The sequence below is a fragment of the Opisthocomus hoazin genome, chromosome 27, assembly GCF_030867145.1.
Source record: "Opisthocomus hoazin isolate bOpiHoa1 chromosome 27, bOpiHoa1.hap1, whole genome shotgun sequence".
In the NCBI taxonomy this organism is placed as follows: domain Eukaryota; kingdom Metazoa; phylum Chordata; class Aves; order Opisthocomiformes; family Opisthocomidae; genus Opisthocomus; species Opisthocomus hoazin.
The window spans coordinates 9,726,315-9,856,173 of record NC_134440.1 but is presented as its reverse complement, the minus strand read 5'-3'; the positions used below and the strand labels follow the sequence as shown (position 1 = coordinate 9,856,173).

At 67.8% G+C, this 129,859-nt stretch overlaps 12 protein-coding genes and 2 long non-coding RNA genes across 22 annotated transcripts in view; 7 read left to right on the top strand and 7 right to left on the bottom strand.

The window, feature by feature from the left end:
- Nucleotides 1–29,756, top strand: part of NFIC (nuclear factor I C) — a 38,156-nt gene extending 8,400 nt beyond the window's left edge. The window contains exons 2-11 of one of the 3 annotated variants that reach the window (XM_075443958.1): nt 6,286–6,817; nt 17,431–17,502; nt 18,004–18,078; nt 18,222–18,345; nt 18,789–18,913; nt 21,035–21,163; nt 21,289–21,473; nt 23,293–23,452; nt 25,009–25,094; nt 27,141–29,756. In XM_075443958.1, coding sequence (XP_075300073.1) covers nt 6,286–6,817; nt 17,431–17,502; nt 18,004–18,078; nt 18,222–18,345; nt 18,789–18,913; nt 21,035–21,163; nt 21,289–21,473; nt 23,293–23,452; nt 25,009–25,094; nt 27,141–27,158 — 1,506 coding nt within the window. In that variant the 3' untranslated portion in view covers nt 27,159–29,756. The remainder of the gene's footprint in view (nt 1–6,285; nt 6,818–17,430; nt 17,503–18,003; nt 18,079–18,221; nt 18,346–18,788; nt 18,914–21,034; nt 21,164–21,288; nt 21,474–23,292; nt 23,453–25,008; nt 25,095–27,140) is intronic. The other 2 variants (XM_075443959.1, XM_075443960.1) reach the window with 2 other exon arrangements.
- Nucleotides 29,757–33,694: 3,938 nt separating this feature from the next.
- Nucleotides 33,695–36,432, bottom strand: LOC142364512 (small integral membrane protein 24-like). The gene is made up of 6 exons (XM_075444117.1): nt 36,391–36,432; nt 35,903–35,965; nt 35,270–35,450; nt 34,661–34,778; nt 34,486–34,524; nt 33,695–33,866 (listed from the first exon to the last, which is right to left on the bottom strand). Exons 1-6 carry the CDS (start codon nt 36,430–36,432, stop codon nt 33,773–33,775), a joined length of 537 nt encoding a protein of 178 aa, XP_075300232.1. The 3' UTR covers nt 33,695–33,772.
- A 3,382-nt stretch (nt 36,433–39,814) lies between these two features.
- DOHH (deoxyhypusine hydroxylase) lies at nt 39,815–42,399 on the bottom strand. The gene is made up of 5 exons (XM_075444124.1): nt 42,276–42,399; nt 41,679–42,006; nt 41,374–41,450; nt 40,921–41,158; nt 39,815–40,282 (listed from the first exon to the last, which is right to left on the bottom strand). The coding sequence occupies exons 2-5, from the start codon at nt 41,971–41,973 to the stop codon at nt 39,966–39,968; spliced, it is 927 nt and encodes a 308-aa protein (XP_075300239.1). The 5' UTR covers nt 41,974–42,006; nt 42,276–42,399; the 3' UTR covers nt 39,815–39,965.
- A 1,691-nt stretch (nt 42,400–44,090) lies between these two features.
- LOC142364602 (uncharacterized) lies at nt 44,091–47,593 on the bottom strand. Its single transcript, XM_075444436.1, has 2 exons — nt 47,378–47,593; nt 44,091–45,422 (listed from the first exon to the last, which is right to left on the bottom strand). Exons 1-2 carry the CDS (start codon nt 47,471–47,473, stop codon nt 44,304–44,306), a joined length of 1,215 nt encoding a protein of 404 aa, XP_075300551.1. The 5' UTR covers nt 47,474–47,593; the 3' UTR covers nt 44,091–44,303.
- A 375-nt stretch (nt 47,594–47,968) lies between these two features.
- Nucleotides 47,969–60,255, top strand: FZR1 (fizzy and cell division cycle 20 related 1). Of its 3 annotated transcripts, none has more exons than XM_075443966.1 (14): nt 47,969–48,075; nt 52,067–52,212; nt 53,295–53,420; nt 53,626–53,689; nt 54,063–54,190; nt 54,647–54,729; nt 55,151–55,334; nt 55,534–55,599; nt 56,066–56,168; nt 56,824–57,008; nt 57,892–58,125; nt 58,207–58,311; nt 59,149–59,241; nt 60,064–60,255. In XM_075443966.1, the coding sequence occupies exons 2-14, from the start codon at nt 52,144–52,146 to the stop codon at nt 60,103–60,105; spliced, it is 1,482 nt and encodes a 493-aa protein (XP_075300081.1). In that variant the 5' UTR covers nt 47,969–48,075; nt 52,067–52,143; the 3' UTR covers nt 60,106–60,255. The 3 variants fall into 3 exon arrangements, with proteins under 3 accessions (XP_075300081.1, XP_075300082.1, XP_075300083.1); XM_075443967.1 differs by having other exon boundaries at nt 47,977–48,075; nt 52,070–52,212; XM_075443968.1 differs by lacking the exon at nt 47,969–48,075 and adding an exon at nt 48,591–49,217.
- Nucleotides 60,256–63,349: 3,094 nt separating this feature from the next.
- LOC142364600 (uncharacterized) lies at nt 63,350–66,833 on the bottom strand. Its single transcript, XM_075444435.1, has 2 exons — nt 66,651–66,833; nt 63,350–64,670 (listed from the first exon to the last, which is right to left on the bottom strand). The coding sequence occupies exons 1-2, from the start codon at nt 66,816–66,818 to the stop codon at nt 63,552–63,554; spliced, it is 1,287 nt and encodes a 428-aa protein (XP_075300550.1). The 5' UTR covers nt 66,819–66,833; the 3' UTR covers nt 63,350–63,551.
- Nucleotides 66,834–67,250: 417 nt separating this feature from the next.
- LOC104337246 (fizzy-related protein homolog) lies at nt 67,251–81,427 on the top strand. Of its 2 annotated transcripts, none has more exons than XM_075444378.1 (14): nt 67,251–67,360; nt 71,352–71,497; nt 72,580–72,705; nt 72,911–72,974; nt 73,348–73,475; nt 73,932–74,014; nt 74,436–74,619; nt 74,819–74,884; nt 75,351–75,453; nt 76,109–76,293; nt 77,177–77,410; nt 77,492–77,596; nt 78,434–78,526; nt 79,349–81,427. In XM_075444378.1, the coding sequence occupies exons 2-14, from the start codon at nt 71,429–71,431 to the stop codon at nt 79,388–79,390; spliced, it is 1,482 nt and encodes a 493-aa protein (XP_075300493.1). In that variant the 5' UTR covers nt 67,251–67,360; nt 71,352–71,428; the 3' UTR covers nt 79,391–81,427. The 2 variants fall into 2 exon arrangements, with proteins under 2 accessions (XP_075300493.1, XP_075300494.1); XM_075444379.1 differs by having other exon boundaries at nt 67,258–67,360; nt 71,355–71,497.
- Nucleotides 68,182–82,281, bottom strand: LOC142364590 (uncharacterized). Its single transcript, XR_012766301.1, has 2 exons — nt 82,173–82,281; nt 68,182–68,538 (listed from the first exon to the last, which is right to left on the bottom strand). It is a non-coding gene; the product is annotated as an uncharacterized LOC142364590 (long non-coding RNA).
- Nucleotides 82,282–82,357: 76 nt separating this feature from the next.
- Nucleotides 82,358–88,838, top strand: LOC142364589 (uncharacterized). Of its 3 annotated transcripts, none has more exons than XR_012766299.1 (3): nt 82,358–82,513; nt 86,606–86,689; nt 87,052–87,831. It is a non-coding gene; the product is annotated as an uncharacterized LOC142364589 (long non-coding RNA). The 3 variants fall into 3 exon arrangements; XR_012766300.1 differs by lacking the exon at nt 82,358–82,513 and adding an exon at nt 87,838–88,838 and having other exon boundaries at nt 85,153–86,689; nt 87,052–87,684; XR_012766298.1 differs by lacking the exon at nt 82,358–82,513 and adding an exon at nt 85,153–86,398.
- A 2,657-nt stretch (nt 88,839–91,495) lies between these two features.
- On the top strand, nt 91,496–98,528 carry CACTIN (cactin, spliceosome C complex subunit). The gene is given in 11 exon segments (XM_075444377.1): nt 91,496–91,623; nt 92,385–92,871; nt 93,366–93,461; nt 94,469–94,614; nt 94,699–94,861; nt 94,998–95,115; nt 95,361–95,553; nt 95,871–95,993; nt 97,116–97,384; nt 97,841–97,902; nt 97,904–98,528. Coding segments are annotated over 11 exon segments (2,208 nt in total). The 5' UTR covers nt 91,496–91,501; the 3' UTR covers nt 98,333–98,528.
- A 2,926-nt stretch (nt 98,529–101,454) lies between these two features.
- Nucleotides 101,455–106,880, top strand: TBXA2R (thromboxane A2 receptor). Its single transcript, XM_075444115.1, has 3 exons — nt 101,455–101,608; nt 105,307–106,216; nt 106,638–106,880. The coding sequence occupies exons 2-3, from the start codon at nt 105,410–105,412 to the stop codon at nt 106,878–106,880; spliced, it is 1,050 nt and encodes a 349-aa protein (XP_075300230.1). The 5' UTR covers nt 101,455–101,608; nt 105,307–105,409.
- Nucleotides 106,881–107,507: 627 nt separating this feature from the next.
- GIPC3 (GIPC PDZ domain containing family member 3) lies at nt 107,508–110,742 on the bottom strand. The gene is made up of 6 exons (XM_075444114.1): nt 110,359–110,742; nt 109,751–109,936; nt 109,037–109,217; nt 108,332–108,444; nt 107,999–108,080; nt 107,508–107,659 (listed from the first exon to the last, which is right to left on the bottom strand). Exons 1-6 carry the CDS (start codon nt 110,740–110,742, stop codon nt 107,508–107,510), a joined length of 1,098 nt encoding a protein of 365 aa, XP_075300229.1.
- A 296-nt stretch (nt 110,743–111,038) lies between these two features.
- Nucleotides 111,039–116,359, bottom strand: HMG20B (high mobility group 20B). 2 transcript variants are annotated; one of them, XM_075444068.1, is made up of 10 exons: nt 116,349–116,359; nt 116,048–116,114; nt 114,291–114,396; nt 113,812–114,015; nt 113,501–113,621; nt 113,346–113,398; nt 113,040–113,115; nt 112,568–112,783; nt 112,139–112,271; nt 111,039–111,953 (listed from the first exon to the last, which is right to left on the bottom strand). In XM_075444068.1, the coding sequence occupies exons 2-10, from the start codon at nt 116,050–116,052 to the stop codon at nt 111,941–111,943; spliced, it is 927 nt and encodes a 308-aa protein (XP_075300183.1). In that variant the 5' UTR covers nt 116,053–116,114; nt 116,349–116,359; the 3' UTR covers nt 111,039–111,940. The 2 variants fall into 2 exon arrangements, with proteins under 2 accessions (XP_075300183.1, XP_075300182.1); XM_075444067.1 differs by lacking the exon at nt 116,349–116,359 and adding an exon at nt 116,324–116,342.
- Nucleotides 116,360–117,503: 1,144 nt separating this feature from the next.
- Nucleotides 117,504–127,190, top strand: MFSD12 (major facilitator superfamily domain containing 12). Its single transcript, XM_075444066.1, has 10 exons — nt 117,504–117,799; nt 122,056–122,266; nt 123,550–123,673; nt 123,891–124,088; nt 124,321–124,413; nt 124,517–124,609; nt 125,277–125,447; nt 125,630–125,724; nt 126,098–126,228; nt 126,771–127,190. Exons 1-10 carry the CDS (start codon nt 117,520–117,522, stop codon nt 126,863–126,865), a joined length of 1,491 nt encoding a protein of 496 aa, XP_075300181.1. The 5' UTR covers nt 117,504–117,519; the 3' UTR covers nt 126,866–127,190.
- The last annotated feature ends 2,669 nt before the right edge of the window (nt 127,191–129,859 follow it).

Sequence of the window (129,859 nt, the reverse complement as noted above, 5' to 3'; positions counted from 1 at the left end):
GAGACCCCCCAGAGCTGGGGACCCCTCTCTGCACCCCCACACCTTTACTGGTGTGTAATGGGGGGGGGGAATTAATCCCCCTCGGAAAGGCCAGGACGGAGCAGGCAGGGCTAAAAATACGTTGAGAGGGAAATAAAACCTCCTGCGTCAGGGGCGAAAGCCGGGGTCAGAGCCCCGGGGGGCTGGGGGGGTCCCGGCGTCCTCGGTGCAGGGGCTACGTGCTGCCTGTCCTCCCCGGCGCGGACATGATGCTGCCGGCCCTACGGCGTCCCCTGCCTCAGTTTCCCTCCGCGCTCCTGGGGTGCGAGCTGCCGCCGTCACCACGTCGCGTCCCGGCAGCTCCCGGGCCGTGACCCCGGGGTCCGCGGTGGGCGACGCGCTGGGTCGCGGGCGTTGTGCCAGCCCCGCCGTCCCCGGAGCCGCGGTCGCCGCCGGGTGCCGGGAGCGGGGCTGGCGTGGGCCCGGGCGGAGGCGCTGGCAGCGCCGGGGCCGCTTGGCAGAGCTTTTTCTTTTTCCAGTTCCATGAAACATTTCCCTTCCTTGGAGCCCCGGGGGGGTTCGGCTGGGAAGCGACGTGGCCCCCGCGCTGCCGGCCACGGGCTGCTTCCCGGGGCGGGGGGCCGTCTCCTTGGCCGTGGCCCGGGTCCTCTCCGCGCTCCCCCGGTGCTGCTCGCAGGGCGCTTCCCGGACCCATCGCCGCCATCGCATCCTCCGGCTCCCACGGGCTGGCATGGCGGGTGCCGTGCCTCGGTTTCCCCGTCTGCGCAAGGCAGCGCCGTAGCCTGGGGGTGCGTGGGGTCACCCCGGGGGAGCGGCTGAGCCGTCGGCTCCGGCAGCCTGAGGGGGACGGGCGGAGACGGCTCCTGGGGAAACTGAGGCACGGGGGGAAACTGAGGCAGCTGGGGAAGCTGAGGCACCCGGGGGACCCAAACGCGTCTGCGGGAAGGCGGCGAGCGGCTCCGGGCGCTCTCACCGCCACAGCTGGCTCCCGGCCCCCTCCGGGCTCGTCTGCCTGCCGGTGCTGGCCGTGCGCTGCTGGGCGCCGTCCCCGGGGCATCCTCACCCCCGCCCGCGCCCCGGGCGCGCCGCTCGCCGGGTTGGGGGGTGCTTGGCAACGCTGGGGACCAGCAGCACCAGTTGGGGTGCGTGCGGGCGGACCCGAGGCGGGGTGATGGGCCCAGGGCTGGCGCACGAACCGCTGCCGCCGTGGGGTCTGCGTCGGCTGCCCCGCGCTGCGCTGCCGGGCGCTGCTCCCTTCCCGCTCCCGCAGCCGCCGGTGGGCACCGGGCACCGCCATGTTGGGCCCTGCCCAGCAGCTTGGCCAGGGGTCCGGGACCCCCGAGGGCCCGGGCGCGGGGTGAGCGCCGGGTGCTTTCCGAGGCCCCCGGTCTGCCCCTGCGCGGGGCTGAGCGCGGGGGCAGTGAGTGCGGCGTGGGACCCGCTTGCTGCCCGTGCACCCGTCCTGGCTGGCCCAGCCAACGTGGCGGCCGCGGCTGGAGCGCGCCATGGGGACGGCGCAGCCGCGAGCCGTGTGGGGACGGTGGCTGGAGGGTGCTGTTGGCTGGGGGGGAGAAGCCCAGGGTCTGGGGAGGGGGCTGCGGGGAGGCTGCGCCGTGGCCTGCCTGCACCTTGGGCTACCCCGGGCACCGCGGCTCTGCACCCGGCGCGGCTGCCGGAGGGGCTTTGCCAGAGCGGGGCTGGGGTGTCCCCACCTCGGCCGCCGGTGCCGCGGGCTGGGGGAGCGTGGCTGTGCCAGGCTGTTCTGCCCCGCAGCTCGTGCCGTTCCCGGCTGCGTTCCGGGGAGCTCCGGCGGCCACCCTGCGCCCGCCGTGCCTCAGTTTCCCCCCGCAGCACGGCCGGGGAAGCCTCGTGAGGGTTTGCCGAGCAGGCTGGGAAGCCTGGCTGCGCCAGGCCGGCGAGCAGCAAAAATTCTGAATAAGCTCTCGTGAATAAATACTTTATGATGAATGCAAATAGATTTCCTCCTCTGGAGCAATTATCGTCAAATGGGCTCGAGCACGGCGTGGGGCGGCAGGGCAGGGCTGGGAGCCTCGCCGGGCCGGAGAGCCGCCCGCCACCCCTCTAATGAGCGCTTCCCCGTCATTTGCATCTCTCTCCGCAGCAGGACTCATTACCGGGTAACTGGTTACCAGAGCCGCTGCGGCGGGCAGTTAGGAAGCGGCTGCCGGCGGCTTCGCGAGAGCGTTGCGGCCGTGCCGCGGGCGCCCGTGGGCTCTGGCGAGGGGAAGCCGCGGCTGGGGCCAGCAGCAGGGTCCCGCCGTGCCCCTGTCGGGTGCTGGGATTGCGGATTTTCGGGACTGCCAGAATGTCTCTAGCTGCGTCCTCCCGCGCCGCCGTGCCACGGCTTCCCATGGCGGCACGGTGCCCGGCGCCGAACGTGCCAGCCCCTGCCCGGGCTCGTGCGGCCGCAGGGAGCGAGGCCTGGCGGGAGCTGGCGGCGGTTTGGGGGTGTGCGGCGGCTGGCGGGGGGGCTGAGCAAACCCTGGGTGGTCCCTGCAGGGTCGGGGTGCGGCGAGGTCACCCCGCGTCACTCCCTGCCCGCCATGGGGACGGCGTCGGGGTGGCATCGGGATTGCGTCGCGCTGTGCTGGGACCAGGGCTGTGCTGGTGGGGAGCAAACCTGCTGCCGGGGTGACAGAGCCCTCCCGTCCCCCTCCTCTTCCTCTGCCCCCCACTCACCACCCACCCCTCCACCCCCATGAAAACCGCTCGGGAATTTCCCGAGGAAACATTTTTTCCTTGGAAAACCCAGGCTGTTTCGCCGAGCCCGACCCGTTTGGGCGAGGTGCTCGAGCGCGGGGTGCGCGGTGCCGGTGCCTGGCGCTGTGCCCCGGCGCGGCACAGAGCATCCCCCGCTGTCCCCGGGGTGGGGGGCACCGACACCCACCGCGGCCGAGCAGCCGGGGTGCAGACCCCCAGTGCTGGCCGCGCCGGTGGGGATGGGCAGGGGCACGGGGGTCTCTGCCCCCACAGCTCCCTGGCACTGCCGACACCCAGGCTGCCGGAGGAGTTCATCCTGGCACGGTGTGCCCGGCTCCACGTGGAGCATCGCTCCTTCCCCTCCGCGCTCCGCGGCGGGACTGACACCAGGACCCGTGCCTCAGTTTCCCCTCGCAGCGTCTGGTGCGGAAAGTCGGCGCCTCGGCGGTCGCTGGAAGGGGGTGCGAGCAGGCCCCTGTGCGGGGGCGGCTGCGCCCCGACGCAGGCGCGCTCCTCCCCGGGTCGCGGGGCTTTGCAAGCCCGGGCTGGATGGGGCCCAAGCGCAGGCTCCGCTGCCAGATTCCCGTCCGGAAATGCCCCGGGAGCAGCCCCGTCTGGGGTATTGCAGCACGTCTCCGCTTCCCAGCCCCGCGAAGGAGAAACAGCCGGAGCAGCACTTAACCAGCCCTGTGCCGGCGCGGCGTGCTGCTGGGAGCCGGGACGGGGGCAGCCGGCAGGCGCGTCCCAGCCCTCGCGTTCCGCCGCGGAGCTGGGCGCGAAGCCGGCCGGTGTCGGCCGCGGCGATGTGCCTGGCCGCGGGGCTCGCTGGCTGCTGGCGGTGTGGCGGGGGTGCAGGGTGCGGGGACGGTCCCCAAGTCCTCCAGCTCATCCCCTCACACCCCGCTGCAGCCGTCCCACCCGTCCCATGGCTGTCCTGGTGCCCCCCGACCACCCTCGCCTGGCCCTGGCTAAAGCGGCTTAACTCGGCGCGGGATAAGCCGGGCGGGAGGGAAAGTTGTCGGCGCGGCTGATCGGCTTTGGGCGCAGCTCCCGTCCCGCCGTAATCCTGGGGGTGGGGTGGCCGTGGTGGCTGCAGGGGCACCCAGGGCCACGGGGGCTCCCGCATCCTGCGGGTGTCTGGGGGGTCCCAGAGGTTGGTCCCTGTGGGGTCTGAACATCCTCAGCACCATGGCGGGGGGGTCAAAGCCGGCGCAGAGCCCCCCAGAAACCAGGGCTTGCGCTTGCCGCCCCGTGGCCGGGCACCGAGCAGCACCCAAGGGTGCTGCCTCCCCCGACGAGGATAACCTGGCTGTCGGCCGACATCCCCGCAGCGGTGCCCTGGGTGGGGGCCGGGGACGACAGCGCAGCGTCCCCCGGCCTTGCTGCCGGCCGCCCGGGGAGGGTGGCGGGGCCGGGCGATGGCGGCAGGGGCCGGGGGATGGCGGCGGTTTGTAGGGCTCGCCTGAGTAAGCGGCCACCAAGGAAGATCCGCCGCCCGCCGCCCCGGCCAGGGATTGGTTTTGGAACTCGCTGCTGCTTTTTTCAGCTCCTGTCTTACTTCGCTTTGACCTTGCTCCCTGATCTAAGACACATGCCCAGCCCTCGCCCAGCTGCGCCGAATTAGTGGCTGCTGCTGGGGGGGGGGGAACCGGCCCCTGCGGCCGCCGGGCTGCAGCCGCCCGCTGAGGGGGGGTCCCCGGGGCAGCGACGGGTGCCCCTGGCAGGAGGAGACCCCCGGGCAGGCGTGGGTCCCCGGGGTCGGGATGGGTCCCCGTGCGGGGCTGGGTCCCCAGGGGTGGGGTGGGTTCCCCAGCGAGGGTGGGTCCCTAGGGGTGGGGTGGGTCCCCCGTCCCTCGTGGGGTGTTGGGGGGACGCCCGTGGCATCGCGGTGCTGGTGAAGCCGGGTGCAGAGCGGTGGCTGTCGGCTCCCGGGGACGGCGGGGTCTGTGCCGGGGTGGTGGGGTCTGCGCTGGCAAAGAGCGAGGTCTGTGCTTGGCGGGGTTTGGGGGGGTCAGTGGGGCTGTGCTGGAGGTTGGTGCTGGCGGTTGTGGCACCCGTGCCGGGTTCAGGGGACAGCGGGGTCTGTGGGGTGCCGGGTCACAGCGGGGTCTGCACGGGGGACGCCGGCGCAGGGGGCACGAGGGGCCGCGCCGGGTGCCTGTGCTGGCTGCGAGCAGGGTCCGTGCCGGGGGAGCGGGTCTGGGGTCTCGAGGGGGCCGTGCAGGGGCTGGTTTGGGATCTGGGCTGGGCTCGGGGCCGAGCGGGGACCCTGCCGGGAGCCCACCCCGAGGACGCTGCTGCCTCCAAGCGGGGTCACTCCGGGACAGGGCTGCTCTGGCGACGCTGCGCTGGGGCGCGCGGGGCACCGCTGTCCCCGCAGCCGCTCGCCCCGTCCCGCTGCCGGGCTCCGTCCTCCCCGGCTCCCACCCACGGCCGCCTCCCCAGTCCCTTCCCCGGCCAGCGCCTGCCCTGGGCACCGTCCCCACTGGGAGGGCAACCACGGCACGACCCTGCGGCACGGTGACAGCCGCCGCCAGCCACCCCCCACCAGCCCCGCCAGCCTCCGGTGGGACTTGGGCACCGAGCTGGGCCTCTTCCTCCTCATCATCATCATCAGGAGGGACCCCGAGGGCCAAATCCTGCCCTGGGACACCGGCTTGCTGCCGCCCTGGCCACGCGCGGCGATGCTTGGCCCTCTCGCTGCCGTTTGCCGAGCGGTGCCAGTCGCTGCTGGGAGGGCTGCCGACCCCTCTCCGTGCTCCGGGGGGGTTCTGGGCCCCCCCGACCGGGAAGCACTGATTTTCCAATCTGGGGAAGAAAAAAAAGTGGGATTGCGGGAAGGAGGGGCCGGGGAGAGGGATGCGCTTTCCTTGTTTTCTTTCGGGGCTGGACGCGTCCAGCAGCGCTTGCCAAATGGAAAAAGGCGGTCAGAGCACGCCTCGTGCGCCGGGCCGGGCGCCAGCCGCCGGGCTGGCCGCAACTGGGCCAAACTGGGGGAATTTCCCGATGGTCCGAAGGGAGTGGAGAAGCCCGAGGCCCCCGCAGCCGGTGTGGGAGCGCCCGGGATGCTGGGGGGGGGGGGACGGACCCCTCCCTTGGGGGCCGCGGTCCGGAAGCGCCTGTCACCGGCATGGCGGCCGCGGCGGGCGCGATGCCCGGCGGGATTTCTGCGCCTCCTGGGAGCAGATCCCGGCGCGCCTGGGTGGGACGGGGAGAGGGTCCGGGTGCTGCTGAGGCGGCGTGGCTCACGCGGGTGCCGACCGCTCCATGGCACCGCCGGCTCCGGTACGGCCTCGGCACCGCTGCTGGGGCGTTGGCGTGGGAGCGCGGCCACCGGAGGGGTCTGTGGGGGGCTGCCGGGGTGGGGTACCTGCTGCTGGGGGGTCCCCATAGCCGGTGGGTGTGCATCCCGTCCCCGGTGGGTGTGCACCCAGTCCCCGGTGGGTGATGCAGCCCAGCCCGGCGGCGATGGCCCCAGCAGGTCCCCGCGGGCTCCCCCGCCGCCGTGGGGTGGGGTTGGGGGGGCTCAGCTGGAGGTGACCCCCTCTCCCTCTGCTCCCGCAGGATGAGTTCCACCCCTTCATCGAGGCGCTGCTTCCCCACGTCCGGGCCTTCGCCTACACCTGGTTCAACCTGCAGGCCCGCAAGCGCAAGTACTTCAAGAAGCACGAGAAGAGGATGACGAAGGACGAGGAGAGGGCGGTGAAGGACGAGCTGCTGAGCGAGAAGCCGGAGGTGAAGCAGAAATGGGCCTCGCGCCTCCTGGCCAAGCTGCGCAAGGACATCCGGCCCGAGTGCCGCGAGGACTTCGTGCTCTCCATCACGGGCAAGAAGCCCTCGTGCTGCGTCCTCTCCAACCCCGACCAGAAGGGGAAGATGCGCCGCATCGACTGCCTGCGGCAGGCGGACAAGGTCTGGCGCCTGGACCTGGTGATGGTCATCCTCTTCAAGGGGATCCCGCTGGAGAGCACCGACGGCGAGCGCCTGGTCAAGGCGGGCCAGTGCACCAACCCCATCCTCTGCGTCCAGCCCCACCACATCAGCGTCTCCGTCAAGGAGCTCGACCTCTACCTGGCCTACTTCGTCCGTGAGAGAGGTGGGTGCCCGTGCGCCCGCGGGGCAGAGCCGGGGCGCGTCCCCACCGGGGGTCATCCCAGCTCTGCCGTCCCCCTCCATGTCTGTCCCCGGCTCGGGGACGCGTTTCCCGTTGCCGACCTCGCAGAGAGGAGCCCGGTGCCCCCCTCCCTCCCAACCTGGGTGCGGGGGGCTGCCCCCCACCCTGCATCGCTGAGGATGCTCCCGGCGTCCCCAGAGCGGGGGTCCTGCGGGGGCTGACCCCCCATCCCACGCCTGCCTGGCACGGCTGCGCGTGCCGGCAGCGCGGTGGGGAGCGGGTGGGCGGCGTGGGCCGCGAAGGGACAGCCCGACCCCGGCACGTCCCCCAGCGCTGGAGCCGGGAGCGGTCCAGCGGTGCCGGTCTGCCATGGGCTGCGGTGCCGGCCCCTCGCCCGCCGGGTGACCGAGGGGGGGACAGGAGCGGCCGAGGTTGTCCGGGGTGGGGGCGGTGATGACGCCAACGGGGGCAAACGCCAGCAGCTCCTGCTGCCCCCCCGCCCTGCACCTGCCCGGGGGTCTCCACTGGGAGAACTGGGCTGGGTTCACTGCAGCAGGGGGGGAGGGTCAGACCCGCTCTCTGCCGGTCGAGGGGGGGAAACTGAGGCACGGTGGGCAGGGCAGACGCGGTCCCCAGGCTCGGAGGATCAGGTCCCAAGCCATCGCCCTCGCCGCTGACGCACGCCAGCTCCGCGCGTGCCGGGAGGGGGAGGCTCGCGGGAGCTCGGGTCGCATCTTCTGCGCGCGCAGGTTTGGCGTCCCGGGCTGGTGGCACAGGCACCCCCCTGGCAGCTGGGGACCCCCGTGGACCCCGGCATCCCCTGGCACCCCTGCGTGATCCCCGCGGGCGAGGGCGGGGGTGGGCGTCGCAGGGACGGCGCAGAGGCGGGGGGGCTGCGACGTGCAGCCCCGAGGGGCGGGTGGGGGGCTCGCGGTCCCCCCGTGCCAGGCCAGGCTGCCCGGGCGATGCCCCCAGCCGTGCCCCCAGCCCCGTGAGGCCACCCCCATCGACACCGCGGCGGGGGGAGCGGGGGGCTGGTGGCTCCGTGCCCGGCACTGCCTGGGGCCCGGGGACGGACGGTGACACCGCGGAGGGCACCGCAGTGCCAGGCACCCCGACCAAGGGGGTGCCAGCACCAGGAGTCACGGTGGGCATGGACAGACAGCTCTGCCCCTGGGGTGTGCTGGGTGGTACTGGGGAAACTGAGGCCCCCGCTTCCCAGGCAGCGAATAGCCGGGGCCGGATCCTGCCCCAGGGCCCGGGCGGGGGCACGGATGCTCGTGGGGGGTGCACGTGCGCAGTCGCACACGCGTGTGCAGCCAGGCCCCGCCTGCCTGGCCGCGTCTCCCGGCGTGCGCACACGCGTGGCGCTGGCACCGTACGCCCCTGCCCGCGCACGTGGCTCGCCTGCTCAGAGGCAGGATCGGGCCCAGCAGGGCCTGGCAGTGCACTGGGAACAGTGGGTGCTGTGCTGGGCACGGGGGGCCCTGGCACTGGGAGAAGGGGGGGGAGGGCATGGGTGCCCTGCGCAGGATGGGGCAGCGGCTGCTGGGGTAGGGGTGGTGTCGTGTGCTGGGCTGAGATGTGGCTGTGCTGGGCTGGACTGGGATGGGGCACTGGGCGTAACTGGGGTGCTGCAGGCCGTGCTGGGGGCACCCCACACTGGCTGGGGTGGAGGTGCTGCATACTGGGCTGGACTGGGGGCACCCTGCTGTGGCTTGGCTGGAGGTGCAGTGTCACGCTGAGCGAGGGGGTAGCCCGTACTGGTCTGGACTGGGAGCCCTGTGGTAGCCATGCTGACAGCGAGGACCGGGGCCCCCACGGCAGCCGTGACGGAGTCCCCGCACCGCTCAGCGTGCAGCGTTGGGGTGCTGGCGGGTGTCCCCGGGGAGGTGGGGGGAGGTGGCTGCCTCTCTGCCACCCCCCGCTCCCCCACCGGCGACCTTGACCCCGCCGTCTGGGTCCCCAGCAGCCCCAGTCACCTGACTGGGTCTAATTGGGAACACAGCCGGTACACGCTCCGATAAGGCCCAGCGCCGCTCGCGTTCCCCGTTAAGGTCGCTCTGGGCCCCAGTTAAGGGGGACTGGGACAGGCAGCGGCACCGGCTGTGCCGGGGCTGGGACCCCCGGGGTGCTGCGGGGTGCTGGGTGCTGCGGCGGAGCGGGTGCTTGGCACGGCCCCGGCCCCGGCCCGCAGCGGGCGCGTTCCGTGAGGCTGCGGCTGGCGCGGGGCAGGCGGCGGTGGGGAAACTGAGGCGAGGAGGGACGGCGGGGCTGCAGCGGCACCCGGGGGACCCTGCACGGCACGGCCGGGCCCGGCGACCGCGCTGCGTGGGGTGCGCTGGGCGTCCCCCTGGCCTCGCACGCTGCCTGCACCCTCCTGCCTGTGCCCTCCTGCAGCACCCTGCCTGCACCCTGCCTGCGTCCTGCCTGCATCCTGCCTGCGTCCTGCCTGCGTCCTGCCTGCCTGTGCCCTCCTGCAGCACCCTGCCTGCACCCTGCCTGCACCCTGCCTGCACCCTGCCAGCACCCTGCCTGCACCCTGCCTGCGTCCTGCCTGCGTCCTGCCTGCACCCTGCCTGCACCCTGCCTGCACCCTGCCTGCACCCTGCCTGTGTCCTCCTGCACCCTGCCTGCGTCCTGCCTGCATCCTCCTGCCAGCACCCTGCCTGTGCCCTCCTGCAGCACCCTGCCTGCCCCCTGCCTGTCCCCTGCCTGCCCCCCCCCGCCCACTCCCCCCTTGGCACCTCTCGCCCCGCAGCCGGGTCCCCGCAGCATCGCCAGCCCCGCAGGGTGCGGGGGGCAGCGGGAGGCTGCTGGGGGGGTGGTCTCGCCCACGCAGGGCCCCCTCGGCCGGGCCACTCGGGCTCCCCGCAGCCCCCGCTCGCAGGCCGGAGCACGTGGGCTCCCCGCTGCGCCGCCCGCGCCGGGCCCGTTTCGCTGGTGTCAGCACAATTTCCCAGCCGCTGCTCTGGCAACGCCGGGGAGGGGAGGCGGCGGAGGAGCCCCCGGCCCCGCTTCCCCCACCTGGGCTCAGGGGCAGCCTGGGGGGGCTGAGCCCCCAGAACCCCCCCGGAGCGATGCCCAGGGCCGGCTCTGCCCCTCGGCTCTTTCCTGCCCCCCACCCCCCCAGCCTGGAACCCCCCGGCTTTCACTGCCCCCGAGTGCACATGGGGAAACTGAGGCACGAGTGATGCCGGGCTGGGGAAGGGGCCCCATCGTGGTCGCGGGGGGGCCACCGTGGGGTGCAGAGCAGCACCGGACGCCGGGGTCCGCGCCCCAGCGCTCAGCAGCGCAGCACCGGCCCCCCACAACCCCTGCCCTGCACCCACCGCCCCCCGGTACCCCCGCACGCAGGACGGGCCGGGCGCGGGGCGGGCAAGGGCTGGGTGCGGGGTGCAAGCGGGGCTGGGCGCAGGGTGGGTGCGGGGCTGGGCTGTGCACACCGCAGTGGGGGAGGGGATGGCGCTGCAGCGGGGGGGGGGGCTGGAGGGGGGGAGCTCGGAGGTCGCTGGTGAAAGTCAAAAGCATTGCGGTAAAATGGTGATCAATCTCCCGCCCAGGGTGCCAGGGCCCGCGGAGCGTCACGGCGAGGTTCCTCCCGGCAGCTCCCCACGGCGCGGGCAGGTGGGGGGCCGGTGCCCCCCTCCCTGCACCCTCCCCTGCCTGCCCCCAGCCCCACATCCCTGCATCCCGATGCCCAGCACCCCCAGACCACCGGCCTGGCACGCCCAGCCCCACATCCCTGCATCCCCATGCCCAGCACCCCCGGACCACCGGCCTGGCACCCCCAGCCCCGCATCCCCAGCCTGGTCCCCCCCCCCCCGTCCCGGCAGGGCTGCAGGAGCCTGGGGGGTGGGGGGGGGCAGGATGGGGTCGGTGCAGCCACTCGCACCCCTCGGGGGGGCTCTGGGGCTGGCGGGGGCCCCGCAGCCGACGTGCTCAGCAGGGTGGGGGGCGAGGCAGTGCCCGCTGGGTGGGAGCAGATGGGTGCCCAGGGCAGGCCGGCGGCGGGCCCCGGGGTGGCATCCCGCTCCCGGCACCCCCGGCACGCCGCCGGCGGGCAGCCCGCGGGGGAGGCAGGGACCCCCACGCCGTGCCAGCATCTGCGTCTCCCGCCGCCTGGCAGCCCTGCATCCCCCCCCCAGCCTGGTCGCTGGCTGCGGCGCGAGGCAGATGGCACCAATCTGCCGGGGAGCCCGTGCCAGGGCTCCGGTCCCGAGCGCGCCCGCGGCCGTGCCAGGCCAGCCGTGCCAAGTGGCTGCGCGGGGCTTCCAGATGGAGGAGCAGGCGTTTCCCCGGGCAGCGCCGCGCCGCCAGCCCCCCAGGCAAAGATTTATCGGTGGGGTCGCGGGGAGATGGATGGGGTGCGCAAGGTTTGGGCTCTGCCCTTGGCAGAGCTGGGCACCGGCGGGCAGGCGGGCCGAGAGCCCCCCGGAGCAGACCCTCCTCCCACACCGGGGGTCTGCTCCCAGCCGAGCGGCCGGGGCGGAGGGCAGCCAGGCCGGCAGAGGCCGGTGGGGCCGCGAAGAGAGACCCCCGCAAAGGGCCCAAAGGTACGAGATATCGGAGAATCGACAGCGGGTGGGTTCCTGCCCCGCGGGCGGGGTGGGAAGGGGCTCACCGGGGTGCGGTGACCCCAGCCGTCCCCGTCCACCGCGGCGTCACCACCCCGAGGACCCGCCATCCCCATGCCCGACGCGGCCACGAGCCCGCCGGCGGCGGCGGCAGCCGGGGCGGTTTGGGCCCGCCGGCGCGCTCCGGCTCGGCGTGCCGGCGACCTTGGGGAGGTCAGGGCTTCCCCAGTCTCCCGCAGTGCGCCGCGCCGCGTGCCCGAGCCAGCCGGCTTCCCCGCAGTGCCCAGCGGGCAGGCGGCACCGCCGGCCCCGCGGCACCAGCGGAGCGAGTTGCGCCGTGCTCAGCCGCGCGGCCTCGGCCGGGGTGAGCGGTGCCCGCCGGGGAGCTGGCACGGCGTGCCGCGTGCCGGGGTGCCGGCGCGCGGGGGCAAGGGGCTGGAGCGGTTCCCCCGCGGCGCCCGATGAATAAAAGATGAGCGAGCTCCGTCTCGAGAGCACCTGCCGCCCCCCGCCTTCGCCACCCGCGTTCCCCCCGCGCTGGCGAGCACCGTGCCCTCCCCGGCGCCGCAGTTGCCATCCTGGCCGGGCGCCCGGCTCTGTGCCGCGCTGGCGAGGGACAGCTGGGGTGGCAGATGCCCGCAGCGCTCCCTCCCTCCCTTCGCCGGCCGCGGGCATGGGGGGGAACGGACGCCGCCAAGCCCCTCGGCGTGCCGCCGCGCCCCCGAGCCCCGCTGGCACCGGCAGCTGGGGCCTGGGGTCCCCCGCCACGCCGGCCCCCACGCTGGGGTCTCGGCCGCCCCGGGGAGGGCTCGGACCTGCGACCCCGGGGCAGGAGATTCCCACAATGCACTGGGGGTGATGCCTGCGCTGGGGGGGGTGGGTGAGGGGGGGTTGGAGGGGGGCCGGGGGGGGGCCATGGCACAGGGGCCTGCCGTGCCGTGGGGCCGTGCCCTGCTGTAGGACCATGCCGTGCCGTGGGGCCGTGCCGTGGGGCCGTGCCGTGGGGCTGTGCCGTGGGGCTGTGCCGTGGGGCCGTGCCGTGGGGCTGGGGTTGGGGGGCAGCGGGTGCCGGCAGCCCCCAGCAGCTGCCTGGGGCCGGCCCCTCGGCAGGGGGTCCAGCGGGGGAGGGAGGGGAGAGGCAGAGCTGGGGTGTCCCCCTGCCCCCCCCCCCTTCTCCTCCCCCCTGCCTTCCCCCCCCCCCCCCCCCCCCCCCGTCTTCCTCCTGCTTTCATCCCCTCCCTCCCCCCGTCAGCTCTTTCTCTCTTTCCTTATTTTCGTCTTTCTTTTGTTCTTTTTCTAGCTCCTTTTTCTTTCTTTTTCTTTTTCCTTTTTGCTTTTTTCTTTTCTTTTTCTTTCTCTTTCTCTTTTTTTTGCTTTCTTTTTTTCTTTTTTGCTTTTTTTTCTTTCTCTTTCTCTTTTTCACTTTTGTGGTTTCTTTTTTCTTTTCTTTTTCTCTTTTTGTTTTTCTTTTTTGCTTTCTTTTTGTTTCTCTTTTTCTTTTGCTTTCTTTTTCTTTTTCTTTTTCTTTTTCTGTTTCTTTTTCTTTTTTGCTTTTTGCTTTTTGCATTTTCTTTTTTGCTTTCTTTTTCTTTCCCTTTCCCTTTCTGTTTTTCTTTTATCTTTTCTTTCCCTTTCTCTTTCTCTTATTCTTTTTTCTTTTCTTTCTCTTTTTCTTTTTTTTTTCTTTTTTCTTTTCTTCTTTCCCTTTCCCTTTCTCTCCACTTCCATTTCTTCCTTCCTTTTTTCTTTCATTCTCCTTCCCTCCCTCCCTTCCCTTCTCTCCTTTCTCTCTCCCATCCCTCTCTCCTCTCTCCCCTCCCCTCGCAGCAGCTGCACCCCCGGATGCCGCAGGGCGCAGGGGCTGGGTGCCAGCACCCTGTGGGGCGGGGGCGGGGGTGGGAGGGTCCCGGAGAGGGGGAGGCTCAGCCGTCCCTTTGTCCACCCCACTCCCGCCCGTCCCTTTGTCCGCTGCCATCTGTCCCCGCTCGCCTCCACAGCCAGCAGCCCTGGACGAGGCCCAGGCCTGGCAGGGCCGAGCGAGGGGGCGGCCATGCTGCCCGCCTTGGGGGGGTTCCCCCCGGCCGCTGCCGTCTCCCCGCGCCGCGCGGGGTCGGCTGAGGACAAACGCGCTGGCTCGCAGGCGCCGGCCGACGCGCTCTCGCCTCCCCAGCCTCCCGCCTGGGCCAGCTGGCTGCAGCCGGCGAACGTGGCAGTGGGGCGCGTCCGTCCCCCGCCGCCCCGCGACGCCTCCGGCCGGGCCTCCCCTGGCCTCGCTCGCCTGGCGGGGGAGCAGCCGCCGGCCACGTCCGCGAGCTGAGGCTCTGCGAACTCATCGCAGCCCCTCGCAGCGCTGCAGCCCGCTGGGCACCGTGGGGGGGCCGCAGGGCGTTGGACGGGGCATGGCGGAGGGGTGCGGTGCCCCCGGCGCGCCGGCCGGCCCGGCTGAGCCGGGATTGACCCGGCACACGCGGCGTGTCTCGGGGTGTTACGTAAAGGAGGTTACACAAGCGGGGCTGTTCCGGGGTTTATGTAAGGGCCACCCCAGCCCTGCCGGCAGCGGGACGGGCGGGGGGTGGGCAGGGGGGTGGGCAGGGGGGTGGGCAGACGGACGGACAGCGGGGCAGGCAGAGCCACTCACACCAGTGGGGCCACTGTGGGGTGGGGTTGCTAGGGGTGTGGCAGAGGGGGGTCCCCAAATCACGCACACACACCCCCCCCACAGCCTCGCTCACCCCTAGCCCTTGCAGTGGGGCCACTGCCCCGCAGCTCTTGGGATCCCTCAGGTCTGCAGGTGTCCCCTCTCCTGACCAGGCTGTTCACTCTGGGCCCTACTGATGCGCACTGGGGGGGGGCCCAGCCGGAGGCACCGGGGCAGCTGGGCGTTGGGTAGGGGCTGCACTACCACCGAGCAAGAGGCAGGGGGGCAATTCCCTGGGGGGCTTAGCCCCGAGCCAGCCCCGGGGGAAACTGAGGCACGGGGCGGGAGCCTGCCGGCAGCGGCACCAAGCCCTCTCCCATCTCCTGCCCTGTCACTGGGGAGGAGGATGGGGACCCCCCCCTCGCCGGGGGCCTGCGCTGCGCACGCTGGCTCCAAGCATCTTCCAACCTCTGCGCCTGCGCCCCGCGTTGCTGCCGGTAACGCCGTGCCCTGTTACCGTCAGCGCTCGGGCACGGAGCCAGGGCTCTCCCGCAGCCGCGCCAGCCCTGGGGGGCACCCAGCCAGCAGGGACCCCCCCCGGGGCTGGCCCCACTGCCCGGGGGTCGTTCCCACGTGCCCGGGCTGCTGGCGGGGAGTGGCGGTGGGGCTGGCGGCACGGTGCCAGCCGGGGTGCCGGGGATCCGTAACTCAGTGGGTGGCATCGGTCCAGGCTGCCAGCGCGGCCGGGGGGAGCACGGGCAGCCCTCGCCCCCCCGGGCACAGCCTCTGCTGTTTCTAAAAGCGACTGGATCGAGGGGTTGGGGCACCGAGCGCTCCCCCCCGACACGCCGCGGGAGACCCCGGCGCTGAACGCCCTCCCAGCTGGGCTCCCCACAATGTGGCCGCCCCGCCGCCATCCCCCGTCCCGGCCTCGGGGGGTGCGAGGTGCCCCCCATCCGCCTTTCACCATCCCCGTGGGGCCAAACCCCTTGTTGGGTGCTGGCTTTGGTGCCCCCCAAAACTGTCCCCAGCAGGAGCGAGGCCGCGGCGCAGCCCGGCGATCCCTTCGCCATTTTAGTGCGCGCCGGGCAGCCGCCGGCAGCCGTCACATGGCGGTGAGAGCAGAGTTTGGCCCGGCCGCGCCGAGCCGGAGGAGGCAGCCAGAAATCTGCTGGCGAGCTCGCCCGGCCGCGCCGCGGGGCTCAGCGGCAGCTGGGGGGGCCCCGAGCCCCTGGCCCCCCGCCCTGCGCCCGTCAGCGGCGACACCGCAGTGCCAGGAGGGGACAGTCCCGCTGCCAGACCTCGGCGCTGGCGACCGTCCCCGGTGCTCCCCGGGGTGCCATGGCTGGGATGGGGGTGCTCAGGTTGGAGGGGGCCCCCCGGGGTGCCCCCGGGAGGGGGGTGGCATTGGCCATGCCGGGTCAGGGTGCTGCTGGGGGGGGCGAGGGGACGCGGGGGGCACGGGGGGTACCCGGGGCGAGTGAGCGGCCCTGCCGGGTGCCCCGGGGGAGCCGGGGCCAGGCTGGGACGGCTCGGGGGGGGCAAAGGGCTGTGCCAGGCGTCCTGGGGGGGCAAAGGTCCCTGTGGGCTCAGGGCGAGGAACCTCCACGCGCGGCGTCGCGGGGCGGGCAGGGTCCCGGCGGCGTGCTCGGGGCGAGGTCCCGTGGGTGATGCCGGCACCTTGGAGGTGGCAGCCGGGTGCCGTCCCGGGGGCGAGCGGGGAGCCGCGGGGCGACGGCGGGGGGTGATGGGGAGCCGGGCCAGCCTGGGGCTGCGACCGCGAGACACCGCCCCGCGCCTTGGCCGGGCTCCACCGCTAACCACTTCCAGAGCCGCCGCGAGATTCGTTGTGTTCGGAGGCAAGGAGGGGCCGCGTCCGGCTGCGCGGTGCCCGTGGGCGCGCGGGGGGTCCCTGTGCCGCGAGCCCCTGGCCCGCCGCTGCCCCCCGCGCTCCCGCCGCCTGCTCCCGCCCGCTCAGGCACACGGCAGCTTTCAAAATGGGGGGAGAAAAAGGGAAAAAAAGAAAAATGGCGAGAAGGGGGGGGGAAAAAACTCCCCCTGCGCCCGTTGCCAGAGGAATTTCTGCTCCCTAAAATGGCTGCCTGGAGGAAGCCGAATGTGCGGGCAGGCGCGCGGGCACGGGGCTGGCTGCTGACGGGACGCGGCGCTGGGGCGGGATGCCACGGGTGCCCCGCGGCCGCCGGCGCAAGAGGGCTGCCAGGCCGGCGCGGGGAGAGCGTGGGGAGGGACCCCAGCATCTGGGGAGGGAGACAAAATGGCTGCGATGGGCGTCGATGTCAAGCGGCCCCGGGGGTGGCACGGGCGGCACGCGGGGGTGTCGGGGTGGGGGGCGGCGCGGTCCCGCTGCCCGCCCGGCTCAGCGTGCCGGCCAAAAATAACCGGCCCAGGAGCTGCGCGTGTGCCAAGGACGGGGGGGAGCGTGGGGCGGGGGGGAGAAAAAGGGGGAGAAAAAGGGAAAGAAAGGGAAAAGTCCCCACGCGGCGGCAGGCGGGCTGGCGGCGCGGCCGCTCTGCTCTGACGGCGTTGTTTGGATTGTCACAGCCCGCTCCCGGCATCGGCCAAAGCTGCGCCGGAGAAACACCGAAGGCCAAGGGGTGGGAGGAGGAGGAGGATGGAGGGCGGACGAGGAAGGGGGGCGAGACATGGGGAAACTCTTGGAAGGGCTTGGGGAGGGTGAGGGCTGCGCGGCCGAGCCTGTGCCGGGCACGGAGGATGCTCCCGAGCGCGGCGCAGGCCCCGGTGGGGCATGGGGAGCCGGAGGGTGTGCCGGCCATGCCGCGCCGTGCCGCGCCGCGCCGTGCCGTGCCGTGTTGTGCCATGCCACGCCGTGCCGTGCCATGCCGTGGCCATGCCGTGCCGTGCCGTACCAGGGTGTGCCGGTGCCGCGGAGCTCGGTGTCGGAGCCGGGTTATGTTTAGCTAAGATGGAGGGGGCACAGCGGGGACTCTGGGGCTCAGTGCAGGGCGTGGGGGGGGCAGGACGAGGGGCCACGCGAGCGCAGTGCCCGGCTGCGGTGACGCTGCCCGGCGGGGCAGGGGTGGGTGGCGGCAGCAGCTGGGTGCTGGAGCGGGGCCGGGCGGCCGTCACCCTGCCTCGGGACGGGTCGAGGACTGTGGGCACGAGGGTGTCCCCGTTCCTGTCACCGGACGTGGGGAGGGATGCTCGGTGGCTCTTTCCCGGTGGCTGGGGACGCCCCAGCTCGCTCGTGTCCCACCTGTGGGGTGGGAGCTGCTGGCCAGCCGTGCCTCAGTTTCCCCCCGGAGCCGAGCGGCGTGGGCAGCTCCGGGGTTGGTTCCCCAGCGGGCTCCCGGCCGTGTCCCCGCGCGGGCGGCTCACGCCGGTGCTTTTCCCTCTTGCAGATGCGGAGCAGAGCAGCAGCCCCCGGACGGGCATCGGCTCCGACCAGGAGGACAGCAAACCCATCACGCTGGGTGAGCGGGGCGGGCACCGCGCGGGTCAGGCGGGCAGGGGTGCCCGAGCCCATCGCCGGGGTCCCTGCGGCGGGGGCAGCCCTCTCGACGGCGCGGTCGTGCCCTCCGTGCCGGCGGCTGCGCCGGTGCCCCGCAGCCCCTGCCTGGCACCTGCGATGAGCTGGGCACGGCCTCAGCCTCGTCCCTTGGCCAGCAGAGGCCCCCTGGGGCCGCGTCCCCTGGGGCCAGCAGCTGCCGTGGGGGTCCCGTGGTGCAGCCCCTGGCCCTGCCGCTGCTCTCAGCCGCAGGGAAACTGAGGCAGGCAGCAGCCCCGGGGTGTCCTCGGCAGGGGGGACTGGTTGGGGTGGTCCCTTGCTGGGGAGGGAGGTGGAGCAGAGCCGGCTGGGGGGGCAGGGGGAGCTGGGGGTGTTGGGGTGCCCGCGAGCATCACCCCAAGGCAGTGCGGGGCGGCAGGGGTGGTCCTGTCCCCCCCCGCAGCGCTCCCTCCTCTCTCCCGCGCAGATTCCACAGACTTCCAGGAAAGCTTTGTCACCTCGGGGGTGTTCAGCGTCACCGAGCTCATCCAGGTGTCCCGAAGTGAGTGCCACCATGATGGGTGTCCCCCCCGCCCTGGCTGCCGGGGCGCGGCGGCACCGACAGCACCCCCGTTCCCGGCTGGGGGTCCCCTCGCTGCCAAGCGGGGGGCGATGCCGGGCCCTGACCCCCGTCTCTCCCCGCAGCGCCGGTGGTGACGGGCACGGGGCCAAACTTCTCCCTGGGGGAGCTGCAGGGCCACCTGGCCTACGACCTGAACCCCTCCAGCACCGGCATGAGGAGGACGCTGCCCAGCACCTCCTCCAGCGGGTGGGTGCCCCCGCGCCGCGGCTGTGCCGGGGCGGTGCCGGGGCGATGCCGGGCGGTGATGGGGCGACGAAGGGGCGATGCTGGGGTGATGTCGGGGTGATGCCAGGGTGATGCCAGGCCATGCTGGGGTGATGCCAGGGTGATGCCAGGCCATGCTGGGGTGATGCCAGGGTGATGGCGGAGTGAAGCCGGTCCATGCCGGGGTGATGCAGAGGTGATGATGGGGTGATGCCAGGGTGATGCTGGGGTGATGCTGGGGTGAAGCCGGGGTGATGCTGGGGTGATGCCGGGGTGATGATGGGGTGATGCCAGGGTGATGCCAGGCTGTGCCAAGGCCATGCCAGGCCAGCCTGAGCACAGCCGCGGGCCGTTGGCCATCCGGCAGCAGGGGCCAGGCGGGGTCCCGCCTGGGGCCGGCGCTGATCCCGTCCCTGTCCCCCCAGGAGCAAGCGGCACAAGTCGGGGTCCATGGAGGACGACATCGACACCAGCCCAGGGGGCGAGTACTACACCTCCTCCAACTCCCCCACCAGCAGCAGCCGCAACTGGACAGAAGACATGGAAGGGGGTAGGTGCCTCGCTATAGGGGCCTCCCTATAGGTGCCCTCCTGCTGCTATAGGGCCCCCCCAGCCAGTTCAGCCGTCCCCTGCAGGCGCTGCTGCCAGCCTGCCCCGCGCAAGCCCGGGCACCCTGCACGTGGTGTCCCCGTAGGGCCCTCAGGGCAGAGCGCGAGCTGGCTGTAGGTGCTGTGATGTTGCTATAGGGCACCCCAGCACGTCATGGCCTCTCTGCGGGGGCTGTGGTGTTGCTATAGAGCTCCTCAGAGATGTACACGCTCTCTGTAGGTGCCATGGAGTTGCTATAGGGCCCCCCCCATACGTGGGCACAGGCTCTCTATAGGTGCCATGGTGTTGCTATAGGGACACCCCTGCATGGGCACAGCCTCTCTATAGGTGCCATGGTGTTGCTATAGGAACCCCTAGATTTAGGCACAGGCTCTCTATAGGTGCCATGGAGTTGCTATAGGAACCCCCCATACGTGGGCACAGGCTCTCTATAGGTGCCATGGTGTTGCTATAGGGACACCCCTGCATGGGCACAGGCTCTCTATAGATGCCATGGAGTTGCTATAGGACCCTCCTACGTGGGCACAAGCTCGCTGTTGATGCCATGGTGTTGCTATAGGGGCCCCTAGATTTAGGCACAGGCTCTCTATAGGTGCTGTGGTGTTGCTATAGGACCCCCATACATGGGCACAGGCTCTCTATAGGTGCCGTGCTGTTGCTATAGGGGCCCCTAGATTGAGGCACAGGCTCTCCAGAGGTGTCCAGGTGTTGCTATAGCCCCCCCCATTTCTCCACAGGCTCTCTGTAGGTGCTCTCTATAGGGCCAGCCCAACGCCCCAGCCCCACACGGCCTCTCCCAGCCCCACGGCGGCCGCCAGCGCTACGGCCAGCTTGCTTTCTTGCTCGGCGTTTTTTTTTCCCTTTCCTGTCTAGACAGCCCCAATTAGCTGTTCATTAAGAGAAGGGGGGGAGGGGGGGGCTGGGCTAATTAAAGCGATGCTGCGGGGCTGGCACAGCGGCTCCCACGCCCCGGGGTGCCTTCGCAGGGCTGCAGGGGCCCCTCATCTTCCTCCCCCCTTGGCTCTTACCCCGCCTCCCGCACCCCAGCAGCGGGGCAGGACCCCCAGCCCTGCCAGCGCCCAGCGGGTGCCCACCCGGGGGCTGGGGGCACCCAGCCCATCCGAGCCAGGCTTGGGGAGAGCGAGTCCTGCCCCGGGCCGGTGCCCATTGGTGCCCCATCCTGCCCCACGTCGGGCCCCACGGGGCCGGGGGGCTCCCGGGGGGGGTCTGCAATCCCGTACGGGATGTTCTGGGAAATCCTCCTAACCCGGCTCAGGAGGGGCTAAACCCATTACCGGGCCGGGGCCAAATGGCCACGGCTAAAGCCGCGCTGGCGGGGGGATTAACGTGCCCGCCGTCCTCTCCCGCTCGGCCCCGCGCCCCGGGATGGCCCGCAGGGACCCAGGCGTCCGGCGCCGCGTGGGGTTCCTGGGGGCCAGGGCCGTGGGGCTCTGCAGGGGTCACCCCCCGGCTGGCACCCCTCCACCTGCCCGTCAGGATGTGGCCCCCAGACCCAGGGTGCCAGGGGAGGGGGATGCCGGGGGGGGGCTGCAGGGTCGTGGGGGCACCCGTGGGGCACCCGCTTCTGCACCCGGACCGCACGCGTGTGGAGCCGTGCGCGCTTGCGTGCACAGCTGTGCACAGGGGCACACACGCGCACTCCGGGCGACGCCTGTGCATGAGCACACGCCTGCACACACGTGTACATGCACAGACTCACACGGGAGCACACAGTCGTGGCGGCACACGCATGCACACGCGTGCACGTGGGTCTGTGCACACCCATGCACGCCCGTACGTGGGTGCACACACGCGTGTGCCTGCGCACACCTGCGGTGCAGCCCTAGGGATGCCCACCCGCCTGCACACCCCTGCACACACACAGCCACGTGCACGCGCACACGCGCTCACCCACGCACCCTCCCCACGCCCACCCTGGCCCGAGGTTGCCCCTCGCCCCCGGCACCGGCACCCCAACCCCGGGCCGGGCTGGCAGCGGCCCCCGGATTCTGGGGTCCGGCAGTGGGTGCCGGGGTGTGACCCTGCGCCCCGCTTTCCCCAGGCATCTCCCCCACGGTGAAGAAGACGGAGATGGACAAGTCGCCCTTCAACAGCCCGTCGCCGCAGGACTCCTCGCCCCGGCTGAGCAGCTTCACGCAGCACCACCGTCCCGTCATCGCGGTGCACAGCGGTGAGTCTCCCGGCAGGGAAACTGAGGCACGGCGCGCGCGGGTGAGCGGGTGCAGGGGGGATGCTGGGGCGGCAGCTGGCTTGCAGTGACACCGGTGGGTCCCCCCCTTCCGCTCTCACCCGCAGGTATCGCTCGAAGCCCGCACCCGTCGTCAGCGCTGCATTTCCCCACCACCTCCATCCTCCCCCAGACGGCCTCCACCTACTTCCCGCACACGGCCATCCGGTACCCGCCTCATCTCAACCCGCAGGACCCGCTGAAAGATCTCGTCTCGCTGGCCTGCGACCCGTCCAACCAGCAGCCCGGACCGGTAAGGATCCGGCCCCATCCCTGCGTCCCATCGCCGACCTCACCGTGGGGCGCCGGGGGCTGCTGCAGGGGCGTCCCACCGCATCGTCTGCCGCCATCGCCATCACCGCCGCAGGTCGGGGGTCGGGGTGCTCGGTGGCTCCCCGGTGCCGGCACCCAGCCCAGTGCCGGCACCCAGCCCGGTGCCGCGTTGCTGCGGGCGGTGCCGTGCGTTGGTTCGGGAGCGCCGCTGCGCCCGGTCGGCGTTGGCGCGTCGTGTCTGCGGCGATGGAGGTGCCGTCCCCGGGCTCGGCGCGGCGTGCCGCCTCGTAGGGGACTGGGCGGTGGGCGCCGGGGCTGAGCCGCCGGCCGGGGCGGGGGGGAGCGGGGTGTCTGGCGGGGGCTGGGTGACCGTCGCCGAAGAGCCACCGTCCGCCGCGCGCCTGCGAGAGCGATGGGCTCTGCCTGCCCCGTCCGCCGGCCGGTGACCGGCCCGTCAGCCCCGCCGCTGCGCCGCGTGCCCTGACAGAGCCCTCGCCCCAGCACCCCGCACACCCAGCACCCCACGCACCCAGCACCCCGCACACCCAGCACCCCGCACACCCGGCACCCCACGCACCCAGCACCCCACACACCCAGCACCCCGCACACCCAGCACCCCGCACACCCAGCACCCCATGCACCCAGCACCCCGCACACCCAGCACCCCACACACCCAGCACCCCACGCACCCAGCACCCCACACACCCAGCACCCCGCACACCCAGCACCCCGCACACCCGGCACCCCACGCACCCAGCACCCAGTGCACACAGCACCCAGTGCACGCAACGCACTGCACACCCAGCACACTGTGCACCCAGCACCTCACGCACACAGCACTCAACGCACCCAGGACCCAACGCACCCAGCACCCTGTGCGCCCAGCACACCGTATACTCAGCACCCCGCACACCCAGCACCCTGCACACCCAGGACCCCACTCACCCAGCACCCCATGCACCCAACACGCTGCACACCCAGCACCCCGTGCACCCAGCACCCCACGCACTGAGCACCCCATGCACCTGGCACCTGACTCACCCAGGACCCCACTCACCCAGCACCCCGCACACCCAGGACCCAACGCACCCAGCACCCTGCACACCCAGGACATCACCCAGCACCCTGCACACCCGGCACGCTGCATACCCAGCACCCCGTGCACCCAGCACCCCGTGCACCCAGCACCCCATGCACCCACCCCCTTGGGCTCCCTTTGAGCCCGAAGCTGGGGGCCGGGGGTGGTGGCATTCCTGTGCCCCCCCTGCGCCCCACGCCCCAGCTCAGCCCCCCCAACGCAGACGGTCTCGGGGACCCCTCTGAGCGCTGCCCAGCGCCCGCCTGATGCCCCTTGCCGGTGAGGCCTGATGCCAGGGTGAGGGGCACGGCCAGCAGAGCCCGGATTCGGAGCAGCCCCCCGCCGGGCAGGGCGTGGGGAGCTGGCACGGGACCCTTGGAAGGCTGGAGCTGTACCAGCGCCGCGGGGTGCCGAGCACCCCAAAGGCCTCCTCCGCCGTGGAGAGGGGGGGCACAGCACCCCGGCTCCAGCACGCGCCGTCATGGGGCACGGCCGCCCCGCAGCCCACCCTGAACCCCCCCTTGCCCCGCCGTGATTTCCCCGTCGCCAGCGCCGACCGTTCAGGGCTGCTCTGAGACCCAACAAACTCGTGTCAGCGGCGAGGGACGCTCTGTGCCCGTGCCGGGTGGCACCAGGGGCTCGCTGGGCCGGCTGCGCCGGTGCTGCGCGTGCTTCCTAATGGCTTCTGCTGTCTCTTTTTCTGTCTGTGTTGTGTCCCCAGTTAAATGGAAGTGGTCAAGTGAAAGTGCCCAGCCACTACCTGCCCACGCAGATGCTGGCGCCGCCACCTCCCCCCGGCATGCCCCGCTTGGCCGTCTCTCCTGACACCAAACCCACCACGACCACCACGGAGGGAGGGACGACCTCACCGACGTCACCCAGTAAGCACCCCGCGGCGCCTACCCGTCTCCCCGGCCCGGGCGGCCCCCTCCTCTGGCAGCCCCCCCCCGGGGTCCCCCCGTCTCGGCGCTGCTGGGGGGGTGTTGGCGGAGGTGGCCTCCCCGCAGCCGGGGAGCGGGCGGCGGCTGGCACGCAGCGAGTTTGCTGGGTCTCAGGCAGGTCGGAGCGGGCAGGGTTTGGGCGGGCCGCTGGTCTGGCCCCCGAGTTGGGGGGCTCGTGCTGGTCCCGGGGACCGGCCCAAGCCCCGTGTCCCCCTGTGACGGCTGGGGGAGCGGAGCCGCAGCGGGGCTCCCCAAAGCCGCTGTCCTGCCCAAACCCCCCCGGCTCGGGCAGGGCTTGTGGGGGAGGCTGTTGCCTCTCCGTGCCTCAGTTTCCCCGCCGGCCAGCAGTGTGGTGACGTGGGGACCGGCCAGCGCGGGTGCGGCGCTGGCGGTGGGAGCAGCGTGCCCGGCTGCGCCGCACGGGGCTGCCGTCCTCTCTGCCTTGGGGGTCCCCGGTGCTGGGACCCCGCTCTGCTCCGGGGCTGTGAAGCGACGCGGGTGCAAGGACTGCGTGCGGGATCCCCCGAGCCCTTGGCGGGCAGCGTCGCGGGGCCTTCGTTAGCAGCGGTGGCTGACGAGCTCCTCCCCCACTGCTCCACTCGGGGGGCTTTCGTGCCTTGGCCAGGAGGACTTTGGGGCGCTGGGCCCCGGGGCCGCAGAGGGGAGGTGCTGGTGTCCCCCCCGGGCTGGCACTGGGCTGCGTGTGGCGGTGGTGGGACGCTGTGCCATCACCGCGTGCCGCGAGGGGCTTGTCCCTGTCCCCGTCCCCGTCCCCATCCCGCCGCGCCCGCGGGACACCCCGAGAGGCCGCTGCGTCCCCCCGCGCTGAGCCCTGCCCGCGGGCACCGTCCCGGGTCCGGGCGCTGCTGGGTGCCGGCCGGCGGGTGCCGAGGTGACGTGGCCTGGAGAAACGGCACCTGGAGGGTCCGTCTGGAGGGGAGAGCTCAGGTGGCGTGGCCTGGCTGGTGGCAGGGCCGTGGGGACGGGGGACACCGGCTGTCCCCAAAGGCCTGCTGGCTGCGACCCCCCGTGCCCCCCAGCAGCGCCCTGCCGCCGGCGGGGCCGAGCCGTGGGGCTGGGGGCTCCGTGGGGCCGGGGGTCCCGCTGCTGGACCCCAGCCGGGACTGGAGGTGGCAACGGGGGCCGTGGCCGAGCGGGGCCGGTGGCTCCCGTCGCAGTCACCCCGCGGCCGCTCTGCTCGGGCAGCCGCAGCGCCGGCGCGTCAGGGGAGCACCCGTCTGCGCCTGCACCCCGGACGTCTCGCCCCCCGCCCGCCGTCACCCCGACGCCGCTGCGGCAGCCATGGGCAGCACCGCCCGGGCTCGGCGTCCCTGGGCTCCGCTCGCCTGCCGCCGGGGCGCAGCCAGCGACGTCGCTGCGGGTGCCCGGGACGCCCATCCCGGCAGTGCCAGTGAGCGGGGGCACGGCTTGGCCCCGGGGGGGACGATGGCGGTGCCACCGGCAGCCCCGTTAACGAGCTCTCGTTTGTTCCCCAGCCTACTCTGCACCAGGCACGCCCCCTGCGAACCGTTCCTTCGTGGGATTAGGACCAAGGGACCCTGGGAGTATCTATCAGGCACAGGTGAGAGCGGGGACGCTGCTGGGGGGACCCTCCTGCCCTCGCCCCGGGCACCGCCGCCATGGCACCGCCGCGGGCATCGCCGGCGTGGGTGTCGCTGCCGTGGCGTCGCTGAGACCGGCATCCCCGCCGCGGCATCGCTGCCGCGGTGCTGCCGCTGTGGGCACTGCCGCCGTGGCCGTCGGCGCGATGGGCGTCAGCACTGTGGCATCAGTGCCATGGGCATCGCCACCATGGGCGTGGCCATTGCAAGCGTCGCCGTCGTCAGCGTCGCTGCCGTGGTGTTGCTGACACGGGCATCCCCGCCGCAGCATCGCTGCCGTGGCACTGCTGCAGTGGCATCGCTGCCTTGGCATCGCCACCGTGGGCATCGCCACCATGGCATCGCTGCCCTGGCACTGCCACTGCGGGCATTGCCTCCATGGCATCGCTGCCTTGGCATCGCCGCCGTGGGCACTGCTACCATGGCATTGGTGCCCTGGCATCGCCACTGTAGGCATTGCCACCATGGCCATCGCCACCATGGGCATTGCCACCATGGCATCGCTGCCCTGGCACTGGCACTGCAGGTGTTCCTGCTGTGGGCATCACTGCCTTGGCATTGCCACCATGGGCACTGCCACCATGGCATCGCTGCCTTGGCATCACCTCTGTGGACATCTCCACCTGGCGCCTCGTGCCAGGGCCGCGGGCACTGCTGGTGGCTCAGGGCCACCAAGGGTCCCCAGGGCAGAGGGAGGTCACTGCCGTGCCCGTGCCTGGCCCGTTGCCCTCCCCCTGCCAGGCTCTGGCTGTCCCCCCACAGCCGGGCTGCCTGGGTGCCCGCAGCGTCCCCGAACAAGGGGGTCCCGCTCCGGGTGGGCACGGGCACCCTGCTCTCGCCCGCCTGTGACGTAGCGTGCGCCTTTCCAGGGGCTTTGCGTTGGTCCGCGGCGGATTTTATCCGGTCGTTCGCGAGCCGGTGCCAGCGCCGTGGGCAGTGCCGCGGGGCCAGGGCAGGGGTGCCAGCGCCCTGCCTCACTTGTGACGCGAGTTGGCCGGCCTCAGCGGCTGGGGCAGGGGCAGCTCCGGGACCGGTGGGTGACGGCAGTGCGGGGGCCGCGGGACGGGCGCGTGGATGTCGCCGTGCCAGGGGCACCGCGGGGTGCTGCGCCCGCTGCGGGCGAGAACTCGGGGCGCTGAGCCGTGCCGTGGCGCTCCCAAGGGTGCTGTGCTGCGCCGTGCCAGGGTGGGACCAGCAGCTGGGACACCCAAGGGTGCCGTGCCGTCGCAGGGGGCCAGCGCTGGGGGCCTGGCTCTGACCGCAGCCCCCCGCCCCGCCTCCGTGTCCCCCGTTCTGCAGGTGGGCAGCGCGCAGTGGGGTGGGCACCCCGAGGCCTTTGGGTCCCTAACGGGGAGACCTGGGCAGCGCCGGGAGTGGGGTGCTGGGGTCCCTGCACCACCTGGTCCCCGGGGGGGGGTCGTGGCCACTCACAGCCCCAGCACCCCAGGGTCCCCGTCCCTCTGCGCCCGTGTCCGGTGACGCTGCGGGAGCAGGATGCTCTGCGGGGGGACAGTGAGGCGCGGGGGCCACGCCGTGGGGTCCCCCGTCCCCGGGAGGGGTGGCTGAGCCCCGCTGCGCTCGGGTCAGGGGTGGCGGGGCGGGGAAGGGTTAAGGGAAGCGGCGGCCCCAGCTGTCTCGTTGCCAACGGAAACCAGACATGAGGTAATCGGGGACGAACTTGAACTTGGGGCTGGGGGGGGGGAAGACAAAGGGAGGGTGGCAGGGGGCCACCCTGCAGGGTCCCCGGCCTTGCCACCCCCCTGCTCGTCCCCGAGCGGGACGCTTCGCTGGGGAGCGTCGCCTTCGCCACGGAGGTGTGGAGGGCTCGGCCAGCGAGGGGCACACGGGGGACGCCGCCGCGGAGCACTGACAAACTCAGCGCAGGAGTGGGGACGCCAGCGCCGAGCGGGGCGGCCAGGCGAGCCGGGCGGGGGGGACACGCCGAGGGGACAGAGGGGCTGCGGGCGCAGAGCACTAACGCCGGGCTCTCTCTTCTCTCCCGGCAGTCCTGGTACCTGGGATAACCGCCGCCGTGCCGCCCCTTCGCCTCCCTTCTCCTCTGCTTTAGGCACCCCCAGAGGAAAATCCCCGTTCCCGAGCACCAGGCCCAGCCTTGCGGTGACGACGGAGAGCGCGGACTCACGACGCTGACGACGACGACGACGACGACGACGACAAGCAAAACCCACACCTGAAGGAAAGCGCGAGGGAAAGGAAGAAAGAAAAGGGTCAAACTTTTTTAAAAATGAAAAAAAAAAAAACCACCAAACAACCCATCCCAAGAGGATTTTCCCCCCACCCCGGCGACCCGCCATAAAACAAAGAAACAGGAAAATAAGAAAAAAAAAAAACACTATTATTTGCCCTGTCGGCCAGCGCCGCGCTGAGACCTGACACAACTCGTGCTGGCGATGCCTCCCGGAGCGGCAGCGGGGCTGCGGCGCCAGGGCCCTGCCGGCGCTTGGATATGCAAACAGCTCCGGACTCTCCCGTTCTTGCCTCTACGTGAGTAGAAAAGATCAAACCCCCCCCCCCCACCCTGCCACCCCCCGGCCCCACGCAGACTCTGGGGGGGCCCCGGGGCCCAGGTGGGGCGCGGCGGGGTGGGGGGACAGGGGGGACACCTCCTCCTGCCGCCGGTCCCCAACGTCGGGGCGACGCGCTGCGCCGTGCCACGACTGCGCCTTGGGGATGGGCGACGCCGAGCTGTGGGTGACGCGGTGACGCGGTGGCCGGCTCAGCTTGGCACAAGCGGGTGTCACAGGAGCGGGGGCCTGGGCCATGGCACCCGCCTGGGCACGGCTGGAGACGGGCGCAGCGGCGGTGTCACCCTGATTCCCGCAGGGACACAGTGTGGGGACGCTGCCACCACCGCCCCGGTGGCACCCCGATTCCTGCGGGAACACGGCGCGGGGACGCTGCCACTGCCGCCCCGGTGGCACCCCGATTCCTGCGGGAACACGGCGCGGGGACGCTGCCACTGCCGCCCCGGTGGCACCCCGATTCCTGCGGGGACACGGTGTGGGGACGCTGCCACTGCCGCCCCGGTGGCACCCCGATTCCTGCGGGGACATGGCGCGGGGACGCTGACACCGCTGCCCCGGTGGCACCCCGATTCCTGCGGGGACACGGTGTGGGGACGCTGCCACCGCCGCCCCGGTGGCACCCCAATTCTCGTGGGGACACGGCGTGGGGACGCTGCCACCGCCGCCCCGGTGGCACCCCGATTCCCGCGTGGGCACCCGGGTTGCCGCCGTCGGGCCACGGTGCCGCTCGCCGTCCCACTGCGATGCCGTCCTCGCCCCACTGTGCCGCGGCCCCCGTGTCCCCCCGTGTGTCCCCCCGCGTGTCCCCGCGCCGGGGTCCCGCGGGGCCGGGGGGGGCGGCGCGGGGGGGCTCTGCGTGCCTGTGGCCGGGTGGGTGGCGAGAGGGGGGTGCGCTCGTGTTGCACATTTTGTAGGAAATGCACTTTTTAAGAGGGAATCGTCAAAAAGAAAAAAAAAAAGAAGAAAAGAAAAAAAGAAATCACAAAAAAGGAGGAGGAAGAGGAGGAGGAGGAGGAGAGGAAGAGGAGCCCCCGGCACTGGCTTGCCGGGGCGGCTGGTTTGGGGTTTTTTGGGGTTTTTTTTTTTGGATGCAAAAGGATGGAGAGAAGGCGCCCGCGGAGCGGCCCGGCCCCCCCGGCCCCGCACAAGTGCCTGAACCGCGGCGGGGAGGGGGCCCGGCCCCCCCCAGGACCCCCGGCGGGGGGAGCCCCCCGGGCAGCCCCGTCCCCCGCGATCGCGGCGCGGCCGGGGCCGCGGGACGTGGCAGTGCCTTAGGGGGGGGCCCAGCGGCGGCCGGGAGGAGGAGGAGGAGGAGGAGGGCGGGGGGACGAAGGCACCCGGCGGCCCCAGCGAGACGCCGGCAGCCACGGAGGAGACTGGTCCCACGCGTGGCCCCCCCCCCCGGGACCCCCGCCCCAGGGGACCCCCCACGGGTGACGACGGGGAGCAGCCGCTGCGGGACGTCCGGGAGCGGGGGACCACCGCCGCCCCCCCCCTCCCCGGCACCCAGAGCCCCCCGGGACCACCGGCACCGCCTCCCGCGTCCCACCGACCCCCCCGCCCCCCCCCCCCCCCGGGACGGGGCAGCGGGGCCCGATCCTGCCCGCCGGGGAAAGGGCTGACGCAGGGGAGCCCAGGGACAGAAAATAATCAAAAAGGCCAAGAAAAGGAGGAAAACTCACGGAAAACAAAAAAATTAAAAGGCCGAGAAAAGGAGCAAAACCCACGGAAAAAAAAAATATAAAGGCAAATCAAAGGAGAAAAACCCACGGAAAAAAAAAATAAATGGATGAGAAAAGGAGCAAAACCCATGGAAAAAAATATAAAGGACAAGAAAAGGAGAAAAAAAAAACACGGAAAAAAAAAACTAAAATGACATGAAAAGGAGCAAAACCCACGGAAAAAAAAAAAATATAAAGGACAAGAAAAGGAGAAAAACCCACAAAAAAAAAAAAAAAAGAATAAAAAAACCCAACAAAAAAGCGCTTGGCGGAGAGGGAAACCTGTTTTTTTTTTAAGACCTGAGAAAAGAAACACATAAAGAAAAAAAAAAGAAAAAGACAAAAAAAAACTAAAGACAAATAAAGTGCATGGTGCTTCGACAGGGTCTGGTGACCTGGCTCGCCCAGCCGCGCTGCTGACGCTGTGCATGGCCGACTGTAGTAACCGGCTCTCCCTTCCCCTCAGCAAGAGAGATAAAAAAAAAAAAGACGAGAAAAAAAACCAAAAAAAAACAAACAAAAAAATCTCTAGAAAAGGAAAAAAAAAAAGCCGTAAAAAGGAAAAAAACCGCAAGAAGAAAAAAAAAATATGCCATGTTTTCCTAATTTGCACGAAGTTTTCTACCACATGATGTGCCTTGGCCCCGGGCAGCGCGGGGGTCCCGCACCCGGGGGGCCGGGGGGGCCGCGGCGGCCGCCCCCCCCCGCCCCCTGCATGGCTTCTGCGCGGCCGGAAAAAAGTCCCTTTTCTCTCTCGTATTATTATTATTATTATTATTATTGTTATTATTGTTTTTTAACCGATTTTCTCCCTCGGAAACGTCTTCCAGTTGGTCACCGCTGCACCCTCTGCGCCAACGCACCGGAATATGCAATAGCCGCTCGGGGGGGCCGGGGGGGCCGGGGGGGGCGGCGACCCCCTGGCTGTGCCTCTCGGGGCGGGGGGGGGGTATTTTCCTTCCCTTTTGGGGGGGTTCTTTTGTTTTTCTGCTTGCAGCAACCAAAGGCAGTGAGGGGGGAGGCGGCAGGGACCCCCTCCCCCCGGGTCAGAGACTCCCCCTCCGGGTCAGAGACCCCCCCTCCCCGGGTCAGAGACCCCCCCCAGGTCAGAGACACCTCCCCGGGTCAGAGACCACCCCCCAGGTCAGAGCCCCCCGCCAGTGCTCGGGGGGACCCAGGCGTCCGGGCACAGCAGGGTGGACGAGGATGTGGTCGGGGTCCCCGCGGGAAGGACGGGGCTGGAGACCCCCATGGCTGACCCCCTGACGGGGGGGGCCACAGCATCCCCCCCCAGCCCTTGGGGGACCCCCCCCGTGTTTCACTGGCTCTCGGGGGGGCGCAGGGCCGGGGGGGGCTGAGCCCAGCTGCTGTCGTGACAGGAGTGGGACCGTGTGAATGTAGCTGTGCCCCCCGCCCAGGGCCGCTGTCGGGGGGGGGGGGTCGCAGCCCCCTCCCCACCGCCGTCCCCCTCGGCTTCATCTCCGGGGTCCCGACACCCCCCAAAAATCCAGACTTTGCCTTAAAACCCAAGGGTCCTGCCGGCCGAGAGCCCCCCCCCCGCGGCCCCTCCCGGCTGAGCACCGACGCGGTCGTGACACCGATTGGGGGGGGGGGGGGGGGGGCCCGCGCTGCGCGAGGAGGAAACGTCGTCGTCCAACGGGATTTTTTAATTTTTTAAAAATTTTTTTTGGTGTCCGAAAGTATTGGGGGGGGGGGTGTCTCGCCCCCCGGCGCGGTTTGGGGGGGTCCCACGGGGCGGCGGGGGGGGGCTCATCCCGGGGAGACTCCCCTTTATGCAAGGCGCAGGATTGATCTCTGCAAGGGCAATGCAAGGCGGGGGGGGCGGGGGGGCGGCTGCACGAAGAGAGCGGGGAAAAAAAAGGAGAGAAAATTGGGGGAAAAAAGAGAAAAAAAGAAAAAGGGTTTGAGAGGGCTTTGAGGCCGGAGGAGGAGCCGCTCCGGGCAAAACGGGAACGAAAAGCGGATTTCAAACAGCGTTTCTCGGCGGTGAGCGGCGGCGGGGGGGGCGCGGGGGGGCGAGGGGCGCTGGCGCCCCTCGGGCCTGGGCCCCCTCCCCCGGCAGCCCCGGCCCCGCGGGGGCACCGACCGGGCTGGGTGGGTGCACCCCCCCCTCCCTTTGCTGCCTCCTCCCCCCCCCCCCCCGGGGCCCGCAGCCCCCCCAGAACCCGCCCTCGGCAAGAAAAGCACCTTAAACCATTGTTAAAAACAAGGCAAAAAAGACTCAGCTCGACGCCCCCCCCGCCCGGAGGGGACAGCGGGGGGGGGGTCGGGGGCTTCCCCTGGGGGTCCGGGCCCCTCCACCGCCCACCCCCCCGCCCCGGGGTCTTTGCACTGCGCCCCCGACCCCCGCGCCCCCCGCTCTGCCCAAAGGGAATATGCAAACTGCCCCGGGGGGGGGGCACCGGGGCGGGGGGGCTCCGGGGCCGGGGGGCCGACCACTAATGTTTATTCTTTTTATTTTTGGTTCTTAATCGTTCTCCCTTCTTTTTTATGAACACCCCCCCCCCCCGCGGCTTCGGGCTCGGTGGCCGCAAAGCGGGGGGGGGGAAGGGGGGGGGGGGCATCCCTGGGGATGCTCCGGGGGGGCTCGGGGGGGCCTCTGGACAATCACCGCGCCCGGGGCTCCCGCGGGGTTCGCTGCCCTGCGGCCCCCCCCCGGGGTCTGGCTGCGGCCGGGGGGGTCCCAATCCCGCACGGATCCGGATCCCCCGCACGGCACGGGCTGCGGGGGGCTGCGGGGGGGCCCGCGCGCAGTTAAGGTACTTTAAACCGCAAAGGATATATATATATAAAAATATATATATATGAGCCCTGTCTCTGGGTGTACGTCTCGTTGCTCGGTGGCTCCGTTCTTTCTGCTCGGGTGGGGTTTTTTTGTACTGAGTTTGGAATTGTTGCTTTCTGTGTCCCCCCCCCCCCCGCAACGGCACCCCTGGGGGCCCCCCGCCCCCGCAGCAGCACCCCTGGGTGTGTGTGTGTCCCCCGATGGCACCCGTGACCCCCCCCCCCCACCCGCCGCGGGTGCCCCGCGCGATGTCTGCGGGAGCGGAGGTGGACGGGGGGGGCGGGGGGGTGGGGGGCGACACGGGACACCCCACCCCCCCCTCCGGGCAAAGAGCGGCCAAAGCCCCCCAGAGGGGCCGCGGGGGGGGCAGCCCCTCCGGTGTCCCCCCCTCACCCCAGCCCCCCCGCCGGGTGCTCCCGCTTCCCACAGCCGTGACGCACCGGGGCCGCGAGCCGGGGCGACCCCCGGCCGTGCCCCCCCCCCCCGCTCGCCCCCTGGTCCGCCCGCTATCGCGATTATCCCGCTGTACGCAGCCTCCTGCAGCCACTGCCCGGGCTACGGACCGGGGGGGCGGGGGGGGCTTTTTTTTTTTTTCGGTTCTTTTGTTTTGTTTTGGGTTTTTTTTTCTGTTGGGTTTTTTTTTTTGGTGGTTCCCCCCCTCCCCTATGCAAAAAAGAGAAAAAGAGACAAAAAAGAAGAAAAAAAAAAAAAAAAAAAACAAAAAACTGACACACACACACTAAAAAAAATTTAAAAAAGAAAAGAAAAAAAAGACAAAAAAAAAAATGTATAAAAAATTAACAAGCTATGCTTCAACTCCAGCCTGCCTCCGCCCGTCCTTCGCTGCCGGGGAAACTGAGGCACGGCCGGGGGGGACTGGGGGGCACTGGGGGCACTGGAGCAGAGCTGCTGCGGGCAGTGGGTGCCCCCGGCCCGGGGTGGGGGGGCAGCACCGGGGGACCCGTGGGGAGAGGCACACCGGGGGGCAGCCGCGGGCTCACGGGGGACGCACGCGTCGGCCGCCTCCGCTGCGTCGAGGCCTCGGCCGTGTGACATCGGCACCGCACGCACGTGACGTCGTGGCCTCGCCTGGGTGACATCGTCGCCCTCACACGTGTGACATCGCTGGCCCCCCGCAGTGTCCCCATCCCCAGAGCTGCGCGGGCCGGCCGGGGGGGACAGGACTGACCCTGCTCCCCCAGAACCCCCGCCATGGGGAGGACACCGGGGTCGGGGGGCAGCGGCAGGGCCGGACGCCGTCCCCCAGGTCGCTGAGGCCCCGCGGCCCATCGCACGCCGCGACCCCGCCATTGTCCCTGCCCTGGTGGCACCCAGGGGTGTCCCCGCACCCGGGGGCCGCGGGACAGCCCCGTCCCCAGCACGGTGACACCAGACGCATGACACTAGGGCAGGCTGGGACATTTACTGGGGTGTTGGGGTACAGGAGGGGACCCTCGCTGCGGGCAAAATCCATCACAGATCGCGCCCCGCGGATGGGCTGAGGGCGCGGTGCCCGCCCGGGGGTCCCAGGGCTGGCAGCGGGCGGGCAGGGGACAGCCACCACCTCACAGCGCCGTGGTCTTGCCCTGCTCCTCGCTGTCGCTCTCCCGGTCGCTGTCCCACTCGGCCGCCGGGTTGGCGTGGCCGGCGTGCTCCAGGCTGCCGGGGGGAGAGGTGTGAGCCGGGCACGGCCCCCCGCGCCGCGCACCCTGGCCCGCGCACCACGGCTGTCACCGCCGCCTTCGGCCGGGCCAAGGGTGCGCTGGGCCCCACGCGGCACCGCCGAGCCGTGGACGGCACCACCGAGTCATGGGTGGCACCGCTGAGCTGTGGATGGCGTGACGGACCACGCATGGCACTGCCACACCACATGTGGCACCTCCAAGCCATGCATGACATGATGGAGCACGTGCGGCACCGCCACACCAAACATGGCACCACCAAGCCATGCATGGCACAATGGACCACGTGCAGCACGCCACACCCCATGCGGCACCACCGAGCCATGGATGGCATGATGGACCACAGATGGCACCATCACACTGCACATGGCACCTCCAAGCCACGGATGGCACGATGGACCATGCATGGTGTTACCAAGCCGTGTGTGGCACGATGGACCATGCGCAGCACCGTCACACCACACATGGCACCTCCAAGCCATGGATGGCACGATGGACCACACGCGGCATCACCAAGCCATGCATGGCCCCGGCAGCCCGCGGGCCGTCCCCAGGGGAACCGAGGCGGGAGCGGTGGGCGCCGCGGGCCGTGGTACCTGTCAGCGCCCGGGGTCTCCTGGAGCCGGCCCTGCTTCCTGCGAGGGAGAGGAGCGCTGAGCGGTGCCCGGGGACGGCCCCGTCCCCACCCCGCAGCACCTTGCGCCCGGCCTCGGGCACAGCCGGACCCGCAAGCCGAGGCGGGTGCTGGTGCGACCCCTCCGCGCCGGTCACCTGCCCATCCTGATCTGCCAGAGCCGGTTGGCGAGCAGGAGCACGAAGACGATGAAGAGGAAGACGACGATGGCCGTGAGGCCGACGAGCCAGGGCTGCAGGACCTTGGGGCTGGTGCCTGCACCGCAGGGAAACGGGGACAGGGACAGGGACAGGGATGGGGACAGGGATGGGATGAGGATGGGGCAGGGATGGGATGAGGGCAGGATGGGGATGGGATGAAGATGGGGGCAGGGATGGAGACGGGGTGGGGATGGGGACAAGGATGGGGACAGAGATGGGAACAAGCGTGGGGATGGCTTCAGGGGAGCCCCACCCCGTGGCACAGGGTCCCCACTGTGCCGAGCCCAGCACCAGGGGACACCAGGGGACATCAGCAGGCCTTCACAGCCACCCCCTCCCCACCGTCCCTCGGGTGCTGTGGAAGCCACCCCAGGCACAGCCAACCCGTCCCCAGGAGAGCGTGGGGGCACCTGGCACGGGGGGGACGCTGGGGACAGCAGGCAAGTGCCCCCAGATCTTTCCTCTCTGCCCCCAGTTGGTTGCTACCGGGGCACTGGGGCAGACTGGTCCTACCGGGAAGGTGCGGGGGGCCACGGGGGCACCTACCGGCCTGTCCCCGGGCCGTGGTGGCGAGGACGAGCAGGACCAGGAGCGAGAGGGGCTGCGGGACCCTCGGCATGTCTGGGCGCAGGCTGGCGGGCGCTGGGCACCCCGCGCTGGGCTCCTGTGCCACGCGGCTGCCGGGCTGCGTGCGGGCGCGTCCTCTGCCCCCGGGGCCGACGGGCGGCTGCAGTTGGGCTCCGGAGGACAAGGGCCACCAAGCGCCAGGGCAACGCGGCTCCCGCAGCCCTGGGAGGTGGCACCTCTGCCCCAGCGCCCGGCGGGCATCGCCTGGGGCGGGGGGACCCTGCTGCTGTGACCCCCCCCGGGGGGGGTGGGGAGGGCTGGGAGGGACAGACGGACGGGTGGGTGGGTGCGTGGGTGCTTGGAGGGACAGACGGGAGGGTGGGCGGGAGGAGAGAGGGACGGACGGACGGACGGATGGACGGACGGACGGACGGGTGGGAGGAAGGACAGACGGCTGGGCAGCTGTGCGGAGCAGTGCCCACCCCGCCTGCTGCCCCATCCCAGCCTCCCCCCGCCCCAGGGCCGGGGCAGATTCTGGCCGCGGTCCCAGCGCCCCGGACACGGCAGCACAGGGAGGGGTGGGCAGTGTGCCAGGCCCCTCCCCCACCCCACCCGACGGCCGGTGCCAGCGGGACCCCACCACGTGCCCAGGGCGTGCCCGGGTGCCGCGAAGAGCTGAACGTTAACAGCGTTCTGCACGCCCCACAGCCCCCACCCGCCGGGGCACTGGGGAAACTGAGGCACGGGATGGTGGCGGCGCCACGGGGATCCACCCTGGGCTTCGGCAGGGCCACCCTGCCGGCGGTGACTCCCCGAGGGGCGACGGAGCCTGGGGACAGGGGGACGGGGCTGGGGGTGTCCCCCCCAGCCTGGGCGGAAGGCAGGGGGCGGGGGTCTGCCTGATGCGGCCGCCATCCCCAGTGCCCCCTCCCGAGAGCTCTGTCCCCCAGGACTGGCTTCGGGGGCAGCTGTGGGTGTGGGAGGGGGCACGGCCTGGCAGCGACGGGGCATGGGGGGGGGGAGGCGGGTGAAACCCCGCCTCAGCGCGCAGCTCTCCGTCCGTCCGTCCATCCGTCCATCCGTCCGTCCCCGCGCGTCACAGCCCCGCTGACGTCAGCCTCCCCGCAGGCGCCTGCGGCCATGTTTCCCCGTGCCCCCCGCGCCCACGTGCGTCTGTTCCCACGCCCGGGGTGCCGCAGCCCCCCCACGCCAGGGTTCGCACCCCCAACCTTTACCCACCCCCGTGTGTCCACACACGTGCCCTCGCGTGTCCCTCCCCGCACGCCCACGCCTGACACAGCTCGAGGGACGCTGCCACCCCCCCGCGCCCGCGCCTGGCCGAGGGGCGAGCGCCCGGGGCTGGGGGACGCTGCTTTATTGGGGGGCGGCGATGGCAGCGCCCAGGCAGGCGCGGGGGGCCGCGTGCCAGCACCGAGCCGGGGGCCGTGCTGGGACCCGAGGGCCGGGCAGGGCTGGGGGGTCCCGCGGTGGCACGGGGGTCCCCTGGCCCTAGAAGAACGTCTTCTTGGGGGAGTGGGCGAAGGAGATGGAGCTGCGCGGGGCGGGGGTCAGCAGCCCCAGCGGGACGGCCATGCCGGGCAGGGTGCCGGCGCCTTCGCCCTCCGGCCTCCCCGCTGCCAGCTCCCCGTCCTCCTCCGGCCACGCCACCTCCAGCGCCGTCCCCTCGGCCATCACCGCCTTCTCCTCCTCCGGCTTGGGCCCGAACGCCCAGTCTGCGGGGGCAGAGACGGAGCCGTCAGCAGCCCGGCCCCGGCCCTGGGGACCCCCTTGCCCCCCGCCCAGCCCCATCCGGAGCCCCGCGCCGGGCAGCGCTCACCGGCGAAGTCGTGCACCAGGTCCTTGATGAGGTGGCCGACGATGGCGTACGCCACCGCCAGCACCAGCGTGGCCGCCATCACCAGGTAGAGGACGTAGCGCGGCAGGCGGATGCTGTCCAGGGCGGGGGGCTTGTAGTCCACGTACAGCACCCCATCCTCCTCGGGAGGGGCCTGCAGCAAGCGCCGCGACCCCCACGCCACCCCCCCGGCGCTGGGGAGCAGGGGGTCCCCCGGCAGGGCCATCGCCCGCTGCCCCCGCACCCCAGCCCCCGGCCACCGAAGCCTCTGCCGCGCGGGGGGCCGCAGGGGAGCCGTGGCATCGGGGGCCACCAGCACCCTCGGGGAGGGGACGGCGGGGTCCCCGCGCCCGGTGGCAGCGCCGCTCGCCCTCCGCGCGACAGGGAGCCGCTCACCCGCTGCCGCCAAGGACAGAGCGCCCACAGAAGGAGCTTAGCGGCGGCTAATCCCGGCACAGCCCCGGTGGGCCCAGCCCGGGGGTGACCGGCACGCCCCGACATGGCTCCGGGACCCCAAAATCCGCCCCTCTGGCAGCACCACAGGGAACTCCTGGGTGGACAGGGAAGCGTCTGCAGCTGGGGAACCCCAAAGGCAGGGGGGAGCAGGGGCACCCCCAGGCCTCCCCCTCCCTCCCCTGAGCTCGGTTAAATCCCTCGGCGGCCCCGGATCCCCCGAGCAGATGGCGGGAGACACCGGCACCTGCCGAGCTGGGAGGCGATGGGCAGAGGGCTGGGTGCTCCCATGAGCCCCCTTTGCCCCACAGAGTCCGGCCGCAGAGCCGCAGCCCAGGGCGAGCAGAGCTGCGCGCTGGCGGCTGCGTGCGGCACGCCGCTGCCCAGTGTCGCGGCTCCGGCGAGGAGCAGGGTCCAGGCCTGGCAGCGATCCCTCCGTGCCAGGAGGGTGCAGGGCTCGGCCCGGAGCAGCAGCAGCCGTGAAAAAACCCCCAAGGCCTTCGCAGGTTGGCTTGGCCAGGGAGGGATGCAGGCGCCCGCAGGGTTCGGTGCCAAGTCCGGGCTCGGCGCCCGGGCCCTCCTCCACCCCGGCACCCGTCCCGGCTCTGCTGCACCCAGGTTGCCCGTGGCCAGATCCCGGCCACAAAAATGCCAGCTTCGTTCCAGTTTGTGCGTCTGGGGGAGTGGAGGCGAGCGCTGGCGCGGGGAGGTCTGGATCCAACCCTGCCCAGTCCGAGCGAGAGGTGGGAGAACAGCGGAGCAGCCGGGGCCATCCGTGGGGACAAACGCTGGGACGCGCCGGCAGCGCGCCGCAGCCCGAAGCCCGCGCGCCCAGGTCGCGGCGGCAGCGGCAGCTGCCTTCCAGCGGTAACGCGGCGGGGGGAAGCGGGGTGCAGAGACACGCCAAGGCTTGGGGGTGCCGGCTGGGTGCTGCCCATCGCCCGGAGGATGAGGGAAGGGGGGCGAGGAGCCCCGCAGCCGCCGCGGGCGTGAAACCACCCAGCGCCGAGGAGCAGCGGCTCGGCGGCCTCCTCGCCGTCGTCATCCCCATCCACAGCACGCGGCCGGACTTCCGGGCTGTGCAGACACCCAAACTGGTCACGCCTCCAATCAACCCCCCTTCCACGGCATCCTGAACTGGGCCAGACTGGGCCGTGGCGGGGGCTCCCGCCCCAGCTGCACCCCCAGGCCCCGGGGACGCCGCGCTGGGCACAGCCACGGCCTGAGAGACGAAGAGCGTTGAGCCGGGAGCGGCTCGGGGAGAAGCCCCGGCTGCAGGACACCAATCTCGATGGCGCGGTGGGACCCCACTGGCAGCACCACGGGGGTCAGGGGGCACCCCATGGGCGACACATGCCCTCCCCCCGAGGCCTGCTAGGGCTGTGGGGTGGGGGGGTCACCCCACACCATGGGGGACCCCACCCCGTGCTCTCTCCTCCCACCACGGCTGGACTCGATGATCTTAAAGATCTTTTCCAAGCTGACCAACTGCTCTGATTCCCTTCCAGCAGGCAGGGGCTCCCCACTGGGCCCCGACCCCACGGCGCTGGGGGCACCCCGCACCCGGGCGAGGGCTAAATCGGAGCCCCCCCCCCCCAGCACCCTGTTCCCTGCCAGCCCCAAGCCCACGCTGGGCTGCCGGGGGTTTGGGTGCTGGGTGCTGGCAGCAGACACTGGCCTCAGCCCTCCCCAGCCTGGTTAAGCGCGGGGGGACGTCCGGGCAGGCTCTGCCTCCCCCCGCCAGCCCTAACGGCAGCGCCGTTCCCCGCAGAAAGCGCAGCCAAACCTTCCCAACTTCGCCACGAAACAACCCCCATCCCAGGGCACGGGCTGCCACGAGCGGGGCCCCGGCCTGCCCCGACACGAGAGGCCAAACCCACAGCGGCTCCTCGCTGCGGAGGCCAGCGGGGACCCGGCTCGGCACCAGCACCCAGGGCAATTTCGAGGCACCGCGCCGCTGCAGCCGACGCGAGGAAGCAGCCCGCGGCCCCCAGCGATGCGCAGGCAGGGAACGTGGAGCCGCTCCACACCGAGCTGCCTTGGCGGCAGCAGCCCCAGGCCCTGCGGAGCCCCGACAGGCTCCGACGCGCCGAGCGGAGCCCACCCGCTCCGAGCCCCGAGCCAGGCTGCGGGCGAGCAGCGCCGATCCTGGCAGGGAAAAAGGGGCAGATCCCGGAAAGGGGGGAGCGGGAGGACAAGTAGGAGCTCAGCCTGGATTTGGAGGGAGAAGGCAGCTGTAATTGTGCCAGAGAGCAAATCCAGTTCCTCCTCCGCCTCCGCCGTGGCGAGGCACGGCTCCACGCCACGAAAGCGTGGCTGGAGGGGGTGGGAGGCGGCGCGCCCAGCCCGTGCCCCCCCCGGCAGGGCTCAGGCAGGGGCCTGCAGCTTGCAGAGCCCGTCGGCGTACTGGAACTGGGCGCCGCGCTCGTACTCATACATGTCCAGGGCCACCTCGCAGCTCTCCCGCACCACCCGCTCCTCGTCGCGGGCGAAGGCGCGCAGGGTCTCCAGGCAGGAGGGGTGGGCGATGGAGCCCAGGGCCTCGGCGCACTCGTGACGCACCATGGGGCTCTCGGTGCGGCTCCGCAGCGCGGCCGTCAGCTGCGGCACGCAGGCCTCATCCTGCATCTGGCCCAGCACGTAGCCGATCTCGTGGCGGAGGAGCGCACTGCCGGCGCGCAGCCCTGCGGGGAGGAGGCGAGAGTGAGCCCAACGCCGGGGGCAGCGAGGGGCAGGCTGGCCTGGGGGTCAGAGCCGCTCCAGACCCATGGCGGGGGCTTTCGGGGAAGGGGACAAGCCACCCGCGGGAAGGGCTGTCCCACCCTGCTCCCCGAGCCCGCGCGCTGCGGCAGCGGCACCCGCCTTCCCGGCAGAGCTGCCGGCACCCTCGCCTGCCCCGGGAGCTGGCGCTGCCACGGGCTCGGGGCGGACTGGCAGCACAGCCACCGCCTCCAGCCCCGCGGTGCTGCGGGACCGAACGGCTCGCAGGCCCCCGCACGCCTCGTCTCCCGGTGCCGGCACGCCCTCGGCTCAGCCGGGATGGCTGGAGAGCCGCGTCCGCTTCCTCGGGCCAGGGATCGCATCCAGATGGGTCCCGGGCCACGCTCTGCCCCTTCCCCACTCAGGACACCCACGCCCCTCTGCAGAGCTATCCCAAACCACGGGACAAGGTCGGCAGCCTCCGATTTTCCAGGACAGGGGAGCCAGGAGATACCAGCAGACGCCAGGCCAGGCTGGCTGGTTGCAAGCCAACGTTGCAGAGGGCTTGACAAGCGCAGACCCCCAGCGAGGAGACGGCGGGCAGCCCCACGCCGGCCCTTACCGTCCGCCAGCGCCAGCACGGCGTCGCGGCCCCCCAGGTTTCGCAGGGCAAACATGGCCCTGTAGCGGTCGAACAGCGTGCGGGACTCGTCCAGGAGGGTCTCGCGGAGCTTGGCAACGTCCGTCTCCTCGGCCGGCGGGGCGGGGTCGATGGAGTGGTAGGGGCTGGCGCCCGGCTCGTCCCTGTGCTCCTGCAGCCACTCCAGCCTCCTCACTGCCAGCTGGCACGTCTCTGCCACCTGCGGGGACGGGGACACAGCCCGGGCTGCGCGATGGCATCCTACAGCACTGGGCAGGCGCCCAAGGCTGCCCGACAGCAGCTGGGCACCCGCACGCAGCGAGACGCCCCTCACCGTGTCCCCGTCCGCGGCCGGGGCTGCCCAGGAGAGCCCCACCGCACCCCCAGGACCCGCAGCACCGCGCCCCAGGGGACCCGACCCCCCCAGGGCCTCACCTCCACCACGGGATCCTCGCAATGCCGCTTGAGGACGTCCAGCACCTCAAGGCTCCCGATCGCACCCAGCGCTTCACCTGAGGGAAGGACACGGCAGGGTGCGATCGAGCTGTCTACGCGAGGAGGACCCTGCCGCGCCCTCCGGCCAAGCCTCGCCCCGACTGCGACAGCCGCGCCACGCACCGTGGCAGGGTGCGAAGGCTCGGCCAGCCGCTGCGGCCCAGGGACAGGACGCGGTGGTCACACGCCCCAGGGGTTTCCCAGCCGCGACAGCCACACCGGGCCAGGCCCCACCACTGCCGTACCGGCCTCGTGCCTGACCATGGGCTCCTGGCCGGCATCCTGCAGCACGCGTGTCAGCAGCGGGACGGCGACCGCGGCCCGCATCTGGCCCAGGCAGTAGGCCAGCTCGTGCTTCAGCAGCGCGGAGCCGTCCTCAAAGGCCCGAGCGATCCAGGCCACGGCCGCGTCGCCGCCGAGGTTGCGCAGCGTGAAGAGGGCCCGGAAGCGGGCGGGCAGGGGCTGGGCCGCGTCCACCAACGTCCGCCCGACGGCGGCCACCTCCTCCTCTGTCACCATGGCGGCGTGGCCCGGTCCCATGCAGGCTCCGGCGGGGCTCGCTCGGTCAAGCTCCTGCGCAGGGGGAGGCGGGCGGGGGGGTCAGGGGGGTCGGGGGCCGCACCGCGGGGGAGAACGGGGCGCCCGGAGCCGTGGGCCGAGCACAGCCGCACCCCGCGGCCGGGCTTCAGCCCACGGGAAGCGTCCGGAGCCGGCGTGAGCGGAGCCCCGGGACCCACCCGGACCCCCGGGGCCCACCCGGCGCCCCCGCGCCAGCCGAAGCCGCCGGGCAGGGCCGGGCCGGGGGGCAGCGGGGAAGGCCCCGGCCCGGGGCCTGCACTCACCGCCCGCCGCCATGCTGCTCGCTCACGTGACCGCGCCGCCGGCTCCTCCCATGCGCTTCCGGGTGGGGGCTCCCCGAGCCCGCTCACGTGGCGGGTGCCGCCCTTCCCCCCTGCACCCGCCGAGTGGGAGCGGCCGGGGGCGGGGCCAGCGCGGCGCATGCGCGATGGCGGCGGAGCGCCTGCTGATGGCGCCCCCCTGCGGCCCCGGGGTGGCTCCGGGCAGCGCGGGGCGGCGGGGCCGGGGCCGCCGGGAGTCCCTGCCCGGCCCCGGGGCGAACCTGGCTGCTGGGCCCCCGGCTCAGCTGGCCGCAGGGACCCGGGGAGGACGGACCCCCGCGGCGGACCCCTCCAGGGGGAGGGGGGGTGTCACCGGACCGTGGGGCGCTCGGCCCGCTCACAGAATCCCAGCATGGCCGGGGTCGGCAGGGCCCTTTGGGGTCCCCCAGTGCCACCCCCTGCCCAAGCAGGGTCACCCAGAGCAGCTGCACAGCACCGCGTCCAGGCGGGGCTGGAATATCCCCAGAGAAGGAGACTCCACAGCCTCCCTGGGCAGCCTGGGCCAGGGCTCCGGCACCCTCAGAGGGAAGAAGTTCTTCCTCGGGTTCAGCTGGAGCTTCCTCTGCTCCAGTTTGTGCCCGTTGCCCCTTGTCCTGTCGCTGGGCACCACTGAACAGAGTCTGGCCCCGTCCTCCTGACCCCCACCCTGCAGATATTTAGAGGCATTTCTAAGGTCCCCTCTCAGCCTTCTCTTCTCCAGGCTGAACAAGCCCAGCTCCCTCAGCCTCTCCTCGCAGGAGAGATGCTCCAGTCCCCTCCTCATCCTCGCAGCCCTGCGCTGGACTCTCTCCAGTAGCTCCTCATCTTTCTTGAACTGGGGAGCCCAGCACTGGACACAGCACTGCAGATGGGGCCTCCCCAGGGCAGAGCAGAGGGGAAGGAGACCCTCCCTCGCCCTGCTGCCCACACTCCTCCTCATGCACCCCAGGATCCCCTTGGCCTTCTTGGCACCCAGGGCACGCTGCTGGCTCACGGTCACCCTGTCGTCCCCCAGCACTCCCAGTCCCTCTCCGCAGAGCTGCTCCCAGCAGCTCAGCCCCAAGCCTGTACTGGTGCCTGGGGTTGTTCCTCCCCAGGTGCAGGACCCTGCCCTTGCCCTGGTTGAATCTCATCAGGTTCCTCTCTGCCCAACTCTCCAGCCTGTCCAGGTCACGCTGGATGGCAGCACAGCCTGCCCGTGTGTCTACCACACCTCCCAGTTTGGTGTCATCAGCAAACGTGCTGAGGGTGCACTCTAACTCTTCATCCTGGTCACTGATGAAGAAGCTGAACAAGACTGGGCCCAGTACTGACCCCTGGGCACACCACTGGTTACCGGCCTCCAACCAGACTCAGCGCCGCTGATGCCAACCCTCTGGGCTCTGCCCTTCAGCCAGTTCTCAACCCACCTCACCGACCACTCATCCAGCCCACGCTGCCTGAGCTTCCCTAGGAGGATGTGATGGCAGACTGTGTCCAAAGCCTTGCTGAAGTCGGGGTAGACAACATCCATGGCTCTCCCCTCAGCTACCCAGCCGCAGGGTCCCCGCGGGTCCCGGCTGGGCCTCCCCCCTCCCTCCCCAGCCCGGTCACGTCACTGGTTCTGCACCCGCCAAGGGGCTTCGCCACCTCTCTTCCAGCCCCCCCCCCCCCCCAGTTCTGGCCCGGCGGAGGGGCCTCGGGCAGGGGCGCACTCCCCAGAAAGGGACCCCCGGCCCCCTCGGCCAGCGCTGACCCCCGCGTCGCTCACCCCACACCACCAGACCGCTCAGAGCCGGGCAGAGAGCACGGGCACAGAATACATTGCGCTGCCTCCAACCACCGCCGCCAAACCAGCGCGACGCGGCCGCCCCCTCCCCGCCCCGGGAGCCGCCATCGCAGGGGTCCAGTCCTTCGCCCAACGGCCCGGCGCCGCTGACCCAACGCTTGCCGGAGTCCGCGGGCCGTCCTCGAGCCAAGGGCGTGCAGCGCTGCGTCTCCACACCGGCCCCGTCAGCCCTCCCCGCAGCTCTCGAAGTACTGGCACATCAGCTCGCGCACCTGCTCGGCCCGGCCGTCCTCCATGGCGGCGGGCGCGGGCTGGCAGGGCTTGGGCAGCTCGGTGGGCTCGGCGCCCTCCAGCCACTCCTCGTTGAAGGGGTCGTCGTGGGCTTCGCAGACGTTGTGCAGGATGCAGCAGGCGAGGACGAGGGTGGGCAGCAGCTCCAGGCTGCAGTCGTCGCACTTGAGGAGGATCTGCCAGCGCGCCTTCAGGCGCAGGAACGCGTTCTCGATCACGCTGTGCGCCCGCTTCAGGCGGTAGTTGAACTGCAGCTGCCGCTGGCTGAGCTGCTGGTCCTCCTGGTAGGGCTTGAGGATCCAGTCTTGCAAGGGGTAGGTGGCATCGCCCAGCAGCACGTACTTCTGCGCCTTCCCCATGAAGTGCTTGGGAGGGTTGGGGCAGAGCCGGCCCTCCTTGGCCAGCACCCACAGGCTGGAGCTCTCCAGGACCGCGCTGTTCTCCATGCTGCCGGGGAAGGCGGTGCAGACGTCCCAGAACTGGCCCAGGCCGTCCACGGTGGCCTGCGTCAGGACGGAGTGCCAGCCCTGGCCGTTGCAGTAGTCGGCACTGAGGCGCAGGGGCGGGTGGATGGCGATGTGCAGGCTGTCCAGGGCGCCGATGCAGTGCGGGAAGCCCCAGCGCGTGCGGAAGATGCGCACCATGTTCTCCAGCTCCTTCTCGCTGGGCGCCCGGAGGTAGAGGGGCTTCAGCAGCAAGACGATGGCGTAGCTCACCTCCCGGACGCACGTCTGCACCGTGGAGGGCCCCACGCCCACGAGCGGGCTCAGAGTCTGGTACTCCACGTTGGTGGCCAAGTGCCACAGGGCCACGGCCACCCTCTTCTCCAGGGGCAGGGTGGGGTGGAAGTGGGCGCTGTGCGGAGCCAGCCCGGGCCGCAGCCGGTTGCAGACGTAGAAGAAGGTCTCCTTGGACATCCGGAACTTCTCCAGCCAGTCCCGGGGCCCGAACTCCTTCAGCACGACGCGCTCCCACCAGTCCGCGCTCCTGAGGCTGGGCCAGGCGCGGGGGTAGAAGTAGCAGCTGGTTCTCCTGCGGCGCGCGACCAGGAGCTGCAGCACGGCGGAGAGACAAGAGCAGCATGAGACAGCGCTCCCCCAGCCCCCGCCCCGCGCTTCGCGGGGACCCCCTGCCCCGAAGACCCTCTGGCTCCAGCGACCGCCTCAGGGCAGGGAGGACGTCCCGACGGGCACTACCGCCCGGTCAAACATTCCTGGTCCTGGGAAACCCCGCTGCAACCCCACCAGGCGACCGCTGTGTGTGCTTGTCAGGGACTCGGACACCGCTCCCCGCAGCACCCTCCCGGAGAAACGGGCTGCCCACGGCTGGGCACTGGGGTGCCCTTCGCTGGGTAAAGAACCGGCCGGATGGCCGAGCCCAGGGAGCGGTGGTGAACGGAGCTAAATCCGGCTGGCGGCCGTCACGAGCGGTGTTCCCCAGGGCTCAGTGTTGGGGCCAGTCGTGTTTAACATCTTTATCAATGAACTGGATGAGGGGATCGAGTGCTCCCTCGGTCAGTCTGCAGATGGCACCAAGGTGGGCAGCAGGGTCGATCTGCTCGAGGGTGGGAAGGCTCTGCAGAGGGATCTGCGCAGGCTGGATCGATGGGCCGAGGCCAACTGTGTGAGGTTCAACAAGGCCGAGTGCTGGGTCCTGCACCTGGGTCACCACAACCCCATGCAACGCTCCAGCCTTGGGGCAGAGAGGCCGGAGAGCTGCCCGGCGGAAAAGGCCCTGGGGGTGCTGGTCGAGAGCCGGCTGCCCATGAGCCAGCAGTGTGCCCGGGTGGCCAAGAAGGCCAGCGGCATCCTGGCTTGGATCAGGAATGGTGTGGCCAGCAGGACCAGGGCAGCGATCCTGCCCCTGTGCTGGGCACTGGTGAGGCCACACCTCGGGTCCTGTGCTCAGCTTTGGGCCCCTCACCACAAGCAGGACATGGAGGGGCTGGAGCGTGTCCAGAGCAGGGCAGCGAGGCTGGGGAGGGGGCTGGAGAACCAGTCTGATGGGGAGCAGCTGAGGGAGCTGGGGCTGCTCAGGCTGGAGAAGAGGAGGCTGAGGGGAGACCTTCTCGCTCTCTGCAGCTCCCTGCCAGGAGGGGGGAGTGAGGGGGGCTGGGGTCTTCTCCCAGGTAACCGGCGACAGGACGAGAGGCAATGGCCTCAAGGTGCAGCAGGGGAGGTTTAGATGGGATATCAGGAACAATTTCTTTCCTGCAAGAGTGGTCAGGCGTTGGCCCAGGCTGCCCAGGGCAGTGGGGGAGTCCCCATCCCTGGAGGGGTTCAAACACCGCGTGGACGTGGCACTTGGGGACATGGTTCAGCAGGCCTGGGGGTGCTGGGGTGACGGCTGGACTGGATGGTCTCAGAGGTCCTTTCCCACCGTAGCGATCGTGCGATGCTGCGAGTGTGGCCCAGAACAGAGCCCCGGGGCTGCAGCTGAGGAGCCTTTCGTAAAAAGTCCCCTTCCGGGGTGGCCACTTGGGATGATTTTTTAACGAGTGAGCTGCGGGGTGGGCGTGATCGGCAGGGGGAGCGGGCACGACGCCCCGGCCCCTCCAGTTCATTTGTCAGTAAATTCTAAATACCATCTTTAAGCTGAAAAGAGGCTTTTTGTGCCGCCCCCGGCCACTGCCCAGGGACACGGCCTCCCCACGCTCTCCCCTGACAGCCTGTCCTTGCTGCCGCGTGTCCCCAGGCCCTCTGTGTCCCCTCCCCCGTGTGTCCCCCCCCTTGTGTCCCCCCCTTTGATGTCACCCCCCAACCCTCTGTATCCCCTGTCCTTTGGATCTGCGTTCGTGTCCCATATCCTTCGTGTCCCCCGTGTCCTTTGTGCCCCCATCCTTCCCGCCCCTGCGGTTCGTGTCTGCCCCGCCCCCCCATGTGTCCCTGCGAGCTGTGCCCCCCCTCCACCCCCTCCCCATTTGGGTGCGCCCCCCCCCCCCCGTGTCCTTCGTGCCCCACGTCCCGCCTGCTTTGCGTCCTCCCCGCCCCCGCCCGCCCCCGGTCACCGTCATCAGCCGCTTCTGCCGCTGGCTGTAGTAGTGCTGGAGCCAGGCTCGCCGCTGCGGCCCGTCCCAGGCCCCACCGCCGCCGGTGCCAGCCATGGCCGCCGCCCGCCCGCCCGCCGCCGCGCCAGCGCGCACAGCAGCACCAGCAGCCGCTCCCGCATTTTCAAACCGGGAGCCGGGGCCGCCCCGGAAGCGATCGGCAGCGGCGGGGTCACGGCGGGGTCACGGCAGGGTCACGGCGGGGTCACGGCGGGGGCGCGGTGGGGTCACGACGGCGCCGGGGGCGGGGCCGGGGCGGGACGGGATGGGCCGGGCCCGCCGCTCCCGGCCGACGCCCGCGCGTTCGAGCCCCGGGGCGGGGGGGCGCGGGGGCTACGCGGGGACCGGCGCGTTGCAGCCGGGGCGCGCCGGGAGGGGCTGCGGGGAGCGCGGCCGCCATGTCCCGTGTCCCCCTCCCCTCCCCCGGAAGGCCCTCAGCGCCGTGACGTCAGCGCGCTGAGGGGCGGTGTCAGGCTCCGCCCCACCCACCCGGGGCGGGCCGCGGCCGTTGCCATGGCGCCGCGCGCCGCCGCTTCTGTGTTGATTCGAACGGGGGGCGGGGCCAGCGGGCAGGGGCGGCCGCCATATTGCGGAGCGGTGGGGCCGGCGGAGAGTGACAGGCGGAGGCGGAGCGGGGCCGGGCCGCGCCGGGCGGGCAGGTAGGGCGGGCGGCGGGGCCGCGCCGGTGCTGCGGGGCGGGCTGCGGTGGGCCGCGGCCCCTTCCCCCGGGGCTGCGGGGCCCCCGGTGCGGCGGGGCCTGCGCGGCCGGTGCCCAGGCCTCTGCCGGGCCGGGCGGGGCCCGGTCGCTACCGGCTGCCTTGGGGTCGCGGCGCTGCGCGGTGTCCGCGCTGGGGCCGGCGGGGCGGGGGCCGCGGGTGGGCCTGTGCCGCCGCTCCCCCGCCCCGGCCGGCCCTGCCGGCCGCCGCCCTGCGCCTGGGCCCCGGGACCGGCCGTAGCGGCTGCGAGCCCCGTCCGGCGGTGCCGCCCCCGCCCCCGGGGCTGCAGCAGTGCCTGGCCTGGTGACCGAACCGGGCAGGGGAGCGGCGGGGAGGGCTTCCGGGCGGCGCGGGGAGCTTCCCGGGGTCGCTGGTGTGCGGGCCCCGGGCTGGGGGTCGCCGTTCCCCCCCGTGGCTCTGGGGCCCGAGGGGCTCCAAGCCGCCGGGCCCGCCGTCGGGGGTGACGCACCGCGACGGCCCCCGGCACCGGCGATCGGCGGCTTTGCGGGGCTGCGGGGCTCAGGAGCCCGCCCCGGGCATCCCGCGCTGGCTCTGCCGGGGGGCCGTGGAGGGGTCTGCCAGGTCGCGGGAGCCTCTGCCCCCGGGGTCGCAGCCCTCCTTGCGTGGGTGATGCTTTTGTCCTTGACTCGCGGCGCTCTCGGCGGCCCCGCGCTCGCTCTCCTGCGAAGTGCTGACCCTTACCGAGTTAGCCTGCTGGTTTGTGCCGAAGGTTCTTCACGCGCTGCCGGCAACACCATCTCGCGTTAAAGACCGATATTTATTTTATTATTATTATTTTTAACACAGTAGCAGAATTTTCTGGGGCTGTTGGCTGAAGCTGCTGCGTTCTCTAAATTCCATGACTTGCTTTTGTGCGTTGACCAGAGGTACGGCTGCACCTTCAGTAGCTTCAGTGTTACGGTGAAGCAGGCTTTCGAGTTGCCGGGCCTTTCCGGTAAAGCTCCGTGGACGAGGCTGGTGGTGAATTTTTCATCTTGGCTTTTAGTGCGCTGACTTCAGATAAGGCTTCCGAGAAAGCAGACCTTTTATCTGAGCTGGCGCTCTGAGCTGTTTGGAGATGTAAGGTAATCAGACAACCGTATTCCGTGAATTTTTGTATTCTGTAAAGGGAAACGAGATGTTAGTAAAGTTGGTAGCTCTGTGAAAAACTGTCGTGCTCAGACAGAGCATATGAATTCCCACAAGAGCCAAGCAAAAAAAACAAAATCCCTGAAGGTTCTGTACAAGGTTACAAAATGCACACAGCAGCCTTCCTCCTGTGCCTCCTCTGCTCCTGGGTGAGTCCCCGTGGTTTGAGAGGCAGCCTCTGCCTGGTTGGATTTCTCGGCGAGTTTTGAAGTTGGGGCAGCAGATGTAGGCCGTGTCGGCTCTGTCAGTTCCGGCCGTGGCCAACCTGAGCAGAGCAGCAGCCGGGCAATCCCTGGCCCGTTTTGCTTCCAGAAATCGTTTGTGTGCTCCTTAACACTGGAAGGTGGTTGGGTGGGTAAGTGTTGAACGTGAGAGGTGCTGCTGAAAGTGAGAGACTCGGAGAATACCAAAGGCAGGAGAACTCTTAAAGGTAACAAAGGAATATATTTGCAAATTTAGACAGGGCCAAAGGGGCAGAGGATGACTTGGCAATTCAAATACAATTCATGTCATGGTGGTGCTTTATTCTGAAGCATCTGAAGCCTGAGAAGAGGCTGTTTGGGGCTGATTGGTATTACTGCCATGTTCTGCCTACGCAGTCTCTGCTGCTATTCGCTCTGTGTGCGCTGTATTTCTCATTAGAAGTTGTAGTCGAAATTTGTACAGACAGGAACTCAAATGAAAAGCTTTAAAAGCGAATGTGTTTCATATCCAGAATTAAAAATGTCACGGTGCGGTGTAACTGGATCTGGATCGCTCACGAATACTGCGCTGAGCCGTGCTGGGAGGACGCTTCCAACGCGTGGTGTTTCCCAGCTGAGCACGCTCCTCGCGTGGGGTCTGCAAGCTGATCTCCCTTATCCGTGGTGGTGAAACAACCGGGGGAATGAAAAAAAGAAGGGGGGGCATTGTACTGAAGTGCTCATTTTGAGAGCTCCTGTTAACCTCAAAGGCAGATTTGGAAGATCATGGGTAGGTGAGGGTAGTGGAGTAACCGACAAAATGAGGGAGAGCGTTTGACACGGGATGCACTTACTATTTTATTTTAACCTCCTTCGATAATAACCTTACAGGCTTGCCTGACTTTTCACTCGCAGTAAGGCCAGCTCTGAGTCTTCACTTCATTTGGTGGAAGCTGATTACTCTTCAGTTTGGTAGCGTTCTCCAGTGTTGCCTCCGAAAGAACATATTGGAGAAATGTATGAAATGAAAAAAGCAAAAGGCTTGGGGGAGGAGGTGGCGGAGGTGAGCAGGTATACTCGGAGACAGCTTGGCACTCGCTGTTTCAGGGGAGCTCCTGCGGAAGTGCTGCCATGCTTAATGGCGAGGACGAGCAGGCCTCTGCGTTTCGGCGTTTGTCAGAAGTCCAAGGCTCAGTACTAACAAACGGCTTGGATGAAAGGAGAGTGGCTCTGCTGGCTGGTGCGTCACGGTAGCCCAGAGCTGGTGTGCTTTCTGCAGAATACTGTAATACTTCATCTCATCCGGCTGGATGACAGCGTGTGCTGCTGTGCCCCTCTGCGCCTGGTGCCTTGCCTCCCGTGTTTGATGATAAACCCTGGGTGTTCTTGGTGAACCTCTTCCCAGGGAACCTCACCGGCGGCGGAGGACGCTGCCGGCGCTCCGGGGCAGGGCCATCGCGTGGCGGTGCAGCGTGTCCCTGGACAGCCTTCGCCCCGCACAGCCGCTCCCGTGCAGCTGCCTCCCGATGCTGCCGCGAGTTTGTGTCTCGGGGCAGCTCCCGGGTTTGTGTAGCTGGGACTCCGGCCAGGGGCCGTAAAGGTTTGTACAATAACAGCAGATGAAAATCCCTCTGTGCTCTGCACAGCGTCCAGAGGCCTGTGTGCTGTGGGGATCTTTGGCTGTGGCGGGTGTGTGTCAGAGCGCACCTTTCCCTCTGGAGATGTTTGTCGTGGGTGAAGGAGCACCTTGGCACGTCTCTTCTGGCGTCGGCGTCGTCGTGTCCGTGTGAGCTGAGGGCAAAGCCCGAGGCGGGGGGGTGTGAGCTGGAGATGGGCTGGGCCCTAACGCTGCTGGTCTGCGCCCTCCAGAGCCCAGAGAAGGGCTGGGACTACCTATCCTCGCAGGAGTGTTAGCTGATTTTTTTTTCTTTTAATCGATGCACGCTGTCATTCAGCCAGCCACATCTGGGCTCTGAAGCAGCCCTGTCCTAGAGCGTATGCTTGCAAGATGCTGGACATTGCTTGCAGCCTGTGTAGCCGTCAGTGAGCTAGCGTTGTGCTGGCCAGGAGGAATACCTGGGGCAGCGTGGGCATCGGGCGCTGGCTGCTGGCCCGGGGCCTGCCTGGTCCGTAGCTGCCCGCGTTCCTGCAGCGCGTGGCCTGGACGTCTGCAGTACCTCCAGCACGGCGAAGGGTGTCCCAGCCAGCCCCAGCGCAGCGGTGCGCGCTGCTGTCCGCGTGGCTCTGGCTGCGGTGGGGCGGGCTGGTGCTGTCTGGTTTGTCCATGCCGGAGTGCGGACAGCTTGCCAGGCTGTGCTGCTGCCGTGCGTGACAGCCGGCGGGTTTCCAGTGCCGCAGTCTCGGCTCCGGCTGAGGTCCCGCCAGACACGAGTCGCCGGTCGCCTGCTCACGTGACTCAGCAGCCAAGGGAAATAATACAGAAAACCACTTTGATCAGCAGCCCTGCGCTGGGCTGTGTCACGCAAGTTTGGCACCAGTGCTCTGGGTAGGAAAAGTGGTGACAGGCTGACACGATTCTGAAGGGCTGCTTCTGTACGAGGGGGTGCGACGTTTTGGTGTTTTCCTTCCCCTCTCTGTTGCAGCAGACTGATTACTGGCTGGACTTGGTGAACATAAATTCCTGAGCCTGCCGAAGTCCCCAGCCCCTCTGCTTTCCGCCATGGACCAGGATTACGAGAGACGTCTCCTGCGCCAAATCAACATACAGCATGAAAACACAATGCCTGGTGTAAGTACGACGGGCTGTGCTAAATGGGCTTAGTCTGACTATTCAGTGGCTGTCTGTCTTGCCTCTGACTGTTTTCACTTGAGCTTTTGAAAGATGTGTGACCTCTCTGACGCGAAGCGTAGTCTCTTGTTGGGCTGTGAGCAGGTGTGAGCCCCTGAGCTGTTCTAGGAATAACCCAACGACTTGACTTCAGCGAAGCGTTTGAATGTATAAACTCAGTTCACGTCGCAAAAAGGAGTTAAGATATTTTTATGTAGCTCAGTGATGCCTCTTTACTGAATAACCTCAGTAAGTACATGGGGAACATCAAACACTGGGGGCTAACAAACAAACAGACCAACTGTGGGGCTTGACAAGACAGAGCCAGTCCAATGGAGGCCCCCAGGATGGTCAGGGGGCTGGCGCAGGACGATGCCGAGACTGTGTTGCTCAGCCTGGAGAAGCTGAGGCTCAGGAGGGATCAGGTGGTAGCTTTCAACTGCGTGGTGGGTGGTATGGACAAAATAGGGTCTGACTCTCCTCAGAGGTACACAGTGGAAGGATTAGAGGCAACAGACACAAGCTGCAGCAGGGGGAATTCCAGTTAGGTACTGGGAGAAGGTGTTCGCACTGAGGGCGTCCAAACACTGCAGCAGGGAGCTTGTGGGGTCGGTGTCCTCGGAGACGCTGAAAACTCAATTGGGTGCCGCTGTGGCCTTCAGTGTAGCTGTGAAATTAGCCCTGTTCAGAGCTGGCGTCCCTTCTGACATAAATTATTGTATGAAAAAGAATGTGACTGCAGTTGCGGCATCTGCTGCTCACCCTGCAAGCAGTCTGCCCCGCTCCAGCCTGCCACGTGTTTCCCTCGACAACGTCAGCTGGAGAAGGAGCGGAGGGAAAGAGGATGTTTAATTGCTGCTTCTGACAGAAGTTCCCCTGACAGGGGGACTCTAACATGCTTACTGGTTCTGTGACGGGGACAAACTAATGCTTGGCTCTTCTACTTGGGCATATTGAGCTTTGACAAGGCCTCGCTGATGTTTTTCAGACCCCTGCTGTAATCCACACTTATTCTTGTGTGTGTCTCCTCTTCTTTAATTCAGGTAGCAGAGATGAGAAGAACCCTGACACCTTCCAATTCTCCGATGTCTTCTCCTAGTAAGCACGGTGACAGATTCATTCCCTCAAGAGCTGGGGCCAACTGGAGCATCAACTTCCACAGAATAAATGTAGGTTTAGCTCCTGCAGCTCAGTCTCGCAGCTAAGGAAATGGTGCATATTATTTTGCCTGCGTAATTGCTCTGCTTGTCTTCTGCTGCCCCAGAAGAGTTCCTCTGAACGCATTGCCCCTGTGGTCTAGGAGACTTCTTTGTTTGTTAGTTCACCGTATATCCTGAGGTTTCTGTGTGGTGATAGCGCCTGTCTCCCTTTCAGGAAAATGAAAAATCACCAAGTCAAAACAGAAAAGCAAAGGATGCGACATCGGACAATGGCAAAGGTGAGACCTCCTTTCTACCACTTGCACTGCGCCTGGAGCTTTTATTTCCTTCGTGCTTATGCAAAAACTCGTGCTGGTGTGTTAGGAAATGCCCCCATCACGAGGGTGAATACCGGGTCACCTCAGTGGGCTGCTGACGAGGCCTGGGAAGCGAGAGGCTATTTGTATCCCTTGATTTATTGTACCGTAGAAGCACTTTCCTGGTGGGGTGAAAGAGGGGAAGCTTGCTGCTCATGTTGATTCCAAACTGGGGCCCCAGGCTTATGAAGAGGCCCTGGGAACGTGCGAGCCAGGCAGATGTCGTCCTGCCACTCCCTGCAGAGCTGCCTGCTGCTTCCGAGTCCTGTGCCTAAGCGCTCGTTTGGGTTCACAGATGGCCTTGCTTACTCTGCCTTGCTGAAGAACGAGCTCTTAGGAGCAGGGATCGAGAAGGTGCAAGACCCGCAGACAGAAGACAGGAGGCTGCAGCCGTCCAACCCGGAGAAGAAGTCTCTCTTCACTGTGAGTCGGTTACGTTGCGTTAAAACCAGTGGAGGCTGCACGTGTGCGTCGCAGGAACACAGCACACGGCTCTGCCACGCTGCTGGTGCAAGGGAGGTAGTGTTGTGGCTTGACCAAGATAAGCTGCTGGTAACAAAATTTGGTGGCCTGTAAAGAGAGCAGAAGTCTCTGCAGCAAGCTGCGTGCTTCCTGTTTCTGTACTGGCGGGGAAGCCGAGCTGGAACCAGGCTTTTCTGGACAGTGATAAGCGACCACATCGAGCTTTTGGACTTGAGTGGAGGTCAGGATTTTGCTGTGTGGTTCCAGAGCACCTGGGAGAGGGAGCGATTGAAAAGTCTGGAAAATCTGACTGTGGGTGTTGGAGTTAGCTAGGCACTGGGCACCAGCGCGCGTTGGAGGGATGCTCTGGAGTCTGGGCGTGCTGGCGTTCTTACCAGGTGTGTTTTCTTCGTGCAGTATTCACTGAGCACAAAGCGCTCCAGTCCAGATGATGGTAACGAGGTCTCGCCGTACTCCCTGTCTCCTGTCAGCAACAAAAGGTATCACTGATTCTCCACAGGCTGCGAGAAGGGACGGGCTGGGGCAGAGGATTCAGTGAGGCTCTCTGGGGCTTCTTGCTAAGGCACCCAAAATTGCTGTCTGAATTGCTGTTGGAAACGTGGGGAGATGGTGAGCAGGGACCGTCAAGGTCTAAGAACTTCTGCCGGCGCCCAGCCTGCCCAGATACTGAACGTGCCTCGGTCAGCTGTCAGCGCTCGGTTTACCTGTTTGCTCCCCAGCTCCTTTACAGGAGCAGAACGTAATTCCTTCCAGTCGTACCAGCTGGAAGGAATTTTTCGGCCTCTGTCTGTGCATTCCTACAGAAACACAAGTGCGCTTTAAAGAGCGGCTACATCTGCACCCACCATCGGCAGCGGGGTAAGGTCCTGTAGCGGTTTGTGCATCTGTTTTTGTAAACAGTCAGAAGCTGCTAAGATCACCTCGAAAACCAACTCGGAAGATCTCAAAGATTCCTTTCAAAGTGCTGGATGCCCCAGAGCTGCAGGACGACTTCTACCTGAACCTGGTGGACTGGTCCTCTCTTAACGTCCTCAGTGTTGGCCTTGGGACTTGTGTTTACCTGTGGAGCGCTTGTACTAGCCAGGTCAGTGTCTGGAGAGTGGAGTCGCCCTTGCCGTAGTTCTTTTCCAGCCATAGCATCTTTCAGAGCTATGGAACGCGCTGTCTGAGGGATTCAGCGCTTGTAATGCTCTGTCCCAAACTAGGTCCTGGTCTGTGAGACAGCGGAGAGCGTAGTGTGGCAATAACAAGTGTTTCTTGTTCCCTTCTGTCCCGCTTTCAAGGTAACCAGACTGTGTGATCTCTCCGTGGAAGGAGATTCTGTGACATCCGTGGGCTGGTCGGAACGGGTCAGTATAACGCTGGCAGTGGTGGCAGCTCACACCCTCGTAGCGTAGACACTGCCGTCGTAGCCGTGTAGCTCTTCCTCACAGCTTTGAACTTGGGGTATTGTCCTGTATTTCCCCAAACTCCCTGTATGCGTCGCAAATCAAATGCGTCTTCCTGTCTGCACCGTTTTCCTCTGCTAAATGAGAGGGGACCGAGAGCAGCCTCCTGTATCTCGAGGTTCTCGAGGCATCTGCTGAGAGCCGTGGGAGGGAGAAAGAGCCGGCTCACTTCTCTTGACAATAAAAAGTTACAGTAAATATATTCCAGCCAGGCTCCTTGGCCCTCTCGGTAGGGAAAAGATGGAAGAACTCTGGATGCTTTCCATCGTGTGGGATTTATCTCAAGTCTTCTCCTCAGCTCCTAGCTTTTGGTTTACGTCTGTCTGTACTTACTGGCTTTACTGACCATGGTTTGCTGTTTGTCCAGGGGAACTTGGTAGCCGTGGGCACGCACAAGGGCTTTGTACAGATCTGGGATGCGGCTGCTGGGAAAAAGCTCTCAATGCTCGAGGGGCACACAGCCCGAGTCGGTAAGGAGGCGGGAGGCCGAGGTTTCGCAGGTTTCCTTTCTTCATGACTGAACTTTTTCCTTGAAGCAAGGGATCTGTGTGAAATAGCAGAACTCGGAAGGTGCCAGGATTGAGATTTATCCCCTGCTATGTCTCGAGCCGTCTTCAAAGCGTTATCGTCGAGTAATTGTGGAGCTCTGATCTCGGGTGTGGTGGTGGTTGAGTGTTGCAGCAGGTGTTTCCTCCATGTCTGAGGCATTTTAGGTTTGGTTGCAACATCTTGTGTCACTGCCACTGGCTTCCGGTTTCAGCCCTGCCGGCAGGCTGCTTGACACTGAGATTTCCAGTTCCCTTCTTCTGCCGGGACTGGTTTTGTTGCTCCGCAGCGATCTGAACGCTGGAGTGAGATTTGGGAAGTCAGGGCACCCTCCGAGTTTTCCTTCTGTGCTGTACTGCACTGTGAAATGGGATTAGTGATACCTTCAGTAAGCTTGTGCAGGCTAATCTGTCTTTGCACGCTGTGCTAGGACTTCAGACAGTGGATAGAAGGCAGGTCCATAAGCACAGATGTTTTTTGAATTATTTTTTTAAATCCTTGGCAGCTGTGGTGGCTGGGTGCTGCCTGCCCGCTCCCAGGCCTCCCGCAGCACACCCTGACGCTCTGCCCGCGTTGCAGGTGCCTTGGCGTGGAACGCGGACCAGCTGTCTTCTGGGAGCCGGGACAGGATGATCCTGCAGCGGGACATCCGCACCCCCCCCCTGCAGTCCGAGCGGCGGCTCCAGGGCCACAGGCAGGAGGTCTGCGGGCTCAAGTGGTCTACGGACCACCAGCTCCTGGCCTCTGGAGGAAATGATAATAAGGTATGGTCCTGCCAAGGAGTCCACGGGGCTCAGTGTCGCTAGGTCTTCACCAAGAATTGTCAGACCCCCTCTCTTTAGGGATATTTGGCCCTCCGAAAGGGGCTTTTGTTTCGGTCGTTGGACTGCGTCCAAACATAAATCATGCGAAGCTTCTACTCGGTCTCCTCTCCCTAATAAAATTAAAAAGGCAAATTTAATTTTGCTCCTGCACTTGGCTAATTAAATCTATAGCTTGACTCAGGGGTTTGAGTTCAACAAAGCTGCTGCTAAGCTGTGCTTCCTGATTTTGTTTAGGTAGCCTGTGGTCAGGTTTGTTGCAGTGGTGTTTATGTATGCAGAAGGAAACGGAGTTTAGAGCTATAGAGGTTCTGACACCTGGAACGCAGGCGTGGAGTTGGCTGAGCGCCGTACGGAAGCAGCAGCTGTTGTGGAGAAGCAGTGCTGGGAGCCCCTGGGAGCAGGCTGCAAGGTGGTGAATGTGCCCGGTGTCCGTGTGACAGTGTGGCTGTGCGGAGTTCCTCCTGCTCAGAATAACTTCTGAGGAACTCGAGCCCGTTTCTAAACGTGCTCTGGAGTAATGCAGCTGTCGGGGCAAGAGAAGGGTTTGAGTTCATGTTCAGTGACGCTCTGTCTTTGGCTCCGTCAGCCTGAGGACCGTTCGCTGCCTTGTGGCCCCGCAGCCGAACGGCTCTGGGCAGGGCGTGGGGGGCGGCGTCAGGGTGGGCCTGGCTGCAGGGTGGGGATGCGTGTGCTGGGGCAGAGCTGTGGGAAATCACTTTGGTGCCCACCTGCCCTCCTCCGTCCCAGCGCAGCGTCGTGGCTTGTGGGTGTTGCAGACACGCGACAGCAGTGCAGGTTCCATCACGTCTCTCCTCTCTGCCAGCTCCTTGTCTGGAATCACTGCAGCCTGAGTCCTGTCCAACAGTACACAGAGCATCTTGCAGCAGTAAAAGCTATCGCCTGGTCTCCGCACCAGCACGGACTGCTCGCCTCCGGCGGTGGGACAGCCGACCGCTGCATACGCTTCTGGAACACGCTCACCGGGCAGCCTCTGCAGTGCATCGACACCGGGTCGCAAGTGTGCAACCTGGCCTGGTCGAAACACGCCAACGAGCTCGTGAGTTCCTCGCGGTGCGGTGCGGCCGCTGCGCCGTCGGCTGTCAGGAAGCGTGACGCGAATTTTCCTCTCCCCTTCCAGGTGAGTACCCACGGATACTCGCAGAACCAGATCCTCGTCTGGAAATACCCCTCGCTAACTCAAGTGGCAAAGCTAACGGGGCACTCGTACCGAGTCTTGTATCTGGTAAGCGACGGCCGTGTCTCTGCAGGCTTCTGTAGCTGCGTGTCGGCTGCGCGCGTGCGGGGTGAGGCCGAAGCCGCAGTGCCGGTGGCGCCGGAGCTGCCGGCAGCCGGGCTGGAGCTACGAATGCTGCCCTGCAAGCGAAGGAAAACGCCTGTATCTGGTTTCCTTGCCTGCAAGGGATGCTTTGGTTTGCTGCTATGGAAACGTGAGGCTTTCTTAGCGAAGAGCAAAGCCTGCCAAAACTCTGCTGAGGAAGCACAGGCGTCTCTCCTCCTTCCCTGGAGACTTGTACACGTTTTCGCTGGGGACTGCCAGCAGGCGAAGGGTTTGAGGCTTTCAGTCCTCCTCGTTCATCATTACAGTACTTGGTGCAGTTAATCCACGCTGACCCTGTGCCTGCTTTGTCGCTGGTACGTGGGGCTTTCGGCGGAGTCGTGACAGAGGTGATAAATGTGCAGCTTCGGTTTTGTGGGCTGGATTCCGGTGCAGGTGACTGCCAGAGCTGGCGCATGCAGTCGTGTCACACTTCCTGCCCTCACACCTCTTTATCATCCGGGGAGGAACAGCCTTAATTACAGCTGCCTTGGATTCTGAACACCAGAATCCTTTTTATGAGAATTTCACCCCTGTGTTCCATGGCTGCCTAAGTAAGATGCGAGTGCTCAAATTGGCACCTACGGAGACTGAGCGAGGCAGAGGAAAGCAGAGGTAGTTCTGTGGTTTCTCACCGCTAGCCAGGTAGGAAGGAGAGTTAAATCTCTCTCGTATTCCAGTGAAGGTTTGTTTTCAACCTCAAAAATGTAACAGCTGCTAAAGGTTGCTCTCTCTTGGCCGTAGGCAATGTCCCCTGATGGGGAGGCCATCGTTACAGGAGCTGGAGATGAGACCTTGCGCTTCTGGAACGTCTTCAGTAAAACTCGCTCGACGAAGGTAAGGGTGCGTGCGGGGGTGGCTGCGGCTGTGTCCTGCAGCAGGCTCGGCCCGGGGGCGAGTTCGGGCCAAGTCTGCGCTGCTCTGCTGCCTTGGCTCTGGTCCCTTCACCACACGCTGCGGGTCGAGGGCTGGATGCGGTGCAGGGTTGTACTTTGCTGAGACATGAAGAGATCTGTAGTCATCAGGTGAAAGAAAAGCCTGCCCCTGTGTGCTCAAGGCAGTGCGACGGAACGGCCTTCTCCTGGCTGCTCGAGGGCTGCTGAGCGTAGCAGCGTTTCGGGGAGCCCATCCTGCGCCCACCCTCCTCCCTGCAAGGGTGCTGCTGGGAGCTGACCCGCTCCGAGAGCGTTGTCCCCTGGCTCCCTGTGAAACGGCCTCAGATGGGGGCTTGGGTGGGAGTGGGATCGTGGGTGCTGCTGCTGACAGCTCGCCGTCACCGAGAGCGGGTGGTGCCAGCTGCGCCGAGAGCTGGGCTGGGTGTCTGGCGGAGGTGGCAGGGAGATCCTGGAGTGAGCTGTGGGGAGCGGGTGCTGCTCGCTGCCGGCGTCCCCGGTCTCTGGCAGCTCTGGGGTACAGCTCCCCACGAGGCCGGGGGAACGGCACACTTGCCTGCCGTGCTCCTTGTTACCGCCTGGAAAAAGCCCGTGGGAATACTGATGGTGTTGGGCTTTGAACGGTGAGCTCGGGTCGTGCCCAGAGCTGGAGGTACCTCACCGGATCGGCAGCTGGTTTATTAAAAAACCAAACCCCGAAGCAGGTGGCGTGACGCCGCAGCGCAGCTATGGAGTGCTCAGCCCCTGCTTTGCCTTTTCCTGGCAGGAGTCTGTATCCGTCCTCAACCTCTTCACCAGGATACGATAAAGCCCGCGTGTGGTGAGCCGGGAGCCCAGCGCCGGCGGTGCCGCGATCAGCCCACTACCTTGGTGTGCATGGAACCCCGAGGAGCCGCCGGGAGGGAGGGCCCGGAGGTCGGACCCAGCAGATGCTAATTAAATATGTGCTTGTGAACCACGCCGGGCAGTGCTTGGGAGGGGACGGGGAGGGAACTGCCAGAGGTTTACGGATTCATCCTTCGGAAAGGGAAACGGGTACAAGAGAAACGTCAAACCAGCGTCCTCCGGCCCTCGGGCTGTGTACTGGAGAGGACGCCGGACCACGAGACCGGACCGAGGCCATCCCCGCTGCGGTGTTGCCCCTCTTGGGAGAGAGGAGAGTGTCCTCGCCTCTGGGACGGGGCCGGACGCGCTGCTCGCGGCCGCTCTGCCCTGGGACGGACGTCTCTGGAGGTGGGAGCCAGCCGGGCCCGGTGGATACAGCTGGTGCGAGGAGGCTGGGCTCGGGGCTCTGCTTGTCGCTTGACAGGGCAGGGCGTCCCCGCCGCACGGAGCAGCTGAGGAACTGCTCATTTTCCTTTGTGCTTTTCCTTTTTTCCCCCCAAAAGGTACTATAGTACGCGACGCAGTCATTCCCGTCAGAGAGCTCGGTTTGCGGCACGCCTGGCAGCTGCCCGCGGGTGCGTTTTGGGGCTGTAAGCTTGGAGGAGGCTTGAGGAGGCTCTGCCTCCGCGGGGCAGGGTCAGAGAGGTCGGGAGTGGCTGTTGCGTGCTCTGGGCTGATCCTTTTAGTTAACAGAGGGGGAAAACCAGTGGCTTTTCCAACCGGCTGCAAGCCCACCCCGAGGGCCCCCTCTGCGGCAGGCTGGGCGCTCCGGGGTCCTCCCGAGGCGACGAGCAGCGAGAGGCGTCGAGAAAGCCAGCGGCTCCTGCGGATCCGGGCCTTGGGAGGGAGCGGGGCCTCTCCTGGCTGGATGGGGCGAGAGCCCGCGGGGGGTCTGGTTCGGGAGCAAGGACGGAGCGTCGCTTCGTTGTATCTTCAAGGCAGAGCCAGGGACCTGTTGTAATTTTTCTTTGTTTGTTGTTTTGGTTTTTTTGAGTCGTATGGGAAGAGAGCGCCTGCTGGCGTGTTCGGAGCCTGTGTGAGGAGTGCCGTGGGCCGTGACGCCAAGCGCTTGTGTGTATGTGTTGCTTTTACTTTAACGAGAAGCTGCGCCGCGTGCAGCAGCCCCTTCCTGTCCCTGTCCCTGTGCTCTCCCCGCCGCGCGCCTGGCTGCTGCCCGCCCTGGGCCCTGCGGCGCCGGCGCTGCGTCCTGCTCCGGTGGGTTTTCCGGGCTGTGTACATAGAGCTTGACCTCTTCTCTGTAGCGTCCGTGGGCGATACCTGGCTCTGTCTTTTTTTTCCCCCACCTCCTTTCCCTGAGCCCAGGCTGGCGGGGTGGTGGTGGGACTGCCGGTGCCCTTCGGGTGAGCTGCCGGGGCGCAGGGGGGTTGGCGGGTCGGCGAGGTGCCGCTCCGCTCGCCCCAGCCTTGGCCGCGCGTGCCGGCACGGCAGCGCCTGATGGGCTGCGTGGTGCTGCTGGGGCCGTCGTCGGGACGGGCAGGCACTGGTGGGCCGGCAGCTCGCCGCTCCCGGGCAGCACCGCGTCGCCAGAGCCCCGAGGGGCGGCCACGGCGGCGTCCTGCAGCCTCGCTCGCCTCCAAAACGGGATTAATTTCAGTGTAATTTCAGAAACGCGGTTCCTGCACGCCCACTTTGCTGTAGCCCTTGCTGCGGGAGCGCGGGGCTTGGTTTGAAAATCCCTGGTGGCTCCCCAGCCCCTCGCGTGTCACTCGCTGTGTCACAGAATCACAGAATGGTGGGGGCTGGCAGGGCCCTCTGTGGGTCCCCCAGCCCAACCCCCTGCCCAAGCAGGGTCACCCAGAGCAGCTGCACAGCACCGCGGCCAGGCGGGGCTGGAATATCTCCAGAGAAGGAGACTCCACAGCCTCCCTGGGCAGCCTGGGCCAGGGCTCCGTCACCCTCAGAGGGAAGAAGTTCTTCCTCGGGTTCAGCTGGAGCTTCCTCTGCTCCAGTTTGTGCCCGTTGCCCCTTGTCCTGTCGCTGGGCACCACTGAACAGAGTCTGGCCCCGTCCTCCTGACCCCCATCCTGCAGATATTTAGAGGCATTTCTAATGTCCCCTCGCAGCCTTCTCTTCTCCAAGCTGAACAAGCCCAGCTCCCTCAGCCTCTCCTCGCAGAAGAGATGCTCCAGTCCCCTCCTCATCCTCGCAGCCCTGCGCTGGACTCTCTCCAGTAGCTCCTCATCTTTCTTGAACTGGGGAGCCCAGCACTGGACACAGCACTGCAGATGGGGCCTCCCCAGGGCAGAGCAGAGGGGAAGGAGAACCTCCCTCGCCCTGCTGCCCACACTCCTCCTCATGCACCCCAGGATCCCCTTGGCCTTCTGGGCACCCGGAGCACGCTGCTGGCTCAGGGTCACCCTGTCGTCCCCCAGCACTCCCAGTCCCTCTCCGCAGAGCTGCTCTCCAGCAGGGCCGCCCCAGCCTGTACTGGTGCCTGGGGTTGTTCCTCCCCAGGTGCAGGACCCTGCATTTGCCTTTGTTGAACCTCATCAGGTTCCTCTCTGCCCAACTCTCCAGCCTGTCCAGGTCACGCTGGATGGCAGCACAGCCTGCCCGTGTGTCTACCACACCTCCCAGTTTGGTGTCATCAGCAAACGTGCTGAGGGTGCACTCTAACTCTTCATCCTGGTCACTGATGAAGAAGCTGAACAAGACTGGGCCCAGTACTGACCCCTGGGCACACCACTGGTTACCGGCCTCCAACCAGACTCAGCGCCGCTGATGCCAACCCTCTGGGCTCTGCCCTTCAGCCAGTTCTCAACCCACCTCACCGACCACTCATCCAGCCCACGCTGCCTGAGCTTCCCTAGGAGGATGTGATGGCAGACTGTGTCCAAAGCCTTGCTGAAGTCGGGGTAGACAACATCCATGGCTCTCCCCTCAGCTACCCAGCCGCAGGGTCCCCGCGGGTCCCGGCTGGGCCTCCCCCCTCCCTCCCCAGCCCGGTCACGTCACCGGTTCTGCACCCGCCAAGGGGCTTCGCCACCTCTCTTCCAGCCCCCCCCCCCCCCAGTTCTGGCCCGGCGGAGGGGCCTTGGGCAGGGGCGCACTCCCCAGAAAGGGACCCCCGGTCCCCTCGGCCAGCGCTGACCCCCGCGTCGCTCACCCCACACCACCAGACCGCTCAGAGCCGGGCACAGAGCACGGGCACGGAATACATTGCGCTGCCTCCAACCACCGCCGCCAAACCAGCGCGACGCGGCCGCCCCCTCCCCGCCCCGGGAGCCGCCATCGCAGGGGTCCAGTCCTTCGCCCAACGGCCCGGCGCCACTGACCCAACGCTTGCCGGAGTCCGCGGGCAGTCCTCGAGCCAAGGGCGTGCAGCGCTGCGTCTCCACACCGGCCCCGTCAGCCCTCCCCGCAGCTCTCGAAGTACTGGCACATCAGCTCGCGCACCTGCTCGGCCCGGCCGTCCTCCATGGCGGCGGGCGCGGGCTGGCAGGGCTTGGGCAGCTCGGTGGGCTCGGTGCCCTCCAGCCACTCCTCGTTGAAGGGGTCGTCGTGGGCTTCGCAGACGTTGTGCAGGATGCAGCAGGCGAGGACGAGGGTGGGCAGCAGCTCCAGGCTGCAGTCGTCGCACTTGAGGAGGATCTGCCAGCGCGCCTTCAGGCGCAGGAACGCGTTCTCGATCACGCTGTGCGCCCGCTTCAGGCGGTAGTTGAACTGCAGCTGCCGCTGGCTGAGCTGCTGGTCCTCCTGGTAGGGCTTGAGGATCCAGTCTTGCAAGGGGTAGGTGGCATCGCCCAGCAGCACGTACTTCTGCGCCTTCCCCATGAAGTGCTTGGGAGGGTTGGGGCAGAGCCGGCCCTCCTTGGCCAGCACCCACAGGCTGGAGCTCTCCAGGACCGCGCTGTTCTCCATGCTGCCGGGGAAGGCGGTGCAGACGTCCCAGAACTGGCCCAGGCCGTCCACGGTGGCCTGCGTCAGGACGGAGTGCCAGCCCTGGCCGTTGCAGTAGTCGGCACTGAGGCGCAGGGGCGGGTGGATGGCGATGTGCAGGCTGTCCAGGGCGCCGATGCAGTGCGGGAAGCCCCAGCGCGTGCGGAAGATGCGCACCATGTTCTCCAGCTCCTTCTCGCTGGGCGCCCGGAGGTAGAGGGGCTTCAGCAGCAAGACGATGGCGTAGCTCACCTCCCGGACGCACGTCTGCACCGTGGAGGGCCCCACGCCCACGAGCGGGCTCAGAGTCTGGTACTCCACGTTGGTGGCCAAGTGCCACAGGGCCACGGCCACCCTCTTCTCCAGGGGCAGGGTGGGGTGGAAGTGGGCGCTGTGCGGAGCCAGCCCGGGCCGCAGCCGGTTGCAGACGTAGAAGAAGGTCTCCTTGGACATCCGGAACTTCTCCAGCCAGTCCCGGGGCCCGAACTCCTTCAGCACGACGCGCTCCCACCAGTCCGCGCTCCTGAGGCTGGGCCAGGCGCGGGGGTAGAAGTAGCAGCTGGTTCTCCTGCGGCGCGCGACCAGGAGCTGCAGCACGGCGGAGAGACAAGAGCAGCATGAGACAGCGCTCCCCCAGCCCCCGCTTCGCGGGGACCCCCTGCCCCGAAGACCCTCTGGCTCCAGCGACCGCCTCAGGGCAGGGAGGACGTCCCGACGGGCACTACCGCCCGGTCAAACATTCCTGGTCCTGGGAAACCCCGCTGCAACCCCACCAGGCGACCGCTGTGTGTGCTTGTCAGGGACTCGGACACCGCTCCCCGCAGCACCCTCCCGGAGAAACGGGCTGCCCACGGCTGGGCACTGGGGTGCCCTTCGCTGGGTAAAGAACCGGCCGGATGCCCGAGCCCAGGGAGCGGTGGTGAACGGAGCTAAATCCGGCTGGCGGCCGGTCACGAGCGGTGTTCCCCAGGGCTCAGTGTTGGGGCCAGTCGTGTTTAACATCTTTATCAATGAACTGGATGAGGGGATCGAGTGCTCCCTCGGTCAGTCTGCAGATGGCACCAAGGTGGGCAGCAGGGTCGATCTGCTCGAGGGTGGGAAGGCTCTGCAGAGGGATCTGCGCAGGCTGGATCGATGGGCCGAGGCCAACTGTGTGAGGTTCAACAAGGCCGAGTGCTGGGTCCTGCACCTGGGTCACCACAACCCCATGCAACGCTCCAGCCTTGGGGCAGAGAGGCCGGAGAGCTGCCCGGCGGAAAAGGCCCTGGGGGTGCTGGTCGAGAGCCGGCTGCCCATGAGCCAGCAGTGTGCCCGGGTGGCCAGGAAGGCCAGCGGCATCCTGGCTTGGATCAGGAATGGTGTGGCCAGCAGGACCAGGGCAGCGATCCTGCCCCTGTGCTGGGCACTGGTGAGGCCACACCTCGGGTCCTGTGCTCAGCTTTGGGCCCCTCACCACAAGCAGGACATGGAGGGGCTGGAGCGTGTCCAGAGCAGGGCAGCGAGGCTGGGGAGGGGGCTGGAGAACCAGTCTGATGGGGAGCAGCTGAGGGAGCTGGGGCTGCTCAGGCTGGAGAAGAGGAGGCCACCTTCTCGCTCTCTGCGAGGAAGTGGAGGAGAGGTCTCCACCTTCTCGCTCTCTGCAGCTCCCTGCCAGGAGGGGCGAGTGAGGGGGGCTGGGGTCTTCTCCCAGGTAACCGGCGACAGGACGAGAGGCAATGGCCTCAAGGTGCAGCAGGGGAGGTTTAGATGGGATATCAGGAACAATTTCTTTCCTGCAAGAGTGGTCAGGCGTTGGCCCAGGCTGCCCAGGGCAGTGGGGGAGTCCCCATCCCTGGAGGGGTTCAAACACCGCGTGGACGTGGCACTTGGGGACATGGTTCAGCAGGCCTGGGGGTGCTGGGGTGACGGCTGGACTGGATGGTCTCAGAGGTCCTTTCCCACCGTAGCGATCGTGCGATGCTGCGAGTGTGGCCCAGAACAGAGCTCCGGGGCTGCAGCTGAGGAGCCTTTCGTAAAAAGTCCCCTTCCGGGGTGGCCACTTGGGATGATTTTTTAACGAGTGAGCTGCGGGGTGGGCGTGATCGGCAGGGGGAGCGGGCACGACGCCCCGGCCCCTCCAGTTCATTTGTCAGTAAATTCTAAATACCATCTTTAAGCTGAAAAGAGGCTTTTTGTGCCGCCCCCGGCCACTGCCCAGGGACACGGCCTCCCCACGCTCTCCCCTGACAGCCTGTCCTTGCTGCCGCGTGTCCCCAGGCCCTCTGTGTCCCCTCCCCCGTGTGTCCCCCCCCTTGTGTCCCCCCCTTTGATGTCACCCCCCAACCCTCTGTATCCCCTGTCCTTTGGATCTGCGTTCGTGTCCCCCATCCTTCGTGTCCCCCGTGTCCTTTGTGCCCCCATCCTTCCCGCCCCTGCGGTTCGTGTCTGCCCCGCCCCCCCATGTGTCCCTGCGAGCTGTGCCCCCCCTCCACCCCCTCCCCATTTGGGTGCGCCCCCCCCCCCCGTGTCCTTCGTGCCCCACGTCCCGCCTGCTTTGCGTCCTCCCCGCCCCCGCCCGCCCCCGGTCACCGTCATCAGCCGCTTCTGCCGCTGGCTGTAGTAGTGCCGGAGCCAGGCTCGCCGCTGCGGCCCGTCCCAGGCCCCACCGCCGCCGGTGCCGGCCATGGCCACGGCCCGCCGCCCGCCCGCCCGCCGCCGCGCCAGCGCGCACAGCAGCACCAGCAGCCGCTCCCGCATTTTCAAACCGGGAGCCGGGGCCGCCCCGGAAGCGATCGGCAGCGGCGGGGTCACGGCGGGGTCACGGCAGGGTCACGGCGGGGTCACGGCGGGGGCGCGGTGGGGTCACGGCGGCGCCGGGGGCGGGGCCGGGGCGGGACGGGATGGGCCGGGCCCGCCGCTCCCGGCCGACGCCCGCGCGTTCGAGCCCCGGGGCGGGGGGGCGCGGGGGCTACGCGGGGACCGGCGCGTTACAGCCGGGGCGCGCCGGGAGGGGCTGCGGGGAGCGCGGCCGCCATGTCCCGTGTCCCCCTCCCCTCCCCCGGAAGGCCCTCAGCGCCGTGACGTCAGCGCGCTGAGGGGCGGTGTCAGGCTCCGCCCCACCCACCCGGGGCGGGCCGCGGCCGTTGCCATGGCGCCGCGCGCCGCCGCTTCTGTGTTGATTCGAACGGGGGGCGGGGCCAGCGGGCAGGGGCGGCCGCCATATTGCGGAGCGGTGGGGCCGGCGGAGAGTGACAGGCGGAGGCGGAGCGGGGCCGGGCCGCGCCGCGCCGGGCGGGCAGGTAGGGCGGGCGGCGGGGCCGCGCCGGTGCTGCGGGGTGGGCTGCGGTGGGCCGCGGCCCCTTCCCCCGGGGCTGCGGGGCCCCCGGTGCGGCGGGGCCTGCGCGGCCGGTGCCCAGGCCTCTGCCGGGCCGGGCGGGGCCCGGTCGCTACCGGCTGCCTCGGGGTCGCGGCGCTGCGCGGTGTCCGCGCTGGGGCCGGCGGGGCGGGGGCCGCGGGTGGGCCTGTGCCGCCGCTCCCCCGCCCCGGCCGGCCCTGCCGGCCGCCGCCCTGCGCCTGGGCCCCGGGACCGGCCGTAGCGGCTGCGAGCCCCGTCCGGCGGTGCCGCCCCCGCCCCCGGGGCTGCAGCAGTGCCTGGCCTGGTGACCGAACCGGGCAGGGGAGCGGCGGGGAGGGCTTCCGGGCGGCGCGGGGAGCTTCCCGAGGTCGCTGGTGTGCGGGCCCCGGGCTGGGGGTCGCCGTTCCCCCCCGTGGCTCTGGGGCCCGAGGGGCTCCAAGCCGCCGGGCCCGCCGTCGGGGGTGACGCACCGCGACGGCCCCCGGCACCGGCGATCGGCGGCTTTGCGGGGCTGCGGGGCTCAGGAGCCCGCCCCGGGCATCCCGCGCTGGCTCTGCCGGGGGGCCGTGGAGGGGTCTGCCAGGTCGCGGGAGCCTCTGCCCCCGGGGTCGCAGCCCTCCTTGCGTGGGTGATGCTTTTGTCCTTGACTCGCGGCGCTCTCGGCGGCCCCGCGCTCGCTCTCCTGCGAAGTGCTGACCCTTACCGAGTTAGCCTGCTGGTTTGTGCCGAAGGTTCTTCACGCGCTGCCGGCAACACCATCTCGCGTTAAAGACCGATATTTATTTTATTATTATTATTTTTAACACAGTAGCAGAATTTTCTGGGGCTGTTGGCTGAAGCTGCTGCGTTCTCTAAATTCCATGACTTGCTTTTGTGCGTTGACCAGAGGTACGGCTGCACCTTCAGTAGCTTCAGTGTTACGGTGAAGCAGGCTTTCGAGTTGCCGGGCCTTTCCGGTAAAGCTCCGTGGACGAGGCTGGTGGTGAATTTTTCATCTTGGCTTTTAGTGCGCTGACTTCAGATAAGGCTTCCGAGAAAGCAGACCTTTTATCTGAGCTGGCGCTCTGAGCTGTTTGGAGATGTAAGGTAATCAGACAACCGTATTCCGTGAATTTTTGTATTCTGTAAAGGGAAACGAGATGTTAGTAAAGTTGGTAGCTCTGTGAAAAACTGTCGTGCTCAGACAGAGCATATGAATTCCCACAAGAGCCAAGCAAAAAAAACAAAATCCCTGAAGGTTCTGTACAAGGTTACAAAATGCACACAGCAGCCTTCCTCCTGTGCCTCCTCTGCTCCTGGGTGAGTCCCCGTGGTTTGAGAGGCAGCCTCTGCCTGGTTGGATTTCTCGGCGAGTTTTGGAGTTGGGGCAGCAGATGTAGGCCGTGTCGGCTCTGTCAGTTCCGGCCGTGGCCAACCTGAGCAGAGCAGCAGCCGGGCAATCCCTGGCCCGTTTTGCTTCCAGAAATCGTTTGTGTGCTCCTTAACACTGGAAGGTGGTTGGGTGGGTAAGTGTTGAACGTGAGAGGTGCTGCTGAAAGTGAGAGACTCGGAGAATACCAAAGGCAGGAGAACTCTTGAAGGTAACAAAGGAATATATTTGCAAATTTAGACAGGGCCAAAGGGGCAGAGGATGACTTGGCAATTCAAATACAATTCATGTCATGGTGGTGCTTTATTCTGAAGCATCTGAAGCCTGAGAAGAGGCTGTTTGGGGCTGATTGGTATTACTGCCATGTTCTGCCTACGCAGTCTCTGCTGCTGTTCGCTCTGTGTGCGCTGTATTTCTCATTAGAAGTTGTAGTCGAAATTTGTACAGACAGGAACTCAAATGAAAAGCTTTAAAAGCGAATGTGTTTCATATCCAGAATTAAAAATGTCACGGTGCGGTGTAACTGGATCTGGATCGCTCACGAATACTGCGCTGAGCCGTGCTGGGAGGACGCTTCCAACGCGTGGTGTTTCCCAGCTGAGCACGCTCCTCGCGTGGGGTCTGCAAGCTGATCTCTCTTATCCGTGGTGGTGAAACAACCGGGGGAATGAAAAAAAGAAGGGGGGGCATTGTACTGAAGTGCTCATTTTGAGAGCTCCTGTTAACCTCAAAGGCAGATTTGGAAGATCATGGGTAGGTGAGGGTAGTGGAGTAACCGACAAAATGAGGGAGAGCGTTTGACACGGGATGCACTTACTATTTTATTTTAACCTCCTTCGATAATAACCTTACAGGCTTGCCTGACTTTTCACTCGCAGTAACGCCAGCTCTGAGTCTTCACTTCATTTGGTGGAAGCTGATTACTCTTCAATTTGGTAGCGTTCTCCAGTGTTGCCTCCGAAAGAACATATTGGAGAAATGTATGAAATGAAAAAAGCAAAAGGCTTGGGGGAGGAGGTGGCGGAGGTGAGCAGGTATACTCGGAGACAGCTTGGCACTCGCTGTTTCAGGGGAGCTCCTGCGGAAGTGCTGCCATGCTTAATGGCGAGGACGAGCAGGCCTCTGCGTTTCGGCGTTTGTCAGAAGTCCAAGGCTCAGTACTAACAAACGGCTTGGATGAAAGGAGAGTGGCTCTGCTGGCTGGTGCGTCACGGTAGCCCAGAGCTGGTGTGCTTTCTGCAGAATACTGTAATACTTCATCTCATCCGGCTGGATGACAGCGTGTGCTGCTGTGCCCCTCTGCGCCTGGTGCCTTGCCTCCCGTGTTTGATGATAAACCCTGGGTGTTCTTGGTGAACCTCTTCCCAGGGAACCTCACCGGCGGCGGAGGACGCTGCCGGCGCTCCGGGGCAGGGCCATCGCGTGGCGGTGCAGCGTGTCCCTGGACAGCCTTCGCCCCGCACAGCCGCTCCCGTGCAGCTGCCTCCCGATGCTGCCGCGAGTTTGTGTCTCGGGGCAGCTCCCGGGTTTGTGTAGCTGGGACTCCGGCCAGGGGCCGTAAAGGTTTGTACAATAACAGCAGATGAAAATCCCTCTGTGCTCTGCACAGCGTCCAGAGGCCTGTGTGCTGTGGGGATCTTTGGCTGTGGCGGGTGTGTGTCAGAGCGCACCTTTCCCTCTGGAGATGTTTGTCGTGGGTGAAGGAGCACCTTGGCACGTCTCTTCTGGCGTCGGCATCGTCGTGTCCGTGTGAGCTGAGGGCAAAGCCCGAGGCGGGGGGGTGTGAGCTGGAGATGGGCTGGGCCCTAACGCTGCTGGTCTGCGCCCTCCAGAGCCCAGAGAAGGGCTGGGACTACCTATCCTCGCAGGAGTGTTAGCTGATTTTTTTTTCTTTTAATCGATGCACGCTGTCATTCAGCCAGCCACATCTGGGCTCTGAAGCAGCCCTGTCCTAGAGCGTATGCTTGCAAGATGCTGGACATTGCTTGCAGCCTGTGTAGCCGTCAGTGAGCTAGCGTTGTGCTGGCCAGGAGGAATACCTGGGGCAGCGTGGGCATCGGGCGCTGGCTGCTGGCCAGGGGCCTGCCTGGTCCGTAGCTGCCCGCGTTCCTGCAGCGCGTGGCCTGGACGTCTGCAGTACCTCCAGCACGGCGAAGGGTGTCCCAGCCAGCCCCAGCGCAGCGGTGCGCGCTGCTGTCCGCGTGGCTCTGGCTGCGGTGGGGCGGGCTGGTGCTGTCTGGTTTGTCCATGCCGGAGTGCGGACAGCTTGCCAGGCTGTGCTGCTGCCGTGCGTGACAGCCGGCGGGTTTCCAGTGCTGCAGCCTCGGCTCCGGCTGAGGTCCCGCCAGACACGAGTCGCCGGTCGCCTGCTCACGTGACTCAGCAGCCAAGGGAAATAATACAGAAAACCACTTTGATCAGCAGCCCTGCGCTGGGCTGTGTCACGCAAGTTTGGCACCAGTGCTCTGGGTAGGAAAAGTGGTGACAGGCTGACACGATTCTGAAGGGCTGCTTCTGTACGAGGGGGTGCGACGTTTTGGTGTTTTCCTTCCCCTCTCTGTTGCAGCAGACTGATTACTGGCTGGACTTGGTGAACATAAATTCCTGAGCCTGCTGAAGTCCCCAGCCCCTCTGCTTTCCGCCATGGACCAGGATTACGAGAGACGTCTCCTGCGCCAAATCAACATACAGCATGAAAACACAATGCCTGGTGTAAGTACGACGGGCTGTGCTAAATGGGCTTAGTCTGACTATTCAGTGGCTGTCTGTCTTGCCTCTGACTGTTTTCACTTGAGCTTTTGAAAGATGTGTGACCTCTCTGACGCGAAGCGTAGTCTCTTGTTGGGCTGTGAGCAGGTGTGAGCCCCTGAGCTGTTCTAGGAATAACCCAACGACTTGACTTCAGCGAAGCGTTTGAATATATAAACTCAGTTCACGTCGCAAAAAGGAGTTAAGATATTTTTATGTAGCTCAGTGATGCCTCTTTACTGAATAACCTCAGTAAGTACATGGGGAACATCAAACACTGGGGGCTAACAAACAAACAGACCAACTGTGGGGCTTGACAAGACAGAGCCAGTCCAATGGAGGCCCCCAGGATGGTCAGGGGGCTGGCGCAGGACGATGCCGAGACTGTGTTGCTCAGCCTGGAGAAGCTGAGGCTCAGGAGGGATCAGGTGGTAGCTTTCAACTGCGTGGTGGGTGGTATGGACAAAATAGGGTCTGACTCTCCTCAGAGGTACACAGTGGAAGGATTAGAGGCAACAGACACAAGCTGCAGCAGGGGGAATTCCAGTTAGGTACTGGGAGAAGGTGTTCGCACTGAGGGCGTCCAAACACTGCAGCAGGGAGCTTGTGGGGTCGGTGTCCTCGGAGACGCTGAAAACTCAATTGGGTGCCGCTGTGGCCTTCAGTGTAGCTGTGAAATTAGCCCTGTTCAGAGCTGGCGTCCCTTCTGACATAAATTATTGTATGAAAAAGAATGTGACTGCAGTTGCAGCATCTGCTGCTCACCCTGCAAGCAGTCTGCCCCGCTCCAGCCTGCCACGTGTTTCCCTCGACAACGTCAGCTGGAGAAGGAGCGGAGGGAAAGAGGATGTTTAATTGCTGCTTCTGACAGAAGTTCCCCTGACAGGGGGACTCTAACATGCTTACTGGTTCTGTGACGGGGACAAACTAATGCTTGGCTCTTCTACTTGGGCATATTGAGCTTTGACAAGGCCTCGCTGATGTTTTTCAGACCCCTGCTGTAATCCACACTTATTCTTGTGTGTGTCTCCTCTTCTTTAATTCAGGTAGCAGAGATGAGAAGAACCCTGACGCCTTCCAATTCTCCGATGTCTTCTCCTAGTAAGCACGGTGACAGATTCATTCCCTCAAGAGCTGGGGCCAACTGGAGCATCAACTTCCACAGAATAAATGTAGGTTTAGCTCCTGCAGCTCAGTCTCGCAGCTAAGGAAATGGTGCATATTATTTTGCCTGCGTAATTGCTCTGCTTGTCTTCTGCTGCCCCAGAAGAGTTCCTCTGAACGCATTGCCCCTGTGGTCTAGGAGACTTCTTTGTTTGTTAGTTCACCGTATATCCTGAGGTTTCTGTGTGGTGATAGCGCCTGTCTCCCTTTCAGGAAAATGAAAAATCACCAAGTCAAAACAGAAAAGCAAAGGATGCGACATCGGACAATGGCAAAGGTGAGACCTCCTTTCTACCACTTGCACCGCGCCTGGAGCTTTTATTTCCTTCGTGCTTATGCAAAAACTCGTGCTGGTGTGTTAGGAAATGCCCCCATCACGAGGGTGAATACCGGGTCACCTCAGTGGGCTGCTGACGAGGCCTGGGAAGCGAGAGGCTATTTGTATCCCTTGATTTATTGTACCGTAGAAGCACTTTCCTGGTGGGGTGAAAGAGGGGAAGCTTGCTGCTCATGTTGATTCCAAACTGGGGCCCCAGGCTTATGAAGAGGCCCTGGGAACGTGCGAGCCAGGCAGATGTCGTCCTGCCACTCCCTGCAGAGCTGCCTGCTGCTTCCGAGTCCTGTGCCTAAGCGCTCGTTTGGGTTCACAGATGGCCTTGCTTACTCTGCCTTGCTGAAGAACGAGCTCTTAGGAGCAGGGATCGAGAAGGTGCAAGACCCACAGACAGAAGACAGGAGGCTGCAGCCGTCCAACCCGGAGAAGAAGTCTCTCTTCACTGTGAGTCGGTTACGTTGCGTTAAAACCAGTGGAGGCTGCACGTGTGCGTCGCAGGAACACAGCACACGGCTCTGCCACGCTGCTGGTGCAAGGGAGGTAGTGTTGTGGCTTGACCAAGATAAGCTGCTGGTAACAAAATTTGGTGGCCTGTAAAGAGAGCAGAAGTCTCTGCAGCAAGCTGCGTGCTTCCTGTTTCTGTACTGGCGGGGAAGCCGAGCTGGAACCAGGCTTTTCTGGACAGTGATAAGCGACCACATCGAGCTTTTGGACTTGAGTGGAGGTCAGGGTTTTGCTGTGTGGTTCCAGAGCACCTGGGAGAGGGAGCGATTGAAAAGTCTGGAAAATCTGACTGTGGGTGTTGGAGTTAGCTAGGCACTGGGCACCAGCGCGCGTTGGAGGGATGCTCTGGAGTCTGGGCGTGCTGGCGTTCTTACCAGGTGTGTTTTCTTCGTGCAGTATTCACTGAGCACAAAGCGCTCCAGTCCAGATGATGGTAACGAGGTCTCGCCGTACTCCCTGTCTCCTGTCAGCAACAAAAGGTATCACTGATTCTCCACAGGCTGCGAGAAGGGACGGGCTGGGGCAGAGGATTCAGTGAGGCTCTCTGGGGCTTCTTGCTAAGGCACCCAAAATTGCTGTCTGAATTGCTGTTGGAAACGTGGGGAGATGGTGAGCAGGGACCGTCAAGGTCTAAGAACTTCTGCCGGCGCCCAGCCTGCCCAGATACTGAACGTGCCTCGGTCAGCTGTCAGCGCTCGGTTTACCTGTTTGCTCCCCAGCTCCTTTACAGGAGCAGAACGTAATTCCTTCCAGTCGTACCAGCTGGAAGGAATTTTTCGGCCTCTGTCTGTGCATTCCTACAGAAACGCAAGTGCGCTTTAAAGAGCGGCTACATCTGCACCCACCATCGGCAGCGGGGTAAGGTCCTGTAGCGGTTTGTGCATCTGTTTTTGTAAACAGTCAGAAGCTGCTAAGATCACCTCGAAAACCAACTCGGAAGATCTCAAAGATTCCTTTCAAAGTGCTGGATGCCCCAGAGCTGCAGGACGACTTCTACCTGAACCTGGTGGACTGGTCCTCTCTTAACGTCCTCAGTGTTGGCCTTGGGACTTGTGTTTACCTGTGGAGCGCTTGTACTAGCCAGGTCAGTGTCTGGAGAGTGGAGTCGCCCTTGCCGTAGTTCTTTTCCAGCCATAGCATCTTTCAGAGCTATGGAACGCGCTGTCTGAGGGATTCAGCGCTTGTAATGCTCTGTCCCAAACTAGGTCCTGGTCTGTGAGACAGCGGAGAGCGTAGTGTGGCAATAACAAGTGTTTCTTGTTCCCTTCTGTCCCGCTTTCAAGGTAACCAGACTGTGTGATCTCTCCGTGGAAGGAGATTCTGTGACATCCGTGGGCTGGTCGGAACGGGTCAGTATAACGCTGGCAGTGGTGGCAGCTCACACCCTCGTAGCTTAGACACTGCCGTCGTAGCCGTGTAGCTCTTCCTCACAGCTTTGAACTTGGGGTATTGTCCTGTATTTCCCCAAACTCCCTGTATGCATCGCAAATCAAATGTGTCTTCCTGTCTGCACCGTTTTCCTCTGCTAAATGAGAGGGGACCGAGAGCAGCCTCCTGTATCTTGAGGTTCTCGAGGCATCTGCTGAGAGCCGTGGGAGGGAGAAAGAGCCGGCTCACTTCTCTTGACAATAAAAAGTTACAGTAAATATATTCCAGCCAGGCTCCTTGGCCCTCTCGGTAGGGAAAAGATGGAAGAACTCTGGATGCTTTCCATCGTGTGGGATTTATCTCAAGTCTTCTCCTCAGCTCCTAGCTTTTGGTTTACGTCTGTCTGTACTTACTGGCTTTACTGACCATGGTTTGCTGTTTGTCCAGGGGAACTTGGTAGCCGTGGGCACGCACAAGGGCTTTGTACAGATCTGGGATGCGGCTGCTGGGAAAAAGCTCTCCATGCTCGAGGGGCACACAGCCCGAGTCGGTAAGGAGGCGGGAGGCCGAGGTTTCGCAGGTTTCCTTTCTTCATGACTGAACTTTTTCCTTGAAGCAAGGGATCTGTGTGAAATAGCAGAACTCGGAAGGTGCCAGGATTGAGATTTATCCCCTGCTATGTCTCGAGCCGTCTTCAAAGCGTTATCGTCGAGTAATTGTGGAGCTCTGATCTCGGGTGTGGTGGTGGTTGAGTGTTGCAGCAGGTGTTTCCTCCATGTCTGAGGCATTTTAGGTTTGGTTGCAACATCTTGTGTCACTGCCACTGGCTTCCGGTTTCAGCCCTGCCGGCAGGCTGCTTGACACTGAGATTTCCAGTTCCCTTCTTCTGCCGGGACTGGTTTTGTTGCTCCGCAGCGATCTGAACGCTGGAGTGAGATTTGGGAAGTCAGGGCACCCTCCGAGTTTTCCTTCTGTGCTGTACTGCACTGTGAAATAGGATTAGTGATACCTTCAGTAAGCTTGTGCAGGCTAATCTGTCTTTGCACGCTGTGCTAGGACTTCAGACAGTGGATAGAAGGCAGGTCCATAAGCACAGATGTTTTTTGAATTATTTTTTTAAATCCTTGGCAGCTGTGGTGGCTGGGTGCTGCCTGCCCGCTCCCAGGCCTCCCGCAGCACACCCTGACGCTCTGCCCGCGTTGCAGGTGCCTTGGCGTGGAACGCGGACCAGCTGTCTTCTGGGAGCCGGGACAGGATGATCCTGCAGCGGGACATCCGCACCCCCCCCCTGCAGTCCGAGCGGCGGCTCCAGGGCCACAGGCAGGAGGTCTGCGGGCTCAAGTGGTCTACGGACCACCAGCTCCTGGCCTCTGGAGGAAATGATAATAAGGTATGGTCCTGCCAAGGAGTCCACGGGGCTCAGTGTCGCTAGGTCTTCACCAAGAATTGTCAGACCCCCTCTCTTTAGGGATATTTGGCCCTCCGAAAGGGGCTTTTGTTTCGGTCGTTGGACTGCGTCCAAACATAAATCATGCGAAGCTTCTACTCGGTCTCCTCTCCCTAATAAAATTAAAAAGGCAAATTTAATTTTGCTCCTGCACTTGGCTAATTAAATCTATAGCTTGACTCAGGGGTTTGAGTTCAACAAAGCTGCTGCTAAGCTGTGCTTCCTGATTTTGTTTAGGTAGCCTGTGGTCAGGTTTGTTGCAGTGGTGTTTATGTATGCAGAAGGAAACGGAGTTTAGAGCTATAGAGGTTCTGACACCTGGAACGCAGGCGTGGAGTTGGCTGAGCGCCGTACGGAAGCAGCAGCTGTTGTGGAGAAGCAGTGCTGGGAGCCCCTGGGAGCAGGCTGCAAGGTGGTGAATGTGCCCGGTGTCCGTGTGACAGCGTGGCTGTGCCGAGTTCCTCCTGCTCAGAATAACTTCTGAGGAACTCGAGCCCGTTTCTAAACGTGTTCTGGAGTAATGCAGCTGTCGGGGCAAGAGAAGGGTTTGAGTTCATGTTCAGTGACGCTCTGTCTTTGGCTCCGTCAGCCTGAGGACCGTTCGCTGCCTTGTGGCCCCGCAGCCGAACGGCTCTGGGCAGGGCGTGGGGGGCGGCGTCAGGGTGGGCCTGGCTGCAGGGTGGGGATGCGTGTGCTGGGGCAGAGCTGTGGGAAATCACTTTGGTGCCCACCTGCCCTCCTCCGTCCCAGCGCAGCGTCGTGGCTTGTGGGTGTTGCAGACACGCGACAGCAGTGCAGGTTCCATCACGTCTCTCCTCTCTGCCAGCTCCTTGTCTGGAATCACTGCAGCCTGAGTCCTGTCCAACAGTACACAGAGCATCTTGCAGCAGTAAAAGCTATCGCCTGGTCTCCGCACCAGCACGGACTGCTCGCCTCCGGCGGTGGGACAGCCGACCGCTGCATACGCTTCTGGAACACGCTCACCGGGCAGCCTCTGCAGTGCATCGACACCGGGTCGCAAGTGTGCAACCTGGCCTGGTCGAAACACGCCAACGAGCTCGTGAGTTCCTCGCGGTGCGGTGCGGCCGCTGCGCCGTCGGCTGTCAGGAAGCGTGACGCGAATTTTCCTCTCCCCTTCCAGGTGAGTACCCACGGATACTCGCAGAACCAGATCCTCGTCTGGAAATACCCCTCGCTAACTCAAGTGGCAAAGCTAACGGGGCACTCGTACCGAGTCTTGTATCTGGTAAGCGACGGCCGTGTCTCTGCAGGCTTCTGTAGCTGCGTGTCAGCTGCGCGTGTGCGGGGTGAGGCCGAAGCCGCAGTGCCGGTGGCGCCGGAGCCGCCGGCAGCCGGGCTGGAGCTACGAATGCTGCCCTGCAAGCGAAGGAAAACGCCTGTATCTGGTTTCCTTGCCTGCGAGGGATGCTTTGGTTTGCTGCTATGGAAATGTGAGGCTTTCTTAGCGAAGAGCAAAGCCTGCCAAAACTCTGCTGAGGAAGCACAGGCGTCTCTCCTCCTTCCCTGGAGACTTGTACACGTTTTCGCTGGCGACTGCCAGCAGGCGAAGGGTTTGAGGCTTTCAGTCCTCCTCGTTCGTCATTACAGTACTTGGTGCAGTTAATCCACGCTGACCCTGTGCCTGCTTTGTCGCTGGTGTGTGGGGCTTTCGGCGGAGTCGTGACAGAGGTGATAAATGTGCAGCTTCGGTTTTGTGGGCTGGATTCCGGTGCAGGTGACTGCCAGAGCTGGCGCATGCAGTCGTGTCACACTTCCTGCCCTCACACCTGTTTATCATCCGGGGAGGAACAGCCTTAATTACAGCTGCCTTGGATTCTGAACACCAGAATCCTTTTTATGAGAATTTCACCCCTGTGTTCCATGGCTGCGTAAGTAAGATGCGAGTGCTCAAACTGGCACCTACGGAGACTGAGCGAGGCAGAGGAAAGCAGAGGTAGTTCTGTGGTTTCTCACCGCTAGCCAGGTAGGAAGGAGAGTTAAATCTCTCTCGTATTCCAGTGAAGGTTTGTTTTCAACCTCAAAAATGTAACAGCTGCTAAAGGTTGCTCTCTCTTGGCCGTAGGCAATGTCCCCTGATGGGGAGGCCATCGTTACAGGAGCTGGAGATGAGACCTTGCGCTTCTGGAACGTCTTCAGTAAAACTCGCTCGACGAAGGTAAGGGTGCGTGCGGGGGTGGCTGCGGCTGTGTCCTGCAGCAGGCTCGGCCCGGGGGCGAGTTCGGGCCAAGTCTGCGCTGCTCTGCTGCCTTGGCTCTGGTCCCTTCACCACACGCTGCGGGTCGAGGGCTGGATGCGGTGCAGGGTTGTACTTTGCTGAGACACGAAGAGATCTGTAGCCATCAGGTGAAAGAAAAGCCTGCCCCTGTGTGCTCAAGGCAGTGCGACGGAACGGCCTTCTCCTGGCTGTTCGAGGGCTGCTGAGCGTAGCAGCGTTTCGGGGAGCCCATCCTGCGCCCACCCTCCTCCCTGCAAGGGTGCTGCTGGGAGCTGACCCGCTCCGAGAGCGTTGTCCCCTGGCTCCCTGTGAAACGGCCTCAGATGGGGGCTTGGGTGGGAGTGGGATCGTGGGTGCTGCTGCTGACAGCTCGCCATCATCGAGAGCGGGTGGTGCCAGCTGCGCCGAGAGCTGGGCTGGGTGTCTGGCGGAGGTGGCAGGGAGATCCTGGAGTGAGCTGTGGGGAGCGGGTGCTGCTCGCTGCCGGCGTCCCCGGTCTCTGGCAGCTCTGGGGTACAGCTCCCCACGAGGCCGGGGGAACGGCACACTTGCCTGCCGTGCTCCTTGTTACCGCCTGGAAAAAGCCCGTGGGAATACTGATGGTGTTGGGCTTTGAACGGTGAGCTCGGGTCGTGCCCAGAGCTGGAGGTACCTCACCGGATCGGCGGCTGGTTTATTAAAAAACCAAACCCCGAAGCAGGTGGCGTGACGCCGCAGCGCAGCTATGGAGTGCTCAGCCCCTGCTTTGCCTTTTCCTGGCAGGAGTCTGTATCCGTCCTCAACCTCTTCACCAGGATACGATAAAGCCCGCGTGTGGCGAGCCGGGAGCCCAGCGCCGGCGGTGCCGCGATCAGCCCACTACCTTGGTGTGCATGGAACCCCGAAGAGCCGCCGGGAGGGAGGGCCCGGAGGTCGGACCCAGCAGATGCTAATTAAATATGTGCTTGTGAACCACGCCGGGCAGTGCTTGGGAGGGGACGGGGAGGGAACTGCCAGAGGTTTACGGATTCATCCTTCGGAAAGGGAAACGGGTACAAGAGAAACGTCAAACCAGCATCCTCCGGCCCTCGGGCTGTGTACTGGAGAGGACGCCGGACCACGAGACCGGACCGAGGCCATCCCCGCTGCGGTGTTGCCCCTCTTGGGAGAGAGGAGAGTGTCCTCGCCTCTGGGACGGGGCCGGACGCGCTGCTCGCGGCCGCTCTGCCCTGGGACGGACGTCTCTGGAGGTGGGAGCCAGCTGGGCCCCGTGGATACAGCTGGTGCGAGGAGGCTGGGCTCGGGGCTCTGCTTGTTGCTTGACAGGGCAGGGCGTCCCCGCCGCACGGAGCAGCTGAGGAACTGCGCATTTTCCTTTGTGCTTTTCCTTTTTTCCCCCCAAAAGGTACTATAGTACGCGACGCAGTCATTCCCGTCAGAGAGCTCGGTTTGCGGCACGCCTGGCAGCTGCCCGCGGGTGCGTTTTGGGGCTGTAAGCTTGGAGGAGGCTTGAGGAGGCTCTGCCTCCGCGGGGCAGGGTCAGAGAGGTCGGGAGTGGCTGTTGCGTGCTCTGGGCTGATCCTTTTAGTTAACAGAGGGGGAAAACCAGTGGCTTTTCCAACCGGCTGCAAGCCCACCCCGAGGGCCCCCTCTGCGGCAGGCTGGGCGCTCCGGGGTCCTCCCGAGGCGACGAGCAGCGAGAGGCGTCGAGAAAGCCAGCGGCTCCTGCGGATCCGGGCCTTGGGAGGGAGCGGGGCCTCTCCTGGCTGGATGGGGCGAGAGCCCGCGGGGGGTCTGGTTCGGGAGCAAGGACGGAGCGTCGCTTCGTTGTATCTTCAAGGCAGAGCCAGGGACCTGTTGTAATTTTTCTTTGTTTGTTGTTTTGGTTTTTTTGAGTCATATGGGAAGAGAGCGCCTGCTGGCGTGTTCGGAGCCTGTGTGAGGAGTGCCGTGGGCCGTGACGCCAAGCGCTTGTGTGTACGTGTTGCTTTTACTTTAACGAGAAGCTGCGCCGCGTGCAGCAGCCCCTTCCTGTCCCTGTCCCTGTGCTCTCCCCGCCGCGCGCCTGGCTGCTGCCCGCCCTGGGCCCTGCGGCGCCGGCGCTGCGTCCTGCTCCGGTGGGTTTTCCGGGCTGTGTACATAGAGCTTGACCTCTTCTCTGTAGCGTCCGTGGGCGATACCTGGCTCTGTCTTTTTTTTCCCCCACCTCCTTTTACCTGAGCCCAGGCTGGCGGGGTGGTGGTGGGACTGCCGGTGCCCTTCGGGTGAGCTGCCGGGGCGCAGGGGGGTTGGCGGGTCGGCGAGGTGCAGCCAGAGCCCCGAGGGGCGGCCGCGGCGGCGTCCTGCAGCCTCGCTCGCCTCCAAAACGGGATTAATTTCAGTGTAATTTCAGAAACGTGGTTCCCACACGCCCACTTTGCTGTAGCCCTTGCTGCGGGAGCGCGGGGCTTGGTTTGAAAATCCCTGGTGGCTCCCCAGCCCCTCGCGTGTCACTCGCTGCGTCACAGAATCACAGAATAGTGGGGGTTGGAAGGGCAGTGCCGAGGCCGAGCTGGGGGTCCCGGGAGCGCTCTCTGGGGTCTCCGGCGTCCCCGGTGAGCGGGGGGCTGCGCCGGCTGGCGGCCGTGTGCGGCGGCGTGCGAGACAGGGGAAGGAGCGGAGCGGCAGCGAGCTCGTGTTTGCAGGGTGCGATCGGGCAGTGCTGGGCTGAGCGGGGCTCCCCGCCGAGCCGGGGGGCTGCGGCCTCGCACCATCGTTCCCTGGGCGGCATCGTAGGGTGGGGGGAAAAACAGCGCGTTGACCCTTCTCCGTGTAAAGCAACTGACCTGGCATTAAACAAGTTGTGAATTGGTGGCTCGTGGGCCCTGCTTTGCTCTTCTGGGGTGGGGTAGGGGGGCAGCGAGCCCCCGGGGTCCTGCAGCCCCTGCCCCAGCCCGTGGTTTATTGCCCCCCCCCACCCTGCTCCTGGTCACTTTGCTGCTGGGGGGAGGGGGAGAGGCGCAGCCCCAGCTCCCCCCGCCCTGCCCCAGGTCCCTCTCGGGGCAGGGAGGGATCGAGCCCCCCGCGGGCTCCTCCGGCCGAGGGGCAGTTGCTAGGTGCCCGTTCCGGCACTGGGTGTTGCAGGGGAGCTACGGCAGCGCTGGGCATGGAGCTGGGGCAGCACCCACCCTGGGTCCCGCCAAGCACCCTGGAGACGGAGGGGCCGCTGCCGCTGTACGGGTGGGACCCTCGCTGGGTGCAGGGGGAGACCACCCTGCCCCTTCCCCAGGGTCTGCACCATGGCCACGGCCTCTCCAGCGTGGAGCGGGGAGGGGACGGGGGGTGAGGGGGGGGGGTGGCTCCTGCCTCCGGTCTGGCAGGGTGCTGCTGGGTGTCAGGGGGGGCCGGGGCCCGCACCGCGGGGGAGAACGGGACGCCCAGAGCCGTGGGCCGAGCACAGCCGCACCCCGCGGCAGGGCCTCAGCCCACGGGAAGCGTCCGGAGCCGGCGTGAGCGGAGCCCCGGGACCCACCCGGACCCCCGGGGCCCACCCGGCGCCCCCGCGCCAGCCGAAGCCGCCGGGCCGGGGGGGCAGCGGGGAAGGCTGCGGCGCGGGGCCTGCACTCACCGCCCGCCGCCATGCTGCTCGCTCACGTGACCGCGCCGCCGGCTCCTCCCATGCGCTTCCGGGTGGGGGCTCCCCGAGCCCGCTCACGTGGCGGGTGCCGCCCTTCCCCCCTGCACCAGCCGAGTGGGAGTGGCCGGGGGCGGGGCCAGCGCGGCGCATGCGCGATGGCGGCGGAGCGCCTGCTGATGGCGCCCCCTTCTGGCCCCGGGGTGGCTCCGGGCAGCGCGGGGCGGCGGGGGTCGCGGCCGCCGGGAGTCCCTGCCCGGCCCCGGGGCGAACCTGGCTGCTGGGCCCCCGGCTCAGCTGGCCGGAGGGACCCGGGGAGGATGGACATATACTTTGTAAGACACCTTCTCTGCCCGGTCCGTTAGGGGTGCGACGGGAGAGGCTGGGTGAGGCTGGGACAGTCCCGATTTCAGGCAGTCGGGTGCAGGGCAATGTCTGCCCCATGCCGTCTTCGCGTTGAGCACCTCGAGGTCTTAACGCTGGGTGGGTTTTTGAATGCAGGGAACTGGATTAACCCTTGGAGGACTCCAAGCAGCATCTGGTGGGGCTGAGGTGGGTGGCACCGCTGCTGTGGAGGCAGCCGTAGCTGTGCTGCTCTGCTTCCAAGCACAAGCGCTGAAGGTCTTATCTAGGCCAGCGTGTTCACTCCGGGACAAGCCAAGGTGACTGTAGGTGCAGATGAGAAGCTCTTCCTCCCTCAGCGGAGAGCCCAGCTGCTTTCCTGAACACACACGTGCCACAGTGGCCTAGAGCCAGAAGGGAGGTGGTTGCAGTGGGGCCGACCACGGGTTCTGGTGAACTCTGGCTTTTCCTTTCCCCGCAGGCAGACGCGTTAGGTGATGCAGTGGAAATCTAGTGCTGAGACAGGGAGTGAGGCGGTTGCTGGTTGGCAGCAGAGTGCCGTGGAGCCTGGCGCTGTGTTCCTCAGTCAGCTCTCGCAATGTCTGAGCAGCTTCTGCAGACCGGAGAAGAGTTTCTGGCAACACGTACCTGCCCCGTGTATTCCCAGAGCACTGCTGAGGGTCTGACCCGTGAGAGATCTCCCCCATGCCCAGGCACTTCTCATTAGAAGAGGCTCCCAGCTCCTCCCTGCTCCGACTCATTGCTGTTGGTTATATGGCGATGGAGATGAGCTGAGCCCTTGTGATGAGCTCCTTCAGGCTAACCTAAAAATGGCAACATTTGCCTTTCCCTGTGCTTGTGCGACTCTGCTGCAGCGCTGCTCACTTGTTGCCGAGTCATTCCGAGGCTCGTGGGAGCCGGGGAAGGAATCGGCTCCATTTTACAAGCTTGCCTGTCTGGGTTTTTATGCATGCTGTTCAGAATGCAAACAGCTCCCTCTGACACTGGCTGCTCTTTCTTTGCCTGTGGATGGCAGCTGTGTGCAAGCCGGCTGCAGACACTGCCTGCTCCACTGGCAAGTGTCTTCTGTCAAGGGTCAGCTCCTCTTCCTCCCTGTCCCTGGGCATACGGACTGCCCCCAGCTTGAGGGGCACCTCTCTGTCCGGAGGAAACCAACTGTGTGCGGTGTGTGCTCACAGAGAGCGTGACTGACTGCTCATCAGCATTTCATACTGCATCTGAGTCCTTGAGTGTTGCATCAAACGTGTGTCGTGCTGTGGAGTGTTTGGCACTGCTGGGATGAAGGGAAAAGCTGATTTGGGTTCCCACGGGCGCTGTCCTTGGAAAACCACTTGAGCTGGAGCTGGAGTGCGGCTGCCCCGGAGTGCGGCAGGGCTGGGACCACAGCTGTGAGAGCAGGAGTGCTCCGGGGCGGTGGGCGGGGAAGGGATGCTGTGTGCAGAGGAGGATTTGTCAAGTCCCAGGGGACTGTGATCTGATCTTTGGAAGTCTGCTCCTGAAAGGAGAGCGCTTTATCCTCCTGCTTACCCACGGGGGAATAAAAGTGCAGAGATGGTGGCAGGGCATGGGCGCCGCTCTTCCCACGCATGGCTTTCCTGCCTGCTGATCCGTTCAGGCCTGGAGTTGCCCAGCCCCTCGTTTTTTGCTTTGTTTTTCATCCTCTCTTTCACATCATCCTTTTTTCCTCTGTTTCCTTTCTCACTTCACTTGCCCTGGGGCATCCAGTTCACAGATGGGAGGTACTGGATTTACTCTCCCCGCCAGCGCAGACTCCGAACCACCTCGCTTTCCTCTGGGATTGTAAGTGAACACGCTAGCACATAGGGGAGCAGAGCTGCAGCTTTGAAACACTGGGGCCAGCCCTCCGTTACCCTTGGATGCTGTGGCTCTGTCTTGTGTGGCCATTAGGAATCAGCCCACCAGAAGCCAGGGAAGCAGATCGAAATCACGCGAGTGGATCTCCCTGTAGGATCTTGCAGAAGCACAGGCTCTGCCCTGCTTTTCTGCAGGCTGGTGACACAGCTGCTGCCACGGGATGGGCTGCAGCGTCACCCGGCCCTTGGACAAACTTGCAAGCACCAGACCTGGCCAGAAAGGCACCTGAGCCTCTGTAGGTAATGTTAGGCTCGGCTCCGTTGGCCCAGGAAGCAAGACAGGCTTCCAAAGAGACCATTAAGATGTTTTGAAGCTGCTAAAAATCCCGTTGCGACTATAACCTTTCAGGCCTGTGGCTGGGATAGTGAGCAGCTCATAAAGCCAAAGGAGTTAGGAGCTGCTGCTGAGTTAGGGATGGTTTCTGCTCTCCAGCCCTTTTCACCACTGCCGACGTGCTCCCTCCTCACTGCAGGTTTTCTGTGAGCGAGGAGGGCTTTCCTTTCCGAAAGATGGAGGGAGGCAGCTGAGCATTAGGGGCTGAATCCAGAGCTCAGACTGCTCTGGGTTTTAGTATTTCCCTTCTCAGGCTTTGGGAGAGCTGGTGTCCTCAGAGGGTTGTGGCAGCACTGCCAGAACCTCGGCACGAGCCGTTGTGGAGCGTGGTCCTCCCAGCGCCTGCCTCTCTGGTGCTGGGCAGGGGAGCAGTGGGGTGGGCATGGGGCAGGGTGCCTGGGGAAGCAGGGGCCGTGGCGTGCTCCGGGCCTTGGCTGACAGCGTGAGGGAAGTGCTGCGGGCAGCCGGGCAGCCCCTCTGTGCAGCTCCTCCTGCCCCAGCACCGGGAGGGTTAATGCCAAGCGCCGGATGCTCCTTGATCTCCCCGCTGGGTTTGCAGCTCCCTGCGTGCTTCTGGGCTGAGAGGCTCTGAAAGAGGCGGCTGGAGCATGCGGTTCGGTCAGGATGGATGAAAAACAGGCTGTGGGGCAGGCTTCAGGCAGCGTTGGGCTTTCCTGCACCTCTAGCAGAGCCCTGTGAGAAGCTCCCGGCAAGGGTTTCTCTTCCCCCCTTCTTCCCAGCAGTCTCTGCTAACGTCGCTGCCATTACTGGTGGGGTTCAGCATGCGGAGCCCAGTGCTTCAAAGCTCCTCTGGCTGCTTGTAGTTTCCTGGACGTCGCAGACCGCTGCACTTGGTTCCCGGGCTGGGAACCCCCCCGGCTTCTTCCAAGAACCCCGTTCCATTCCTCTTCCTTTGCAAACCCCAGGCTGAGTCAAAGGGGGCGGTTTCTGGGAGCGGCTCTGGAGCCAAGAGAGACCGTTAGCAGCGGGCGTGGGGTCCCCCCCGGGAAGGCTGGAAGCAGACACCAGCCCTCCAGTCTGCCTCGGCTCCTCTGCCGTGTCGGCAGCAGCAGTTTTGTCACGCCGATGCCCAGCGCTGTGATAACCAGCTCCCTCGACGCATGTCCCCTTCCCCCTCGCTCTTTCCAAGATCCAGTTGTGTTTTGCCTCCTTTGTTGTACTTGTGCCCATCACCCCGCTGTCTCCAAGCCTCTCACCAGTAACGGTTTCCTTTCTGTGGCTGCCATCCACCATGGTCGAACCCACCCATCTGCTGCCTGCCTGGCCTGCAGGGAAGGGGGAAGGCACAGCAAACCAGGTCAGGTTTCGCTGTGAGAGCCCTCCCGGACACCAGAGCTGCCAGCCTGCAGCAGGCACGGGGCTGGGGAGACGGGCGGGTGAGAGCGGGGCGCGGGCAGCAGGAACCCAGAGCTCTGTCACTGCCCTTAGGTAAGGCACTTCCCACGTCTCTCTGCTTCTCTGGAGCCGGGGTGACGCTGTGGCAGGGAGCTGAGGTTTCCCCGGCACCTCAAAAGCTCTAAAAATCTGTCCCTGCAAGAGGAGAGGTTGTGCCGTCCCCACTGCAGCTGGAGCAGGGTCCCATGGCGGCTGCTGGCAGGCTGTCCCGTGTCCCAGCTGGTAGGGAGCAGGTATGTGCCGAGGATGATGAGGAAGGCTCCTCTGCCGAGAGCCGGCACTGAGCTCAGTTCTCTCCCTCCAGGACGACAGCTGTTCTTACTGTATTGTTTCCTGCTCTTTTTATTTTCTGCTTTTATTTTTTCCTCTTCTCTCCTTTGCTCCCTGCTCTGCTGCTGCTCTCCTTGCATTCTCCCCGCCATCTCTGGCCACTCTGGCAGCCGACAGACGAGAGGAGTTGGGTTTACTCCCCGCTCCACTATAGCGCTCAGCTCCACTCTGTCTCCGATGAGGAGAGCGATACAGTAAGTGTACAAGCAACGTGTGCCGGGTGCCCGGTGGGTCGAGGTCGGAGCTTGCAGAGGGAGCCGCTGTGGCCTCTGCGCAGCACGGGGCTCTTGCATGGCTGTGGCAGAGCCCTGCCGCGGCTCGGATCAGCATCTCCTGGGTCTGCTCAGCAAGGGCTGTGGCTCGTTCCAAACCGCGTGGTGCAGTGAGAGCTCGGGGGAGCTGAAGTTCTCCAGTCGTGTGTCATTGCTGGAGGATGCGAAACAACCAGCCTGCTCTCGTCACGCTCCGTGTGGTTCTGGGCAGCTGGCTGGGCGCCGGCCTCTCGGAGCGCAGGGCGGGCGCCGGGTGCTGACTCTCTCTTCTCTGCCTCTTGCAGTAATCTCTATGCAGACACAGAAGCCCCAGAGAGCAGCGATTCCCTCTGCAGGTCGATGTGTTCCCTTTCCGTTGATGCAGCCGTTCCAGTGGGATGGGGAAGAGCTTGCTGGCACCAGTGTTGCCGCACTGCGGGATCCTGGGCACTGCATTTCGGGACGGAGCAAAACTATAACCGTGTCTTTCTCCTTATCCCAGACATGGGCAGCAAAGAAACCACCCGCTCACCCGCAGCTCCCAGCGGAGACATCCAGCTGGGTGTAGAGAATCCTGGGTAGTAACACAGTGTTTTCCAGACGTGCACTACCGTAGCTACCTATCCATGTGTGATACTGTGAACCTTTTTAATTTTTTAATCATGTATTTATTTCTTTTATCTTTGCACAGAGACAGCACACGTGTGCTTTTTTAAACATTTAGTTTACTGCACTTTTTGTTGTTGTTGTTGTTGTCATATATTTGTGCATCAGAAAGGAGTGTGAGCCCTCACGGGAGAATTGGTAGGAGCACGTTGCTGGGGAGGGCAGGGACCGGAGTGGCTTCGTCCGAGGCAGCAGCGTGGGCTAACCAGCTGATGGAGTCAGGAGGTTTAAGGCTGTCCAGACTCTGCCACGGTTTTGCCAAGTGACCTAAGGCAAGTCACTTAACCACTCTGTGCCTCGGTTTCCCCCGTGCTAATGGGTGTGCGGTACCCACTTCCGTTAAAGCACTTAAACCCTGGGATGAAAGGTGCTATGTAAATGCAATGTATTAAAGGCCACTGAAGAGAATTTTTCCCATGTTACAGTAGTCCAAAGTAGCCATGCCAATTTACTTGGATTCAGAAATCGCTAGTGACTTCTTTTGATCTGTAACGCTGTGCGGGGGAAGCAAACGATTCCTGGCGACAGTGACGTGGTCACCTCGGCTCTCCTCCGGACGTCACGATGGGTTCTGCCTTCACCATGTGCTGCACTGCTGCGTCACCCTGTCCCTCTGTGCTTGGAGTCCACGCTTCGTCTGACCGGCTGCCGCACCGCCGCCTGCTCCGGACACCCAGGCACGGACAGACGGGAACTGTGCACCCCTGGGGACCGGCCGTGCTGCCGTGCGAGTTCCCCGGTCTGCCCAGCCTCCGGCCAGGCTTCTCCGGACACTGCGTCGTACTGGAGCCACTCAGCACCTCGCACGCTCACGGGTGTATCCGACCGCCCGGTACTCGGGGGTCACGAGCACTGGGTTCGCGCGTTCCCTCCGTGCCTCGGGGCGGTCAGGGAGGCGCGTGCACGGCCGCACACGCTGGAGACAGAAGCAGCAGCCTGGCTCTGCCACCTCGCTGCGCCAGGCAGCGTTGTGTTCACGGACTCCGTTGGACAAAAAGCTGGGTGACCGGGATGTTGCCCGGGGTAACATCTGCTATTGGAAATGGCTGCTTCGGGTGTCTGCGATGGTTTGGTTTTCGAAGGCTGCCGGCTTTAGGCGAGAGGAATGGTGTTGCTGGGTAGCGTTCAGTCTAGGCTCATCCGTCTGTCGGCAGGACACACACCATGGCATTGTCTGGAACTCTAGCAATCCCGTCCTCATCTCCCAGAGAGAAGGAAGGAAACTCGTTAGACAGGGGGAGCCGGGTCTTACTGCTCTGCTTTATGAGCCTCACTTAAAGAGGGTGAAAATCTCTTAATTCTCATTACAATCTTCGGCCTGTCCTTGGCATTCCTGGTAGAGGAGTGGGGAAGCAGGACGCTTCTCTCGGGGCTCAGTCCCCCTAATCTGTCTGCACAGCAGCACTCGGGGTGGGTTAATTCAGGTCCCAGAATGTAACTGGGCTGGGGGGAAGCTCTTCCCCTCTGCCGAGCGCTGAACTGGGTGAGGATCTTCACAAATTGAGGTTTTCCTGCCTAGAAGTACAGGACCCAGACTTCCCCCCCCTTGCCTGCAGGTGCCGGAGGCTGTAAGGTGCCGCTCTCGGGAGCGCGGGCTGGGGCTCTTGCAGGCTGCTGCCATCAGGTGTATTCGGCTGTTTACCCAGTGATCCACCAAAAGGCTTTCAAGAAACTCTCCCCTTTCAGTTGCTGCTTGGCAGCTCCGCGGCAGCCCCCACAGCGGGCTGGGCAGCGGCCCCTCGCCCACCCCGTCTGCCTGCTGCGGGGCTCCGCAGCTCGGGGCGGGGAGACGGGAGGAGCGCCGTACCGCCAGGCCAGCGGCCTCGGGGCTGGAAGCAAGAGCCTTCAAAACGCTGAACGTTCAGCCTTTGGGTTTCTCCTTCCAGAAGCGCGATACCGTGCGCAGAGAGGCCCCAGGGAGCTGCATCCCTTCTGCCTCGGCAGAGGCTGCTTTGGGTGCTGCGCGGGAGGAACCCGGGGCGCTGGGCTCGGGGTGCCTGGCCCGAGGCCCCCGGTGCCACCTCGGTCGTGGGCTGGTGGGTTCAGCCTCGCCGGGACTCTCCAGGCAGCTGAAATCTTCTTTGAGATGGTTTAAGCATCGTTGGTGGAGACTTTATTCCTTCCCCTCAGTTTGGGGGTCTCTGAAGCTGCTCAGTTTCTGTGCGGGGAGCACCTGAGCCCCACCAGCATGGAATGAACTTCGCAAGCTGGAGCTGCGCGCGGTCCCAAGAGATGTGGGGGAACCCAGACCTGCAGCCTGTTCCTTCCAAGCATTGTCTCCTCAGGTGTTGGGGCTTTTTGAGACAATCCTCGTGCAGTTGCGTAACGCCGAACCTTGTGGAGGGAGCAGGTCTGGACAGGGAGGGCTGGTCCTCTGCGAGGACGTGCAAAGGCCTCAGAGCACCTTTGTCGGCGTGAGGGAACAGGAGGAACCTTTTAGGGAGATGCTGATCTGAAACGGAAACTGCCCCGTTCCTGGCCCGCACCCGCTCCCCGCTGTGTCACCTGCACCCGGGCTAGCTGGGTGCTGGAGAGCGGCCCAGCCTCTGCTCCCCGGGAAGCCTGGCAGGAGCTGGCAGCTCCCCGCTTGCTCTTCGCCCGCCTCTGCGCACAGCGCTGCAGCAGGAGAGCAGCGGGCGCTCCCGAGCATCCCCCAGGCGCTGCCGATGCCGCCTTTGCGGGACACGGAGTCAGAGGAGGGCAGGACGGGGAAGAGCATCGGCCCTTTTTTGGGGAAGAGATCCCCCACCCGCCCTTGCTCTGTCTCTCCAGCTATGCTTCGGCTCCTCCGGGACGCGAGCTGCTGTGCATTGTCTGTCCAGGCTTTCTGTGCCCCAGCAGTTCTCTGGCAGGTGCTGGCCCTGGCGTAACCCCGCTCTCTCCACCCTTAGAGCAGGCACTGCGTTCCCCGTGCTCTGAGGCGCGAGCCGAGCAGCCCTGCGAGGCAGCCAGTTCCCACACAGCCCTGTTTGCCGCCGCTCTCCCTCCCCCCCATCATCCCAGCCGGGACCCTCAGCTCTGCGGGACGCGCCCGGACCCTTGCCAACGGCTGAGGCTGCCGGGGAGCTTTCGGCTCGGGCTGCTGCCGAACCGCGGGTCGCTGCTGCCTGCCCAGTATGGATTAGGCAAGAGAGAGCTGGCATCGCCGCGCTTGCCGTCACGCTTTGCCCTTCGCGGGCGTGCGCAGAGCAGAGGCGTGGGGCAAAGCGAGGAGCTGGCGCAGAGCCCCGAATGCCCACGCAGGGAACCCACTTCAGCCTGCTGTTGGCTCCGTGCTGAGCGGCTCGGCCGTGCGCGCTGAAATCCCGCTTTGGGATGATTTTAGCGAAGCCGGAGCACTTGTAGGCCTTGGCGCGGGGCTCGCCCCGGGGCGGTGGCGTGGGCTCCATCTCCAGGCTCCCGCCATGCTCAGGCTCCCCGTGTTTCATTCCCAGCTGCCATCGTGCTCCAGCTCTCTCCGCGAAGGACGAGGCCGAAGCTGCGGCGCAGGCGTGCGGAGCCGCGTCCGCGTTCCCCTTCTGTCGGCGTCGGCGCTGTCTGGCTGTCCGCTCGGTGCGCACCGCGTCGCGCGTGTCTGCGAGCGGCGGGGCCGGCCCGGGGGGCCCCGGGTTCCTCTTTCGGGGGGGTTCAGTCTCGGGCGCTTTTGTGTTCCTTGCCGGGGTCGTGTCGAGGTTTCTGTCCCCTCCGGCGCCGGGAGCCCCTTCGCACTGCGGAGAGCTGTACCCTGCTGCTGCCCGTCCTCGGCTCTGTGATAAAGCGTTCTGTGGTCTGTGCTGTGCTCACGCCGGCCGCCTCTGCCTCCTCTCTCCCGCGCCCGTTTTGGGGGGAAAAAGGGAGCAAAAAGGGACGGGAGGGGCGGGGACGGGAGGGGAGGGGGCGGGGCAGCCAGGCTCCGCCCCCCCGCCAGGCACCACCCTCCCAGACAGGCACCGCCCCCCCGCCGGGGCCTCGGCGCGGAGCTGCCCCAGCGCCGCCTGCGCCCGGCCCCGCTGAGCGGCCTGGTGTCCGGCGGCGCCGCGCTCAGGCAGTGGCGCGGGCAGCCCTGCGCGCCGGGCGCTGCGGAAGGCCCCCGGGGCCCCACCGGAGGCGATGGGGTCGAGGTCGCGCAGCCCGGCCCGGCGCCGAGGGGCCCGTTCGCCGCGGCGGGAGCGGGTCCGGGAGAGGCGGCGGCGCAGCCGGAGCGTGGAGCGCCGCCGGGAGCCGAGCTCGGGGTTAGCGGGGACCGGGCCCTGGAGCGGCCGGGCCTCGTCTGAGGGGGCAGCGGCGCCGGTGGAGCGGGGAGCCGGGCCGCGGGGTGCCGGGGCCCGCGGGGAGAGCGACCCCGGTGTGGCCGGGTGTCCTGGGTTTGGCCAGGACAGGGTTAATTTTCACCGGCCTCCAGGAAGGGGCACAGCCGGGGGGGTGGGGGCTGACCCCACCTGGCCAAACAGAGCCCGGTATTCCGGTGTTCCACACCATTCCATACCCTCTGACGTCACGCTGGGTTCCGCTGGGGGGGGCACGCGGCCGGAACTCACTCGCGGCTCGGGAGCGTGCGGCGCCGGTGCGGTCCGAGAGAGCGGGTCTGTTTTTTGTCGTGTTTTCTCCTTGTCTGTGTCGTTGTTGTTCCTGTTCCCTCGGTTTGCTGTTCTGTTAAACTGCCCTTATCCCGAGCCACCGGTTTTCTGCCTGTTTTCGGCGGGGGGAGGGGCGGCCGCGTGGCGCTTTTGTTGCCGGCGGCAGCCGAAACCAAAACACCGGGCCCCTCTCCCCGGCTGAGGGGAAGGCGCCGGGGGAGCCCGGGGAGAGGCCGCTGCCGCTGCGCCTCGGGGCCCGGGGGAGGCCCGGGGCGTTCCGGGGAGGACGAGGAGCCGTTCGGGGGGGGGCAGGGGCAGAGCCTCAGCCTTCCCGGCTCCGCTGGAGGCTCCGGCTGCCCGGCACGGAGCCGGTGACCGTCTCCCGGCTGAAACGCGACTTTCTGCCCCCCCCCCAGCTCGGACTCTGGCGATGAGAAGCGGAAATGGAAGAAGAAAAGCAAAAGCAGGGACCAGCACCGTGAGAGCCAGAAGAAACACCGCTCGCGGTCCCGGGGCCGCTCCTCCGGCTCGAGCTCGGAGCGCGAGCGAGACAAGAGGAGAGCGCGGAGCAGGGAGCGGCGGAGGAAGAGAGATGGCTCCAAGTCTTCCGTGTCCTCCATCAGCTCTCCGTCCCCGCCGCGCTCGCGGGACAGGGAGGAGACGAGGCAGCAGCTGAGCCTCCAGGAGCGCTTGAGGCTGAAGGAGGAGAAGAAGAAGCAGGCTGCGCTCATGAAAGCCCTGGAGACGCCCGAGGAGAAACGGGCTCGCCGGCTGGCCAAGAAGGAGGCCAAGGAGAGGAAGAAGCGGGAGAAGATGGGGTGGGGAGAGGAGTACATGGGTTACACCAACACCGACAACCCGTTTGGGGACAACAACCTGCTGGGCACCTTCATCTGGAGCAAGGTGAGCTCTGCCCCGTGCCCGCGAGGCTGCTCGGAGGGGATCGTGCCCCTGCGGAACAGGGCGGAGGAGCAGTGGGGCGGCGAGGGGGTCCTTTGGCGAGGTGGGAACCTCTTTGATGCTAAAAGCAGCCATGTGAGAGCAAAGCACTCGTCTAGGGCGGCAGCTGGGTGTTTCTGACAAGCTCAGTGGATTTTGTTGCTCTCCTCCTGACGACCATGGTCTGTAGCCGTGGGCGTGGGGTGAGCAGGTGGGGCAGGGTGCAGGAGAGGGCCCCAGACCTGCTGGGAGCTGCAGGCAGAGTGCTGGGCAGCATGGGCTGAGCCTGGGTTTCACTGCCGTTCTTCAGGGATAGCGTTTGAGGGATCTGGGGACTTCCGACGGGATCAGAGCTCCATGGAGCAGCGGAAGCGGGTGGACGTGGTGGCATTTGCTGGGCGGTGAGGGGCTGTAGAGGTCACTGGGTATCACAGCTTCCCTTGGCCTCTCTGTTTCAGGCACTGGAAAAGAAAGGGATCAGCCACCTGGACGAGAAGGACCTGAAGGAGAGGAACAAGCGAATCCAGGAGGACAATCGCCTGGAGCTGCAGAAGGTAGGATCAGATGAGGGTGGATCAGAGCCACCTGGAGCAGTCCTGCAGCCAGCTCTGGAGCCCTCAGCACAGGACAGAGCTGGAGCTGCTGGAGCGGGGCCAGAGGAGGCCCCAGCAATGATGCGAGGGCTGGAACCCCTCTGCTGGGAGGAGAGGCTGGGAGAGCTGGGGCTGCTCAGCCTGGGGAAGAGAAGGCTGTGGGGAGAGCTTAGAGCAGCTGCCAGGGCCTGGAGGGGCTGCAAGAGAGCTGGGGAGGGGCTTTGTGCAAGGGCCTGGGGGGACAGGACAAGGGGTGAGGGCTTTAGACTGGAAGAGGGGAGATGTAGATGAGATGGAAGGAAGGAATTCTTTCCGGTGAGGGTGGTGAGGCCCTGGCCCAGGCTGCCAAGAGGAGCTGTGGCTGCCCCCTCCCTGGCAGTGCTCAAGGCCAGGTTGGACGGGGCTGGGAGCACCCTGGGCTGGTGGAAGGGGGCCCTGCCCATGGCAGGGGGGTTGGAATGGGATGATCTTTAAGGTCCCATCCAACCCAAACCGTTCTGTGATTCGATGTCCTCTCCCTCCCACCGACTGGCAGGGAACCCTGTGAGCAGCCCAGTTCTCCCAGTCACTCACCTGAAAGTCCCTTTGTTCTCTCCAGGGGTGCCCGCAGGCTGTAGGCTCGAGGGGCCCACGGCGTACGGCCTTGTGCTATCCCCGGGTGAGAGGACTTTTCTCTTGGGGCCGAGTCCAGCTCGGGAGATGCTGAGGAGGCCAAGTGCCAGGTGACGGCAGCGAGGCGCTCGGTTGTGCCTGTGTCCCTGTCCTCCAGAGGGCTGGCAGCGAGCGCCCTGGCCCCCCTGACCCGCGCTGGCTGTGCTTCCGCGTGGCTCCTGGCTCCCCGCGAGCCTCGGGCCGACCGCAGGAGCCGCGGCAGCTCAGTGAGCGGGGTCGCGGCTGCGTCCTCGAGCGGCTGTCCTGCCTGGGTGCCCCCTCTGCAGCAGCCTCACGTCTCCCTCCGCCCCGGGCAGGTGAAGCAGCTGCGCCTGGAGCGGGAGCGGGAGAAGGCAATGCGGGAGCAGGAGCTGGAGATGCTGCAGCGGGAGAAGGAGGCAGAGCACTTCAAAACCTGGGAGGAGCAGGAGGACAACTTCCACCTGCAGCAGGCCAAGCTGCGGTAGGTGTGCGGCTCCGCGGGGACGGGCCCGCTGCGGAGCAGGGGGTGGCAGGCACCGCTCGAGATCCCGCTCCCCTCGCCCAGGTCTAAGATCCGGATCCGGGATGGGAGGGCGAAACCCATTGACCTGCTGGCCAAGTACATCAGCGCGGAGGACGACGACCTGGCCGTGGAGATGCACGAGCCCTACACCTTCCTGAACGGCCTGACCGTCTCCGACATGGAGGATCTGGTGGAGGACATTCAGGTGCCGGCTCCGCCCCGCCTGCGCCGGGGCTGGCCGAGGGGCAGCAGCTCAGGGCCGGCCTCCTCCCCCCTCAGCTCTGCACCCCTGCGTGCGGTGCGGGGCAGGTGCCCGAGGTCCTGCTTGTCTCCTGCTGCAGGTTTACATGGAGCTGGAGCAAGGGAAGAACGTGGACTTCTGGAGGGACATGACCATCATCACGGAGGATGAGATAGCCAAGCTCCGCAAACTGGAGGCCTCTGGGAAAGGAGGACCAGGTAGGCGGGAGGGCAGAGCCTGGTGTGGGGGCCGGGGGGAGTGCGAGCGGTGGGTAAAGCAGGGCGTAGGGTCTGCCGCGTGCGCTGGGGCTCGGAGGGGCTCTCTGGGACCTGCTGGATGGAGGCTGTGGACCTGGCGGCCATCCCCTGCGGCGTCCAGCCTGGCGCGGGTGGGTGCAGCCCGGGAGGGCCCGGGTGAGGGCAGGCTGAGCACTCGGAGGCTGACTGCCCTGGCTGCCGCGCAGGCGAGCGTCGGGACGGCGTCAACGCCTCCGTCAGCTCGGACGTGCAGTCCGTGTTCAAGGGGAAGACTTACAACCAGCTGCAAGTGCTGTACCAGGGCGTCGAGAGCAAGATCCGCGCAGGAGGACCCAGCCTTGACGTTGGCTACTGGGAGAGCCTGCTGCAGCAGCTGAAGGCGTACATGGCTCGGGCCAGGTAAGAGCAGGGCTGTCTGCTGGCCCGGGCTGTGGGAAGGGGGGCCACAAACCCAAAGGCCTTGGTGGAGTTTTATACGTTTTCCGAGATGTTTAGTTCTTCATGAGGGAAGAAGGGCGGGATGCTCAGTCCCTTCTCCAGTGGCAGTGTTTACAGTGAGGCCTCCAAGAGAGAACCAAACTAGAGGGTTGTTCAGCCCCAAACTGAACAAAACCCCGCAGATTTGTACCCGCTCTGGTGGGTGTCGCAGCTCTGGACGGTGCGGGCGTGGGGTGCTTCTGCTGGGTGGGACCTGATGGCTCCTCTCCTCTTCGCAGGCTGCGGGAGCGGCACCAGGATGTGCTGCGCCAGAAGCTGTACAAGTTGAAGCAGGAGCAGGGTGTGGAGAGCGAACCGCTCTTCCCCATCATCAAGCGGGAGCCGGCCTCCCCCAGCGACAGGTACGCAGCGCTTCCCTTGGGGAGCACGGCCATCCGGGGCTGTCCCGAGGGGCACCCGGGGCAGAAAACCATCATGGAGTTGGAACAGTTTGGGTTGGGAGGGACCTTAAAGCTGATTTAGTCCAACCCCCTGCCACGGGCAGGGCCCCCTTCCACCAGCCCAGGGTGCTCCCAGCCCCGTCCAACCTGGCCTTGAGCACTGCCAGGGAGGGGGCAGCCACAGCTCCTCTGGGCAGCCTGGGCCAGGGCCTCACCACCCTCACCGGAAAGAATTCCTTCCTTCCATCTCATTTACATCTCCCCTCTTCCAGTCTAAAGCCCTCACCCCTTGTCCTGTCCCCCCAGGCCCTTGCACAAAGCCCCTCCCCAGCTCTCTCGCAGCCCCTCCAGGCCCTGGCAGCTGCTCTAAGCTCTCCCCGCAGCCTTCTCTTCCCCAGGCTGTGCAGCCCCAGCTCTCCCAGCCTCTCCTCCCAGCAGAGGGGTTCCAGCCCTCGCATCATTGCTGGGGCCTCCTCTGGCCCCGCTCCAGCAGCTCCAGCTCTGTCCTGTGCTGAGGGCTCCAGAGCTGGGCGCAGGACTCCCGGGGGGTCTCAGCAGAGCGGGGCAGAGGGGCACAATCCCCTCCCTCGCCCGCTGCCCACGCTGCTGGGGATGCAGCCCAGGGGACGCTCGGCTTTCTGGGCTGCCAGCGCACATTGCCGGGTCGTGTTGAGCTTCTCACCAACCAACAGCCCCAGGTCCTTCTCCTCAGGGCTGCTCTCAATCCACCCTGGGTTTGTGCTTGGCATTGCCCCGACCCATGGGCAGGGCCTTGCACTTGGCCTTGCTGAACTTCATGAAGTTCACACGGGCCCACCTCTGCAGCCTGTCCAGGTCCCTCTGGGTGCCATCCCTTCCCTCCCGCGTGTCGACCGCACCACACAGCTTGGTGTCATCGGCAAACTGGCTGAGGGTGCGCTCGATCCCACTGCCCGTGTCGCTGACAAAGATGCCAAGCAGCACCGGTCCGAAGGCCGCTCGGAATGCAGCCTTGAGCTCCCACCCTTCCACAGCCAGACCTCGGGTGAGCGGAGAACGAGGGTACCATCCCCGTCCCAGTTCTCTCTTCTCTCTGCCCTGCAGGCTGGGTGCAGAGGAGAGCATTGTGGTGCAGCCGGGGCCGTCCTCGGAGCCGGAGCCCGAGCAGGACGCGGAGGCCAAAGGAGAGGCGGAGGGGGAGGCTGTGCTGATGGAGGAGGACCTGATCCAGCAGAGCCTGGACGACTACGACGCGGGGAAGTACAGCCCCCGGCTGCTGGGCGCCAGCGAGCTGCCCTTCGACGCCCACGTGCTGGAGGCCGAGGAGGACGCGCATCGGTTGCTGCTTCTGCGCCAGCAGCTCCAGGTCACAGGTGGGAGCCCCGCGGGCAGGCCCTGCGCCCCGCCGGTGTCGCAGCCCGCGCGGCACGGAGGAGCGTGCGTGTGCGTCGGGGAGCGCTGCCCGCGGGAAGGGGTGAGAGCTGGAGCGGGTCCCCGAGGGGTGTCCCCGGGCAGCGAAGGGGGCTTGGCAGGACGGGAGCGGGGCGATGGGGCTGGGACTGCCAGCGTTCCCGGCAGGCGATTCCGCGGGGTCCTTCCCCGCTCCCCGCCGCGCCACCAGGCGGTTTGGGCTGCGGACGAGCAGGAAGAGTGCTTTGGGGGAGTTCTCCAGCACCCATCCCAGCACCCACGCAGGGCAGCGCGCCCGTCTCCGTGCCCAGCTCCGCATCCCCCGCCCAGCGTCCGCGGCTCCTTCCCCCTGCCCGCCCCGGCGCAGCGTCCCCACAGCCCGGGCTATGCAGGGCCCGACGTCGCCGCTCCTCCCGCAGGTGATGCCACCGAGAGCGCCGACGACATCTTCTTCCGGAAGGCCAAGGAGGGCATGGGCCGCGGACGAGGCGCAGTTCAGCGTGGAGATGCCCCTCACGGGCAAGGCCTATCTCTGGGCGGACAAGTACCGGCCCCGCAAGCCCCGCTTCTTCAACCGGGTGCACACGGGCTTCGAGTGGAACAAGTACAACCAGACCCACTACGACTTCGACAACCCGCCCCCCAAGATCGTGCAGGGCTACAAGTTCAACATCTTCTACCCCGACCTCATCGACAAGCGCTCGACGCCCGAGTACTTCCTGGAGGCCTGCCAGGACAACAAGGACTTCGCCATCCTGCGCTTCCACGCCGGGCCGCCCTACGAGGACATCGCCTTCAAGATCGTCAGCCGGGAGTGGGAGTATTCCCACCGCCATGGCTTCCGCTGCCAGTTTGCCAACGGCATCTTCCAGCTCTGGTTCCACTTCAAGCGTTACCGTTACCGCCGGTGACGGGCTGCTGGGCTCCCCTCGGACCCCTGGCCCGGGGTGGTGGGCAGGGGGGTCTCATCCTCCGTCACTGTCCCGGGGCCGGCCCCGAGGCCTGGCCCAGCACAGGACCTGTTCCCGAGGGTTTTCCCTGTCCTCGCTTGTATCCCCAGGGACCCTCAGACTTTGGTACAAATAAAGAGGGGCTTTTTAAGGCGTCTGAGGCCGCGCACGCGCACCCCGCGCTGCTCCCGATGTCACCACCCAGCCAGTCCCGCACTGGGCCAGCACTGGGAGCTCCTCTGGGGGCTGGGCAGTGCCAGGGGCTGTCCCCCCATGCCCCCCCATGCCTCTGGGCTCTGTCACCCCCTCCTCACACGCTGTCAGCCCTGTGTGCTCCCAGGGCCTGTTCCAGCCCCCTGTGCTCCCCTCGCCCGCGCCAGCCCCCTCCCAGCCCCACACTCTCCCCTGGCCGGTGCAGACCCCTCCAGCCCGGCCGCTCCCTGGCTCGGGCACCCTGTGCTCGGCCAGCGCAGCCCTGCCCGGCGCTCCCGCGGCCGCAGACCTCCCCGGGCCCCTCGCCCTCCCGGCTGAGCCCTTTCTGGCACGTTCCGCGCTGGGATGCGGCTTCTGCAGCCTGGGAGCGTCGCCACCTCGCTCGACCCTGGCTGCGGGAGGAGAGGGGTCAGTGGCTGCCAGGCGGCTGCCTCCGGCGGGTGGGAGGAGAGGGACCGGGGGGGGGGGGGTCTCTTTACGGGGGAAGATCCGCTGGCCGTGCCCCCCCACCCTGGGCCTGAGCGGCTCTCGCTGCCCTGGGCCAGGGGCGGCTGCGCTCCGCAGACCCCCATCGCTGAGGTGGGGGTCCCCGAGGGCAGGTTTGGGGGTGCTCTGGGGAGCGCTTCGGAGCTGAGCTGGGTACTCGCTGGCGTCCGTCCCTCTGCGTGATGGCCGTGGGGCACAGCCCCCGGCGCGTCCCCGCGCTGCGGCGGGCGGGAGGGCTGCGGTGTGCGTGAGCCACGGCCGGGAGCGCAGCCTCCGGGAAGCCTCCGGCCTGGCCGGGAGCTGCCGCAGCAAGGCTGTGTCCTCCCCACGGGCCTTGCAGCATCCTGCCCCACGGCACGGCCCCGTGGTGGAGGGGGCTGGGGGCTGCCCAGGGCCCCCCAGTGCTGGGGCAGAGCTTGGGGGGGCTCCCTGGCATGGGGGGCTGCCCCAGGGCTCGTGTTCTCCCCCGTAGCTCAGCAGGGGCTCAGCCTGCCCGGGGACAGGGGGACCCCCGGCCGCCTCGGCCCCCCTCCCCATCCCGCCGGACGTCCCCACGACGCGTCCCCCGGCCTCGCCTTCCTGTGGGTTATTGAAAGCCGTTGGGCGGCCGCTCGGCGCAGGGGGTCTGGGGCCTGCGCTCGGCGGGGGAGCGTGCGGCGGCCTGCCCGCGGCCGGCTGCGGGGGGAAACAGGGGGAAAAACCCCACCAAGCCCGGAGGCTGGGTCCCTCCCTGCGGAGCTGCCTGGCAGGGACCCCTGCCCGCGGACCCCCTCCCTCCCGGGCACACCCGCACCGGGGGGGCTCCCCAAAAACCGCCCCACTGAGTCCCCAGCCTGGGCAGGGCCCACGGCCCCTCCCGGGCACTGCCTCTTCCCTGCACCCCGACTCTGCGCCCCGGCCGAGAGCCCCTGACGGGGCGCGACAGCCCGAACCCCGGGAGCTGCCGGGTGCCCACGGCCGCTGCGGGGCTGGACCCCGCCGAAGCCCAGGGTGGGTTCGCCAGCGCTGGGTGCTGCTCTCCACATCTCTCGGTCTCAGGGGAGCGGGTCACACAGAATCACAGAGTGTTGGGGGCTGGCAGGGCCCTCTGGGGTCCCCCCAGTGCCACCCCCTGCCCAAGCAGGGTCACCCAGAGCAGCTGCACAGCACCGCGGCCAGGGGGGCTGGAATATCTCCAGAGAAGGAGACTCCACAGCCTCCTGGGCAGCCTGGGCCAGGGCTCCGTCCTGTTCCCCTGCCCCGAGGTTTGCTCGGGTTGGGTCGGGGGGCACAGCTCTGCCTCTCCCAGCGGCTCGGCCGGCTCCGTGCCAGGGTGGTGGCGGGTGGCTGCAGGCCCCGGTGCCCACATCCTCTGCGAGCGTGGCTCCACCCCGTCCCGGGGCGGCGGAGGGCTGGCACGCCCGAGCAGCATCTGGGCGCTGAGCGGGCTCTGCTCACCGCGGGGCCATTCCCGGCACGCTCCCCGCCAGGCCCGGGCTCCGCACCCCAACCCTCCGGCGCCGACAGCCGCCCTCGCCCGGGGCAGCGCGGTGACGGCCCTTGCTCTGCGCCGAGGGGCTGCGGGACGGGGGTCCGCAGGCTGGCGGTGCCAGGCTGGCGGGAGGCAAACCTCCTGCACCGGGCTCTGCGCATCGCCCAGCCGCTCGCACACCCCGGCCTCACCAGCGGGACGAGGGGGTGCACGGGGGGGCCCGGCGTCACCCGGGGGGCTGGGATGCTCCCGGGGCGTTGGAGCCAGGTGGAGATGCCTGTGCCAGGGCCAGGCTCTGCCCCCACCGCGTGTCCCCCCTGTGGCCCCCGAGCTGGGGACTCGTCGCCCCGCAGCGACACACCGAGCAGTCAGGCTGGGGACCCCCCCGTGTGCGGGACCCCCGGCCCCATCCGGCTCCACGTCCCCGGGGGTGGGGCGGCCGGGGCTGCGGGGACACCGGGGGGGCACCCGCTCACCTCGGCCCGCCCGCACCTCCCTCCAGACCGCCGGGGCTCCGACAGCGGGGACGTCGTGGTCCCAGGCCGGAGGACGAGGCCGGCTGCGGGGCCGGTTGCGGGACTGAGCCCCCCTCCCCAGCCCCTCCCCGGGGGCAGGAATCCGGCCCGGGTGAACAGATCAGTGACTGGGGGGGGGCCCGGCCCCGCTCAACACGGGGGGCGCGGGGGGCCCGGGGAGCCCACGCGTGGGTGCTGGGGGGGGTCCGGGTGCTGGGGGGGGTCTCGGCGCGGGGGGGAGCGGAAGGGGCGCGGGGGTCGGGGGGGGCCGGGCCCGGAGCCTGTGCGGGGGGCGCGGGGCGGGGCCGGGGGGGCTGAGGGCCACGCCCCCCTGCCCCTCCCCCGCGCCCTCCCGCGGGCCGCGCGGAGCCGAGCGGGCTGAGTGGAGCGGGGCCGAGCGGGACCGAACCGAGCGGGACCGGGCTGAGCTGACCCGAACCGAGCGGAGCCGAACGGGGCCGGCCCGGGCCGGGCTGAGCTGACCCGAACCGAGCCGGGCCGAGCCGATCCGATCCGGGCTCAGCCGCGCCGGTGCCGTCCCGCGGCAGCGAGGTGGGGCCGGGGTCGGCGGGGGGGAGCAGGGGCTGGCGGAGGGGCCCTGGCGGGGGGGGGGGTCGGGGGGTCCGGGGAGGACAAAGAGCCCACAGGGCTGGGACGGACGGACGGAAGGGGACGGACGGACAGAGCCGGGCTGGGCTGGGCCGGGGCGATAAGGGCGGGCTGAGCCCCCCCCTTTGCACAGCATCCCGGGGCGGGGGGGGGGGGGGGGTGGGGGGGGGGGGGGGGGGGTCGCGGTGCCCCCCTCCCCGCCCGGCCGTCGGAGCGGGGCTGGGTGTCCGGGCTGGCGCGTCCGGGCTCCCCCCGCACCAGGATCCCCACCCCCCCCACCGCCGGGCGGGTCCTGCCCCCCCGAGCGGGCTTGGCCGGGGGGCAGGCGGGCGGGGGGGGGGGCCGGGAAAAGGCCGGGAAGGAGCGGGAAAGGACCGGAAGAGGCCGGGAAAGAGTCGGGAAGTGCCGGGAAAGGACCGGCAAAGGGGCTGTTTCGCGATGCTGTGGCCGGGGGGCAGCCGAGGCGCGCGAGGGGGGGGGTCCCGTCTGCGGCTCACAGGGCTGCGGTGCCGACCCCCCCCCTCTCGCACCCTCCGGTGCCCGGGGCCATCCCCCCCTGCCCAGTGCCGGGGCCCCGGGGCCGGGCTGGGACGACCTGGGACAGGAAGGGGGCCAGCCCGGGGGGGTGAGCGGGCCGGGGAGCTCTGCCATGGCCGCAGCGGGGACAGGCGAGGACAGCCACCGTGCCTGGCAGGGACCATTCTTGCTCCCCCCGCGTGTCCCCTGCCCCAGAGATGCCCCCTGCCCAGGGATGTCCCTGCCCCAGAGATGTCCCTGCCCCAGGGACGTCCCTGCCCCAGGGATGTCCCTGCCTGGCAGCAGGTCCCGTTGACAGATGGGGGTGCGGGGGGAGGGACAAGCTGGGGCCCTGCCGTGTCCCCGTCCCCACGACGTGGCCGTGGCCTTTCCCATCCCGGCTGACGGCCTGGGGCTGAGCTGCTGCCCAGAGACCCCCGGCGTGGGGGGGGTCGGCGGTGGGACCGCATCCACCCCGGCAGGGACAGCTGAGCGCGACAGCGTCCCGGGGGACAACCTGCGCGAGGGACGTGGGGCTGTGGGGGCGGAAGGGACACTGCCGGGACAGCCCCTGCCCTGCCAGGACAGGGTGGGACGGGGAGAGGTCCGGGAAGCAATGAGGAGGGACGGGACACCCGAGGGACAACGCGAACACCCTGCGGCATCTTCCGCACAGCCGCCCCGCTGCCGAGCACCCCACCCCGCCGAGGGGGCACAGGGTGCCAGGAGCGTCGCCGCTGCCTGGTTTGGGGTCCGTTTGCAGATGTGTGGCACCCAGCACCCAGCAAACCCCCCCCCTTCCCAGCCCCCCCGGCCTGATCCTGCCACCCTGCGCCCAGCCCTGCCCGAGGCAGCCGGGGAAGCCAGGGCCGGAGCGGGAGCTGCGCCGATAAGGAGCAGCCTCCCGCTCTCCCCGCCGGCCTCTCGCCTGTCCCTGGCTGCCCTCGGATGTGGCCAGGCCAGGAAGCGGTGCCGGGCACAGGCAGGGCTGCCTGCAGCGCGTCCGCGGCGTAACGCGGCCTCGCGCGCTGCCGTGAACCCCGTCAGCGCCCGCACCAGCGCCGCTCAGCCGCCAGCCCCCCGAGACGGCTCCTCTCCACCGGGATTCCACCCCAGCACCCTGCGCCTTTCTCCCAGCCGGACCCCCGCTCCCGCGGGAGCTCCCTGGGCGAGGGTTTTGCCGGGTCCGGTGACCCCAAACCCCAGCGGACGGGGTCAGTAGGGCCAGGCGTCGGGACCCGCCGTCCCCGCGTGCACCCTCCTGTGCTGGCCGCCCGCGGAGGGGGGGACGGCGAGTGAGGAGCCCCTGGCCCCACACCAGCCCCTTCCCACGGGCTCCTGGAGCTATGGGACAGCCCGGGGGGACACGCTTGGCGACCACGCACCGAGAGCGTGGGCAGGGAGGTGGCAAGGGACGGCTGGCGCGGGACCTCCAAGCCCTGGCATTGCCGTGGGGCAGGGGGACGTCGGCCTCTGTGGGGCGGGGGGACATGGATCGGCCTCCTCCCAGGGAGGGGAACCCCGCGGATGCGAGTAGGGCTGGTGGTTCCTCGGGAAAGGCTGGCGGTGGTTCCTTGGGGACCCAGCACCATCACAGCGAGTCTCAGGGGGACTGTCACCTTTGGGGCCACCGCTGCCATCGCTTGGGGACCAGACAAAACAAACAGCGGCAAGTTTTCGCTGTTATCTCATGGAAAAAGCCGGAGCCGTCCTCGTGCTGTGGCAGTGAATCACCGTCGGGCTCTGCCAGCCGCCCGTGCCGGGATGGGGACGGGGATGGGGATGGGGACAGGGACAGGGATGAGGACAGGGATGGGGACATGCCCCCGCTGCCACCCCCAGCCCCTTCTCTGCTCCCCAGCATGCTCGGGGCCGACGATGGCGGCGAGGGCGGGGGTGCTGCCGTACCGGGTGGGTGCCAGCACCCTCAGCCCGCCCGGCTGCGGCCCCGCGGGAGGGTGTTGCAATCCCTGGCCCCATCCCAGCGCCGGGACGGGCCGCGGCATCGGCGTCCGCCTCGCGTGTGCGCAGCGGCTCGCGGCCCTGTGGCCACCCGTGCACCGGGGGGTGGCACGCGGGGGTTGCCCGGCCGCGGGACAGGGCACAGGGCTCGCCCGGCTCGTGGGGACGCAGAGCGGGGCCAGGGGTGGGACCGGCCGCTGCGTTTGGTGCCGATCGGGGCTGGCCCGAGGTTGGACCTGGGGCCAGGGGTGGAGGCGGGGGTGCCGGGACCCCCACGGCACCATAGCAGGGTCTGTGCCGGGGCAGCGGGTGGGGACAGAGCTGGGTGTCCCACGAGGAGCAGGGACAGTGACAGCCAGCGGCGTGGGGACGGGGCAGACGGGGGTGGCGAGGACACCCACAGCCGGGAGAAGTGGGGCTCAGGCAGAGAGGAGGGGTCTGGCCCCCCCCCCCCCCCCATCCCCACACCTCTGCCCCATCCCGTGCCCGCTCGTTTGCACCCTGCACTAATTAGCGATGGAAGCAGCAGCCCTGGGGCTTCCCGGCTGCTTCCCGGCCCTGGGTCAGTGCCCGGGCAGCCAGCGCGGCATCGCCCCGGCTGTCCCCGACCGCAGCCGTCCCCGTGCGCCCTGCGGCAGCCCCCGGCCCAGCGCCCCGGGGACGGACCCTCGGCTCTGGGGAGAACCGGGACGTCGCGCACGCGAGGCGGTGGAGAATGGGGCCTCTCCCCGTCGAGCGGGGGGAGCGGAGGGGAAGGGATGGGGGGTGTCAGCAGAGCGGGTCCCCCACACCTCAGCGAAGGGCTGGGGGTGCCCGGCCGTGTCCCCCCGGGCGGGAGGGAGCCAAGCCGCTGGCGCCGCGCTTCGCCGAGCCCCACCGTGCCGGATTACGGCCTGGTGGCGGCGGCCGCGTGTGGCTCGTGGCCGGGGACGGTTAATCCCGCCAGCTGCGGGGCCGGGGCCCCCCACGCCGAGAGCGGGGCCAGCCCGGCTCTGCGGCCCTGCTGGGATGGACCCTCCCCAGCCCTCGGGGTGCTCCGCGACTGGTGCTGGGACCCCCAAGGCCAGGGGCACCGCAGCAGGGTCCGTGCCGGGGCAGCGGTGGGTGAGGGGTGGGCTTGGCCGTGGGGGGCTGGCTCTGAACCCCCCTCCTTGTCCCCACAGGGTGAGGCGGGGTCGGCACCGGCACGGGCGCGGGGTCCCCGCCATGGAGCTGAGCCCGGAGGGCGCCTGACGCTGCCGAAGGAGCGGGCTGGGGTGGGGGGAGATGGAGCCCCACAACGGCAGCGCGGCCGGCCGGCCGGACACGTGCTTCGGGGCGTTCAACGCCAGCGACGGCCGTAACAGCACGCAGAGCAGCATCACCTCACGCTGGTTCTCCACCACCTTCGGCCTCATCGGCCTCTGCTCCAACCTCTTCGCCCTCTGCGTCCTGCTCCGCTCCTCCCGCCAGCTGTCCAGCCGGACCCGCTCCTCCTTCCTCGTCTTCCTCTGCGGGCTGGTGGTCACGGACTTCATGGGGCTGCTGGTGACGGCCTCGGTCGTCATCCCCTACCACTTCGTCAAGTTTGCCTGGGCCGAGGTGGACCCCAACTGCCACCTCTGCAACTTCCTCGGCTTCTCCATGGTCTTCTTTGGGCAGTGCCCGCTGCTGCTTGGGGCCACCATGGCCGGCGAGAGGTTCTTCGGCATCAGCCGGCCCTTCTCCCGCTCCACCAGCGTCTCCAAGCGCCGCGCCTGGTCCATCGTGGGGCTGGTGTGGGGCTTCTCCTGCCTGCTGGGGCTGCTGCCGGTGCTGGGCATGGGGCGGTACACGCTGCAGTACCCCGGCTCCTGGTGCTTCCTCACCCTCCTGCCCGACGCCGGCAACGCCGTCTTCTGCCTGCTCTTTGCCCTGCTGGGCATCTTCTCCGTGCTGCTCTCCTTCGTCTTCAACACGGTCAGCGTGGTGACGCTCTGCCGCGTCTACCACGACCGCGAGTCGGTGCAGCGGCGCCGCGACAGCGAGGTGGAGATGATGGTGCAGCTGGTGGGCATCATGGTCATCGCCACCATCTGCTGGATGCCCCTCCTGGTGAGGCCCCGGCTCCCGCGTGTCCCCCCGTGTGTCCCTTCTGGGTCTTGGGGCCCTGCCGTGGCCCTGCTGGGGGGGTCCAGGTCTGGGGGTGTCCCTGCTGGTGAGGCCCCAGCTCACATGTGTCCCCCCCCTGGGTCTCGGGGCCCCACCATAGCCCTGCTGGGGGGATGTCCCTCCTGGTGAGACCCCCAGGTCTCGGGGTCCCCCGCCACAGACCGCGGGCTGGCGCCTGGGTGCTGGGCTCAGGCTCGGCACTGCTCGCAGGCAGAGCGGGTGCCCCCCGGTCGCGGGTGCCCAGTCCACCCCAGGACCCCTCTCCCACGGGCTCAACGCCCAGCCTGGACCCTCACCGTCTCCCCCACCCCGTCCCCTCTGCGGGGACCCCCCCCGCTGACTCCTCGCCCCTTCGCCCCCCCAGATCTTCATCGTGCAGACCGTGCTGCAGCAGCTGCCGGCCGCCGGGCGCCTGCGGGTGCTGCCGGGGGAGACGCAGCGGCTGCTGCTGCTCTACGTCCGCCTGGTCACCTGGAACCAGATCCTGGACCCCTGGGTCTACATCCTGTGCCGCCGCGCCGTGCTGCAGCGCGGCCAGCGCGGCCCCCGGCCCCCCGCCCGCGGCCCCGCGCTGCGCCCCAAGCGCGCCAGCCCCGGCCTGCAGTAGCACCTTGGGGGGGGACACAGGCACCAGGGGGGGACACAAGGCCTCCCCCATCCCACCCCCCCCCCATGTTAATTAATGGTCCCCAGCACCGGCAGCCATGGGCTCTCCCACTCCCCCCCACCCCCCCACCCCCCACCCCCCCCCCCCGCCCCGAGTCTGGTACCCGAGAGCAGGGGGCTGCTCCCCGCTCCCCCTCCCCATCTGAGTGACACCCACCCCCCAATAAAACCCGGCTCTCGCAGCGCTCCGTGCCCGCTGGGGAGGGGTCCTGGGGGTCCCAGCCCCATCCGAGTGACACCCCCCCCCTCCCGCCCCCCAATAAAACCCGGCTCTCGCAGCGCTCCGTGCCCGCGGGGGGGGGGGGGGGGGGGTCCCGACAGCCCTGCTCCAGTCTCCGCTTTAATGAGCCGCTGCCGGACACATCGCGGGGTGCGCGGGGGGGTCCCGGGGGGGGGGAGGAGATTGGGGGGGGGGGTGCTCTCCTGTCCCGTCCCCCCCCCAGGGGACAGAGCTGGGGGCAGCTCAGGGGGGTGCGGGGGCAGGACGGGGCCCCCCCCCCCCCGCCGGCACAGCCCGGGGAGGGGGGGTGCGGGGGGAGGTGGGGGGGGGGGGGTCGCGGGGCCAGGGCTACCCCTGCCCCCCCCCGGGCCCACTGCCGGCCGCCCACAGCGCGCCCACGAACTCCGGGGGGAAGGAGAAGCCGCCCAGCAGCGAGCCCAGGGCGCGGGCCAGGGGCGCCGGGCCGGGGCTGCGCCTCGCTGCCTCCAGCATGGCCGCGGCTGGGGGGGACGGGGGGGTCAGCGGGGGGGCAGGGGCAGCGGGGGGGGCGGGGGGGGGAAGGGGCAGCGGGGGTGTAGGGGTCAGCAAGGGGGGGGGCGGGGGGGGGCGGCGGGAGGGGTCGGGGGGAGGGAGGGGCAGCGGGGGGGGCGGCGGGAGGGGTCAGCGGGGGGGGGCAGGGGGGAGGAAGGGGCAGCGCGGGGGGAGAAGGGGGGGCAGCGGGGGGGAGGGGGGGGTCGGGGGGGGGACGGGAGAGGGGGTAGCGCCGGGGGGGGAGGGGAGAGGCAGGGTCAGCGTCGGGGGGGGTCCCGGGGGGGCACCCCCCGCCCCAGCCCGCTCACCCAGCTCGCCGTCGCGGATGCCCAGGTAGCTCTCCAGCAGGTCATCGACCCGGCGGGCAGCTTCTTCCTCGGAGGGGGGCGGCTGGGGGGGGCGAGGGGCCCGGCGGGTGGGTGCCAGGGACCCCCCCTCACCCCGGGGGGGGGCCGTGCAGTGGGTGCTGCACGCGTGGGCACCCGCACCCCGCACCCGGCGGGGACACAGCGCGGGGCTGGGGTGCGGGTCCCGAGCGCCCATGGGTGCGGGGTGGGGGGCTGGGGTGCGGGTCCCGAGCGCCCATGGGTGCGGGGTGGGGGTCTCGGGGCGGGGGGGGGGGGATGGGGGGGGGGTCTTACCCCCTCCTCCAGCGTGGCCGGGCCCTGGGCCCGCAGCCGCAGCGTCTCCCTCCCGCTGGCCACGCTGCCCTCGCCCGGGGCCCTGCTGCTCCGCGCCCGCTGCCCGATCATGTCTGCACCCGGGGGGGGTGAGGGTGCGGGCACCCCAAACCCCCCCCCCCCCCAACGCCTGCCCCAGCCCCCGGGGGGGCCCCCACAGGGTGAGCCGGGGGGGGGGGGGGGCGGGGGGCGGCTCCGGGGCATCAGGGGCACCCGTGGGCGTGGGGGGGGGGGGGGTGTGCAGATGAGCGCGAGGGGCTCGTGGGTGCCCAGGACAGAAGAGTGGGGGGGGTCTGTCATCCCTCCCCACCCCGAGGAGTGCCCACACAGGTGGGATTCCCCCCCCCCCACCCTCGAGGAGTGCCCACGTGAGTGGGATCCCCTCACCACCCGAGAAGTGCCCACATGGGTGGGTTCCCCCCCCCCCCCAGGACTGCCCACAAGGGTGGGATTTCCCCCCCCCCCCCAAGAGTGCCCATGTGGGTGGGGGTGTGTGTGTCCCCCCCCCCCCCCCGATGGGTGCCACGCAGGGGTGCACACAGCCCAGGGCCGACAGGCCCTGGGGGACACCGATCGCTGGGGACGGGGCTGCAGGGCGGGAGGCCCACAGGGGCTCGGCCTCCCCCCGCGGGTCCCGAGGGCAGAGGCCCCCCGCCCCCCACCCACCGAACGCCCTCCTGGGCTGCACCAGGCGCAGGGTGAAGGGCTGGGCGCGCGGCAGCTCCCGCAGCAGCCGGGCCACCTCGTAGTGGCGGCAGCCCACGATGCTGCGGTCGTTGATGGCCTCGATGCTGTCGCCCACGCAGACGCTCGGCAGCCGGTTGATGATGCTCCCCTCCTTGATTCTCTGGGGGGGCGCGGGGGGGGCGCAGCGACAGGGTGGCACCGCGGGAAGGGCGGACAGACAGCCCCCCCCCCAAACCCCCCAAAACACCGCCATGGTCCCATGGCCTTTAGTAACCGGGGCAGGCAGGTCCCATCCCCCCCCCCAGACTACAGGCAGGGAGGGTCCCCAGGAGGGGGTGTACCCCCCCCAGCTGCACTGCGGTGGGGGAGACCCCCAGGGTGGGCCCGGGGAGGGACTGATGGGGGGGGCAGGGGTCAGAGAAGGCGCGTGGTCCCAGGGTCCCCCTCTCCCCCCCCCCCCCCGACTGCACCGCGGAGGGGGAGGCAGGGAGGGTCCCCAGGAGGGGGTGTGCCTCCTGCCCCCCCCCAAGACTGCACCGTGGTGGGGGAGACCCCCAGGGTGGGACTGATGGGGGGCAGGGGTCAGAGAAGGCACATGGTCCCCGAGATGGGGTGGCAGCAGGGGATGTCACCCTGCGGGTCCGCAGCCCCCCAGGCTAGCCCCGGCCCCGCGGGGGGGCTGGGGGGGTTCACCTTGATGAAAGCGCAGCCGGCCCCGTTGTCCGTGATGGTGAGGCCGAGCGCGTCCTCCGTCTTGGTCACCTCCACCTCCTTCGTCTCGCCGCGGACGTGGGCGAAGATGAAGTCCTCCAGGCCGATCTGCCCCCCCAGCAGCTTCTGCATGTCGACTTTGTGCGTGTTGAGCGTGCAGAAGAGGATCTGCCCCCGGGCACCCCCCCGTCAGGGGCTGGGGACCCCCCAGAAGGGCAGGGTGGGGGGACTTCGGTGGGGGGGGGTCAGGAGCCAGCCATGGGCAGATCCAGCCAGGTCTGGGCACTGCTGGAGCAGAGGGGTCCAGGGACCCCCCCACCCTGGCCAGGGACCCAGCACTGTGCCGTCCCCGTGTCCCTTCCCGCAGCTCAGGGAAGAGGCTGATGGGGAGCGGGGGGGGGGGGAAACTGAGGCACGGAGCGAGGCAACCGCTCCCCGGCGGGGATGAGGCAGCCCTGAGGTGAAGACGCTCTTCTCCGGGGGCTGCAGCAGGGGATCCATGGAAGGGCTGCCCACGGATGGGGACACCGAGGTGGCGTCCCCCCAGGTGGGTGCAAAGCCCCCTCCCCACGCCCCGGCAGCCCCCTCACCTCGGTGGGCGAGATGCCGAAGACCTCGGCGATTTTGGCGTAGAGCTCCTTGACGTTGGTGAAGCCCTCGATGCGCCCCGTGGGGCTGCCGTGGGCCAGCTGCGTGCGGAACACCAGCCTGGGGCGAGCTCGGGGGGCTCGGGGCGCCGGGCTGCCCTCGGTCACGGGGGGCTCGGGGGGCCCTGGCTCCTGCCCCGCGCCGTTCTCCATGGGGCTGCCTGCCCGCCGCAGCCTGCGCTGCTGAATTATAGATGGGTGCTGGCTCCCGGCTCGGCCGTAAGGTGATCGCGGGCTGGGGAACCCGATCGGGCGGCGCAGGGAACCGGCCGGGGACACGGCGAGCTCTGCCACGCGCGACGGGCCGTGGCCACAGAACCCCAGCATGGTGGGGGTCGGCAGGGCCCTCTGTGGGTCCCCCAGCCCAACCCCCTGCCCAAGCAGGGTCACCCAGAGCAGGGGGCACAGCAGCGCGTCCAGGCGGGGCTGGAATATCTCCAGAGAAGGAGACTCCACAGCCTCCCTGGGCAGCCTGGGCCAGGGCCCCGGCTGGGCCGGAGGGGTGGGAGAGGGGCTGGGGGCTGCAGTGCTGAGCTGGGGGCATTCCCTCACCCCCCACCACAGAGCCCCCGGCATCCGAAGCCGTCCCCGAGCAGGCAGAGCCCAGGCGCGTTGTTTCTCACAACAAATTTATTTGCTCCCACCTCCACCGCAGGCCGAGCAGCCCCCGCAGACTCGGCCACGACGCACGGACGGCGCAGGCGAGCGGCCGCGCACCAGCGCCGGGCAGAAGCCGTGTAAGAAAATAAGCCACTCTCTAATTACAGCCTGAGCTCAGCGCCAGGCAGCCCCGGGGACGGGCGAGCCCGGCCCAGCCCAGCCCGGCCGCAGCTGCCGTCAGTGGTCCCACGGAGAGCCAAGCGCCTGTGCGCGGCCCCCCGGCTGCCCGCCGCGGGGGGAACGGGGTCCGTCCCGGCTCCCCATCCCGCACGAAGATGTTTCGCCTTTGCCGAGCGCAGGAGCTGCCCTGCCTGGTCCCAGAGGCGCAGGGGTAGGAAAGGCGAGAGGCGGGGTGACAGGGTGACCCCGGGGGAGATTAAATAAAGCAGGAGGCGGGTGGGTGGCAGCCCTGCAGCTCAGCGGCGTTGGGATGGGGCACCATGGGCAGAGCCAGGGGACAGCGCCGAGCCCGGGGGGCCCAGGGCACCCAGCTGCCTCCCCCCCAGCCAGCAGACAGCAGCGCCCGATGGCCCCGGAGCTTCGCTCCAGGCCAGCAACGCCCCCAGGCTGGAGAGCGCCGGGGAGCTCACAGGAGAGTGTGGGAGGGGGAACGTGTCCACCGCGCCGGCGGGGGTCTCAGCCCTGTCACCGCTTGGTCCCCAGAAGCTCCAGGTCCTCGGGGATGGTGCAGCCGCGGGGGCCTGGCCGCACCGGGGCTGGGGGGTCCCGGCTCACTTCTCCAGCGAGGTGCGTGGTGGGGAGGGGAAAACAGCCGGACCACCAGCAGCGACTGTCCCTTGCGGGAGCTCCAAGGGACAGGGCCGGGGTCCGGCGGGCCCCGGGCGCCGGACAGGACTGGTCCTCTTCACAAGTGTTCACTGAGGAGGCAGCGAGGCAAGGCTGAGTCAGGGGGGGTGGGCTGCTCCCCCCCACAGCTGCCCAGAGCAGCTCCAAGTCCCTCTCTGCCCACACCCTCCCCGCTCAGCTCCCATCATCCGCCCTGCCGCGGGCCGAGCCGGTGGTCCCGGCGCTCGCCGACTCCAGCCAGCCCTGCCCAGCTCACCTGGCTATCCGGGAGAGGATCTCCTTGATGCGCACCACCAGCTTCTCGTGCTGCAGCGGGTTGCTCTCGATGGCGCTGTGCAGTTTGGCCATGTAGAAGTCGAGGGTGCTCAGCGTGGGGGTCTCCCCGGTGCCTGCGCGGGAGCAGCCCGGTCAGCAGCGCCAGCAGCCCCCACCCAGCCCAGGAACGCGCGCCGAACGCGAGGCGCCCGCTCCTGTGCCAACACAAGCCCAGGAGCAGCAGCGTCCGAGCCCCTCTGCCCGGCACGTGCGGCTGCGGCGCGAGGATGGCTCCCAGCCTGCCCTACCCCATTCCAGGGGAGCGGCCGGCGGTCACGTCCCTGGGCTCCCCAGAGCCCCCCAAAGCGCTCCCAGCTCCCATCCCCCCCCTCCCGCTGCAGGCCGGTGCCCACGGCCGCCCCGGACTCACCGGGGATGGGGAGGGAGGCGAAGCTGGCGGTGAGGGCCTGCCGCACGGCCTGGAGCTGCTGCTGCAGGGCCAGGGTCTGCCGCTCCTCCTGCGCCAGCTCCTGCTCCAGCTTCTCCTTGGCGCAGTTCATGCTCTCCGTGTGCTTCTGCAGGATGGCGTTCTGCTCCTCAAACTCCGTGTTCATCTTCCGCAGGCGCCGCAGCTCGGCCTCCCGGGCTGCCGGGACCACGCAACATCGGGGGGGGTCCCTCCGACCCCCTCCCTCACCCCAAACCCAATCCTTTCCCCAGCCACGACTCTCCTGAGCGACTCCAGGCTGCAGCCGGGATCCGGTCCTGCTGCCTGAGCCCCCCAGGGACCTTCCACAGCCTGGATCTCGTGCCCGGCGCCAGCCATGGTCCTGTCCGGCAGGATGCAGCCCACTCCGGCACCGGCAGCCCCCGCTCCCCCACCCCCCAGCCCAGCCCCTCACCCTTGTTTTGGTCCAAGAACTCCTCGGTGAAGATGGGCACGTCGAAGGTGGAGAAGGTGTCACTGCACTCGCCGGCCTGGGGACGGGACGATCAGGCAGGGTGCAGGGAGGGGACCCCGACTCCCTGGGGCTGGGCAGATGACCACAGGGATGGGGCGAGGGGGGGCTCTGCCTCGGCAGGGAGCCAGCACCCTGAACCGCGAGTGCCCCTCTGCCCAGGCCGGCCGCCAGCCCGGCTCCCGACCCCGGCGCTGCCGCGTGCCGCAGCCGCCCACCCCGCCGCGGGCAGAGCCGCCGGGGCCTTACCTTGTGCGGGTGCCCGTTCAGCAGGGTGTTCGCCGCCGCAGAGCCCGCGTCCTCTGGGGAGGAGAAGGAGGTTCCCCAGGAGCCAGCCCAGCCTCCCTCAGGAGGCCCTGGCAGCGCTCGGCCGGGCCCCGGCGGCCGCTGCTCCCACAACTCACCTTTCTTGATCTTCTTCTCCTGGATTTTCTCTGCGCACATCTTGTAGGCTTCGGACTGCTGGTATTCCCGCAGCTCCTTCATGTACTGCTGCTTCTCCCGCTCCGCTTCGTCCAGGTACCGCTACGGTCACAGAGGGTCCTCAGCCTGGCCCCGGGCTCCCGGGGGGCTGCGGGCCCCTCCCCACGGCTCGAGGCCCAGGCACGGGTTTGGGCTTCCTTTGCGGAGCTGCGGCCAGGCAGCGAGCGAAGGGCTCTGGGGCGCAGGCTGGGAGCGTGCTGCCCGGCCCGGGGGTCTCTGCGGGGGCTGGTACCTGCTTCTCCGAAAGCTGCAGCTTGCTCCACTCCGCCCCCAGCATCTTGGTGATCTCCGGGAAGGGCAGGTCGGGATGCTGTGTGCGGATCTGCTCGCGCCGCTCGTTCAGGAAGCGCACGTAGCCCGTCACAGGGGCTTTGGGGCCGTTGGGAAGGATCTTCTTCCTCTTCTTGCCCTTGGGCCAGCCCCTCTTCTTCACCGGCTGGCACCCAGCGTGGGGAAAGGGACCCCCGCGTCAGGGATCGAAGGGGAAAGGGACCCCCCCCTCCCCGTCAGGGGTCAAAGGGGAAGGGACCCCCCATCCGGGATCAGAGTGCAGATGCCGCTACGCTGGCAGGACACCGGAGCAGCCTGCAGACCTGCCTGGACCTCCCGTCCCTCGAGGGAAGGTCTGGGCCCTCCTCGGGCCACGGCCGCAGCCACGGGCTCACCCCGCTGCTGCAGGGCGACACGAGGGACACGGGCGCCGGAGCTCACCTCCTCCTCGCCGTGCGGCTTCTCCCCGCTCGTCCGTGCCGACTCTCCCTTCTCCTGCTTGATGGCCACCAGGAAGTTTCCATGCTGAGCTTTGCCCGTGGCGTGTCTGCAGCCAGGGAGCACCCGTCACGGAGGGCCGGGATGGCACCGGGACCGACGGCGACACGTCCCACCGCAGCACGGCCTCACGCTTGCCTGATCCCCACCTCCCACCCACCCAGGCCCCGAGTCTGCTGCCAGCCCCCGAGCCCCGTCCCCTGTGAGGGGAGGCCACAGGGGAGCGACGGCGCTCGAGCAGAGCCCAGCACCAGGCGAGCAGGGCAGTCCTGGGCACACAAAAGCTGCCCCAAGGTCCAGTGACAACCCTGGGACCTTCCAGTGACATTTGGAAGCGAGCCGGGTGCTGCCGGTTCTGCTCTCGGGGGCAGGTGACAGTGACGGTCACATCCCTGCGTGCCACTGCAGCTCGGGCACGCTCCTCGGCAAGGAGCCCCGAGCAGCATGGACCCCTCGAGCCTCCTGTGCGAGGGAGGAGCAGCCGCGGGGGCCTGGGCCTGGCTCCAGGGGCACCACCGGGAAGCAGCACCCAGCCAGGGACACGGCGAGCCCTCGAGGCAGCAGAGCAGGGCAGGGCACCGGCGCGACCCGCTCCAGCCGCAACCGCCCCGTCAGGTTCCTGCCGCCCGCGCCCACGCCAAGACGCCCCGAGCCACCGCTGAGTGCTGTGTCCAGTGCTGGGCTCCCCAGTTCCAGAAAGATGAGGAGCTACTGGAGAGTCCAGCGCAGGGCTACGAGGATGAGGAGGGGACTGGAGCATCTCTCCTAGGAGGAGAGGCTGAGGGAGCTGGGCTTGTTCAGCCTGGAGAAGAGAAGGCTGAGAGGGGACCTTCGAAATGCCTCTAAATATCTGCAGGGTGGGGGTCAGGAGGACGGGGCCAGACTCTTTTCAGTGGTGCCCAGCGACAGGACAAGGGGCAACGGGCACAAACTGGAGCAGAGGAAGCTCCAGCTGAACCCGAGGAAGAACTTCTTCCCTCTGAGGGTGACGGAGCCCTGGCCCAGGCTGCCCAGGGAGGCTGTGGAGTCTCTTTCTCTGGAGATATTCCAGCCCCCCTGGCCGCGGTGCTGTGCCCTCTGCTCTGGGTGACCCTGCTTGGGCAGAGGCTGGGCTGGGTGACCCCAGAGGGCCCTGCCAGCCCCCAACATTCCGGGGTTCTGTGAGCCGCCCCAAGCCGCCCCGCCGCAGGGCCGGCAGCCCCGCCGCCCGCGCTCCCACTTGCTGCCTCACCTTCACAGACAGCACCCGCCTGCAGCGGGGGACGTGGCTCCGGCACCCTGCCCCGGCCGAGCACACGCAGCCCCACGGTGGCATCGCCCCGGGGCTCCCCGGCCCCTTCTCCAGCCCGCTCTGCCCCGCAGCGCCTTCGGCCGGGCCCCTCCCACTACCCCCGGGACACGGCCCGCGCCCGGCCGCCCCGCTCCCCCGGGAGCCATCGCCCCCTCCACCCTCCGGGGTAAGGCCCCATCCCGGGGGCGGCGGGGGCACGGCCATCCCCCCCCCACCCCCCTCGGCCCAGGGCCTCTGGGGCCTCCCCGCGGGCCGTGGAACAGCGGAGCGACTGCGGGCGGAGCCCTGCGCGGGGACCGGGCCTCGCTGCTCTCCCGAGGCGGCTCCGACACGGGAAGGGGGGGGGGGGTCCCGGGGTCGGGCGTGAGGACGCGGCGGGGGAAGGGGCAGTTCCGCGGGCGGCACTTACAGCATGGCGGCGGGCAGCGGTGGGCCGCGGGTCCGGGACCTCGCCAGCACGGCTCGGGCCGCCGCCCCTGGGGACAGAGCCAGGGTTGGCACCCGCGGGGACGCCGCGGACCCCCCCGGGACCCCCCCGGTCCCCCCCGGACGCCGCGCCCGTCCCGCCCCCCCCAGGCCCCTACAGACACCCCCCCCCACCCCGCCTGCCCCCCCCCCCGGGACCCCCCCGCAGGCCCGGGACCCCCCCGCAGGCCCGGGACCCCCGCCGGAGCCGTTCCCCCACCTCCGCCACCGCCGCTCTTCCTCACCTGGCCACGCCCTCCTATTATTATGTAAACCAAAGCCCGCCTCGGCGCTTCCGATTGGCCGCTCGCGCGCAGCGGCGGAGGGCGCAGCCCAGCGTGGATTGGCCGCAGCGGTTCACGTCGGAGGGAAGCGGCGGGGAGGGGGCGGGGCCGGCGCGGCGCGTGCGCGTGCGTTAGAATTGGGCGCGCGCGGCGGGCCGCCCGGCCAATCGGCAATCGGCGTGGGGACGGGCACTCGTGGGGAGGGCAGCGCCTTAAAGGGGCAACGGCTCGAGGGGTCGGGGGGGACCACAGCAACAGACCCCTCGTGGGTGCCTCAGTGCCCAGGGCGGGGAGCCCCGGGAGGGACCGCGGGGGTGCGGTGGCCCCGCTGCGCCCCCTCTGCTCCCAGCGCCCCCGTCCCAGTGATCCCAGCATCCTCCCATTGCTCCCAGTAACCCCAGCGCCCACCTCAGGGCTGTCCCAGCGACCCCAGTTACCCTCCCGCACCGCTCCCAGCAATCCCAGTAGCCCACAGCGGCTCCCAGCGGCCCCAGTACTGCCCATACTGGTCCCCGCCACTCTATTACCCACACAAGGGGAGGTCCCAGTCACCCCAGTGCCCCCCCACTGCTCCCAGTGCTCCCAGTACTACCCATACTGCTCCCAGTCACCCTGTTCCCTACGCAGGAGGAGGTCCCAGTCACCCCACTACCTACTCAAGTGGAGGTCCCAGTCACCTCAGCACCCCCACACCGCTCCCCGCGACCCCCATCCACACCCAGGCGGGTGGTCCCAGTTACCCCGACGGTCACCCCACTGCTCCCAGTCACCCTGTTACCTACACAAGGGGAGGTCCCAGTCACCCCAGTACCCCCACACTGCTCCCAGTGACCCCAGTACTGCCCATACTGCTCCCAGCCACCCTGTTCCCTATGCGGGAGGAGGTCCCAGTCACCCCAGTGCCCCCAGTACTGCCCACCCTGCTCCCACTCCCCCCCGCCCCGGTCCCGGTGCCCAGCCCCGCCCCGCCCCGCCCCGGCCCCGGCCTCCCCCGGACGCATCCACCGCCGGCGCCGGGGGGGGGGGGGCAGCGGGGGGCAGAGCCGGCCCGGGGGGCGGGCGGGGGGCACCGGGCAGCGGGGCCGGGCAGTCCCGCGGCCCCGCCCCGCTCCGAGCCGGGCCGCGCCGAGCCATGGCGGAGCCGGTGCCGGCGGCGGGCCCGGGGCTGGGGCTCGGGGCGCGGCTGAGCTTCGCGGCCGGGCACTTCCTGAACGACCTGTGCGCCTCGCTGTGGTTCACCTACCTGCTGCTCTACCTGCACGCCGTGCTGCGCTACCCCCGCGGCCCGGCCGGCGGGCTGCTGCTGGCGGGCCAGGCGGCCGACGGGCTCTGCACGCCGCTGCTCGGGCTGCAGGCCGACCGCGCCGCCGGCTGCGGGCCCTGCGGCCGCAGGAAGGCCTGGCACCTGGCCGGTGGGTGCGGGGCCGGGCGGGGGGCGGCGGGGCGCGGGGTGCCCCGGGGAGGGGGGTCAGTGGGGTGCGCTGGGAGAGGCGCGTGGACCCGGCGGGGGCTGTCTGGGGCATGGGGTCAGCCCTGGGGGTGCCTGTCTGGGGTGCACTGGGTGGAGGGGGGTGCCCCGGGGGTGGGGGGCTTACTGGGGTGCGCTGGGAGAGACGGGTGGACCCGGCGGGGCTGTCTGGGGTATGGGGTCAGCCCTGGGGGTGCCTGTCTGGGGTGCCCCGGCTGGAGGTGGGTGGCCCCAGGGGAGCTTTTGTGGGGTGCCCTTGGTAGAGATATGTGACTGCAGGGGGGGGCTTTTCCGGGGTGCGCTGGGGGGGGGGACGGAGGTTGCCTATCTGGGGTGCCCTGGGTGGAGATGGGTGGCCCGGGGAGCCTTTCTGGGGTGCCCTGGGAGAGAGATGTAGCCCGGGGGGGGGTGGTCCCAGGGGGGCTGTCTGGGGTCAGCCCTTGGGGTGCCTTTCTGGGACGCCCTGCATGGGGGATCCCTTTCTGGGATGCTCCTGAGTGGAGAGGGGTGGCCTCGGGGGGGTGGAAGCTTTCTGGGGTGCAGGATCAGCCCTGGGGTGCCTTTCTGGGGTGCCCTGAGGGTGGGAGGGGGTCAGCCCTGGGGGTGCCTTTCTGGGGTGGGGGATCAGCCCTGGATGCAGGGGGAACCGGGGTGCCCTGCGGGGAGGGAAGCCTCCTGGAAGATGGGGTGGCCCTGAGGGAGCTTTGCTCAGAGGGGGGTGTCAGCCCCAGGGAAGCCTTCCTGGAGCTCCCTGCCTAGGGGGGGGGACAGTGACAGCCCCTGTGGCAGTGGGGTGGGGACAGAGTCCCCTCACGTGGAGAGGGGCAGCCCTAGGAGCGAGCTGAACTGGGTGCCCTGCGGTGGCGGGGAGCCGAACTGGGTGCTCTGGAGTGGCGGGGGGGTGTCCTGTGTGGGGGGTGAACCAGCCCTAGCAGGGTGCCCTGCGGGGTGGGGGGAGACCAGAAGATGCCTGCTGGGGTGCCCTGTGGGGGGGGGCAGCATCTCCCACGGCAGTGAGGTGGGCGCTGGGGTGCCCTGTGTGCAGGGGACAGCGGGGTGCTTGGGGATCCCCCAAGCACGGGTGGCTGGACCTGGGTGGGGAAGGGGCGTGGAGGTGTGCCCGTCCTGCCTGGCCACTGTCCCCGCTCTGGTGGCCCTCGGGCAATCCCTGCGCGGTGGCGGGGGGCTGCAGGCTGTCCCTGTGTCCCCCTGCGTGGGGGTGGCACCAAGCCGGGGCGGGAGCTGTGTGCTTCGCCGGTCGATGCTACGGCAAAACCGAGACCAGCGGCAAAACCTGGGCTTTCCCGGGCGCCCGGGGCTTTACCGGGGACTTGCCGGTGGCTGGGGGGCTCTTGGTTGTCCCCGTGGGTGACCGTGGGGCACGGGGCCCTCGCCTGACGTGCTGCCCCGGTGAGTAAGGGCCCCGTGGGGATGTGGAGGAGGCACCCACTCCCTCGGCGTGAGTTACTAACGGGTGTGAGTTACTAACGGGTGTGAGTTACTAACATTACTAACAGTCTTGCATCGCACCCTGAGGCCAAAAAACACGACGGGAGTGCAGGGGCTGGTGGGGACCCCCGAGTCCGAGGGGACACTGGCACCTGGAGAAGGGTCATCGGCTGCGCCGCGGCGGGGCGCGGGGCGGTCAGCGTGGTGGCACGTCCGTTGGCAGCCCGAGATAACGACCCTGGGCGCTTCCCCCCCCCCCGGTAACGGCACCGTAACGCCCGAGCGGCGGCTCGACCGGGCGGCCCTGTGCGGAGAGAGGACGGTTGTGGTGTGGGTGCTGTTATCTGGAGCCCGAATTTATCTCGGGCAGCCCAACGTTCGCCGGCTGGCGCGGCTGAGCTCCCCGGAGCTCTGCTTGGTGAGTCAGGGAGGGGGGGCTCAGCACCCTAGATTTGGGGAAGTGGCTGCCGCTCTGTTCCCCCCCGGTGTGGGTCGGCTCCAGCTGGGTGCTGCCAAGGGGAAGTCCTGCGCCTCGCCTCGCGCGGGGCCCGCGGCCCCCCAGCCGGCTCCGCTCCCCGCTGCGGGGAGCCCAGCCCGGCCCCCCCGTGGGCTGGGGCGCCGAGGAGGCTGCCTGTCCCTGGCCGGAGCGTGGGGTGTTTGTAAAAAGTGGGTGCTCCCCGCCGCCCCCCTCGCCTGACCAACAAACCCGCTGGAACCAGCCGTGCCAGCGGCGCGCGCGGTCACGCTGCGGCGAGACGCGTCGCGTGGGAGCGCGGTGGCTTCTCTGGTGGCAACTCGTGCTCAGATCAGAGGAAGCGTTGTGAAACCTCAGCGGCGGGGGAGACGCCGCGAGTCGCTATCGGTGGCATCTCCCCGCCGCGGCGCTGGGCCGCGGGGCCGGGGGTGCTGGGCCCCCACCCCGCACGCCGGGCTGTCGCGGAGCGGCTTCCTGCCGCAGCGGGCTCGGGGGGACGAGCGGCTCTTTGAGCTGGTCTGGCCGAGCCGTCCCACGCTCCCTGGCGTTCCCGTGATCCTGCCCTGCGGAGCCCGGAGGTGCGAGCCCGGATGTCGCCTGCCTGCCCCGGCGTGATGGGGGGGGCAGGGTGGCCTTGGGGGCTCCCACGGCCCCGCTGGGGAGGGGGAGGGGTCCTGGGACTCCTCTGGCTCCCAGTGAAGCCGCACTCACTGGGGCAGCCCCGGGGGTTTGGGGGTGTCGGGGGGCAGCTCGCACCCCGTGCCGAGGAGCACGGCTCCTGGCGTGGCCCCGGCAGTGGGCAGTGCGATCTGGGGGGGGGCTCGGGGGGGACAGGGGTCTCCTGCCTGCGTGACAGCGGCGATGGCTCGTGGGTGGGTGCGGGGTGGATGGGGAGGCTGCAGCAGCTCCTGGCCCAGTGCTCCCAGTCCTTCGCAGCCCTGGGGGGGCTGCAGAGCCCAACCCTGGGGGGCCCTGGGCCTGGGGGGGGGCACAGCCTGCGGACGGGGCTCGGTGCGAACCAGCAGCCCTGGGACTGGGCACGCAGCGGGGCTGGGCCGAGCCCTTCCCGGCGCCCGGGCTTGTCCGGGGCAGAGGCACCGCAGCGTGCCCGAGTCCCTGGCCCTTCGGGGAGCTCCCGCGGCGCCGGCGCAGGGCAGCACCCAGCACCCAGCCGGGTCCTTGCTGCGGGTGGGTCCGAGCCGGGATTGTCGCTGCCTGCCCTCGGCGCAGGGAGAGCTGCTTCGCCCCAGCCCTGCGGGAAGCGACCAGGAGGAGGAATGGCTGCTTACGGGCGCGAGGAGGAGAGATCGCACACGCGCAGGGGGCTCTTGCGACGTCCCCCAGAGGAGAGGGGCCCTGGGGGCCAAGGTGGCCGCGGGTTCCCCCAGCTGCAGGAGCAGATCCCGCGGGTCGTCGGCAGCGCCCGGTGAAGCTGCGGACGCGCAGGACGGGGCACGCAGCCGTCTCCGTGTCTTCGCCTGGGGCTCGGCAGCGCCTGGGCAGATTCGCTCCGTGACCTTGCGGAAGGGGGGCGGGGGAGAAGCCGGCGTGTCCCTGTCTGCCGCATGCAGGCGTCCCCACGCCGTCACGCTGCGGCAGAGGAGCTGGGCTCCGCTCTGCCTGACGCAGCCGGGACCTTCCCAAGGCTCGGAGCCCGGCGTGGGGGGCATTCTGCTCCTGTCCCCCCACCCCGTTGCACTGGGGCTGTCCCCAGCCGTCACTCTGCGTGTTGTCGTGCAGGCGTGGAGGGAGCGTGGCTCCCTCGGCCAGCCCCACGGGAGAAGGGACGGGGGGGCTGGCCCGCAGCCCTGCCGCCCTCGGGGTGCCGTGTCGCCCGCGGGCGGGCGGCGGGGCCCGCGCGTCCATGGGGCTGCGTGTCGGGGGGACGGGGACGGGGAGGGAAGCCCTGGGTGGCTGCGTGTTGAGAGGGCGTGAGGGTCGGTCCTGGGGCCTCTTGAGGGGGCCGGAGCGGTGCGAGGCGGTGCTGGGGGGGGGAGCTCGACTGGGAGAAGTCTGCTGACAAGCGTCTGTCTGTCTGTCTCGGCGCTGGGTGCGAGAGGGAGGGACGTCACCGTGTGCAGGATGGGTGAGGGGAGTCTGGGGCTGCACATGTCGCAGCTGGCTGGGGGAAGGGGCCCACCTCCCTCCCCAGCCCTGTGGGGAGGATCTGTCCTAGCAGAGGGCTGGCTCTGTCTGTCTGTCCATCCACATCTGAGCCAGCTGGGCCTGGTGGGAAGGACGGCTTGCAGCCGCTCACCGCTCCGCTCTCCTCCCAGGCACCACCTGCGTCCTCCTGTCCTTCCCCTTCATCTTCAACCCCTGCCTGGGCTGCGATGAGAACACGCCGCAGTGGGCAGCCTTCATCTACTACCTCCCCTTCATCGTCATCTTCCAGTTCGGCTGGGCAGCCACGCAGATCTCCCACCTGTCCCTCATCCCCGAGCTGGCGACCAGTGACCATGAGAAGGTGGAGCTCACCGCTTTCAGGTGAGCATGGCCAGAGCTGGGGGTCCCCGAACCCGGGGGGGGGGTTCATCATCGCTCGTGTAGCGAGAGGTCCCCTGCGTGCCAGGGCCTGATGTCCCCTGGTGCCATGGGGTGCGGGTGTCCTGCAGGATGTGTCCAAGTGACCCCGTTCTTCTGGGTTGGTGGCCCAGACCCCGTGGTACCAGGAAGGAACGGCCCGATGCCAGCGATGCTGGTGACACGGCCCGTGGGGCAGCTCCCTGAGCTGGGGACACTTCTCCTTCGGGACCAGAGGGTGATGCTCACGAGGGAGGAACAGACACCCCCCCCCCCCGATGTCCCCAGGAGAGCGGGGCACGGCCCTGTGCGGGCTGTCCCCTGGCCGGGGTGGCCCCAGGGCCAGTGCAGCTCCGTGCGTGGAGCCCGGCTCGGCGCCGCTTACCTGGCCGGATCAGGCCGTGGGACGGCGCGTTTATCAGATGGAGCAGCGCTTGGCTGTCACCCCGCTGGGGAGAAGTTCCCCTTCCGCAGGCGAGCGGGGACCGCGGCGCAGTCGGGCAGGAGGCTGTGGGGCAGCGCTGGGGTCACCCTGCGGCCAAGGAGTCCGGCGCTGAGGGCACTGGGCCGGGCAGCTCAGGGTATCCTTAGGACAGAGGCGAGCTCTGACCGCAGCGTGGACAGCCTGACCCAGAGGGACCTTGGTTTCCTCGCAGTCGTGCCCTGAGGCTTGGACTGGGCATGCTGGGAGGTGCACCAGTAAGGCTGATGCTGTGTGCTCTTGGAGGTGTCACCTCAGGAATGACACTGGGGTGTCAAGCTGGCTGCAGTGTGCCTGGCTTGGAGGGCAGCCTTGGGTCACAGAACCCCAGCATGGTGGGGGTCGGCAGGGCCCTCTGGGGTCCCCCACCCAACCCCCTGCCCAAGCAGGGTCACCCAGAGCAGCTGCACAGCACCGCGTCCAGGTGGGGCTGGAATATCTCCAGAGAAGGAGACTCCACAGCCCCTCTGGGCAGCCTGGGCCAGGGCTCCGGCACCCTCAGAGGGAAGAAGTTCTTCCTCGGGTTCAGCTGGAGCTTCCTCTGCTTCAGTTTGTGCCCGTTGCCCCTTGTCCTGTCGCTGGGCACCACTGAACAGAGTCTGGCCCCGTCCTCCTGACCCCCCCCTGCAGATATTTATAAGCATTTATTAGGTCCCCTCGCAGCCTTCTCCAGGCTGAACAAGCCCAGCTCCCTCAGCCTTTTCTCCCCGCCGTGCCTGGAGCTCTGCTCGTCCTTCTGCATCGCCCTGAGGTGCTGTCCCCACAGGTATGCCTTCACCGTCATGGCCAATATCACTGTGTATGGCCTGGCCTGGCTGCTGCTGAACTTCCAGGTGGACCAGCCTGACCTCACAGAGCACCTAGGCCCCCAGGATATCCCCACATTTCGGGTACGTGGCAGGGGTCAGTCCCGGGATTCTCTCTTCCCTGGGTGGGATATGGCTCAGCTGGGGAGAGTGAAATAGCAGAGCCCTGAAATCTCACCGGCTGCACTGAGCTCTCCGTGGGTCCTTGGGAACCCCTCTTTACCCACCCGACTGCGGGGCGGTGGGTGATGGGCAGGCAAAGGGCACCCCCTGCTACGCTCACCCGCTCTGCCTCACCCAGAACCTGTCCCTCATCGTGGTGGGGCTGGGGGCCGTGTTCTCCCTCATCTTCCACCTGGGCACCAAAGAGAAGCCATACCCGCCGAGCTTGCCGCCCCAGCTGGAGGAGAGCACGTCCCTGCTGCCGAAGGAGCCGGCGAGCCCCCCGCGCCCGCTGCTCGTCTGGAAGGACTGGCTGCGGGAGCCTGCCTTCTACCAGGTACGGCTGCGGCAGGGCCGGCAGCGCCCGTCCTGGGCTGCTGTCCTGCCCCTGGTACGGGCGAGGATGGAGAGATGGGCTGTCCTGGGTGCCCACCTACCACGTCACGGGGGCTGTCCCCTTCTCGGTGGGCATCTGTGCCGTGCCGGGGTTGGGCATGGAAGGTGCCAGCCTTCCCTACCTGCAGTTTGCACGGGCTGAGCAGTGCTGCCCTGTCGCTGTCCCCTCACAGGTCGCGATGCTCTACATGTCCACCCGGCTCATCGTCAACCTGTCGCAGACCTACATCGCCATGTACCTGACCAACTCGCTGCTCCTGCCCAAGGTGGGCGCCGGGCACGTCCCTGCCCGCGTGTCGAGGTCGCGAGGGCAGGGGTCCCGCGCCAATGGGCCGGAGCTCATCTTCTCCCTGTCCTCGTCTCTTGCAGAAATACATCGCCACCATCCCCCTGGTGATGTATGTCAGTGGCTTCCTCTCCTCCTTCCTCATGAAGCCTGTGAATAAGTGGATAGGTCGCAACGTGAGTCCCGGGGCCTGCTGAGGTCTGAGCCAGCCCCCAGGCGAGGCCCAGCGAGCAGAGCGCTTGGCACAGCTGAGCCTGGCTGGGGAGCAGGGACCCCTCGTGCATCCTCTGCAGACGGGGCAGTGCGGGTGGCGGGCAGCGTGCGGGGGCACGGGCCTACCCTGCACGTCTCCGAGGCTGCGGAAAGCGCTGCTGGTCCAGCACCCGCCTGTCCTGCGCAGCCCTGACCCGGCTGGGAGAGCCCCGTGGCGCCCGCGGGAGGCAGAGGGAGGGTTTGGCTGAGCCGCCCTGGGCAGGCGTGGGGGGCTGCAGTGCCGGCAGGAGGGGGCTGCCCCCCGAGATCATCCCCTCCACGCTGCGGCGAGCCCCGTTCCCCAGTGAGCCCCAGCTCTCCTGTTGCTGGGTGTCCCCATGCCCTGCCCAGGCACCCCGCTCTGCCAGGGGCTCGGCCCTTTGGCTGCGGCCAGCGCTGCAAACCAGCCCGGACCCCCGCAAGGCTCTTGCTGTCGGGGGGCTCCTTGTTTGCAGCCAGCTGGGGGAGAGCCAGGGCTGTCCATGGCCGCTGGCCCCACGCCCTCCCCACGCAGCCCTGCCTCGCTGGGTGCCGAGCCGGGCGCTGAGCTCTCCCTTCTCCCCCGCCGGTGCCCACGCTGGCCCGGAGCAGCTGACCTACTTCGTGGGCATGCTGGGGATCCTGGCCTTCGCCTCCTGGGTGGCCCTGGCCAAGCAGATGGGAGCGGAGATCTACGGGGCGGCCGCGCTGCTCGGGGCTGGCTCGGCCACCATCCTGGTCACCTCGCTCTCCATGACCGCAGACCTCATCGGCACCAACACGGTACGGGATGGACGGGGGGGGTCACAGCGGGGCTGGGGCGGTCACGCCGGGGGGACGGCGACCCGAGCCGTGGGGTGCAGGCAGCCCCGTCGCCCGCGCCCGGGCTCTGCTGTGATGTGGGCTCTGCCCGTGAGAGGGCACACGGCTGTCGCAGCGCCATGAGCCTTCCTCTCCCCTCACAGCGCAGCAGCGCGTTCGTCTACGGCGCCATGAGCTTCACGGACAAGATGGCCAACGGCCTGGCTGTGATGGTGATCCAGAACCTGCACCCGTGCCCGTAAGCGTCCCTGCGGGGCAGGAACCCTCCCCGCGGCAGCTCCAGCCACATCGCCCAGGGGCCAGGCAGCGAATATCCCGGGTTCAGAGCAAGAGACACGGGTGGAAACCAGCTCTGATTTGTCTGAAATCCTTCCTCGACTTCTGGCCCAAGACGAGGGCTGCGTCTCTGGGCCGCACGATGGGGCTGGGGATCTCTATGTCCAGTGTGCTGCCCTCTCTCCTTGCCCTGGAGCTTTCCCACGCGTCCCAGCATGAACCAGTCCCGATGGCAAGGATGTGGGACCACCGTCAGCAGCCCCGGGGCACTTGGGGAGCGCTGGGCCGGGCTCCAGTCATGGCCACCGAGCCGCGTCCCTGCCCTCTCCCTGCAGGACCGAGCTCTGCTGCCATGACTGCATCAGCTTCTACCGCTGGGTGATGGTGTTCGTCACCGGGGGCATCGCCGTCGCCGCCGTCACCTCTCTGTGCTGCATCATGGTCTGGCCCATCCGTATCCGCTACCGTGAGTGGGGCAGGGGGCACGGGGCAGGGGGCCAGGCGTGGAGCTGGGGGTCCTGGGAGCCTCGCGTCTGTGCCAGCCTGGGCTGAAGCGACCGTGTCTTTGCAGATGGCCCCGGCCCGGCGGGAGGGGCCGTGGCAGGGTTGGCTGCAGGGGGACCCTCGTGGTGGGCACACGGGGCAGGGCCCCCACCCTGCTCCTGGCTGCGGGGCCGGGGGCTGCGCCTGCTTGCTGGGGGTCCAGATCCGGCACCCCGTGGGTCCCTGAGGCGCTGCTCTGTGTGGGGGCAGGGGTTGGGGAGCCCCTTGCCGGACCACGGACCGGGCACCTGCGCTCAGTGCCGGCCCAGCAGCCGCCTTGGCCCGGCTGCGTCCTGCTCTGGGGCGGGGGGAGAGGACGGACCCCCTGCGCTGCCTCGGGGACCAGCGACGTAGGGCCCCTCGTGCCAGCGGCCGGAGAGTCCAGCGGGCCCAGGCGGGCCCGTGGTGGGTCCTGCTTGCAGCTGCCATGGCTGCTGAGGCGTCGCTTCCCTCCCGTCCCCGCAGGAGCCGTCTGCCTGCGGGGGCTGAGCGGCACGGGGCCGCCCTACGGCGCGACGGAGAGCGGCGAGGGAAGGAGCCGGAGCGGCACCGTCAACTGAGCAGGGCCCGCGTCACCACGCTCTGCCTCGAGGGACCCCGCGGCGAGGGACGGCAGCGGGACAGGGCGCTGGCCCCCGCCGCGTCGCCCGGCCAGGCGTGTCCCCACGTGTCCCCACGTGTCCCCGCGGCACGGCGCCGCGCTGGCGCAGTGACACCGCTGCCCTGGGCCCGGCGGCGGGGGTCGGGCCCAGCACGGGGCCGCGCGCCCGGCCCTCGGTTTTAACCCGTTCGTCAGGTCAGTAGGTACCAATGGCACTTTTTAACGGAGGAGAAAAAGGAGAGAAAAGAAAAAAAAAAAAATCTAACACAGCACCTCACCCGGGGTGAAGGCCTTTGGTGGCGGCCCTGGGACCCCCTCGGGCAGGACCCGCGGGGCCCGGGCTCTGCTCCGGGTGCGGGGGACCCTCACGGCTGGGGGGCCGGAGCTGGGTGGGTGGGGGGTGCCCAGGGGCTCCCCGCTCCTCCGAGGGGGCCGGGGGAGGGGGGGGGGGGTCCCGCGGAGCGAGGGAGCCCCGCGAGATGGCCGCCCTCAACAGCAATGGCGGCTGCGCCCGCAAACAAAATGGCTGCCGCGCAGCAGCGCTGGGAGCCTTGTGATTGGCTCCTGCGCCGATGTCCCGCCTCCCGCGGCAAAGCAACCAGTGGGGGCGCGTCTTGCCGCAGCGGAGCCGGAGGCGCGGCCTGGCGCAGCGCGGCCCCTGCTGCTCCCGGTACCGGAGGCTCCGCCGGGCCCGCCCCGCCGCCGCCGCAGTGAAACCGCGAGCCCGGGGCGGCGCTGCCGTGACCCGCGGGCGGGTTCGCAGCCCCCCCGTCCCGCCACGATGCGTCCCCGGCCCCGCGGGGTCTCCCGGTACCGGCTGCCGAGGGGCCCGGTGCTGCGGGCCGGGTCACCGCCGTCCGCCACGGCCCCTCGCGCGTGCGCGGGGCGGGGCCTCGCTGAGCGTGGGGCGCGCAGGAGGGGCGGGGCCTGCGGGGCGGGGCCCGGCGGTGAGCGATGGGGCGGTCGTGGGGGGTAGGGGGGGGTGTCGGGGGGCGGGGCGTGGGAGGGGGCGGGGCTGAGCGGGGGCGGGGCCTCTCACTAGGCGGGCGGGGCCCAGCCCCGCGCCCCTTCCCCGCGTCCCCCGGGCCCTCCCGCCGCAGCCCCGGTGCCCCCGCACTGGGGTTCGCCCCTTCCTCACCGGCCGAGGAGGAGGAGGCGGCGGCAGGCGCGGGCCGGGCCGTGCCCGGGCACCGCGTGGGGTGGGCAGGGGCTGCCCGGTGAAGTGGCCCGGGGAGGCCACGAGGCCGCAGCATGGCGGTGCCCATGGTGGTGCCCATGGCGGGGAGGCCTCGAGGCCGCGGGCAGGGCCGAGCCGCGGCCCCGCTGGGCTCTCCCGGTGCCGCTGGGGTCACCGAGTGACGGGCGGGCAGGGTCCGGCCGAGCCTGCGGCCGCAGCCTCTCCCTGCGGAGATGCTGAGCTGGGGGCTGCGCCCCCCAGCTGAGCCCCGAGAGCTGGGGGGGTGCGGGGGGCTGCTGAGCAGGGGGGCAAGGGAGGTCGCAGCCGGCGGTGTGCCACCGTGGCACGGGAGACACAACCGGGCGGGCTTCGCTCTCCGGGTGCCAGCAGGGCCTGAGCCCTGTCCCCATGTCCCCCCCAGGGAGGGACCCTGCCGCGGGAGCCCCCCATGCCGGGGCAGCAGAAGGGGGGGGTGCTGGCGGAGAAGTGGTGGCAGAGCCCGGAGGAGAGGGACCCCTGCCCTCCCTGCTGTGCCCCCCCCGGCTGCTCGTGCCCGGGGAGGGGGCTCGATGCCCACAGGCGCCGGCAGCCCCTCGCTCACCCCTCACCCGCTGCCCCCTGCCAGGCCCCAAACCTGTGACCCCTCCTTCGGCAAGGGGACGGAGCGGGCGGCCGTGGGCAGGCGGGAGCACGCGGCCCCTCAGCGAGTCTGGGGGCACTGGGGCAGGAGGGGGGACCCCAGCCCCATCGCCGGGGTCTGGCAGGACGCTGAGGGAGGGTCTGTGCTGGCTTCATGGTGATGGAGTGAGGGGCTGCAGAGTGCCCGTGGGGCTGGGGCCCTCCCCGAGCGCCACACCAGCCCCACGCCGTGCCAGCCCCACGCCACGCCGGCCCCACGCCGTGCCGGCCCCACGCCGTGCCGGCCCCACGCCACGCCGGCCCCACGCCACGCCGGCCCTGCACCATGCCGGCAGGAGCTCGCTGAGCGGGAAGCGCTGCCAGGCTGCTGCTCCTGCGCCCGGCATCGCGATGTGCCCTGCCGCAGCCGCTGCTACATCCCCTCCCGCCGCGGCTGCTTCCACTCCACCTCCTGCTCAGGGACACCCAGGTGGGCTGGGGCCAGCGTGGGGCTGCGGTGAGGGGCACAGGCAGCAGCCAGGGACGTGGTGACGCTGCCTGGTCCCCCCCCGTGCAGGCAGTTGTCCCCATCGCCTCCATCTTGGCCATCAGGAAGGCCAACATGGCGCTCCTGGTGCCCAATGTGCTCGGCCTCCACATGGCCCGGGGGACGGAGTCGGGGTGCTGAGCCCGGGGTGCTGATGTGGGGTGTCCTGGTCCCCATGGCCAGCGGGCTCTGGGCTGAACGCTTCCCCGGTCCCGGCCGTTCGTCTTCGTGTCGCTGCGCCGGCGGGAGGCCACGTGCCAGCTCCTGACGGTCTGCAAACGCCGGCGGGTACGCGCTGGGTCTGGGCACGGGGGGGTCTGTGCCCCCCATTACAGGGCCATGGGGGTCGCCGGCACCCCCAGCACCCGCCGTCATCTCTCCGTGTCCAGGACAGCGGCCGGAGCTCTCGGGCCTCTCGGAGGAAATCTCTGGGAAGCCCCAGAGAGGCTGCGGCAGGGGGACGCGCGGCTGCGGGGCCGGACACGGTGGCAGCAGCTGACGCTGCGCGGGGGTCTGTCCCCGGGAGGGCTTTCGGGGGGGAACGGGGGGTTGAGAAAACCTGGCCTAGGCTAGTGCAGACCCCAGGAGTCGCGGGGACCTTCCTCGGGGTG

Bases quoted from the DNA above. Each gene is read 5' to 3' on its own strand.
- LOC142364512 (XM_075444117.1), bottom strand. From the start codon at position 36,432: ATGGCCGCAGGCGCCTGCGGGGAGGCTGACGTCAGCGGGGCT. The intron at 35,451-35,902 runs GTGGGGTGGGGG...GCCCAACTGCAG, and splicing joins CCGCTGGCACCGGCCGTCGG to CCGCCCGTCGGCCCCGGGGG. The intron at 34,525-34,660 runs GTGACCGGCGCG...TCTCCCTCGCAG, and splicing joins TGGCAGATCAGGATGGGCAG to GAAGCAGGGCCGGCTCCAGG.
- DOHH (XM_075444124.1), bottom strand. From the start codon at position 41,973: ATGGGACCGGGCCACGCCGCCATGGTGACAGAGGAGGAGGTGGCCGCC. The intron at 41,451-41,678 runs GTACGGCAGTGG...TCCTTCCCTCAG, and splicing joins CATGGTCAGGCACGAGGCCG to GTGAAGCGCTGGGTGCGATC. The intron at 40,283-40,920 runs GTAAGGGCCGGC...TCCTCCCCGCAG, and splicing joins CGTGCTGGCGCTGGCGGACG to GGCTGCGCGCCGGCAGTGCG.
- LOC142364602 (XM_075444436.1), bottom strand. From the start codon at position 47,473: ATGGCTGGCACCGGCGGCGGTGGGGCCTGGGACGGGCCGCAGCGGCGA. The intron at 45,423-47,377 runs GTGACCGGGGGC...GCCGTGCTGCAG, and splicing joins GGCAGAAGCGGCTGATGACG to CTCCTGGTCGCGCGCCGCAG.
- FZR1 (XM_075443966.1), top strand. From the start codon at position 52,144: ATGGACCAGGATTACGAGAGACGTCTCCTGCGCCAAATCAACATACAG. The intron at 55,600-56,065 runs GTCAGTATAACG...CTGTTTGTCCAG, and splicing joins CCGTGGGCTGGTCGGAACGG to GGGAACTTGGTAGCCGTGGG. The intron at 59,242-60,063 runs GTAAGGGTGCGT...TTTTCCTGGCAG, and splicing joins GTAAAACTCGCTCGACGAAG to GAGTCTGTATCCGTCCTCAA.
- LOC142364600 (XM_075444435.1), bottom strand. From the start codon at position 66,818: ATGCGGGAGCGGCTGCTGGTGCTGCTGTGCGCGCTGGCGCGGCGGCGG. The intron at 64,671-66,650 runs GTGACCGGGGGC...GCCGTGCTGCAG, and splicing joins GGCAGAAGCGGCTGATGACG to CTCCTGGTCGCGCGCCGCAG.
- LOC104337246 (XM_075444378.1), top strand. From the start codon at position 71,429: ATGGACCAGGATTACGAGAGACGTCTCCTGCGCCAAATCAACATACAG. The intron at 72,706-72,910 runs GTAGGTTTAGCT...TCTCCCTTTCAG, and splicing joins TCAACTTCCACAGAATAAAT to GAAAATGAAAAATCACCAAG. The intron at 77,411-77,491 runs GTGAGTTCCTCG...CTCCCCTTCCAG, and splicing joins CGAAACACGCCAACGAGCTC to GTGAGTACCCACGGATACTC.
- TBXA2R (XM_075444115.1), top strand. From the start codon at position 105,410: ATGGAGCCCCACAACGGCAGCGCGGCCGGCCGGCCGGACACGTGCTTC. The intron at 106,217-106,637 runs GTGAGGCCCCGG...TCGCCCCCCCAG, and splicing joins TCTGCTGGATGCCCCTCCTG to ATCTTCATCGTGCAGACCGT.
- GIPC3 (XM_075444114.1), bottom strand. From the start codon at position 110,742: ATGCTGGGGTTCTGTGGCCACGGCCCGTCGCGCGTGGCAGAGCTCGCC. The intron at 109,937-110,358 runs GTGAGGGGGCTG...GCCCGGGGGCAG, and splicing joins TCGGCATCTCGCCCACCGAG to ATCCTCTTCTGCACGCTCAA. The intron at 108,445-109,036 runs GTGGGTGGGGGG...CCCCGGGTGCAG, and splicing joins GCAGCCCAGGAGGGCGTTCG to ACATGATCGGGCAGCGGGCG.
- HMG20B (XM_075444068.1), bottom strand. The intron at 114,016-114,290 runs GTGAGCTCCGGC...GCTGGGTGCCAG, and splicing joins AGCCGCACGGCGAGGAGGAG to CCGGTGAAGAAGAGGGGCTG. The intron at 113,622-113,811 runs GTACCAGCCCCC...CTGTGACCGTAG, and splicing joins TGCAGCTTTCGGAGAAGCAG to CGGTACCTGGACGAAGCGGA.
- MFSD12 (XM_075444066.1), top strand. From the start codon at position 117,520: ATGGCGGAGCCGGTGCCGGCGGCGGGCCCGGGGCTGGGGCTCGGGGCG. The intron at 117,800-122,055 runs GTGGGTGCGGGG...CTCTCCTCCCAG, and splicing joins GAAGGCCTGGCACCTGGCCG to GCACCACCTGCGTCCTCCTG. The intron at 124,414-124,516 runs GTGGGCGCCGGG...CGTCTCTTGCAG, and splicing joins ACTCGCTGCTCCTGCCCAAG to AAATACATCGCCACCATCCC.